Raw genomic sequence first — 144,179 nt, 5'->3', positions numbered from 1 at the left:
ATGCCTTCCTGAAAGAGAGTGCTTTCAAACTCCCATTGGATTTGTTGATCTTTGCTCTGTGGTCACATGGACGAGACAGCGCTTGCTTGTGCTCGTGCATGAGCAACCGTACCGTTCCAAGGCCAAGGTCAAGGAAGTGTACAGTGTTTGGGCACAGTACAGATTGTGCCCTAAGATGGACTGAGGTAAAGTGGACAACTGTCCTTAGGTCCAATGAGTCAAAAATCTGTTTGGAAATCCTGGACGTAACATCCTCTGGGCCAAAGAAGAGCGGGAGCATTCAGCTTGTTATCAGTGCTCAGTTCAAAAGCCCGCAATGTGATGGTATGCGATGTCAGGGCTGGCAACAACCACGGAATGTATTTCAAGTGCACACACAGCGCAGCAGATATTCTGCTGTTTGACTGTTTGACTCACCTCACCTGAAAATGTTTCCAAAGCAACAGGATGTCTTCTTTTTCCCCCAATAATGAATCGAACACGACTTTAGACTTATTCAATTAAAGTATCTCGAGTTATTTTGAGGTTTAAAGTTCATTTCAGTCAGGAATACTCGACAGATGTATTTGGAGGTATTGGTTCTGCTCTTAGCTCTCAGCAGTATCAGTGCTGCATGCCACAGATTTTGCTAAGAGATCAAACTTTTAATTCCCCCCATGTGGACATGTAGAACAGAACCTGAGTGTGCATGTAATGATACTGACATCTTGCAGACATAACAAGCAAACAATTCATCCTAGAATATAAAATGTTCTGACTGAAGCTGGTGGAGGATGTGATGCAGGAGGAGTGAGAGGCAGTGTGATAATGATTGGTTGGCATTGGGGCGGTTCTCAGTTCAGCTGATGACCGCTTGGGGACAGGACTACAGTATTCTGTCAGAACTATCGCAGGGCTCCATTACTCTTTTTCGTAGATTTTCTGGAGTGTACTCAGCAAAGTTAGCCTCCCCAGTTGTCTTTAAAATATTCACATTTCTAATATACAACCACTTTAAAGTTCAAGGCAAACCAGGGTTTTAAATGGCAACCAATGAAGTCCCAGACATTTGAGATCTGCCAGCAGGAACAATCAACCAAAGGTTTTAAAAAGGTTAATTCAAACACATTTACATAATTGAATATTGACTCTCAATTCAAGATTCAAGATTCAAGATTTTTATTTGTCACATGCTCATACAGATGTGCAGTGAAATGTAAAAGCTGTTCCGCGAGGCCATGCAATAAACACTCAAAATGTACTAATACACATAACCAGTAAATACTAGCAATACTAGCCTAGCTGTGTGTTACCAGCATCATTAAGTCCTCCTTTGTTGGATAGTAAACAGTTCAATCAGGAGAGACAAGTAAATGATTGAAAGGTGAAAGGTTTATTTTACATATGTGACATAGAATGATTGTCAGAGACTCTTTGGCGCTTGAACTCTACAGGGAGACGGGGTGATTGAAGATGTCTCCTGTGGTGGAATTTCTGTAATCCTGAGCGGCAACAAGATCTATCCCTCCCTAGAGTCCAGACCCCGGTGGTGGAGGTGTTAGCGGATGATGTCGTCTGGGTTGATGCGCTGAAGAAGTTGATTGAACTGTGAAGACTAGAGTTGACGAGGAGATGGTTAATGACGTCATCTGAGGCAAACTGCGAAGGCTGGGGGTTGACCGGACGATGGCTGTTGATGTCATCTGAGGCTGAAGGGATGAAGGAGGTGATGAAACTGCGAGGGCTCGGTGGCGATGGGGAGGTGGAGGGTCGCTCGTAAACGATGGCATGATGAACTAGTGGAAGAGAAAGCCATTTTTTTAAAGAGACAGCAGCAATGTGATAGGCTAACGATGAGGGAGTGGAGCAGTGCTATTGGATAGATGATTTTGAGAAGTTGTGAGTGAGCATGCGTTGAGGAGTGATTTGACATGGTATGAGAATAAACAATAAAACAAGTGTGCAAAATATAGTCTTCCTGTCTGAACTTTCGCTAGAGCTACATTTCAACAGAAATCCAGACCAGTCTTTTTTATAATCTATTGAGTAGTTATTTAAAAGTCATACTAGCATGTGAGCGTTTGAGTTTGTTGACATCTTACCAGCTTGCTTGCTTACAGAGCTTTACACCTTTTTTGCTGTAAATGAAACTACTGTATACTTCAGTGTCAGCTGGACAAACTTCATGTGCTGATGTAGATTATGTAACACGATTGAAAGTGGACCCTGATGTGGTTCATTTGTGTCTTCACGATTATCTTGTATATTTTCTGCACATTGAAAACCACATTTTCAGATCTTTTGTAAAAGGGGACTGCTGTGCCTTTCATCTCACGGCTCACAAAGTAATGTGAGAGCTTTGATCGTCATGCAGGTCCCTAAATTACTTTAACTGAAACTTTATTGATTTTGGACTAAATAGCGTTTTTTGGCAGCTGTGTGATTACTTTCACAGCTTGTAGACACATCAGTTTACCTTTTTGTGAACGGTCCTTGAATTTTGTGTGTAGGGCTGAACCTGGAGACTAAGTGGATGACAGGATATTTATTGTGATAGTCTCACTCTTCTTGTCTTAAATTATTGTTATTGGGTATGAGGATATATTGTATTAATTGAATAAAAAAATAACACATTCCTCCTCACCAGTTATTTGCTTTGATATCGTTGCTTAAATAATTTCCTCCGCATCATAGTTTAAAACCACAAGATAGCATCAGGACTGTCACTGATGTTCAGATATTGCGCACCCATCACCAACCGTTCCGATTTGACGCCCATGACCGAATGGACGCGCAGCCTTGAAGTCGACGCACGGTTATAAGAGAGAGCGCGGGCTGTGAGGTGGAGATCTTACAGAGTATAAGAAGAGGGTTGCTCACAGTCAGAGCGTTACAGAGACAGCTGACCGCTGCTAAGGAGCCAGCCTCTCCGCCACTATCCGGATAGCGCACCGGGGAACGACTTCAGCTCTTTTACGCACAGGCTCTCTGCTTCCCAAAATTCTTTTTTTGGAACAATTTCACTTTTTTCCCCACTCATTACATTTCTTCGGACTTCATTCCCTTGCAAAAAATTAAGTTCATTGCGATATTTTGGAGAGAGTGGGCAGCGCAGCAGCATGGAGCCGTACACGGTCCCGGGAGCTCAGCTCTCCCTGTCAGACCTTTACTCCGTCATCCCCTACAATGTCACCTTCCCGGACGAGGAGAGCGGCTTGATGGGCGGCAGGCTGCAGAACTACACGGAGCAGAAGGGTCCGGTGAGGAGCGCCGGGGGGATCATCATCGCCATATCCATCACGGCTCTCTACTCCGTTATCTGCGTGGTGGGACTGCTGGGCAACGTCCTCGTCATGTACGGGGTGGTCAGGTAAACACTGCTGCTGTTTGTCTTAATTACAGTCGTTAAACGCAGCGTGCAAAGACAAAAGACAGAAACAGTCTAAACAGAGCTCCATTCATTCCAGTTTCCCTGTTTCATTGTGCAGAGACCTTTGACCGACACTTGGAAAGTGTGAGTTTCATTCATAATCTCACAATTTTAACACATTTTAGTGCGTTTTCATAAAAAGACTTACACTTGTTCATTTATTTTTTGCGTGTAGCCGTAACTCATCCCTCCCTCAATAAACTCTATAAACTATGATTTTTTTTTCTACAATGCATCGCTGAAATTGTGACTTGCAAAGCTTCAATGTTTAGTGCGTGTGCATAGACATGCAAAAATTGATAAATAAATAAAAAGTTTGAGAATTTAATTTAATTATTCTTTTATCCCCCATAAACTAACCCCAAATGTCCTGCTAGTATTAAGGGTTTGAATTTGGGGATGGGGTTACATCCTAAACAGGTGATCTGAGGTCCTTGCATAAAGCATGAGAGCATGTTTCGTGTTTTGACGCACAGCGTCAAAATGTGCAAGATTTTTTTTTTAACATTGATTTTGGTGGGATGAGAGTGTCAGCTCTTGTCTCAGATGCAGTTAGCTCTCACATCACCAGACGCTCTTGTCCAGTGAGTCTGAGGGGAAAAGAATATCCTGCAGTTAGAATATTCAACCTTGTTGTTTGGCTTTATTTGTTCTCTGATCTGTTCTTGATTGTTCTTGTTAAAATGTAGGTTCTGTGTTTACCTCCTTAAAAGCATATAAACAAGAATGATGAAACCATTGCGTTTAAAAATCCAAAGTGTCAACACATTGAATGAACGACAGGTCATTTTTTCAAAGCTTAAAGTTTGTGCTTTTTTGGAAAGTGAGCTTATTTTGTTCATTACTGTTTTTTTTTTGACTGAAAACTGTCAGGTTGAAGTCACAGTTTGCCTCAGCTCTTAAAGCAACATACACTATGACCCCCCCCCCCCCCCCCCCCCCCCCCCTTCTGTTTGATACAAGCTTTCTGTCATTCTGTGGAAAAACCTGTCAGCCTTGACCTGCATGCTTGTCAGGTAAAAAAAAAAAAAAAAACCTGTATAGCATTGGCAGCAGCTCAGCTTGTTCTCCCTCATCATATTAATTACACCGTAATCACTGTATGTGTTCACCCAATATCATCACAGCTTTAATTACACCAGTGAGGCGGGGAATTAAACAAGCAGGTTGAATTAATTTCATAGGCCCCTATATCAGAAGTGCAGGCTAATCAATATTCAGAACTCCACGCATTATTCCCATTCAGGAGTCACAATGAGAAGAATGGGCAAGACGTAATACCTTTGACAATAAACAAAGAGGGTGTGGGTGAGTTAAGAGGGAGACAAAGAGAAGATGGATGAGAGCTCCGAAAAGCCAGTGAATGAAATTGTGCGCGGCTATTCGTCAGGCATTTGTGTTTGTGTGAGCGAGGAGACTCATCAGTGATGCTAGACCCCCCAGAGACGGTAGCAGGGAGGGGAAGCTGAGCACATTAACCATGCCCGTCAGAATATATTATCTCCTGTGGAACATCTGCAAACTCTGCACAGAGCAAACTTAAGAGATGGCAGCAAAACTTTGAAAGAAAATGAAATGCTGGATTAAAAATCCACCTCGTCCTCATCAATTATCCTCTTGTAGTTTGTAAACCGTCCCCTGATGCACAGTGTTTAGCGGTGCACATCTTAAATAAAGAGGTGCACTGATTCTAAAAATCATGGCAGATTCCGAAGTTTAGAATAATTTAGCCTTTTGCCAATTCTGATATAAATATATATATTTTCTGTTTTTAAGTTGTTACTCCTCTTAAAATCTCACTGGAACATGTCTGACAAACTGAAAGTCACTGATTTATCCCAGACTTGTTCCAATAGATGTCTTCCTCTGCCTAATTTGGTAGACTAGCTTGCCATCATTATCACAATAGAGAAATTGGCTACTGACAATGGTGCATGCCACATTGTTTGCAGATGTGTCCATGTCCGTCAAAAAGACCAATAATGGTCGATACTGAAGTTCAACTGATGCATCGAGCATTCCTAATGAAATAGCAGCATCTCTGTGGTTTTTTTTCTGTAGTATCATTAAGATAGCATTTACTGGTTAAGACTTGGAATGTAGTCTTGGTAGATTTGGCGACCCCTGTGGTTGCAGCGTATAACAACAAGCATGTTTTTTTTTTAAAGCTATGTCATTCCTAAGCGAAGTGAGTTCATGATACCACCTAGAGCAGAGGTTCTCAACTGGTGGGTCAGGACCCAAAAGGGGGTCACGGAGCCATTTTCAGTGGGTCGCCAATGTGTGCCTAGAACAAATATTGTGTAAAAAAGTTTATGAAGCACTTTTTTTTAACATGTTTGTTTTGTTTTGTTTTCTTTGTTCTGTCACGTTTTGTACTGTCGGAGGTCCAAACAGCACAATATTTCATTGAACAAATCTGATTGGTTGAAAATTACCTGAAATTCTGGTCGCAATTTTTTAATGAAAGGTTGGTGGTGGGTCCTGAGGCTTGACCAGTTGAGAACCACTGACCTAGAGGCTCATTGAAGCAGTATGACCTCAAATAGACTGATTCTTTATTTAGAAGAGGGACAAAACAATACCAACATTATTTACATCATGATGTTGAATTGGATAATGTCTTAATTCCCTCTCTCTTGTCCACTGAACTTGACATATGAGCCCTTTGCTTATATGCAGTCCTGAAAATGTCTAGACAAATATCAGGACAGGTGGCCCCTGCAATCTTCCTAAATGACCTGTAAACAAATGCACCGGACGGCAGGAGACACCATTTTACCATATGTGTCTATGATACTTTCTTCTCAGATTCAAAATGGTTTGGGCAGACCTAAACGGGGGCACATAGATGGTGTACAGTCATAGTAGTGTGGTTGTAAGGGGCCGGTTGGATCTAAAAATGCCAGGACAAAATGTTCTACCTCGTCCAGCACTAACCTCGGCAGGTCGATAAAATACATTGGATTTAAGAAACCAAATAGCATTTGAAAGCATCCTTTTGTCTTTGTTTTGCTCATTAATTTAAGATATTACCATCAATTTATATTCCTAGATAGAGACACTGAGATGCACACAAACCCCATTTACTGTATTGTTTGCATGGATGGTCATGTCAGTGTGAATTTGGGTTTGGGGCTAGTGATGCGTGGAGAGCCTCTCGGTCTGACCGCAGATGGAGAGGCTGTTAGTGACACCTGGAGATGGTCCATGCTGGTTAGGTCAGCAGCTCCTCTTATCTTCCAGCTTTCCTCTCCTCTGCCTTGACTCCTAGCTGTCACCACACCCGTTAGATAAGAACTGGTTCAGTACTCATGCAATTTATTGCCAAGTGGCCTTCATTTGAAATCATTTAGGTGTGCAGCAAGTGGAAGACTGGATAAGAGGGAAAGTGGATCGTTAACTGAACTGCAGATCTTGGACAGCGATCTGATCCAGTACATTGATATTTGGGTTTGGTCATACTTTGGCCAAGAAAGAAGATAAAGCTTCAGCGTGTTTTACCCTGATTTTAGAAGGTTTAATATTCCAACCCTAACCCATTGCCAAGAAAACTGTCCTCATGAACTGGAAGTCGAGAAAAAAAATATATATATTGCACATTGGAAAAACGTACTCATCGAATATATATTAATGGAACAACTAACTGCCTCACTCAGAAAACAAACTGCCCAATTTGCACGCACGCACACACACACACACACACACACACACACACACACACACACAAACACACACACACACACACACACACACACACACAAACACTCTCTTTACCTTTCTTAGCGGTTCACCTTCCTTTACATAAAACCAGTCGTCTGAAATATCAATTTACATTTTCTCCAATTAGTATTATTATAATCATTATTATTACATTGTTGAATCTCGTCCTTGTTTTTTATTATCTATTTTTTTATTTTTTGTGACTTCTGTGGATGATAATACATCAGTGGTCTCTCTCAACACTTCTGCTTTATTTCATTTAATACACTGTTTTATTTCATCTTGAACTGCGACATACACACTTATTCTTTTGTTGAATTTTTTTTTATATTACTTCATTTTATTATTATTATTATTATTAGATATGAAACATAGTATTTTTATATATTTTTCTTGTCATTTACATCATTATTTATTTGTTGATTTTTGCTCTTTTTGTGCTCCCTCCTCTGGGTCTGGTGGCCCCTCCCTCTCATGTGTGCTCGCTGAACAGAAAGAAAAGAAAAAGAATAGCTTCGCCTCTCCCTCTCCCTCAATCCTACCCTCAAATCAAATCAAATCAAACGCTCAAACCAACCCCAAAACAGTCAACTACCGCTAAAAACATAATCATTACACAAACTCTCACCTCTCACACCACAACATTGTTCAACATCAACATATTCAACACATACCATACACACTGCTCAACTCCTCAACTCTCTTCTACCTCTCAAGTTCCCCTTACAAAGCACCTTCTCTCCCTCCCCTTCTCTCTTTCTCTCTATCGCTTCTTTCACTTCTTGTATCCTTTCTTAGGTATCTCGTATAGTTTTGTAATGTATTTGCTGGTTGTGTTTGGAAGTTGTTGTCCTGACCTTGTCTGTTTGTTTTTTTTGTGCCTCATTTGTGTCACCAGTTTGTCACTCTATTGCACCTAATAAAAAAAATAAATATATATATATATATTCCAACAGGCATCAAACATGAACAGTATTATGTGGAAGCTGCGACAGCATTATAACACTGGAGTTAAGCATGTGAGGAAATGATTAGATGGTGATGGAGTCAGACTGCACGTAAACGGCACGAGGTGTTGCCTCTTAAGAGTTCATTATACACTTTTTAATAATACAGCGAAGTGAGGATTCAGTCGTTATAGATATACAAAATTACATTATACACTCAACTCATGTTTGACCAGTTCATATGAGCCAATGTCACTTGGTCACTCACAGCAGAGACTTCAGCCTGTAGTGCAGTTCATACAACCATGAATAAACTGATATACTTACATACTTGAATGATCAAATGTATTGTTGTTTCTTGATTTTTTACTACGCTCACCCTCTCTGTCTCTTTCATGGAGTTTGTTGTTCCACAAAATGTCATGAGTAGTATTCCAAACCCTAACATTTTAAGATTAAGCTCTTGTAACTGCACTAGATCTGTTTTTTTTGTTTTTTTTACAGAAATTAGCAGTAACTCATCTTCATACAAAATTAACTTTCAGTATCCGAGTGTGAAAGGAACCCGTTATGTCGGCAGCTATGGCTCAGTTGGTGGAGGCGGTCGCCTCTAAATTGAAAGGTCGGGGTTCGATCCCCAGCTCTTGCAGCAACATGTCCGATGTGTCCCTCAAGTGGACATTCCAGGAACTACTGTTTTTTAGCACTTTCAAAATTTCCCCTTCCACAAATTTTTCAACACCAAAGTTTGCTGCTTGGTTGCGATGTTCATTCTTTCTTTTCTTTGAGTTTGAATGACCAATGGCAAGCAGCATTAGTGCAGTAGCACCAACTTTTAGCATGGGGACATAAATTAGATAACAGCAATTACTGAGCTGAAAGGACAATAGATATCCTTAAGCAGAGAGCACAAACCAAGCAGCAACCTCGGGTGTTTAATAATGAAGCCAATGCAGAAGTGCAAAATCCTGTAGTTCGTCGAGTGTCGGCTTGCAGACCAATTAAGATCATGTGAACATAAATCTTGCATGTCAAATCAAACGACTTAGAGAGTCAGAAATAACTTTGGACTACTGGGTACTACAACCTTCTCTGTCTAGACTGAACTGTCTCTTACAGTTTGTCTTACAGGTGTAGAAAAATGATTGTGAAAAAAATATTTAACAACGAACAAAACACAACAAAGTTTACACTCTTTGATAGCTTATGGATTTATGATGGCTGATTTGACAGGCTGCTGCAGCTCCATCAGTGCACATACTTCCTGCATCAATGACGGGGAATGGAAATTTAGCTGAAAATAGCCTGTAGTCAGTAGGAGCATGACTGTTTGTCATTCAGTGTCTTGTCTGCCAACTTCCTGAGCTGAGTCAACATGGCCACTGTGTTTCACTGCTTGTTGTCCATATCTTCCTGCAGCATTTTTATCCAACTGTGTGCCTGAGTCTTGTATGTATGGCCTTCAGGCCCTGATACACAGGAGAGTCCAGCTATCGTTGTGTACCAGTGAAGAAAAGACTGATGGAGTAAAGCAAAGTAGTAAAAAGAAAGGATCAAGAATAATTCCGTTAATGTGGAACTGGATTTAACTCCACAGCCAAAATAAGTCATCAGAAAAGTACAAATTGATAATTACGTCAAGATTTATCTTTAAAACTCTACCATTTTTGACCAACTGCTTTCCTGACAAAGCATATTCCTAATGTGTTAATGACCTCGACCTTTTCATGTATGTCCACAGAAATGGCTGGTCTAGTGCATTAGCCACTCCAATCAATAGACACAATCAATAGATCAATCACCCATTTTGAGTGAGAATTATTAAACCCTGCACAGTGAACTCATTTTATCCCACAATGCATTGTGTAAAGTAGTGCACAACAAATGGTCACTAACCAAGCAATATATGCCATCGTGCATTTGTGCATCGCTTTGGTCAGAAAGTGACGTTTGCCTGCTCTCATCGATGACAGAAGAGAGGCTTGTGAACACAAAAGCACCAGACCGTAGTCTACATGCGTAAATAAATTAGTATTCTTATATTATTATTTTGTTGAAAGTGATAACAACATTAGTTATCACAGAAAAGAAATGCTGTAATTGATCCCCAGCCTGTGCTGCTGCACATTTTTAATTGGACAGCAGCAATCATGTAACTTCAACATAAGGCAAACTGCGGGTGGTGCCCGACTTGTGTGTGAATGTGTGTGTGTGTTTAGGTGAGCACACTCTATAATCCTCTACAGAGATCTTTCTATGTAGGAAGTAGGGCGTACTGAATGTGTGATTTCCGACGCAGCTACAGCATTTTTGCCAGTGTTCTTTTGGTATAACCAGATGTCAATGTTGACATAATACTTGCATTGAAACAAACTTATGTGTGGGTACCAGTATTAAGTCAGGTTTGGAAAATCCCGCCACAGGAGGACTATAGTCTTAAAATTACCATCCAACTAATCACATGTTTATTGTGTAATTCTGTAGTGGAGGCCATAAACGATTGCTTTTATCAGCAGCTATGCTAACGCAAACAGAAAACCTGGTACAGTCATTATTTAGTTGATTTATTTTGCCATTAAAGGGAGACATTACATCTCAGTTAATTTTCCAAGTTAGACTTAATATGTATAGCATGATTCATTTTACGAGCGCTACAAACTGAAGTTTCTTCGTCTTACCCTAACCCTAACCATATTAACACGGCTCTGATACAGCAGCAACAGTCTTTCTAGCATTTGCCATTGATTAACTTGACACAGCTTACTTTGTTGGATAGCCACTGCTACAAGATTGATTCATCAAGAACACAGGGTTATTCATTTAGACATATTTTTCCTGAATATTTTCAGCTCTGATGCCCCAGTGAACTTTGTAGTTCTTCATTATCTCTGGCTGGTTTAACAGGATTTACATAATGTCAGACTATCAGCCCTTGATTAATGATGGGCTGAATAATAAACCAGTCGCAATTAACCATGATCAATGGTATCTTTGTGAAAAGGCAGAAATCGTTTACAGACACAGAGGTCAGGACAGTCAATACTCTCAGACAGTGTCAGAGGAGACTGTACATCTTATGTTTAAAACATCATTTCTTGTGAATCGACACCCAAAGAAAAGTGGGAGGATGTGATTGGACAGCCGTGACAGCTTGGTAGTAGCCAGTCAAATGAAAAAACATAAACACAGAGGGAAGTTTGCATTGAACCATCAAAGAGTGGGACTGTGAAGAAGAAAAACATGCTTTACTCCAACATAAAAAGGGCCGCTTTATATAGATTTCTGAACACATAATTGGTTCTCCATGCCTTCAGAAAGAGTGGTGGATATTTAAAAAGCCTTCCCCTTCATCTGAATTATTCTCTGAATTAACCATTACATAACCTCGGGACCAGTGTAGTGATTGCAAAGGCAGAACACAGAAAAAGAATCAGCTTCTAATCAGAGTCTCTTTGTATTTGTACACAGCCCGTTTCTACTTGTGTGAAATTAAAGTTCTGTTGTGCATATACTCTAAAGACATGGCATGTTTTGCAGCCCAGAATCCTGCAGTAATGGAATACAAAAAGCCTCCCCCTGCAGCAGCTTCTCCAACCACAGTACATGCCACACTGCTGGTATCCTTATTGGAAACCTCATAATCCAGCCGAGCTCCTGTGTGCCACTGTGGATGTTTCATTATATCTCAGGGCCCATAAAGCTGCAGCAACATTTTCCTATCCAATTATTTTGCCCCTGATTTATCCTTCTTTTGTAAAAACAAACATACCCTACAGTAGAAGGTGGCACAGTTGCATCATTTTCTCCCTCCGTCTACCATTTAATCTCCAGAGTATGACAGGCAGTGTGGAACAGCATCCGAACCCTTTCAGTCGTTTACTGAAGGAAAAATGAAGTGACAGCTTTGCCACAATGCAGGATGCACTCAGTGCCATCTCGTCCTGTCTGCTTAGATCAGGGAAAGGGGAAAGTGATTTCTTTGGAATCACGGTTCAATAATGAAAGCAACTCTGACGATAAACATATTCCCTTTCCCCCACGACAAACAGTTTGAAATGCACTAGTAAACAGAGAGTTTTTCATTTATACCTTTCCTTTTTTGACTCACATTGTTTGACTTGAACTTATTTCTATACTGTAAGCGAAACGTTTTGTGTTTTCCAAGAGTAACAAACAAATATCATGCTTGCTTTACAGACAGCCCTTACATAAGTACGTAATCGCAAGATCAAGGCTCTGCTTTGCAGTAAGCAAACTTAATAAAGGCATCGGATTAGGATTAAAAAAACAAGAGCATTTCAACACCAGCCATCTGCTGCTGTCTTCTCTCTTTCCCCTTTGTCTTGATTAAAAATATAGAGATTTGAGATCCTGATTTGTCACCCATTGAAAATGTTTGTCACATTATGAAACCCCGAACTGTTGAACAGCTGAAACCCTAAATGAATAACGAATGGTAACAAATTTCCCATTCTGTCTTCTCATTTCCGAAAAGGCTTACAGAGTGATGCTACAAAGTGGTGAACATATCCTGTCAAAACTTTTTTAAAATGTTTTCCTGAAAATGAATTGGAAATGTGTATATAATTTTTCAAGAATAATACTGTTCTCTTTTCCAACATCTAATTTGTTGTCTTTGTGCTAATTTCAATGAAATATGGGGTTACAATGATTTGCAAATCATCATATTTTGTTTTCATTTACATTTTACACAACGTCCCATTGGTGTGATAAAAACTATAGGTTCAAACAGATGGCCTTGTCAGCAGTAATGAAACGAGCTTGTACTTGTTATAAATCGGCACTATACAAATAATGATTGATTGATGATTGATTGATTGATTGATTGATTGATTGATTGATTGATTGGTAAATGGCATCATAGGAAATAGGTTGTTTGTCATACTTTCTATTGTTCAACCTTACCAGAGTGGAAACCAAAAGTGGAATAAAGAAGCAGCTCAGAGAAAAATAACTTATACCTACCTGTGGTTGACATCACAACAGCATATAAGATGAGTTCTTAAAGGGTCTTGCATTCGTGTCTTTCAAGTTGTTGTTGAGAGGAAGATTTCACAATCAGAGCCATAGAGTTTTAATAATTTACCAAACTTCAATGTGGCAGTCTTCTTCAGTGTATCGTGGTATCTTTAGGGAATTTCCAAATACAAGACTTGTCTTGTCAAACGTTGGTAAATTATTGAGACTTTTTTCCATAGCGACGAGTGTGCAGCTATTTTTCCCCAAATCATTTTTCTTACTGTGGTCAGCTTCTTTCCAACACTGGTGTACTCCCCTCCTATTCCTTTCATTTTTCTGTTGCCATATTGGTTTCAAAATAGGCCAATCTGTTCCCCCCTGGATAAATAAATGCAGTAAGAATGGGGCTTTAGTTTCATTTATGTGTCCCAGTAAGCCATGCCATTGATCCAGTGTACATAATAGCAGCTCTCTGGGAATGGCACTCCTAAATGGAATGCAGCCATTTGTTGCGTAATAAATTACACCTGGATTTTTTTATGCTTTGGCATCAAAAGGCTTATTATCCACACTGAAATACAATTTATAAAGGTTATGTCTGCATTGGACATTTCATTTTAAACTTGTATGTTTGAACCAGATTCCCCTGACCTTAAGAGACGCAGAGAGTAGTAATGACATTATGTAGAGGCAGATGTTGGATCCATCTGTGAATAATGGAACAATGAGACTCTTTGACATCAGACTTTGAATATTCACATCAAGCTGAATTATTACATAGCGCAATATTTCAGTCCACATGAATAAGTCACAAATATATCAATGGACAAAATCTGATAGAGATCATCAATTAAGCTCTTGATTAGCGCATTTCCTGCTAAGATGCTAATCTGATCTTTGAGTGTAAGAGCTCAGGAAATTCTGACTGGCAACAAGAAAGCTGAAAGGAGGACCCAATTTTACAAACATGAAATGATTTTTGGCCTTTCCATGAATTGTTTGTTTTACTCATAGCTGAGATGAATTACATGGTGAATAAATCCAAAACATTTAAGGATAGTGTAATAGAAATAAGTCTATTGAAATGAATAGAATAAACATCAATGTCTTCAATCCATTGTGGGTCTCATGCGGTTTCCAGTTTAATGTTTGACAGGTGGTCTTTTAAGTACTGGTAGGTCTATCTCTAGTTTCTCTCCTTTGGTTGTGTTGGATAGAAAACGGAATAATCAAAAATACAAATTGTTAGGATAAAAAGTAGTGTAGAAAAAAACATCAAAACATTTTTTTGGGCCAATTCAGTGTGCATCACTAAAACATGACAAAATGATATGAGAGCTTTGTTAGCAAAGAAAGATACTTTATACAGAAGATTGCTAAATGACAGGAGATATAAATGTTATACCGGGGGTGTCCTGCAGAAATATTCACTTTTAAAACAGTTGCAATTTTCTTCCCTTAGTAGTTCAGACACTACAACTCCATATGAAACAAGAGAGGGCATGCTTTGCTGTCTTTTGAAAGTTATTCCTCATAAAGCAGACTTTCCGCCTTCAGTCGAGGGCTTTTGGGTCTTTGTTATAAAGGGCAGTTGAAGAGAGACAGGAAATCTTGGGATAGTGTGGGGGATGACATGCGGCAAACAGTATGTAAGTATCATCCTCTGGTGTTGAAAAATGATCCAATGCGGAAGTGCAAATAACTGCAGTTCCTCCTTTAGGCCGTGTTCACATTTTACTTATTTTTTCAGAAAAAAAAGCGCTGACTTCAGCTTCTTTTGAGCGCTTCTGCGCGAGTGTTCTGTAACCTTAACAACGGGATCTAGCCTGGAGGTGAGAAAATAAAATGATTTGCTGTACTTCTTTCTTCAGTCAGCTTCCCAATTGGCTATCCTTTCGTTCATATGACAATTCACAAAGTGCATGTTCGGCTGTCCTCAGGGTTCTCCTCAAACAACAGGAGATCAGTTGGAGAATATTATTCATTTTTAATATGTATGATTTGCAATTGGGTGCTCAAGATGTCCCTCCCAGCAGATCGGATCACTCCTAACACATCATACATCACAGAAAAATCAGCCAAATTAATCTTTTCAAAAAATAATCTTTAGAAACATTCCTAATTTGGGACTTTGCTTGGGAATGCTTGAAGTGGGGAGTCAGACCCATAATCGGGTTGATTATCTTGTAGTGTATACCAATCCGTTTGGTTAAAAAAGTTCACAATACAAAAGCATCACAAAAGATTCTTAAAGCAGTGCAGGAGCAGAGCAACTAAGAATGTACCAATATTGTGATTGTTATTTCTTTTATTCTTTCCTCATTAAAAAAACAATAGCTTTAATGCATTCATGCAATCCTTTATGATTCAGGAACACAAACTAGAACAGAAGATAAGTTTGTCCGATTCCATATAGTGTGAGCTTGATGTATCCATACTCTATTCCAAAACAGAATATTTTAATACATTTTAAACTTTCCCTGGTTCTTTGTGCCTTCAGGCTGTCCACTAAGTCTGATTGTATTCGAATGTAATGATGTGCAAATCCTGCTGTCTCTTGGGAAACTAATGAAGCTGTATGTGAATATAAACATATCTTCTGAGGGCTCTGACAAGAGAAACTACAAGCCTTATGCCCCCCGGGGAGAAAATGACTGTTTTTTCTTGAAATATCTTCATCTCACGTACAACAAAAAATGCACAGACCTAAGCTAAGAGTCAGTCCAGCACATAAAATATAGATGAACCTTTTTTAATAGCAGTAGTATTTTCTTAGCACAAAGTCTCTGGTGCTTTCTGTGCAAGTAGTGCTGCTTGATCAGAGGCCAACAAGCCAATTGTAACCATTATCTCAAATCACCCGTTTAGAAAAAACAAAAGTAATCTGTGAGGAATTAGCATTAGACATTTGGTGCTGTACACTGCATAACTAAAGCATGAGGGAATTATCTCTCATTATGTAAGCCATAAAATCATGCTGCACATATCACTTTCCAATCCCCGTATCCCATAACAGAGACTTCCATACGCAGCTGCTCTCATTACTGCTGCTACTTTCTGCCAACACTTCTTCTCTGCTCTGTTAACACAACCAGATACACCAAGATGAAGACGGCCACTAACATTTACATCTTCAACTTGGCCCTCGCCGACGCCCTGGCCACCAGCACGCTGCCATTCCAGAGTGCCAAATACCTCATGAACACCTGGCCGTTTGGAGAAATCCTGTGCAAGCTCATAATTGCCATCGATTACTACAACATGTTCACAAGCATCTTCACCCTCACCATGATGAGCGTGGACCGCTACATCGCTGTGTGCCACCCGGTCAGGGCGCTGGAGTTCCGCACGCCCGTCAAGGCCAAGATGATCAACGTGCTCATCTGGGTCCTGTCCTCAGCGATTGGGGTGCCTATTATGTTCATGGCTGTGACCAAAGTGTCAGATAATGGTGAGACAGAGCTTTTTTTTCTGCTTTTCAATCTTTCATTATTTATTCAAGGCTTAGTTTGTTGTAAATATCTGTTCCAGAACTAGCAGGACTACCCATAGTTGAATCTGTATGGCTCATTTTTCGTACAAGAAAAGACCTTCGACAGGCTTTGATCAGCGTAATTAGATTTTATTATGCCAAGATTCTGGTTTTTCATCAGAGTTTCCATAGGACAAAAAGGAAAATCAAGTAAAATGTTGATGGTGAATTGAGTTGCAGCCTCGCATCAGACAGACATTGAGGATTCACAAAGCCAGAGAAATAGCGTTTGGAACACTTAGACCCCTGAAACCACAAACCCTCCATTGAAACCCCAAATAATACTGTTTTTATACTACTCTCTTTTTATTTGTAGTTCAGAGTTCTTACTTTGAAGGTAAATGCATGAATGACTAGAGTTTTAAAATCTCCTATGTCTCTTTGGTGTGTTTTGTGATGCATATGTTTTGTCTTGATTATTTCAAATGATCAAGCTTATCTACTTTTAAAGTAATCCTTGAAAACTCAAAACACTATTCTAATGAATCCTTGAAAATTAAACGATGTTGTCCTGCCCGGATCACTGACTCAGAAAAACTAACCCAACGTCCAAATGTATTATGTCTATGTTCATCAAAATCTCCCTTAAAGTGATAGTTCAGTGTTTTTGTAGTTGTATTGTCAACAGTAACTATAATACCCTCAAGAAATGTTGGCCAGCTCAGCCCTTCTTTTGAGAAAATGGCAGGAGTACAGGAAAGGAAGCTAGGCTATACATTGTAGCAGACTGGTACGTTTGTTCCACTTAGTTTAAAAAAAAAGTTAAATACCAACGTTGGGGTTAATGTCAGTAAATTGAAGAAATTACAGTGCTTTACTTTTCCACTAACAACCACCTTTGTTTTTGTTGTGTGCATACATAACTGCAGCAGGAGACAATTAACGGATTACTTTAAGTTAAATTAGCTTTAAAGAGGACATATTGTCGCCCTTTTCCACCTTTTCAAACAGTCCCCCTGTGGTCTAAATGAAATGTCTGTGCTGAGCTTTGGTCAAAATATAACATGAATCAAGCACCAGAGGAGGTTTGTGACCCTGTATAAACCAGCTCTCTCAGAACACTCCATTTTGGTGTGTGTGTTTCTCTTTAAATACAATGAGCACCCCCTGAATTTTCACTCCTCTGTAGCGAGAATAAAAATGGCGGACCTGCGCAAAAGTTTTGTTCTAGGCTGGGGGGAAGTCCATGGGTGGAGATATCAGGGTAGAGGAGGGTATTTTTTTTTTTTTTTTTACCAGAATCCCACTGTGACATCACAAGTTGAGCAAATTTGAAATGGAGCATTTTTCTCTGTGTTGCGAGACTTATGCAGACCACAAACAAAGGACTAGATGGATTTATTTCATATTTTGTGGGTCAGTAGACAAATATATGTTCAAAAACACTGTCAAAGTGGATTTTTCATAATACAGTATGTCCCCTTTATACAAAATTCACTAATTATTCACTAATTCAGGACTTCCAGTGTAGCCAGAAGATATCCAGATTACTGATATTAGATATCTGTCAGGACAGGCCCATGGGTCTATGGTTTCTGCCAACATTTGATTAAGTTTTACCGCTTGCTGTAGCAAAGTGCTCGCTAATCAAATACTACCAATGGAATCATCTAGAGCAGAGCCTTAATGTTATCTTTCATTAAATAACTTTTGTTGTGATTGGGCGCAATATAAGTAATTCAGTCTGATATCTCATTTTTCTAAAGCCTTGAAATGTTTATTGCAGCAACAAAACATTTGTTACATGCAGGGATTTGAGGAGTGATAAGGAAATATCTTTAACCCTCCAGAGCGAATGCTGGAGTGGTGTTGGGACTAAAGAGTGAAGCACTGGTGCAGGGCATAGCCGGCAATGACAGAGCAGAGAGAGAGAGAGAGCAGAAATCTTGCAGCCTAAACCGCCAAAGTGGGTGGACGAATGTGTCAGGAAATTGTGGAGGATGACGCAGTGTGTCAGTGTGAAATCAGTGCCGCTCAAGTTGATTGAACTAGCTCACAGGCATTGCTTCATATAGAAGCTTTTTAAAAGATGTTTGGGCCAAGCTGCAACCTCCGGTCTCAAAGAATTAAGAGGCTTAAAACGCACCTCAGCTCCAGCTCTCAGCCTGTCATTAGGTTGACAAAAAGTTTGGGTGAGACTGGATTTCCAGCATGGCGGCTGCTGCCAATGAGCCTCCGGAACCCCCTGCCGCAACAGATGGCTGACGTCACTCAGGTTTCGTCCATTAATATTTACAGTCTGTGGTTTGGGCTGACAGAAAGCCCTCGTACATTAGCCTTGGATTGTTAAAACCACAGCCAATGAAAAACACTGTAAAACATAATGCTTTCTTTAAAGTCTTTCATTAGCACAGCTGCAAAAACTGTAGTATTTTGGTTTCTTGCAATCTTTTGTGTGTACAGATATTTTTTGTCTTAGGCCCTTGTTAAAGAAACAAGTATCTGTCCAAACAAGCTTGTTACCGTAACCCTAAGTATTTCTTATTCTATCTTCCTTCTCTCCAGGTAAAACCATGTGCATGCTGAAGTTCCCAGACCCTGACTGGTACTGGGACACAGTGACAAAGATCTGCGTCTTCATCTTTGCTTTTGTGGTTCCTGTGATGGTGATCACCATATGTTACGGCCTGATGATCCTGCGCCTGAGGAGCGTCCGACTGCTTTCAGGGTCCAAGGAGAAAGACCGCAACATGCGCCGAATTACCCGCATGGTCCTGGTGGTGGTTGCTGCCTTCATCATCTGCTGGACCCCAATCCACATCTTCATCATCGTGAAGACCATGGTAGAGATTGACAGCAGGAACCCCTTCGTTATTGCGAGCTGGCATCTGTGCATCGCCTTGGGCTATACCAACAGCAGCCTCAATCCTGTCCTTTATGCATTTTTGGATGAAAACTTTAAGAGATGCTTCAGGGATTTCTGCCTTCCATGCAGGACCCGCGTGGAGCAGCACAGTCTGGCCAGAGGCCGCAACAACACCAGGGAGCCTGTGTCCGTCTGTGCTCCGTCAGAAGCAGGGAAGAAGCCAGCATGACTAGGCATGGACCGGGTCCCCCACAGCTCTCGCTCGAGGAGGATCCAGCAAGATCTGCAATCTGAGGTCACCCAGATCTCCACAACAGAGTTTTGAAAAACCTTTATGACAAAAAAAAAAGTTTCAAGAATATGAGTCTGCAAGTTCTTTCTGATTGGGCTAATAAAAAGGACTTTCAAAGGAATGGCTAAAGGTAATGGAAACTACGTTTGATGCTGCTCTTTTCCATGAGAGTCCTGATAACAAAGTGGAATCTTTGATCTCGCGGGACATGTGACGTCTTACAAAGGCAGTGGCAGAACAAGAGAAAGAGAAAGTCCAAATTCTAAAGCAGGAATATGAAACCAAAAGTATCCAGCTCATTTGTCTGGCCAAAGCACCTCACTACGAGAGTACTGGACTTTTTTGATGATGATAAAAGGACAAAGAACCATCTGCAGGCATCTGTCTTGTCAAGCAGTGAATGCAGCACTCAGACTCCATCCTTCAGATTGAATTGAAAAATAAAAAGACATGTGGAGAGAGTGACAAAGTTGCAACAAAAGGAAGAAGTGGTTTACAACAAATGTTCAGAACTTCTTCAAAAGGAAACTCGCCTATTTATTCAGAGTAACAACTGAGATTGTATCAACTTGTAACATCATCACCAGAGAGATGTATCTTTTATATCAACGTGAAACTAACAAGCCTTTCAGAGCAGAACCACACCACCTTTACCCACCGACAGCTGGATGATGAATTGTGGCATAGTATTTTTTCAAAACAATGCCAACCAATCTATACATGGAGCATAATGCATGAGCTACACTTAACGTGATTCAGCCGTCTTTTGCAGCCAAAATGAATTCGCCTTACATCTTGTCCCTGAGCGATGGATGTCCCGTCGCACGTTCTCATGCTCACTGTGATCGTCATCTGATTAACATTTAATTGTCTGCACCACAACAGAGGTGTGGTGCTTTGTATATATATTGAGGAATTAGGGCTCGATGTTCCATGGATTGAAACATGCGTGTTGTAAATCAGATGAAATCCTGTTCAAGCCTCTTTTGTAGGGGGTTTGTGTCAGATGGAAAATCCAGAATATTCTCAAACCACTCAACCTTTTTTTCATGTACGGACTTCCTCTCTGCTCCCCTACTTGAGAGAATAGGGGACTTGCAGAGAGCCTCTGAGCAGAATCACTAAAGAGATGAACCTGCTACTGAAGAGTTCCATTGGCAGCCTCAACACTCCCCCTCATCAGCCCATCGTTCAATACAGATAGAAAGTCAAAGAACACCTCTTCATCGCTGTGCAACTGGAGGCGCAAGGGCGTCCAGGTGTCAACAAACTGCTTCAAGGAGATTATTGATCTGCATGTAAAACGAGTGAAGCGCCTGTCATCTGTCACACTGAATATCGGTGTCACATTTAAGACACACTGAGTGGCATGAACCAGAAGAGTCATTTGTCCTGGGTCATTTATTTACTCTGACTGATCATGAAATCAATCAGATTGGAGACATCAATCAATGGACGCTGTCTTACTTTGCATACCAGATGAGACATGGCAGAGGTAATAATGTGCAGTTTATCAGGATTTGTTCTATGTGTTGACTTGCTGTCAAAATGTGCCACAGTTAGGATTAATGTTAAAATAGCGTTTTGAATAATGTGGTATGGATAAAACACAGGAGGGTGTAAGGATAAAGGGTATGTTGTACAGTTTCTTGAGCTATTCTGTGCGACATAAAACAACATGACTTTAAATATGAACGTTCAAAGAAAAAGTCAATAAATATGAATTTGTAGATAGTATATAAAGCTTTTGCATTTGAACAAAATTTAGCTCCAGCCACAGTAACCAAGTCCTTAAGGTGTGCCTGTTAGCTTTTGCGCTATCTTTATATGTTTTGGATTTTAATATTTTTATCACAATGCTTTGAACTCATGTGGCTCGAATGAAAAAGGAAAAACAAAGAAACAAGGGAAGAGAGACAACAATCCAGTTCTTACAAATGGATTTGTGCTCGGTTTACATATTCATCAATTTGCTTGTGGGTTGATTGCCGTTACCGTCTGAACCAAGCATCAAGAAAATAAGTATTGACTATCTGTGTGCAGTAAAAGGAAAAAAAAATCAATTTTTGCAGCATGCAAATGTGTGCTGCATCTCTGCTGTTGAACATAATATCTTTACGCTCCCATCATTTTTTTTTTGAAATCATGTTATTCATGGCAAGAATGTCAGAAATGTACAGAATACGTTTTTCATGAGAAACAATGACAAGGGTGTGCAAGTTAATATTTGAACTAATAAACATCCAAAAGCAAAAGCTGATTGGTTCTCATAAATTGCAACATAGAAAATGTAATAAAAACAATTGAATTCAGTGTTTGAATAAAGAGTGAGGATGACTTAGACCATTTTCATCTTCCCATCACGTGGAATAAACCATGTTTCCTTGTTTATTTTTCATCAGCCTGTATTTACAGTTTTGCCCAGATTGATGATACTTTGTAACGTTTCTGGATGTTTAATACAGTCAGTTACACAAAAAATATTCTTATTGTTGCATTTTTTTCTTCAATGTTCAATTGGATTGAAAGCTCAGATCCATTTTTTGGGGGGGAGGGGGGCTTTCATATCACTTGGCAGTATCAGATTCCTGTGTGAACTGGCTCGCATGCGCAAAAGAACGACAACAAAGAAGTCACATGCAATATGGTGTTTTTCAAAAGTAAACTGAAAGCATGCTTCACGGTTTGCTCCGTCAGATGGCGCCCGACCTGCCCCACTGGGTCCGTTTCTGGAATTTGTGAGCACAGAGTGGAGCCACGATCAGCTGTACACCAATCACAGGAGAACAAGAAGATCACGCGGGAAATAAAGAGAAAAACGTGCAAACAACATGTTGCTTTGTCCTTCTGAGGTTGGTTTGTTGTTCATTTGGTGCCTGTTTTGACTTAATGTTGATAAAGTGATGGAAAATATCACGGTGAGTCCGTATATTGTGTTTTATTTTGAAATTGACTGGGTGATCTGTGCGTTTCCTTGTCGGACTTCCTGTCAGGGTTGCTCTATTCTGTCCAGCGTGACGCGTACTTGCATGTGTGCTTGTTTAAGTATGTTGCTAATGGCACACTAACAACCAGGTTAGCATGCGGTATGTATCTTTTAAATATGTAGAAGACGTGGCCTCCTGACACAGCCTATGACTAGTGTCAGTAAAGAGTGACGTCACAGTCTGATCAGCGAAACCGGATTTGGGACCAGATATGAGGTTTACCCAAATCTGCTTTGAAATGAGACTTGTGCTGTTTAAACTGTCTTTAAATCAACAGATCCGAGTCACATATGAGCCAAAAATCTGATTAGGGTCACTTTTGTTTTCAGTGTGAGCGTAGAAACATTTAGTAATATTTCAACACTCTGTTGTTGACAATAACAAAGAAGCAGAGGAATCCAGGTGTTACAGTTAAATACTGACAGGCCAATAATATCCTCATGGCCTAAAGGATTTTTTTAGCTAAATGACCTAAATGAGCACAACCTCTGACCTTTGCTGTCAGAACATTAACAGGCTGTATTCCATTGACTTGTTATATTATGTGGCTCTGGCTTTGCTGCAGGGTGTTCGTCCATTCCTGACAATGGACACCCACTTAGTAAATCAGGAGAAATCATGTGATCATTGTTCTTACTCAGTGAGCTGTTTATACAGTTTAGTGTTGGCCTGTGTCAAAAATGATAAACCAGGGAAACACGATGCAGTTTTAAATCTATTGCAACATATTAATGACCTCTGAAAGCTAAGGGCAGCAAGCTGCAAGAAAAACACTGCCCCTTTTATTTCATTACATAGGATACCATTTACACTGCATTCACTATTCAACTCAAAACAGTTCTGACCTTAAATTAGATCATGTAACATCTTAAAGTGGAGTTTGGGAGACTTTTTACGTCTAGATAGATAGCTATAGTCTCACAGGAATTTAAGCTTTTTTAAACATTTTTGTACTTAATTTTAACTACTTGACTTAATTTCAACACATTTTAAAAAATAATCCTCTTCAGCTTTCTGGCTTATTTCAGAACCAAAACGTCATTATGAGCTGAGCAGACGACAAATCTTTCCTGTTGCCATGCCGCATTGTAAGATTTGTTCTGTGCAACGTTTTCCACTGCACAAGAGCCTTATAAGATGGAGCTAGTCAGACCCTCAGGTGTTGACAGGGAAGCTAGGATATTACTTGGTAATAAGTTGATTTAATTTCAGAATACAGAAAACACAATTGGTTGGGGGGAGGGGGGGGGTTGATTGCCATGGTATAAGTGGGATAACATCCCAGGAGATGTCCATAATCAGGAATTGATGGACTCTGCAGCGGCAACCGCCAGACCAAATTGTGTCCTCCAAGATATCAATTAATTCCTCATGTTCAAGCCCTCGGGCATTATCACCTATGTAACGTTTCACAGCTCATTACTTTACACGTCTTCTCCCTGACAACTCCCTGATACTAAACAATCAATCACTCTATTGTCAGCACACAGCTCACAATCACACCTTCATTAGTGTTCATCTATTTGCAGTGTATTACTGGTCCTCCACCTGACAAAATATCATTTGGAAACAACTTACAGAAGTACAGAAACTGGAGACAGGTGACTAAATACTAATAACAACTTAAACCACAAACAATATAACGAAAGCCTCACTATACTCTTCAAACATACGGTTGAACCAAAGACAGTCAGGAGCAGCATCATTTCAACAACTTAGTTTATCTTAAAGCTCCTGTGAGGATTTTTTGGTTTATGGTGATTCAGGCTCCCTCTGTGGATAACGTGGTGCTTCTTTTTGCTGATCTTGTCCTTTACATGTGTAAGTAGTGTTTTGTTCTAAGCAACAAGGAATAACTTTATGGAAATATAGTGCTTTCACACATGCACAAAACTCCTGAAGACCTCCCCCCAAAGTTTTTCGGGGAGAGTTGCATGTGTAATTTAAAACAAAGGTACCCCTGGAGGCGTCCATGTTGCTTTTCCCACTCGTAACTGGATAGCAGTTGTGAAGTCTTTCCCAGCTCCATCTTCAAACTTCTGAGGTAAACCAAACGCTCCGTTAGATTCCCTTCCATTTTGCCGGCGTCCCTCAACCAGGAAGTATATGTATTCACATAAGAAATAGACCAGTATGATTGCAAACCCATTATAATGACTATTGACGGGCGCTGACCGACCTCCAGGCATAATTAAAAGTCTCAATATTTAGAGGGGGATGTGCCCAGGTCGCCCATTGTAACAAACCGCTAATGGACTGTCATGTGTTAAACCCAAACAGCTTCAAGGATTGGAAAATTGCTTTTATTTTACCACATCTTTGCAATAGAAAAATCTTGGAGATTTTGCACCAAACTGTTTCTTTATAACAAAATTACTACAATGAATTTTGTGGGCAGCATTTTTTGACAAAAGCAAAGCTGTTTTTAAATGTGAGGATATATGGAAGGGACAATGTATAGTGAGTGGTTTTTCATCCAAGAATCTAACCTAGATAGGGTTGTCTTTGTTATAACAACCTGCTCACTTTTCATTTTCCCACTGATATTAATCACATTATACTGAACATTTCCTCTGACGCTGAAGTGAGACCAGATGAACAGATCCGCATGAATCGGCGCAGCACCCTGACTGGCTTATTTTCTGCCCCTTCATTGTCGGAGTTTGTGGACATTTTCTTTTCTGTTCTCCAGTCTTTAAACACCACCGTATCCCAAACCGCGTTTCATGGCCTGTTTAGGCTTCTTCATGAGTTCAGTTCTTTTTATTTCTCCGTCATAGTCTTCAGTTTTAACATCTTGTCACCTCTTTTCACTGAGGTTATCGTCTCCTTCCTCTTCCCACAGTAAACCCAGAAAATTAACCGGAATTCTTTCCAAAGATTAATATGACCACAGTTAGTCCACCAGAGTCTGTTTCAGGAGCCGTATCCATAGCAACCATATGCTTTTCTTAGTATTGGATTATTCTTATTCAAGTTTTGCCAGCAAGGGATGGATGACCGTTACTATGCTGATAGGCCAATCAGAATGAAGTATAACACAGCAATGTAATCATTTGTTTTTAATAAGTAGCTTGTGTGTGGAGGATTTTTTCTTACGTTGAACAGTAAAGTATTTTTCTGTCAGCAAGCTGAAGTTGTTCTCTTTTTTTTTTAATGTATTAAAGTTTAATGAAGCCCTGTGGTTGACGGGCGACCGGTCCAGAGTGTACCCCGCCTCTCGCCCAGTGACAGCAGCTGGGATCTTCTCCAGCCCCCTGTGACCCCAAACAGGAAAAGGGGTACAGATAAGGGATGGATGGATGGAAGTTTAATGATCTGGCTGGACATAATGTTCTAGCGTTACACTGTTTATCCATTACTGGTTAGCAATTATTTTCTGTATGACCGCACAAGTTAGGGGGGATCCATGTATGCTGAACAAATTGAATGTTCTACCTGTGTTGCTGTAGGGCTCATGTTTCTGTTTGATATTTAATCCTCTTTCCTTGTTCCTCCTCTCATGTGCTTCTATTTGTACTTTTAGAATTAACCTGGCATTATTGTTGTTACTCTTTGTTTCTATTTGATATTTGAAACCGTGAACACCACTGTAACCTGAAGACAGAAAAGCCTTTGTGACTACAAACAGCTGTATCTGTGTAAAATTAGACTTTGTTGTGTATCTCCTGCTGTGCTGATCATTCTTTGACGATTGATTTTTATGTTATTAACATTTTGCTTTGGAGCTTCTTCTGGTGCCTCTGTCAGAAACTATAAACCATCCTGCAGCAGCTGTGTTAAAGGCCTGAAACTGATTGTTGGCAAAAAAAAAAAGAAAAAGAAAATAAAATTTAGCTGAGAAAAAACTACATGAGCTCCATTTCTTTTGGTTACTTGGAAACAAGGAAATTGAGTAGCATAATATTTTCTGTCAAATGATTGGGATCATAATAGAATAATCCATCTTCATGACCACGATTCAATGAGAAAAAGTGGAGGGTGCTTCAAAATAGACCATCATGACATTGAACGGCAAAATACATTTCCACCCGTGCTTAGATAAACGCTGAGGAGATGGCTGAAGGCTGCCCTGAATCAAACTGTGTGCTACCCACCACTATCAGAAAATTAAACATCCAACTCTGCATTTCCTCTTCAAATTTAGACCAGCATCCTGCGGTCGCCATGGAGACTGGAAGCACCACCACATCCACAGCGTGCTGAAGTGAAAGAGCTGACAAATTTCTATTTAATTATGGAGGTTTCCTTCCCAAGCAGCCACTTATCAATTACCCTCGTTGCTCTATCCACAACAACAGAGAAGCCTCCCCACAGATTAACCGAGGCCTGGCCACTTTAACTACTGAGGGGAAGGCTCATGTCCCTGACCTGATATCCAGCAGCAGTTCAATATATAATATCTAATATGCAGCATGCTGTGCTGCAGCTGTAGCTTTAATTTGAACCCTGTAGATCTCACTGAACAATCCTGTCTCCTAGAAATACATATCCTGCTAAATTAAGACAGATACTATTTCCTCAGAGGAACCAAACGCTACCTGAGTTTTGTATGTTTGGCACTAACTTGGCCTAAGTTAATCCCTGTCTTTTTCTATTATTGAACAAGACGAGCCACTGCCAAGCCTGACATTAGCTTGCTGGAGACTTTAAAACCAAATATTAGCTTGTTTCTTCCGAATAAAAGTTACAGAATGTTGTGTACCCACTAATATTAAATCAAGAGATTAAATTATCATTTGTAGTGAAAAATTGAATCATGGAAAGATAAATCCTCCTGCACAATTTTGCCCTAAGGTCGTCCAAAATGAGCATGGAGATGAGAAACATTGTGCAGAGGTTGTAGATCAGTGAAGGGAACTTTTTAATGACACAAGCAGAGGCACTGTTCGTCAACAGGCAAGGCAGGCAACGGCTTGGAGCTGACAAACTTGAAACCAAAGCAGTGGCCCAAAATGCGCAATTTTTTGCAGTGACAGTAGAAAACCTCCCTAAGTGGGCCCCGTCTGACAGCACTCGCCTTCGTTGCCCTGCTAAGCGTCGCAAGAGTTATTGCTGTGAAAATCAGTGAAAGTCAACCAAGAAAGATTAAGAGCAATTATCCGTCTATAGGAGAGAAGAAAATAAAGAGGAAAAAGAGGAAGAGGAGTAAGCGTCGGGACACTGGCAGACATGAAGGTGAGGAACACATGATGGAGGGCCCCCAAATTGTTTTTGCCAAAGGTCCCAACAGACTCTAGAATTGCCACTGGACACACGCCTCTGAGGCTCTTCTTATGATGCACAGAGGATCTCCCACTGAAGTGAAAACCCTTTAAAGTTGCATTTCTTCAACAACATTTCAGCTGTGTTGTATGAGAACACAAATTTAAAAAGACTTACCCTTCCCTCTTTTGTGTCGTCCATTTTTCAGGATTTCTTTTTTTTTTTCTTGGTTATTGACCAATAAAGATTTCTGTGTTTAAAGGGACTTTGTCTATAGGACGAAGGTCCAAGGATTTTTTTTGTCTGGCAGTTTAAATCCCATAAGTGTCAAACTTTGTCTAGTCAGGCATCATTTGTTCTTGGAACATCTCCTTAACTTGTTTCATTAAAATACCTTTTCAGCGTCATTCTTTTGCTTAATTGACCCCATTACTCCAAAGAATCCAAACGATGAGTATACATTCATTCCATCATTTTCACCAGGATTTCAATGTTGGATAGGCACAAGTTAGGCTGGCTACAACAGCTCCTTCACTACACACTGACTCACACATGTTACAGGAGAGGTGAGAAGTTAGCCTTTGCAGCATTTTCTGAGTTATTATTGTTTTTTGATCTGAAACATTTAATTACTCCATGATTCAAGTATTTCTTTTTAATATTAAAAGTTTCCGTATTATACTCATTTTCACCTTTCATGTTGTCAGTCTGTGAAACCTATGATGTAGATTTTCATGATTTGCAGTTCAAAAAACTCCTCGATAATCTTATGCTGGCGTCTGTAATAACCCTCATTTCAGCCTCTGCATGAATGAGTTAGTTTCAGCTGCTGTCTCCCCACATGCCCACCTTCTTCTGATTGGCCAGCTCTCTGGAAGACTTCTCGGAGGCAGAACGCTGCAGGGCTGCCAGAGGAGGGCTGCTTTCCAGTGCTGGAGGAGGTTAAAACTAAAAAAAAAATTACCATTATTACTCACACTGTTACTACAAATTTATCTTAGTCATTGTTGATGTCTTTGCTTCTTTGTTTGTCCTTTTCCTTCTTTCCGCATCTCCGTCTATCCCATTTTTCAGGCTCAACACAGTTTTGGCAGATGGCTGTTCATCAAGAGTCTGGTTTTGCCCAACAACAGTCCATTTAGCACACTTTGCAGGCTTATCCTGGGATTATTCCTACATACGTTTACCTCATGATCTGGACTTTGCCCATGCTTGGCATCCATCATTGTAACACTACAGGTGAGTTTTAACATGGGGATCAGCATAATAGGTCAATTTAAAATCTTAATCAAAATGATGGACTGTCAGACCAACATTTCCAGAGCCACACAACCACCATAAAAAATGACTGTACACCTAGCAGAGGCCTCAATCTCAACAAAAGTATGTTATTTGTATAAAGATGTCATTATATACAATTTATTTATATGTACTGTATGTTTATAAAAACTTCTCGTTTTTTTTAATCTTTCTCAAGTCTCAGGAATTGCACTGTGTGCTTTTAGTTGGAGCTGAGCAAATAACTGCGAGATGGCACACAAAGCACAGCAATTATTGTTTGAAAGTGGGCCTTTCAGTTCAAAATATCTGTGGAGAGCAGGCTAATGGAAATGGATGAAGATCGAGCCCTTGAGTCTAAAAGCCTTCCAGAAACATTTATTAGCTGTAGGTAAGTGCCTGTGAGCTTCAGAACTTGTAAAAAAGACATTGATTACATGCAGCATGGGTGACATTATGCTCTCTTCACTTTGTAGAGATGATAAAGAAGTTTGGCTGAGAGAAGAAAGAGTGCGGTATTAGCAAAACGGCAAGTGTTCGAGGATTATAGAAGGCCTTAAAGTCATGAATAATGGATGTCCAATGTATGTGTGGAGAATAAGAATACAGTCGAGCACAAACAATGAAATTCAGACATCTTATCCCAGTATTCTCTCAGTATACCCCTACAGTATAAAACAACATTATACTCTCTACTACTAAGTCTTACATTTTCACATGATGTAATTGGATAGTAAACAACACAAAAATTACATAAGAACAGAAGAGATATATATATTAACATAAGCAATAAAAACTCATGTATTATACCTTGATAACCCTACTGTTATATAATTGAAGACAAGACTGTGGATAGAGTACAAATTGGGGGGCGAGAGAGAGAGAGCGGGAAATAATATGCAGGAAAGGATGCCTGAGGATTTATTTGAATCATAGACTATATATAAATGGACGAAGCCTGAGTGAATTTACCCATCTGTTATACAAATGATACCACGTCAATCAAAGCCCACTACACAAGTCAAAAGTATAGCAATTTTGAATACCTATATATATATATATTTATGTATATGTAGGTGTGAAAAACAAGGTGTCACACTAGAGGACATTTTTTATCACACCAAAGGATGTCTGTGTCAGTTTGTGAGCTTGTTATCTCTTGCAGTAACTAAGCAAGACACTTTTGTATAATTATTCATAGTACTGAAGCAACAATTTCCTCCAGCGTCTTGGTTTGCGCACATCCTCGAAGTGCGTCATGGATGCAAGATGCAGTATACTAAGGATAGGGTCAGATTAGGGGCAGAGGGTTGGTGACGGAGTCAGCACAGCAGCAGGGACAACAAAGGCAAAAAAGTCTGAAGACACAGATAAATCAAGTCCGTGGTTCTCCTCATCTGAGGGATGTGTCATTGTCACTGCACAGCCACATGTACACACCTGTGAAAGTAGCTGGAACCAGTAAGTTCCATTTTAGAAGACGACGTGGAAACCTGTAAAACTAAAGAGAACAAGAACGTTGTCTCGGTTCAACGAGTCACCCTGTAAACTGGTGACTTTCAGCTCAAAGTGTCTGTGGCTGCATTTGTATTTGATTATTTAATTAAATGCTCTTTCATTGTATGCTTCTGAACTTGTCGAAACACTTTGAAAACATTTTGTGCTATACAGATAGTTATCATTAAATACATGTGTGATGAGTATACTTTGGCTTTATAATGAAAAACTGAAAACTTCTTAAACTGAAACACCAGGAACATGCGTCTCATAAAGTCATACATACAATTACGTTAATGACGCAGCTGGTTCCGTATGCAAATGCAAGGTTACACAGCAAGCCTTGGGCTGCGTCTAAAAACAGTATGTGACAGAGATTAAAGTAGTAAGCGTTGGTGGAGTTGGAAGACATTGGCCAAGGTTGAAGAAGGTTTTTATCTGTGATTCTCTCATCATACCATTTATCACCAACATTGACACGGCCCATTAATCTCAACTGTACACTCAAAGGTGTTCAATGTTACACCTCTTGCATCTGAACTATCTGCCACAGGGACAGAAGTGCAACTTACCAGACGTAGGATTTGGTTTTGCTTTTTTTTCAATGGAATACTTTTCATTTAGACATTTGTTCTATGTAATCTGAATTCAAAGCCAATTACTGTAAGTCCATAGAGCTGTGTCAGCCATCTCACCAATCAGCACCACAACACTGTCAACACTGTGCAACAGCAACACAAGAATCCATGCTTATTCAACTTGGAACATTTGTTGTGAACTAGTCTGGTTTTAGTCTCAACTTAGGGGGTAATTGTTTTGGATTCAGGCCGATTTCTTCTCAGTTGACATTGGTGAGCTTTTAAACTTCTGCCAGACAGAGAGAAGAGAGGCTCACACCACAGGGCGCATATCTTCTACTGTTCCTTCTGTGTGATGTATTTTAGTTAGAAAGCGAGTCTTCTTGGAATAAAGATCTACTCATAATTCTTTATCGTTTTCTGTCATTTACAGTAGCTGATCACAACACAAAGGAAGACATGGCAATGAAGAACAGCAGGTAAGTTACAGAAGAATGCCTTTAGAATTACTTTTTCTACTTAAACTTTAAGGTCACATATTACGCAAAATACCCTTTACTGTGGTTTTTTAACACTAACATGTGTCTCTAGCTAGTCTACAAAACCCCAAAACTCCACCCTCTCCTTCTTCTGCCTGCTCCACTTTTCAGAAAATGTGTGCTCAAACAGCCCGTTTAGAGATTTTCCCTTCATGACATCACAAAGGGCAGTAACCCCTCCCCCAGGTGGGTGACACTCCCACAGCTAGGTGTTTGTTCTGTCCTCTGAGTCTGCCCTCTCACTGAAGCAGTTGGACATAGTGCAGGAAAGCCCTTGCCACCCAAGCCCTTCCAGAGAGGGGGCGTGGTCAGACACAGCTCATTTACATTTAAAGCTACAGACACAGAAACAGCCTGTTCTGAGCAGCGCTGGAATAGAGGGGTTTATTTAGGCATGATAACATACAGGATCAGAGTGGATTTAGAACAACAAACTTCCCAGTGATTGTTTGGGGAGCTCTGAGACTTATTTTAACTTGATGAAAAGGAGAATAATATGTGATCTCTAAGTCCCTTTTTCTGTCATGTGTTTGATGTTAACAATTTTCATTACTAAAAGGTCTTTGGAGATACAACAGAAATGCTACTTCACCAGAATCATGCCTAACAATAACAAAAAAAAAACTAAAGGCATAAATGATGTGTTAGTTAAATTTTGGGGAAAAAAAGACATATTGATTGACTTTTTGTTTTTTAAACCATTCTACCACCCCGAATGATGAGTGAGTAAGGAGATATGGGTTGTTGCTTCATTTTGTCTGACTGTTTTCACATTCAATGCTCCTGTAAACACTGATTATTTACTGCAGAATGCATTTGGAGACAGAGGGGTGTTGTAGTCAGGATGTATTTACGTTGTGTTGGGACATTTAGTGTCGCATCAAGGCTGGCTGATGATCATCTAGCTCCTCTGTTTGATTTCATCTCATTTATTTTATCCTATTTCTTTAAAAAAAAAGTCAGACAGACTGTAAAACGGACGAATAAGAAGAGGCAGCCAAATAGTCATTTCTGGTTAGTGAACAACAGCCAGAGTCGGTTTGAGACAGCATGACTTTGTTGAAGTTCAGACACTAATCAAATAAGTATAAAGGGTCCTACAGAGCAGTGTAAAAGAGGATTTTTCCATGTTTAGACTAAAAACACTATTTACAAGGACCCAACATCATTCCACCCTGAGCGCAGCACTTGGCAACATTTAGAAATGTTACTGTGGCAAGGCAGACCATTCCAGTAGAACCAGACTCATGTTGAACAGCCAGCTGCTGAAACTGTGCGAAAGTCCCTTCTGTGTATTGGATCTCTAGGAGTGAAATGAATTAATCAAACACTCCTGCAGCCTATGTGTGTGATAAAGCCTCTCTGCTGCAATGTTCAGTGTGTGACTTTAGTGATGAACAATGGTGAGGAATAGACCCAACATTGAACCTGTACTTCACCTGGAAGCCTTTTTACCACCAGCTTTGTTTTCATTAAAGGACCAACCACAACCCAAAACAGCTTGAACAAAACCTACCTGCAGACACCTACCGGACACTTATGGAGAGCCTGAACTGAGCAAACCAGCTGAAGGTTAGCCCACACGACCCACTGCTAGCCAGCCTTCTCTTCCAGACTCACACTCTATGTCAGAGAATGAATTTACCCAGGATGCCGACAGATTAACTCAATTTTACAGCAAGTCTTTACAGCTTGGAAATATACTGATCAACTGCATGCAAAGGAATTTTCTGTGAGCTCAGATATAGAAATCACCACATTCTAAATAAAATATACAGACACAAAATGTTATTGTTGCTTTGTGACCAAACGTATCTGACAAAAGAAAAATACATTTACCATGCAGATCTGAATACCGCACCTGAAATAAAATTCTCTCCCATTTCATTTGGAACTTTTGCACGTTTGGATTATGCAAAGATCCCCCACATAACGAATGTATGTAAATCTACATCGGATTTATATTCTTTGTGGGTTCAGGTGCTTCAGGAAAATGCTGTCAAGTGCTAAACTTTAAACCTCTGCACATCATTATCCATGTTTCAGCCTTGTCATGGAGTCTATTGAAGTTGTCATGACTACAGAAAGCCCTGCCAGTTCACATCCAGGGCGGCCACAGTCGTGACTGCCGGACTGCAGATTGCTTTAATCCACGGCGCTAACCTCTGTGAGGGATGGGAATCAAAGTGCATATAGGCCTCATCGTTTACAGTAGGCTGCATGTGGACATAATGAAGGGGCTTACCCCGCAGCTTACATTTAGCTGCCCACTTATCAGACCCACACAGGGTTTGACTCTGGCCTGTGTGTGGCTGTCAGTGCTGATAGAAGCAGCTTTTTGCAGATCGCATGAGTGGCCGTTTGGGCGCAAGGACAAAAGAGAAGCTCACCAGAGGCCTGAGTGCCAGACAACCAATCACGGCCTGCCCGCCTCTCCAATAGAAGAGACAGTACCTCAACACTTTAAATAAAGCTATGTGGGTTTTCCTCTCGCCACACCTGAGGAAGCCTGTGTATGAGGTCAGTGGTGGATGTCAGTCGCATAAAAAATAGAGGTATTATTCATTATTGAAGTTAATCTAATTTAAAGTTATTTTGTTTTCTTTCCAACATATATTTCGGCAGATGGCTGTTCAACATGAGTCTGGTTTTGCTCAAGGTTCCTGCCTCTTACCGCAGTGTGCCATTTGCCACTGTAACTTTGCTAAATGTTGTTTAGTACATACGTCTTTGTAGACAATTTAACAAAGAGTAAGGTCTTTAACCTGCTCTTTTGTAAAGTGGCTTGAGATAACATTTGTTAAGAATTGGCCGATACAAATGAAGATTGACAGATGTATCGATTGATGAAATTCAGTTCTCAAAATAGAACAGAAGATGGATAGGCTTATCTACGGAGGGGGGGTTAAAGGAGATTATTTTTAAACAATTTCTCTGCAGTATAATATTTTTTTAAACCCTAAATAGTAAGGGAAGTTCAGAATCCTGGTTATAAATAAAACACTCAACACTGAACACAAGTTGGGAATTGTTTAAGAGAAGTGCATTTAAAATTAATAGGTCCATCCAATCTTATGCATAGGAATTTAGATCCTTACATATTTACATGGGTACTTCATAAAAATGTAATGTCTCATAGAGGAGCCTTGTGCCACATATCTGGTTTTAGAATGATTATTTGCTTAATATGGGTGCAGCTATACTTCAAAATATTAATATTTATATGCTGCATTTGTGGGAATTAATCAGTTGCCACGTCCAATGAGGATCAAATGGGGTGAGCAATACTTTGAATACTCTGGGACCACAAAGCAGAGGAAATTGGCCATGACTTCTGGGAGTTATATCTCTGTTTCAGTCCTGTCATATTTCACAAAAATCCACAAATTTATCGTATTTATTGTTTTATATACTGCTTTTTTGTCTTCTTGTCTTGTGTTTTAAGGTTTTATTTCTACTGCTAACATCATCAAGCAGCATCACTCTTATGACTTGAAAATCCCTTGCAAACACAAGGAAATAAATCTTTTAACCGCTCATGTTAATGTACCATCAACACTTTGTGATAACTTATATCTCTGGCAGTACACGCAATCAGAAACTAGCTGAGAACCATCAGTGAAATGAGGTGAAATGAGGGTTAAGAACTCACTCTGACACCTTTGGACTCGTTGCTGGCCTGACTCGCCCAATCTCACAGTTCAAACATCCAGCCTAACGATCCAAACTCTCCTGCTAATGAGTCTGAGTAGGTGGCTCTGACTCAGCATTCAAATCACATTTGAAATCATTAGATGCAAAATGAAAAGGGAGTGTCAAGATGCCATTGTCCATTTGTGCTGCTGCAGCTTGTTTTGTGGAGGAGGACAGAGGAATGGGGGGTTGCCACGTCTATCAGCAAAGGTTAAAGATGACACACTATGAACTGAAAAAAATAAAATAGAAAAAGGGGGCCATCAAGCTTCCTATTAATGTCCACCAGGGCCATTGAATGCCTTCATTGACCTCCCTCTCATTAAGAAGCTGTTGGATTGAAATGGCCCTATACACAGTATAGTCCATTTCTCTGTAACTAACATTATTCCAGTCGTTATTGTCATGGCAACAGCTGCAGACATCTGAAAAGCAAGGGGGAAGATTAAGCCAGAGTTAAACAAACTACATAAATTAAAGGTTTGCAGTTTGTGGCTATGCTAACAGTCAGTGACTGTACTCCTGTTCTCCTGTTCCTGACCTTTTTTTTAGTTTACAAGCTAGGCTACTTTGAGGAGGAAAGCTGGGTTCTGAGTTCTGAGCATCTGATTTACGGATTTGGCTGTGTATGAAAAGTCATCATCACACATGCAAATTCGAACTAGATGAAATCCGAAGTAAAATGAAAGTCTGATCATGTTAATCAGAATCAGAAATACTTTATGAATCCCAGGGGGGAAATCTTTAGCAGTGGGAAATACATAAATTTATATAAAAAAAATTATCCATCCATTATCTATACTGCTTCCTTCAGGATTTCAGGGCTGAATCCGATACCAGCTGTCATTGGAAGAGAGGCTAGGAACACCCTGGACTGGTCGACAGTCAATAACACTGCTGACACACAGAAACAGACAACCAGCCACACTCACATGCACACCTACGGGCAATCTAGAGTCATTATTAACCTTACAAGCATGTCTTTGGACTGTGGGAGGAAGCAGTACCCAGAGGGAACCAACGCACGGGGAGAACATGCAAACTCCACACAGAAAGGTCCTGTCCGATGGGGATTTGAACCAGGAACTTTCTCCTTGTAAGGCAACAGCGCTAACAACTGCACCACCGAGCAACCCTTTAGATTATAGAATCAAATATTAATATTAATAGAATAAGCATGAACCAAAGCACCGAGTATCTAATAATGAGTTATGTACATGCACAGGGAATTGAATGTATGAACAAGATTTACAAATATAAATTTACAGAATGTGCACTGTTGATGTTGTAGGTATTGCACTAAGATTAATATTCCTCTTTCTATGTCGACCAAATGTTATGTCTCTGGTTAAGGGACTGTGTCCGTTAACACCTTTTTTGCCCTGGCAGCGCTCATTTTCTACAAAACAAATGCAATGCACTGTCCTAAGCATATAAACCTCTTGGCACTCTCCTTTGTGCTATGTTTCAGCTTCTTTTTTGTCAAAGTTTGTCTCTTTTACCTGTGCTTACATCAGGTTTTACTTGCTGTAATCAGAACTCCTGCTTAAACTGATTTATTCTCTTCTAATGTGTTTGATTTTGGTGGGGGAAATCCAGTGTCATCCATTGCTAGAATGCTTCAAAAGCCTGCTCAGCTAACTCAGGGGATTTTCAAAAAGTCAATTTCTGCAGAGAACGAAGACTGTGCCTTCTCTCCTGCCATATATCCACTGGAGGCATATTTGGAGGGGATCTTTTAAAGTACAATGTCAACTGAAATGTTACAGCGAGCAAATCCTCTTTTAATCACCAAATCTTTGTCACATCTGTAGGTGTCTCATACAGGACGCACAAGATACCCTTCACTTTCATGTATCATCAAGGTAGGAGCAATGTTTCATTCGTTTTTCTCCCTGCACATTCTCATGGGTGACACAATATACATCCCAGCCAATGGTTTCATTATACCATACTAAAACCGATGATATCCCAACAATGACATAGAGGAAAATTACACAACATGGATATAAATATTGAAGGGACTACGCTTGAAGAAAAAGTTGAATATTTAGTTTTTTTGGCCTCAAAGACACCCACGATGCTTGTTGATGAGTGACAACGTGTAGGGGGAGCAGAACTCTCAACAATAGAGCTCAACAGTGATCGCCCTCCTTTTCGATGGCTCTGGTTCCGGAAGTTAATTTCCCCATTCAAATCCTCCATTGACATTTCACAAAATCCTTATAGAGAGAGATTTAAGCTTGGAACCAAGACAACCAGCTACCCCAATACTCATGACTATAGTCCATTTGATTCGGTGCCAAAACGGCATTGAAAAAATGAGAAAAAGGCAAAGTCACAAGACTGTGTACATATTTTTCGTCTTGACTCGAGGAACTACTCATCCCACAATCCTTTGCCAATTATATCTCTCCTTCTTAAATGTAACTTTTGTCATTGTTATAGTGTTTATACTGCTAATACAAGTGTTGTGCTATCTTGTAGTTTGTGTTGTTGATAAATGACTTTCACTGCAACATAACAAGGTTATTAGTAGGCTACGTTTCATTTTTAAGTTCCTATCTAGCTAGCCTGCTAGCAAAACTATCTGTTTGCTATCTGTTTACTATCTGTTTCCTGCCGAGTGGCAGAAAACATTGCCATGGTAACAGCAAGCTCCACCATTTATAATCGTCGCTGTGTCACTCTATGATTGTGGGCAGTGTAGTTCTTCTCCCTGATATCAAGAATAAACCATGTGAATCTTAAAACGAGCTTGATATCATACAAGCCTGTGTCTCCTGAGGAACATAAACCATCGTTTCACACACAGGTACATCATGGGCAGTCTATCTGTGATGGTTATGACATCATGGCTAATGATCAAATCCACTATGGAGAAAATGAATGGGATCTTTACTTCCAGAACCAATATTGGAGCCCTATGGGAAGACGTGTTTGTGTGAACTCAAACCGTCCAATGGGGTTGCTGCCTGAGTTGTACAGAGTATGTAGTTGGAAGAACTTGCATTACTGTAGGTCATTGTTGAACTCCCCCATCTGAAGTTATATTTCATGCTCAAACCAGAACCTTTGATTCTGTCAGAGCTCCCCCAAGAGCAAGGATCGTTTTCCATTGCCAATGATATGTAAAAATGTACTCATAGAAATAAATGCTTAATATCTTGTAGCTATGATAACGTGTCAATAAACTAACAAGTCCAAGAAAATGCATGTCACATTTTGAATTTTTATTTTGGCAAAGCCGTTTGTCAAACACAGGCAAAAAATAAAAGCATGAACCAATTTGCAACAATCAGCGCTTCATGTCAGATAGCAGCATTTCATCGGACACTGACAGCGTTAAAAGCATTCTGCACATTTAGTGACGAGAAGATTATATAGCTCAGCGCTTGTTACCCTCATATTTCATATGCAACCTTCTTTTCCTATACTGCAGTACATTTCAGTTTAAGTATTTTTGCCTGTTTAGGCGCGGTAAATCCAAGTCAGGATTTTTCTACTGAAGAGATCTTTAAAAGCATCAACATCACTCTGCAGAAGCTTTAAAATATATATATAAAAATATAATCAACAAATATTTGAAGATATAAATTTTACATTCACTTTTAGAATACGTCCCACTGGGATTGCTATAATGTGCAGTCTATAACATATCATCATCTTGAAGCCTATAAGGATTCCAATTTAAAAGCCAGTACTTTTCAACCAGTTATAATCTTTCATTGATGACTGTTCCACTTTTTTGACACCGCCCACTCTCCCAGTAGCCTCTTCATGCTGATATTCATTTCACATGTATTTACCATGCAACCAATTTTAGTACTTAATCTAATATTAAAAAGGAAAAGGGCTCAGCTTTCTACAATTTCTGATTGCTGAAGGGACATATAAAGTCATTTAAGAAAGCTCGGCTGGCATTTAAATCTACTGTAAGATGGAGATGAGATTTATTTTTGTGAAGTTTTATTTTATAGATCTTTACTTTTCTCAGGTTGAGATATAATACATTATTTGATTTAATGCTAATTTCATTTATATTTACAATTTGTACTTTACAAGAGTATCTGTTTGATATGATGCACTGTGCCTTTAAGGTTACCCATGGTTACGGTTGGAGGAGTGATATTGCTTTAAGACAAGCAAGGTGTCGCTGTTGTTGTTGTTCAGTCTTGATATGTCATGCTCTGTTACGGACGGACATTAAAAGTATGAGACGCACAGCAGAAGTTGTCCCCGTGCTTTTACTTACCCACACCTGAAGATATATCTTTAATTAAGTATGTTTAGTGTTATAGTTAACGGCAAGACAACTGAGGATAATAAACATCATCCAAGAAGCGCCGTTACACTACCATAAACCTGTGAACAGCAATGGAAGCAAGAAAGAACCACAAACCCTACACAGAGGATCATTGATTACTTTTAGCTCAATGAGTTGATGAGCATAAAAAAACATTTAAAGAGGTAAATTTGGTCCCGTTGTTACCGCACAAACCAAAAGGCAGGGTTGGAAAAATGTGGTGCAGCAGATTAATGCTTCCTTCCCTCTGGTTAAGTTCACTAGTGAGGAGATCCAAGTCATATGAAAAGAGAGGCAGTTTACACATTACAGGAATTTCTATCTCATTTGGGTTACTTCATTGTAAACCCTCTTGTCTTGTTATGTTTCTGAACAATCTTTAACCCTTTTGTTTAATTTGCAATGGGAGCTGCAGCAGAGGAAGGGTCACAGGAAAGGGCTTCTGTTCTGAACTCCATACTGAGGAGCTTTGTCAGCTTCACTGTTGGCAGGTAAAATATGGTAAACATCCTCTCCGAGAGCTAGAGGGGGGAGCATGTGGTGATGTGGCTTCTGAAGCATATCAGGTTTAGATATGCCATGCCGGGTGATATTTTCCCTACAGCTATGCCAGAGAAAACAACTGTGATGTTGAAAACAACCTGTGTTTGGGGGTGCCGGTGGCCTACAGGTTAGTTCACATGCCCTATGTACAGAGGTTGTAGTCCTTGAAGCGGCATTTCCCCGCATGCCATTCCCTACTCTCTCTCTCCCCGATTTCTGCCTCTATCCACCTTCCTGTCACTCCAAAAAAGCTCCGAGATAAATCTAAAAAAAAAGCTATAGTTGCAGGATAAAACCTGTTCTTTTTGTTTTTTTTATCAATGGGCTGCTGTCAGGTGTGTTTCAGGTTATGAACAATTCAGCTTTACTGAAAATGCCAAACACCTGATGATATGAAAATGATTAATGTTGTTCAATTTCCTATAGTCATTTGAAGAAAGGCTGTCTTAAAAGTTTTTAATTTAATTTAGAAACTGAGTGGACTCTGACAAAATGAGCTGACAGCTAAAAATGTACATGTTGGTAATTAGCTAATTCAGCTCATGGTTCTTGGTCTCTGGTCCCTGCAGGGCTTGTCGGTGTTGACAGTGATGTCGTGGTGCATTTCTGTATCAGCTGAGAACTGCACTTACCAAAAGGGTTTGAGAGATTGAGGTTTGGGCTATACTTTTTTCTCCTTTTGACCGATGCAAAATCTGTGACACAGATTTATTTACTTTATTTACTTGGATCCTCAGTTTTGTCCAAAATGCAGAAGCCAGGACCTTAAAGAGTGAAAAAAAAACATTTTGATGTTTCTGATTCTGAGATCCGAATTCTGTTCAGCTCGTTTCTATTTTGTCACAAAAATGTTGATTTTTAAAAGAACAATTTGTGACTTTTTGATTCAGTAGATGTCGTCCTTGAGCACCAGCATGAAACCAAAACAAACTACTGTTTTGCCAAACCGCCGCCACACTGAAGCCTCCACTCTCCTCCAGTGACACACCTGCAACCCCTCTCCAAATTGTCCTTTGCTCGAGCTGCAATTGCCTGTGGCCTGCATTGATGTGTTAGCAGGCTGATGTAAGTGCTCTTTAGTTAGCTCGTAGCTTAGCATTGCATTTAAATTTAAATGTCCAAAAGACGCTTTCGTGACAGTGAGCATGTTATTCTTCTTTTCTCTAGTCCTTGACTTAAACAGCTTTTATATGCAAAGGGAAAAGCCGGCCATCCCGTCCATGTAAACCTGATGCAATCACGGCTCAGGTGCTCTACTGAGTATCTAATACAGCTTCATGGTGTACGTGGGGTCAGGTCAAAATAAATGTGTGCTTAATAGACCAATTGTGCTGCTCATCAATTTGTTTTTACGTTTGGTCTATGGCTCAGAAGATGGATGTACAGTGTTGGCTTTTGTTGAAACATCCATTGGTTTGCTTGGTTGTTTCTTTTTAATGGTAAGTATTTCTAAACAATAAAAACATAAAATGTATTCTTTACCAAGTCCTTCATTTTAACAGTTTCATTTTCTCTTACATATAATAATGTGTCCAATAGGACTACAGCACAGAGAAAAAGAAACTTAGGGTTGTTGTATTTATTGTTATGTTTCAGAAAAAGGAATACTTTACTAATTTAAGATGGAGGGAGAGAAGCGTTTTTCTTCCCTAAAGTGCATCGAAAGGTTTTTACAGCCATGGTAATTGCTTCAGTGTTTTATAACTGTAATTTTCCCCATGCTGCAAAGGCCAGAGTCAGAGAAGGCTTTAATGCATAAAAGGTTATTAGTATGCACGTAAACATAGCATACAGCATACGAAATAAACATTGTTTTTGGTTCTGTTGTGGAATTTGTGAAGTGGGTATGTGATGCAGCATTATCCATTATTAAAGGTTTTTAATGAGTTTGGAAATCTTCAAGTTTATTTTGTCCTCATGGAATCTTTGAAATTACAAAATATTTTGGGTATGAATTACCTGACATACATCTGTATAATATAGGGAGTGGTGAAAAAGAAGCAGTTGAAAAAGATATAGAAACAGCCGTATCCAGAAAGATCTTAGGGTGATTGCTAACAAGCTGAGGTCGCTAATGAAAATGTGTGGCCCTTTGCAACAAAACTAGATGGCTGGCCTGTTAGCAACGACATCTGATTAATGTAGACAGGGGATAAGAAATGAGTTCTTCACAGTCTGACGGTTTTATTATGAGCCCTTAAGCTACGATAAAGAGTTTCATTAGTGCTGCTAATTTGAATAGCGGAAACACACATCAATCAGTACGTATGGATTCATATACCTCCGCACAATGTATCCTTTATTCTCATATGGATATTGATTTACAACAGCCTGGTAAGTATCTAATGATTTTTCACTGTGACGTATATCCCTCCATTAACACACTGACACCCACAGAATCATTTAAACTAATCTGTCATGTGTTGTCGTTATGTGGGTTAATGCACCGTGGGGAAAATGTATTGTATGTAAATGTACATACATTACAGGAGATATAGTGATAAAACAGATAACTGCAGTAATGCTTAATCTCTGTTGATGACTAAAAAAACAGTCATTTTTAAACTCATTTGCAAACCAGTTTATTTTAGCTTTTGCAGTAGCTTAATGTGTTTACATGTGTATTACAGTCGCTTAAGAGAACCCTGAAGAGAACAGCTAAGGTATGGTTCAATCAATCAATCATTAATCGTATAGCGCCAATTCATAACAAATGTTATCTCAAGACACTTCCCGGTGTGGAACAAGCCCTGCCAAGGTACCCTTGAGCAAGTCATCAAACACCTTTCCCACCAGCTCGGGGGAAAACTCGCTGTGGGCAGCACCCTCACTCTGACACCTCTCTATTGGTGCATGTCCATTGGATCCTGATTGTGCATGTGTGTGTATTTGCTCAACAACGGAGTGTGACATTTAATTTCCCCTCATGGTATTAATAAAGAAGAAAAAAAAAACTAAACTAAAACGAGGCAGAAACATCAAACAGCCATCTGCTGAAAATGTGTTGGGCTTGGAAAGTGGGATAGAGGGAGATGCAGTATGGCTACACAAAACAGTTTTCAGATACAACACTTTTATTTTATAATGTTTCATTTTTGCTCTCAGCCATGACCTCAGTTTGATACTCTGTGGATGTTGTGTTGAGAAGTTTTGTCTGTGACCTGTGAAAGCAAAAATCCTTTCAGACTGGAGACGCTGGGATAAAATGTTACCCAATGGGGCCCTGTTGCCTTGCTGCGATAGATTTTGACATAAAGAGCTTTGAGGAAAAACAAGTGTGTGACATCATCAGGCTAGCTTAGTCCCCTGTTGTTACCAATATTTTTCATGTCTTGCCCTGTTTTATTTTGATTCTAATCTTACACCTCAACTCCCTGCCAACCTGTTTTTACACCTGTGTGATTTCCTGCCCCGCTCTAATGTAGTGGTTCTGAACTGGTGGAGGGGGGAGCCATTTTCAGTGGGTGGCGAAGGTGATGAAAGTCTATGAAGCGCTTTTTGAACAGTTTGTAAAAAATAAAAAAAAGGTGTTCTGTCACATGCTATGTACCGTTATTCATTAAATAAATCTGATTGGTTGAATATTGCTGAGAACCACTGCTTTAATGTGTTTCCCCTGGGTGTCATTGCCTCCTCGTTCTTAGAGTTATGTGACTGTGTCCCAGTTCCAGCTGTCACCGCCTGTGTAAACTGCTCTGGCTGAACTAAAATAAAACGTGCTGTGTCCGAAAACCGCATTCATATAATATGGACGCGGAAAAATGCATGTTTCTAACAGCAATTCAAAGAACATTCTGGCGAGCAGAAAAGAGTATGAAGCAGCTTCACTACACGCATGATGATCGCACCAGTTGCCCACTGGTCGTGCGTTATAGACGTTAACCCCCCCCCCCCCCGGTCCTCGCTGCTTGCGGTGAATTTTCCTCAAATATTTTCTACTACTTTTACACTTTCATGCAGACATTTCCCTTCCCCCAGATGCCACCTCTCTTCGATCCCTGTCTCCTCCAGCTGCATTAGAAAAAATTGGAAGATACTCCATCATTGCCAAGTGGGGAAATATTTTCACATCACTTCTGGAGAAACGAAGCATGGAATACACAAATTGACACAATAGAAAGCCCACTGCTGCCTCTGTGTTCCTCTCCTTCTGTGCCAGTTCGTTTTGTTTCTATGTGACGGCCTCCCAGCATTCCCTTGTGTTCTGAGAAGCTTTTCATCTGACCGTATTGTGTTTTTGGACTTTGCCTTATCCTGCTGATTTGGATATTGCTCCCTGTCTATACTGACCTTCTGTGTAATGGACCCCGCTTTAAACTAAGCAGACTTTGATTTTGCATCCTGTCTCTGAGTCTTACACTTGGGTCCTCACATCGGTTCAATATTGACAATTAGATGCACTTAAGCATTGGCTTTACCACATTGCTTTCTTTGGTGGCAAAACAGCAACAACACAGCAATCAGTTCTCAGGAGCAAAAATAAGAAAATATACAAAAACAGAAAGAAAATTAAACCCTGTAATAGTGTTAGCGCTTCAGCACAAATGGAAAATGTATTTAGCCTAAAGACCTGTAACAGCTGTGCACACAGAATGTGTAGGAGAGGAGATGTTTTTAAAAGCTATTTAAAAAGAGGCAAGACAAATCTTTACACATTGAACCGAGGGGATGTGCGTTGAGCAGCTGCGGCTCCTTTAATGAAGGGTTATGTAAAGGTGAACTCTCTGCATATGTAAACATACAATCACAGAGAGATGATTCCCAGCCTCGTCTTTGTCGTGTTCTTCCTTGTTTATTCTCAATTAACACATGTGATGTAACATATTCACAGCACTAAAGACTTAATAGATGAAAGTTCACTTCAAAGCTCTCCTCCTGAAAGCTCTTCATTTGGTGCCTCGGTGTTTGCTGCTCTCATTATTATTCTGCAGTAATCCCAAATGTACCACTAAGTGGAACCCCTTCAAAGAGATGCCACTTTTTATGAAATACAAAATCTTCCACATTTCATTTCATTCAGAAGGACTCACTTGTAACCGTCTCAGAAACAGTTTTGGTCAGTTGCACCGCCTCACTTTACGTGCAGCACACAGCCGCCTTCTATAGTTTTTCTGCAAGATTACCAGGGCTTGAGCTGGAAGACTCAAAACAGCAGGAACAGCTTGCCTGGCCCTTCTCTAGTGCCGGGGGGTAGCCTATTCTGTTATTTCAATATATCCAGGCAATGGCGGCTGGTGCATTGTTCGCCAGGGTGGGCCCAATTTCTCACAGATGGACTGGGATGTTTATCTAGTTGGTTCACCTGATTCGAGCACATACTCGAAATTGCCTGTAACTGGCTTAAAGAATTAGCATTATGATAATTTTCACATAGGAAAAGATCTACTTTACCTAACAAACTTATAAACTGCACCATGTAAAAACTGCTGACTCACGCTGGTCTGGTCTGCTGCTCTGATCCAGTGACACTGCATGGCTCGCTCTTTATGTTTGAGTTCATGGAACGTATCCCCCTGCTGCCTACTTTTGAGTGGTGTTGTGTAATATATTTTATGAGTGCATTTTTTCGTGTACATCTCCATGCTCCAAATCTTTTGTATCGAAGAGGAGAGGAGCCCGGAGCTCTGTCTAAGTGCCAAAGAATGGAAGCACTCAACCAATCAGGAACACAAGACAGGTAGAATGTTTTTTAAAAAGAATGCTAAAAAAAAAATGAATTCAGTGAAGGTCTGTCTTTCTCCTTGTGGGAGTTGGTGGCGCCCTAGCAGTATCTATCGACCAGCCGCCACTGGCATAAATCTCTAAATGTTTCTGGGATTTATAATTTTTCAATATGTAGAAATAATTAATCCAAGTTATACTATTATTGACACTAGCAGGCATTAAAAGCTATTGAACTATCAAACAAACTGCAGCAGAGAGTCATGACCCCACAGGCATCAGGAATAATATCCTCAGGCGAACAGGCTAACAAATGATGTCTTTTCTGTTACATTAAGGAATCTGGGGAGCCCAGCAGCTCCCAATGCACTTTTTGAAGTCTTCCTCAGCATGTGGGCTGCAGCTCAGCGTGCAAGGGAAGTGAAGAGCTTGAGAGAGCTGGACTGAGCAGCAACCGAGTCAGTCATCAGTGTCCTGTACAAACGCACCAACCCTGATGAAAGTAGGCTTCATTTTATTTTTTCATACGGTACTGTGCAGCTTGTATTTACCCTGTTTTAAAGTAACATAAGTGTGAGCACATACATCATCCGGAGGCAGAATGTAACAGTGCAGACCTTAATGAAAACTATATTTAGTGTAAAGTTACTGCTTTTTTTATGAACCTTGTGGCTTAAAAATAGCAATAAAACAATAGTTTCTGGTTAAGCTAACAGAAGAAATCTTACTTCAACTAAAAGCTCAGTCTGTTTCAGGATCCTTTGTGTCATGTTTGATTGTTTTGATCAAATCTATTCCCCTGCCAATAGCAAAAACATTTCTTGTGCATGTTCCCCCTGTGCATTCGTGAAATCTCTCAGGCCATGATAAACGAGAAGGATACACACAGAAAACATCACACTGAATTGTTTTTCATTAGCGTGACTTTTTTCTTTTTAAGTTCCTCATTCAGATGGTAATGGTTTGATAACAACCGCACATGCGGCCATACTTATTGCCCTTTGCTGGGTTTTGGGTGGATTCAGTAATTGGTTCAATTAAAGTGACGGTGCATAGATCAACACTTTGCTGGAAAAGCATTGTTGAATTCAATAGAATGAGCAGCACAAACAGAACTTGGGAGTCCACCATTGTTGTTGTTGTTGTCCAGCTACTTGTGCATGGCTATTGACTGACACCATGATGAGCTAAATGTCTCCGTTTTCAGAGGGACTGCATATTGACAGGTTACACAGTGATGGTATTTGTGCCATTTTAAAAGTTTGCATTTTGTAACTTGTCTCAAACTTTTGCGTTTTCTGGCAAACAAATTGCAGTTTCTTTGTGCAACCGAACAGTCAAAGGTCACCATTGTTGGCTGAAATCATCGTGTAATCAGGTCCTACAGAGTACTTTGGCTTCCTCTCTGTTTGTTAGGTTAAATGCAATGATGTCTCTAAAATGGCCCATAGGTGCGAGTGTTAGAATGAAATGTGGTTTCTTTGTACATGTCAGCCCTGTGATTGACTGACCACCAGTCCAGTGTGTACGCAGCCTCTCGCCCAATGACAGCTGAGATCAGCTCCAGCTCCCGTGGGACCCTGAATGGGATAAGTAGTATAGATAATGGATGGATTATGTCCACAGCCGGTCTGCTGGCTGAAGAAAACTCTATGAACTCTTTTCTAACCCCTAACCCTGAGTTAGTTTTAATCTACGTATATTAAACTACATTTATTTTCTTTGCTGATGTCAAGTTACACGACAGGTGTCTTCAAACTCACTATCAATCCAAAGCCAATTGTCTACATCTTATTGTTGTGTAAAGAAGATTAATTAATGTGTAAAAAATAGCATAAATTCATCACTTTAGCTCAATAAATGGTGCTATCTTCCAAATTGTATTTTTTAATACAATGAACTAACAAGATACAAGATGTTATAGTGAGCTAGAGAAGTGCTGAAATGTGTATACAGTAATGTTATCTTTGGAGTAAATCAGGGATGCTGTTTCCTACTGCTTTCAAATGACTGAAAAGCATAGTGAATATTCTCATCCGACTCTCTTTAGTTTCACATCATGTTTTACAACATGTCACACTATTCCTCTATGCTCATGTCCATTTAAATCAGCCTGTCACTGTTTATAACAACCTGATCTCAGTGTGATGGCTTAAGCTTTTTCCTGTTGACAGTTTATGATGAAACAAAGGACTTCATTCATTCTAAGAAAATCAGTTCTGACAGAAAAGAGAAAATAATTGATTGAACATTACTGACATGTCAAAACTACACATTGGGAAACAGTCTGTGGTGAGTTCAGGATTTAATCAGGAAAAGAATGTGCCCGTTCAGTTTGTCCATGAGGGAGAGAAATGCAAAGGAAGTCGATTTTTAACCAAGTACCAGTCAGGCCTTTTAAAGGGCACTAATGATTGGGAGATGCAGGCTGGTTTGGGAGGAAAACTTCTGAAGAAATAATTTGCACTAACCTAAGGCCTGACATCGTGTTATGGCTGGCGAGTCAGCGGATCGTATATTTCATAGAAGTGACAGTTGGTTCTCTGGGAGGACTCTGTGGGGTAAGCATAAAAAAAGACAACTCTTTGAGGTGCAGATGTAGGGGCAGAAGCTGAGGAGAGAAGATCAAAAGTTAGGGCTCATCTGATAGAAGTGGCTAGCTTTCTCATAATGGGACAGCTAGAAGTGCAGGGACAATGTTGGAGAAAGACAGTAAGGGTGATGTAAGATGAAGCAGTTTAAACCAGTCAGGCGTTTTGGATGAGCCAGTTGGGGGCCAAACTAAGGACAGGAAAAAAACATTCATATCCTTTGTTCCTCTCTCACCAGAAATAGTTGTGTTTAAGTTGTGAGGGGCAATAAAGGGCCATGTGGTAGGGTTGGCAGTATCAGCGTTGTCACTACATGGAGCTTGCATGTACTGGGCCTGTAGGTGGCAATGCTATTCGGGCAGTGATGGCCATGCGGTAGTAAGTAGGATATGAAAGTTCTGCATGTGGGTATGGTGGTCGGTGAGAGCTAGGATGGATATGCCAGGCTCTGGGATGCTGGAGCAGATTGTCCAGTCTCCCTAAGGTGTCGGGGGGGGGGGGCTAATTGGACCAAACAGTAAGGGGAGGTTCCCACTTGACAAACCCAGTGATCTTCTGGCACTGGCTGCCCATTGATCTACCTGGTTGAGTTGTGTGGGCCGGACTGGCCAAGTGGTATAGGGTAGATAGTATCAACGAGGAAGTCATTCAAGCACACAGGTTAAATGAGCCGCATCAGACAGTGGTTGTGATTGGAGAGATTTTGGTTCACTCATGCGCGCACTAACTCAAATAATATGGTAATAACAGTGAGTATTTTTTGTACAGTCCTGTTCAGTCTCATGCTGTTTTATGATTTTGTGGTGATGACATTTAACCTCAGTATTGGGTAGTAACTGAGTTATTGTTTGAAGTTAGGGGCGGAAAATAGATCAAACCCCACGTCTTTCTATAAAGTGCAAGGCTTGAACATTTTTGCTCTCTTCCTGCAACTTTGATTTAGAAGTTCTTATCATATTTGCATCTAAAAAATAACCAAAGATTAGACAGCACATGATGGGGATTCTATTGCCTGTACATGTTCTGCACAGTCAAGACTATTGTGCACTTTGTTTATTGTGCTGCTTACAACCATCCAGATCTCAGATTTTCATCACTTCTAGGGTCTACACTCATCAGGGATACATTCCTGTGTGGCTCATGCTGTGTCTACTCACATGATTTATAACCATTCCATGGTGAGATCTAATCACATCTGTTCAGCTCTTATATCTTGCAGCCTAAATGTCACATATATTCACTCCACTATTAACTCTCCAAGCCCCTTTTTTTTTTGGTTACGCTTTGCTGATTGAAGAACAAAGAACTCTGATTGCAACTACATTGTTCAGATGTGTAATACACTCCAATCCACCGTGACCTTTCTAAGAGGGGGAAAATTCCCAGGTAGTTGTATGAAGTAGCTCTTAATGTATTAAAGTTGTTTGAAGGACCATCAACTACTTTCTCCTTAATGCTGCTGCTATTATAACTTGAAGAGACAGCTCTAACAAGCAGTCGTGTTTGTTTGTTCAAAGGGCTGACGCATTGTTTAGACCACAGGTTCCCAACCTATTTTCCTTGGGGCCACCTTGTTTGCATCAAAGAAAAGCTGAGCCCCCCCAGGACCCACACAGAAAAAAGTGATACAGCGCTAATAAAAATGAACATCAATTTTCAAAGTGTTTTATTGAATAGGCCTGTTGTTCTTACAGAAAGACTGTTGGATAAACTGTGTTTTATCAGGATTTTAGACAATATGCACAACCTCAGAGCAGACAAAGTGTCCCCCCCACCCCTCTGAGATCCCTGGTGCCCCTCTTGCTGCTAGGATTCTGGTTTAGTCGACTCAATACAGAAAGCACCCCAGACACAGCATTGATCACAGGTTCGACTCCTGGCCCCCATTGATGTGTGTCTATCCCACTCTCTCCTCACAACATTTCCTTTCTCTCTTTAGCTGTTCTATTGATACAAGTAAAAGGCCAACAACATGCAGCTACCTCGTTCATTTTAATGAGAAGAGCTGCAGGAGAGTTACAGCTTCCTTTGAAAAGTACCAGGCAATGAATATGCTGCATTTTGCACACACTGCAAGTATCCATTTTCAGTCACCATGCAACGGTGAAAATGCTGACATGCGCGAAGCCATTTTAAAACAAGCAACCACAAAGTATGGGTACAGGCTTGAAGTAGCACTGTTTTGATCTACAGTACTTCAGTAGAGTCAACACCACTGACAACCAAACGAGCTGCGCAGGAGGGCATCTTTACCACCGTGTGTGACTAGTGCAGGTCACCTGTGGATGGATACATGTGGGTTTGCAGTAAAACATGGTCTCTTTACTTAAGACCCACCTCAGCTCCAGCTCTTTGCCTTGTGTTAGGTCGACTGAAATTTAGGTTGAGACAACATTTTCAGCATGGCGACGCCATCGATGGGACTCCAGAGCCTCCTGCAGTAACCAGTGGGTGACATCACTGAGGCTTCCTCCTCTATTATTTACAGTCTATGGTAATTAATAGTCAGTAACCTGAATTATGTAAATAATAAAATAGGAAACCAGGTTTTAAAAAGTGTTATTCCCCTTCAACTAAAGGGAAAGTTGACTACCACTAAGCCTCTTCTTTAATAACTTTTACTTCACTGCCCAGCTTTATTGGACATTACAGCCTCCTTTAAGCTGCCAAAGTATCATCGATCAGTCCTAAAACAATCTATAATCTTGGATGAGAACATGAGCAACGAAGCACCGCACAGGTTTAAAGCCTGCTCCTTTTTGGAGGTCACACTGATGATAACATTATGCAATCAGATAAAAAACAGCCAGGAGGTATTCAGACAGCTTTTTTTTGTAGCAATCTGAGAGCTGGTGAGCGCACAGCGCTGCAGTGATTGATCATGAGGCGTCATGGCACTCTATCGCTGTGAGCAGATGAGTAGTAACACCAATCAAGTCTCCGGCTGCATCAGTCTGCTGCCTCTCCACTCTCATTAATGTCACGCTGCTTCATGACAATCTTTTCTCTGCAAGGATTCTGCAGCTTAACCGGCTGCACACTCCAGATAAGACCAGATGTTGAGGAATTCCCCGTGTAAATACATTTTATGTTAATGAGTCATTGAATGGGATTTTCTTTTTTTTGCTTTCATGGCTGAATTTAAGATGACAAAAGTTTCTTCCTGACATCTACTTTCTTTCTTGATTTTATTTCTTGACTTTTAAAAGGAGATAAAGCAAATAGATCTGAAACATGTTGTGGTAAAACAGCCTGACATAAGTTCAATAATTCAAGGCAGGGAGGAGTCATGAACACAGTTTAATAGACTCACCTCTGAACTGCTAATAGCTAAAGAATCTTCCCTGTGACTTCAGTCAGGAAAAAGTTTTTGTTTGCTCTGAGGTCACATTCTGCTGCCCTGCAGTCAGCTGCATTGCTTTTGAGCGTTGGAGTTTGTTTCGGCGTGGGTTTCCTCCAGGTGATGCATTCTTCTCCCACAGTCAGGTTAAAGGTGATCACCATCAATTTAGTATTGAATTTTTATAAAGCTACAGGAGTTGTGAGAGAAAAATGAGTCAAAGGAATGGTCAAAATCAAAGAATCAGATGCGTGATGTGTGAGGCTTTTCAGGCCTTTTTATGAATTACCATTTTCTTATAAAAACTAGGTTCAAGAACAAAGACCATGGCTCACAGTCATCCCATTGCCATTATGTATTGAACCACACCTCACCTTTTGCTTACCCCATTGATTCTGCATTCAACCCCCCTGACCCAAAATCCCTGCTCTCTCTTTTGTATTCTCCTTCCTTTTGTAAATACAGGATCCACCGGGGGCTCCATACATCAGAGCATGAACTGACTGACTCACAATCCCGTCGCTCCCATCAACACCACCGCTCGCTACAACTTTGTCGTCTACATTTGATCCCTATTCCCTACCCTCTTCCCTTGAATTCCACCTTCACCCTTCATCCCTTGACCTCTACCTTTATCCCTTAATTCCTCAACCCTCGACCCCTACCCTCATCCCTTCATCCCGTCATCCCTCATCCCTAAACCCCTATCCTCATCCCAAACCCCTATCCTCATCCCCTCATCCCTCAAACTCTATCATCCCTTCATCCATCACCCCTCGAGCCCTCCCCTCACCCCTCAACCTCCTACCCTCATCAGGGGCGCCGCCAGGAACTTCGGGCCCCATGAAAAGATATCACATTGGGCCCCTACCACGGCCCAAACTAACCCGGAAATGGGTGACCGCACCTCCATCACACAAATGACCCATAAAAACTTTGAACAACTATGTTTTGTTTTACACCCTGAAAATAGAGATAAATAAAGATAAATAATCACTGTAATATTTCCTCATAGTTTAAAAATTATTTAAAGCATTTCCAGCAGCATTATTTTACTTATTAACTTGCTATAGTTAATGTTGTAAAGGCTTTTATTGTCTAAAGTGATCTTATTGGTTAGCTTATTAAATTAAAAATTCTACTGGCATTAATGATAAACTGTAAACAAACAATAAATCTGAATTAGATTCTACCACACTTGTCAGCATGACTTTACAGACTCCACATTTTTTCCAGAAAGGAATTCTGAATGTTTGTTTATTTATTCAGACAATTTTAGTGATCTTATTGCGGTTACAACTTAGAGAAAAAAGCGAAATGAGAAAAACATTTTTATTTCAGGCCCATGAAGCCCCCCCCCCCTTCCCTTTTCCCATTTTCTTTCACCTCTAACCTTGTCTATTCATTTACCACTTATCCATTCATCTTCTATTCATCATTTCTATCCATGTATGTCATCCAATGCAATAAAATACTCTAAATCCATTCCTCTACTAAAGTGGTCTTTGTTAGTGACTCAAGAATGCAGAATACTGGATCGCACATCTGTAAAGTGCAACCTATTGAATCATCTTTTAAAAGGACACAACCCTGCTTCTTCTTTCAAAGTCCTCAAGTGGCCATACGGAGAAAAGATCTATGGTCTCAAATTATTGCATCGAAAATGCTCACCCATATCTTGACCTTCAAACATCTACCTCAGGGGTATTCAATTAAAATTCAAAGAGGTCCAGTTAGAGAACATTTTCTCAAGCATAGGTCCGGAACATCGTGATGTCTAACTTGCGTTATAGTTCAATGTCATATACATATTAAAGTCACCTAGTAGTTGTATCAACGTATGTATGAAGTCAACAACTGACTGATTAAATAAAGAAATCCAATAATATTTCAACAATATTTATTCAGATTTCACATTGAACAGGGATTACAAAATAATAAGTAGTATTCTAATAATAAACAAATGCTCTCTTCTCACTTCAAGTAAAGTAAGGGCTGCATATAAAAAATAAAATAGAGCTTTTGAAAAATGTGCATATCAAAATAAAGTGCTTCATTTTTGAAAAATGAAATAAAAAGGGCAGCTTGAGTTTCCCTTTTCTTTTCTTCCTTTTTTAACTCTGTTTCACATCTTAACAAAAAATCTAAAATACTAATAACAAATGATAAACAATCTCAAAACATCTTCACAACTGAACAGCTTTAACACCTAATTTATTCTTTCTTTTCCTCTTATATCCCACTCCCCTACTTTCTCTTGTTCAGTGAGCTCGAGCTTGGCCTGCCAGGATTTCAAATCTGGGCTTGAATGGTGTCAGGGCCATTCTCACACACACGTGTAGGTGCTCATTGGTGAGCCTTGAACGATATTTTGTTTTAATAATGTTCATAGTGGAAAAAGCTGCCTCACAGTTGTATGTGGAGCCGAACATGGTCAAGATGTACAGGGCTACTTTCCTCGGACCTAGGAAAGCTGTCTCTGAGACCATTTGGAGCCAGAAAGTGGCAGGGTCAGTCTTTCCAAAGTTCTTTTTCAGAGCCACATCTGCTTGTAGATCGACCAGTTCCATCTGGAGAGGCCCAGCATTTGCCCACTTGAAGTGCTGTGTGACTTCCTTTGAGAACCCCCTGACATCTGTGATGAGGAATAGGTTCTGAATGAACAGGGTGAGCTGCTGTCCAAGGCTGAAACTGTCAAACCGTTTGCTGAAGTTTACAATCAGCTTGTCCACAAAGTCAACAAAAGAAGATCTATCTCTCTCACCCTGAACCTGTTCCTGCACTGATGGGAAGTGTGCACAGTCTTCCTGCAGGTCTTCCTTGAACACCTCAAGCTTCCTCTGGAAGGAGCGGACAGCTGTCATCAGGTCACAAACTGTATTTTCCTTACCCTGTAGCTTTAAATTCAGTTCATTCAGGTGTGAAGTGATGTCAACCAAAAAAGCTACCATATCCACCTTCTTCTCATCTTCTAAAAAGAGAGAAAATTGTGTTGCCTTCTGGCTCTTCAGCTGTGCCAAAAAGGCTGCGATTTCCTTTCGGATGGACCAAAAGCGCTTCAACACCCTGCCTTTGCTGAGCCATCTAACATTGTTGTGCAGCAGAAGGGTCATCAGCATTTGCATCAACTTCTCTGAGGAATTCCCTGAGCATGCGATGTTGATGGGCAGAGGATGCCCTGAGAAAGTTAATCATTCTCATCATTGTGTTCATAACCTCAGCATACTCATCTGACAGGGTGGAGCACAGAACTGATTGATGAATGATGCAATAGTAAGAGATTAGCTCAGGATTGTCCACTTTCCCTACCATGGCAGGGGCTCCACCTGTGGTTATTGAAACCACTTGTTTTGTCTCTATTCCCCGCTGTGTTAACATCTCCTTTATGGCCAAGTAGATGTCCTCTCCTCTTGTACTGGTCTGAAGGGGCGTAACACCTAACAGGTCTTCACAGACCTCTTTCTTCTCCTTGTTGAAGAATCTGACATAAACTAACAGCTGCGCATTGTCAGACACATCTGTGGACTCATCTAAAGCTAAGCCTAAGCATGGTGCCTTATGAATGGCTTCATCCAGCTGGGTTAGCACATCCTGGGTTAACAATTCACTTTTTTTTGTGGCTGATAATGCTGACATAGGTATTTGCTTGATTTTTACATAGGTATTTGCTTTTTGTTTACCCTCCAGCAAGGTTTCAGCTACCGCACTCATGCACTCCTTAACAACCCCTCCGTCAGTAAAGGGTTTTTTATGTTGCCCCAAAATCCAAGCTACTCTCAGGGAACATTCGTTAGCACGTTGTTGGGCAGTGAATGAATGGGATAGTATCCGGGTGGATCGATCATATTGGGCTCTTAGATCGCTTATTTTCTGTGCCCTAAGTGGGTATGTTAGCGCAAAAGAGCTGTGCTTTGTCTCGTAGTGGCGTTTCACATTCCCGCTTTTAATAATCGCCACGGTCTCGGAACATATGAGACATACTGGTTTTGAACTGCCAGCGGGAAGAATGAACACGTAACAGTCTGTCCATTCTTGATTAAAAGCTCTGTTTTCACTGTCTACCTTTCTCTTTTTAGAGCACGCCATGTATTTCCTCTCTCTGACTCTCTTCTCCGACTGTCTGTCTCCCGTCTTTGTTTTCCTCTCCGACTGTCTGTCTCCCGTCTTTGTTTTCCTCTCCTCCTCTGTGTAGCGGACTAGCAGTAGCCTACTGTTTATTCTCCCTGACTCGAATGCACAGATTTGATTGGCTGAGTATCATTACGTCAGATGATTACAACGCATGCAATTGGTTTGTGAGTTTCAGCCAGTAACGTAAAGACGATAAAAGCTGCGCCGGTTAAAATAGAAACGCTCCGTCAAAATTTAATAATTTTCACTAATTTCACAGTTACAGGTCTGGGTCCGGATAGCACAGCTTCCGGGTCCGGACACGGACCGCGGTCCGCCTATTAGGGACCCCCCGATCTACCTCTAAGATAACACAAGTGTGAGGGTTTAGGGCGCTGTCCAAGGTGCTGATCCTTCTCCTGGATGACGTTCACAGTGCTCCACAGAAGGAGAAGATCTACGAGATCTAATGTTTATCATCAAAAAGTGTTCTTTAAAACAGCTTGCCAAGAGGTCCCACTTTCCACCAGGACATGCACTCAGGTGGATATTCCAAGGTCGGTTTCACATGGTTTAGTGACGTGCGATCACAAATTAAAAGTAACCGTGCAAGTCATGCAGATGATGATTATCATTGTATTGTTTTTTTTTTTTTTTTGCATACTCAGATATCTTTTTACAGGATGATTTACATTTTAATGAGCTGGAAACTAATGATGCCTCACGAGCTAATTATAAGCTTAATTTAATAATAATGCAAACAGATTCACGGCGCTTTAAGCTCATAATACATTATGAGCGCTCAATGCAGTAAAATATGGAATGATGAGGGGTTTTTTTTTGTCTCTCTGTGGGCCTCCAGGCTCTGTACAAATTGCTGGCAGTTCATAAAGAGATTATCGAGTCCCGACATTAGAGAGATAACCCTCGTGACATCAGTACAACACACAAACACACAAGATGAAAAAGAGTGCTGTAGGTTAATTATTTTAGACGCATCGACTGGATGACTTACCTGCCTGTCTTCTTCTTTCGCCCACTCTGCTATCAGTCTTCCACAAGTAAATTTAGCACAACAGTCACAAAAAAGAAAATGAATGCATTGCTCTCCTCTCCTTAATGTTCCTTTCATGACTCGTCACGCAGCAGCTGTCATGATTCATTCTTGTTGAGTTTAGTTTTTTGTTTATTTCAGGTTTTTTTTTAAAATAAATTTCCTGTTTTGTCAGTATCATTGTGTTTCTCTCTCCCTGTGTGTCTTATTATTATCTTCCCATGTGGGGGTTAGTTTTTTTTAGTGTTTTCTGTTTCTATTGTGTGTCATTTCATTGTATTATTTCCAAGATTAGTCCTCAGTGTGTCCTGTTTTAGTCAGATGAAGATTTCTAACTAACTAGCAAGCTAACTCTTTTATCATTTCTCACAGTTTCACTTTTGGCCCAATGTGGCGACAATGAATTAGACAACGCACAGGAAATGTAGTGGAAGTTATTGCTGAAGTATCCAGTCTTAAAATAAACTCTTAGTAGACCAATTAGTAGACCAAGTGTTAGTTTGGTAGAACTACAAAGCTGATTGACCTAAAGTCCAACCCATGAACAACAGCCTGAGATTATAATACAGAAAGTGTCTGCATCATTTTAACCACAATGTTTAAAACCCAATATAAGGCTGTGTTGGTTATTTCATTCGACTTTTAAAGAAATCAAGTTTAATGTATTCCTTCATGAGCCATTTACTTGCCTGAGTAAGGACATTTCCACTATAAGTGTGTTTTTTTATGTGAATTACAGTTCTTTAACTTTACCCAGTAAGAACAAAGTAATACCCACTCTTAGCTCTGGAAACTGGTCTTTATTTTTTCACACATACTTAGAGGCTGACGATGGCTTTATCTCATTCCCCTCTGTGTAAAAATAAAGAAAATGGATCAGAACCAAAGCAGTCAAGGAGCAGCTGCTAAGCTTCTGCAGAGTTAAACAAAACACCATAAATATGAGGGCTTTTATATTTCAGTTAAATTACACTAATCACTGCGTAGCAGGGCGTAGGCGTTTTTCTCTGAAGTTAATTTTCTAAAAGGTAATTGGTTAATCTGCAAGCCTCTTTCTCTTATTGCCTGAGTGCTCCTAAATGATGTTTTTTTTTTCCCCCCACTCTAACTTGCCACAATTTTACATAAAACATTCAGTGTTCACATTTTAGCTGGAAAGAATTGGGAAGAAACGCACACTTGAAGTCAAATAGTGCAGTTTAAAAAAAAAAACTCTGGCCGAAGTGTTGTGATTGCGATTAATTAAATGTTTTTGTGGCATTTGAGCAAGGTTTGAGGTTTTCCCTGTTTAAATAAAGGTCACGTGGAAATTGTATCAATAAAAACAATAAGAATAGATGATCATTTTTGACAGCACTGTCACTTCTTTTTGTGAAGACACTAGGGGGGCTCAGCTTTTCTTAGACACACACAGGGAGGGGCGCCAGGGAAAAAAGGTTAGGAACCACTGTTCCAGTGTATTGATGGCATAAAATATACTTTTCTCTTGGTAGCTGGTATTATTCATTAAGCAATTATCAAAGAAGCTGAGACATTATGGGAAACTCACCACGGTAATTTAAGTCAAATCAGCAGCCTTTTTATTTCACAGAGAGGGGTGATCTGTGAGCAACATGCAAAAGAAAAGAATGGGTGGTGTATTCAATCTAAAAGGATTGTTAGAAATACATTTCCATTTGTGAAAATCAAATTGAACAGTTTTGCATTTCTGCCCTTTTTGGTTCACTTCCAGTTTTGAGATGAAGTTAGGTGTGAAATTGATCTGCCAGAGAGTCATTTCCATTTTCCAGTAACCGAGAAAAGAAAAGTTCCACATCAGAAAAAAACTGTGATTGTACTTTCCATTTGCTTATTCACATCAGTGTGGTTAAATGTTTACATTAAAATATCTAAATTCATTAAAAATTTGCTGCACCTATGTCATATTTTTTCTTTTTGTTGAGTTCTTATATTTCCTCAAATATTTCAAAAAGTTATCAAAGCCAGAGAAATCTGTAATTTGATAGTTGTAACAGGACGTGTCTTGTCGTGGCAGCTGCCATGATGAGCCGCCATGACAGACACGACTTGTTTAACCCCAGATGTTCCGTCAAAGACCGCTACACAAGGAAACGGGACTTGATACTGAAAGCTGACGTACCTTTGCTGTTTGTGCTGCAATATAATGAAAAATTCTATTATCTTCTTTATTCTTCAAAAATAATATTGTGTCCCAGGTACAAGAACGCAGTGTAGTTTTTTATATGACATCTTAGGCTGGATTGCAAGATTCCCAGAAAAAGAAAAAGATCACCAGAGAATATAAACTACATATACTATCTTAATTCCCCAATGTTAAAGTAGAGATTTCAAATCCCAGTCCTGAGTAGATCTCCTGATGAAAAACTTTGACGTCCTGTCAGATTTCATTATATCACACTGAGCTGGTCAGCACAAATGTTGAAATGAATTAAATTCATAAGCATGTTGTTTGATGTCGGCGTTAAAGGGACAGAGGGCAAAAGGAGAAGGGGAAAGGAAAAACAAAAGAAGAGAAAGTCAAACATGTTGGTTCATTTATAATATGTTCATAAAATATATACAACATTGCACTTGCATATTTTAGGAGGTGCAGAGAAACTTAAAATTCATCTCAGCAATTTTGAATATTCCTGCAATCTACTTTTTATTCTTAACCACACTCCCTGTGCGTTGATTTGTATCACAAACCTGATGAAGCCATGCGGGCGAAACATGTTGTTTGAGAATGTAATTAAATTAAAAAAAGTAATTCAGCTTTCTTGTGTGCAGTGAATCTTCTTATTTGCTGTCAAAATATCATAGATCCTTATAAAGCTGAAATCACTTATCAAATAACCAAACATGAATATTAAACTAAGACCTGGCACACACTAAAAGTTTCTTAAAATCTTAAACGATTTTGAAATGTGAGAGAGCCTGCACATGACGACATACCATGACAGATTAACGGTTCAGTTCTTAGAGGTGTGCAACTAGACAAACATGATGTTCAAGCTAAATGTGGCTAACAGTTAGCTGGTACGTCCAAAACATTTTGGTCCAACTCCTTTTCTTATCAGTTGGATTGAGGTTTGTTTCACAGGACACGTAAAAAACCACTCAAGAAGTCGGTCCTGAATTTGCGATGTCCATCTAACTTTATGCTTTGCCTTTGCTGTTGTTGCCATGGTAACAACAGCAAACTTACTTCTGGCTTACTTTTTTTATGGGCTATTGTTCTGTTCCACATGACAGTTCACGGAGTCCGTCCTCAGGCCGTCCTTGTTGTTCTTAACACACCTCACACAGAAGAAGATAATCTTTGGGATGTTTACCTGGACAGATAGAAGATCATTTTTCACCTGATCGTTGAGGGGGTAAGTGATGCTCTCTTATAAACAGTATTGCCAGCTTAACTTGCTACCAGTTATATCAAGATAACAGTCATGCCAGATCATAAAAATAACAGTTTATTGCAGTTTTCCTGTCCAAAGTTTTGTTAAATAATCATGCTAACAGTTAACCCCCGTTTACAAAGCAACAGTTTGAGCAGATAGTGGCACTAAGATCTTAACATAATGCTTTTGGAACCAGGTAACCATATGCTATAAGTGCTACAATACAGTACCTAATATAAAGCTGTGTAATTTGTTGCTTTGCCCTCAGTCTATGTTGTGCCTCAAAATGTTGCAGTATTTATGCTGAGATGGTGTACAATGCAGAATTGTTGGGTCCCCCTCTCTCCAGAGGACTACAAAGACAGATTGTGCATCAACAACATTTATACATCTGTGTACCCCTCAGTGAGTTTGGCATATTTTTGTTTGCGTCATTTTTGGTCCTTGTGGATTGAGAGCTCAGCAAAGCTTTGTTAATTAGCCGAGCTTGTGAGGCATGCAGTGGCACTCCTCTAATTACACCACAGTTAGCATCACGCCTGTTGGAGCAAAACTCGGCTCCTTCCTGCTGCTCCTCTGGTATTTTGAAAGCAGGGACAAGGGGGAGCGGGGGGGGACCCATCAAAAGCGCCAATATGCAGGCTGTTAACTCACACCGGGGGCTCATGGGTAAAGATTTCTGAAAAGAAGGTAATCAAAAAGAATCTGTCTTAAAATTGGAGACTGCCTGTGAGAAACTTTGCTGAAATGAAGCAGACGAAATGTTGTTTTGTTTTGATTTGGTTTTTTTTGTACTGCTGAAATGTTTTCAATTTGTGCTGCAGGGCAACAAAATGTTCCCTGCGTAACAACAGAGCTGCTAGGTTCTCACTGGCGATCCATTTTGTTTGAGGCAGGACAGCCCTTACAGAGAGAGAGGGTCTATATAAACACTCAGGCTGTCAGTGCTTCAGCCCACACTCCACTACTTTATCTCTGACCCTCTTTTGGTTTCTACATCTCTCTGCGGCTCCCGTTGCTTTTGTAGCACAGCCATTTTTTCATAAGTGCAAAAGGGCTCTGATTCAGCCTGGTGCAGAATGGACCGGCAAATATCCAGCAGACAGATGAAAACTAAAGCAAATGGAAGGCCCACAATGGAGATGCCGTGCATAATATAAGAAATGGCTCCAGACTGGCTGCATATATAGAGGCAGCCAATTCTGAAGGGGTCTGATTTTTAGCCTACAGCAATTTCCATTTTCAGTAAAAGCAAAGGATTTGAGTGATTGGCTTAATTTACACGATCATTTTGAGTGTGATGGGATTTTGTAAGAAACTGTGAGCAGAATTACAAAAGAAATGCATGTATGACTGTCATACAAATCTGTTTTTCAAAGAAGGGGACCTCAGTATTTATGACACATGTGGTATACTTATCCCATCCATTATCTTTACCGCTTTTCCCGGGGGGTGGTGGACCCAAGCCCAGCCGTCATTTGGCCGAGAGGCGGGGTTTCCCCCTGAACTGTTCACTAGTCAATCACAGGGCTGACATATAGAGACAGACAACCAGCCACATTCACACCTACGGGCCATTTAGTGTCACCAATTACTAACAAGCATTTCTTTGGACGGTGGGAGGAAGCCGGAGTACCGGGAGAGTATCCACGCATGCACGGGGAGAACATGCAAACTCTGCACAGAGAGGCTCCTGTCAGACGAGGAGTCGAACCAGGAACAACACCACCGCGCAGACTGGTTTACTTATACACTCTACACTTTCAACAGAATCCTGGGAGATGAGAAAAAAAAAAAAAAACAGGACTTCACTGTCCCCAGGGTTGTAATTCTGATTTGTAGGGCTATCTTTGCAGTTCAAATTGCATAAGTATAATAATAATAATATAATAACTTTATTTATAAAGCACTTTAAATCAAAGTGCTGTACAAAGCAATACAGTTAAAATACAGGAAAAAACATACAGAGAAATCATGACTCATACTCAACAGTAAACAGATGGGTCTTTAACTTTGCTTTAAAAACTTCAACAGAACAAGCCTGCCTGATGTCCAGAGGTAAACTGTTCCAAAGTGTTGGTGCACGGAACGAAAAAGCCCACTCACCAACTGTCTTCTTTCTGACCTTTGGGACACTCAGAAGACCCGTCCCCTGAGAACGCAGGGCTCGGGCAGGCACATAGGGGTTCACCAGGTCGGTAAGATACAATGGTGCGCTACCATTTAATATTTTAAAAGTTAGCAGCAGCACCTTAAAATCTGCTGTGGCATGAATAGGGAGCCAATGAAGAGAGGCCAACACCGGGGTAATGTGTTCATAACTGCAGGCTCCGGTTAGAACACGAGCTGCAGCATTCTGAACCATCTGCAGACTTCGCAGACTTTTCTTTGGCAGACCTGACAGAAGGACATTACAATAATCTAGCCTAGATGACAAAAAGGCATGGATGAGGACCTCAGCATCCTTAAACGACAAGATTGATCTGATATAAAGAGAGATGGCAGGTTGAAATGACTGTGAATGGTACTGTGGAGATGTGTGAAAAGTGTCTTTCCTAAGATTCCAGGACATTGGTTTCAAGTATTTGTTACATGATGAGGTTATAAGGCAGCCAGTGGGAAAAAGATCAACTATCAAACTGAAGGCCATGCAGAAGTGTAAATTCCCGCAGTTCGACGAGGCAGGCAGCAGAAGCACCTGAAGTTCCATACACAGCTTTTCATTGAGTGATATGTCATTATTTTCAAATCTTGCGTTATGTGCATGTTTGAGTTTAGAGGAGCAAAACATCAGTAAAGTTTCTTCTTATGGTTCTGAGGCAACCATAAGGTTGGATTTGTTGTTTGGGTATGAAGGCTGGAAAAGGGCCTTGGAAATATTGATATTCCATATATGCCATTATAGTATATGTAGCATTCATATATATTTTCTTTTAAGTATAATTCATTTCATACTCAATACAAAGCGCTTGAGATTGGCTTTAAAAAACAGAATAAGGGACAAATTGTAGCCAAGTGTATGGAAGATATTTTTGTAGGTACATTAACAGTGAAAAACACAGAACTCCCACTCAAGCCAGAATAGTAGTACTGATTGTGTGTGTCAATAATTGGATTGATTCTTGCACAACGAGCTCTTGAAGCTTTAAATCGTCTCTACACATCCATGGCTGTAATGAGTGGGCACAGTATAGAGGAGAAGGTAATGTGCACATCAGGATGTACTCTATGTACATCAGTCCCAAGAGGACATTGGGTTGGGGAGTAAGCACTTCAGTGATATTGTGTTTCATGGGTCGTGGCGCATGAATTGATTGGACATTCAAGAACGGATAAAAATAACATCTATTATCGTTTGACCCTCGGGATGAATTTCTCTGATTTACAAATCCTCTTGTTTCACTTCGAGTAGTAATCTCAAAGATCTGGGTTTTGTTTGTTTGTCAGGTTTTTGGTTTTTTTAAATGTTTATTTTGGGCTTTTTATGCCTTTATTTTGAGATAGGACAGTGGACAGAGTCAGAAATCAGGGAGACAGAGAGATGGGAATGACATGCGGGAAAGGAGCAACAGGGCAGATTTGAACCCGGGCCACCCGCTTAGAGGGCCATAGCCTCCGTACAACAGGTGCACACACTAACCACTAGGCTACGGGCACCATGAGGTGTGGGTTTTGATCAGGCACTAACATAGGCTCAAAGTATAGAGTGTTCAAAACATCAACGCAGTCTGAGTGATGTCACCCATTGGTTTCTGAAGAGAGGTTTTGAAGCCAAACAATGGGGGTGTCGTCATATTGAAAAAAGATTTCATCTTAAAGAGCCCATATTATGCCCTTTTTGGGGTTCGTATATTTAATCTATGTATCTACTTTTGTACGTTCACAATAGCTAAAGTCCGAAAAAAGTGTCTGTTTTCATGTACTGCTCCTCCTTGCTCCCTCTACGCTCTGAGTCCGTCAGCTGCGCTCTGTTGAGCCCCCACTGTTAGACCCCACGTGGGCCAAGTCTGCTCTGATTGGTCTGCCGATCTGCTCTGTCGTTATTGGTCAGTTGCTCAGCACGCGTCTGGGAAATTTCAACATGAGCTGCAGGGCTTGCCACAACGAGCCAATGGATTTAGATCAGTGATCTCACACTGACAGATTTTTATCGAGGGGGGCTAGAACCGAGCGTTACATGCAGCTAATGCTACAGCTAACAGGAGGAGGTAGGAGAAGCCGCTTTTCCGCGGACTTTGAACTTTTGCAAATAGATGTGCCTAAACATGCACAGGACACTTGGAAAACACACTAAAGGGAGTATAAAACCAGAAAAAGCAAAATATGGGACCTTTAACTTTCAATTATTCTGTAGTGATCAATCATTTTGGCTTGTTCCAATTTAAATGTTTTTGTTCCCTAAAATAAAGTCTCCTGAGGTGTATGCTTTATGAAGTCATTACAGAACCTGCAATCTATAAAAGAGGTGTGACATGAGGCTGGTATAAGGAAAGTATGTATTGTTAAATTCATGTTCACATTTACAAAGTTGGATGTACAAAAAGTTAAATACTTAAGTTTATACAAGTTAATATGTTTATATATACAGCACATTTCAGCAACAAGGCAGTACAAGGTGATTCACACAAGACATAAAAAGTATCAAGACAAAGACAAACAGAAACATTATCTAAGAAAATTGAAAAATCATTCAAAGGAATGGTTAGCAATCACAGAGAAGAGAAGAATAGATTGTTATATAAAATAAGATCCAAAAGAAATACAAAAATATACAAAATATATACACCAATTTTTAATTGGAATCTGTTGGGTCTGTCAATAAAAGTGAACGATTAAGTAATCAGCTCTGCGTGCACACAAGACTCTGGTGCTCTGAAGTCACTGACCACAGAGTCTTACTGTCCCTCTGGACAAAGATCCACCTGCTGGTCCTAAATAATCAAAATGGATTCTGTCTAACAATCCCCCTCAGAGGTAACATACAGGATACACCTTCATCCTTTCACACACATTTTCACGCTAATGGTGGATGCTTACATTCAAGATGTCAGCCTGCCTGACTGGATCGAATCTCACTCATTCAAACACACTTTCTCACACTGACGGCTCTGCCTTCAAAGGAAGTTTGGAGATTAAGATTTTTCCCAAATAGGCTTTGACGTGTAGACTGTAAGAGCCGAGAATCCAACGCATTAAATTCAGATTAGTGGGACTCCACTTCTTCAAAAAGATCACAAAAAGGAAAAAAGCATCTTTCCTAAACTCCTCTATCCTTGTGTCCTCCACTCACATCTCAGGTGGGAGGGAATATGATACAATGAAAGATGAAAAGGAAAGGAAAGGAAGATGTACAACATTTTGAAATAAGAAGAGGCTTTTTTTTTATATGAATAAAAGTTAGATTTTTTAGAGAAATAGATACAGGCAAATACTGCCCCCCAACTGCCCCCCATTGCCAGACGACTAGGGGGCCCCTGAGGGCTCACAAACCTTAACCAAGCAGCAGTGGCCCAAAATGTGCACATTTTGCAATGACAGTAGAAAACCTCCCTTAGGGGGCCCCATCTGACACAATTTACCCTCGTTGCCCTGCTAAACGTTGCATGCATTATTATTACCATGAAAACCAAAGTTTGTCAATGAAAGTCACTGAAGAAAAAAATGAAGAGGAATAAGCTGTCAATGAAAGAGAAAAATAAACAGGAAAAAAATTGGAGGGCCCCCCAATTGATTTTTGCCTAGGGCCCCAACAGACTCAAAAATCGCCACTGTCGATACTCAAGTAAATTACAAGTACATTACGACTGTACGTTGTTAATTCTGATCTTTATTTGTCAGAACTTTTAGGATCTAATGAGACTCTGAACTAATGTAAAAAAAAGAGTTATTCTACATGAAATAAGCAGCCCCCCCCCTTCTTTGAATAAAGTCTGGGCAAAAATAACTCAAAGGCAAATCATCTCAGCACCTCTTTCAAACAAGTCAATGTTTCTGGAGAAAATGGAAACCCTGACCTAAGGCAGGCCCTAGGGCCCTATAAACATTACTCTGTACATTAATATGGATGTAAGATCACAGGGGAGGTTGTAATAGTGTCATGAAGGATCCAGTGTAATTATTTCATCCTGAGCTTTCTGCCTCACCATCCCAGGCAGCTGTGGAAGAGAACCGTAAAGACAGCCTACCTGGCAAACTCTGAACGCCTGCCGGGAAGGACATGCAATAAATTGGTGTTTTTTTTTTTTTTTTTTTTTTATGTTCTGTCTTCCTCCATCTCCCCCCTCACCACAAAGCACTTCATCATCTGACAGAATGTATTCTCCTGATCTGAAGCCACGCAGCAGCCACATTTGTGAGCATCACGAGCAGCCACCTCCAGTGACACGTCCCCGCACCCTTGTGACGACGGAGAGTGGCAGCGGGCTTTGTTATATTCACAAAATGTAATTACAGCCCTGCATCCATGGCCTGCTTCCCTCCGGATGCCCCAGAGGAGCAGTTGTTTGGAGACTCCCACGGCTCTCTGATGATTCAGTGATGCCCCGCAGCCTTGTTGACATCCATCTGATGCGGATTCAAAAACACATCTCCCCTATTCTTTACATGAATGTCTTCATTTGTGCTTTGTCAGCAGCAACGTCTTTTCAAGGGTATCGCTGGAATAACCTTGGATTTCATTATTGGACCTATTAAATTGAGATGTGACGATTACATGGCAGCTAATTCATCTCTTCCATGCTAAAAATCCTAAATATGACATTGCACAGGGATAATCATGAATTTATGAGTAAACTTTATCTAAGTGTATCTGCCTGCCTTTAAAACTCATTCCATCGATTAGTCCCCGCAAAGACAAATTGGGCATAAAATTTTCATCGACCCAGTGCAGTCATAAATTTTCAATGCCCATATTCAACATGAAGTCGAGCTCACAATTTCTTTTTCTGTTTTTTTGTCCCTGCGAGAACATAATAACTCACCAAACTACGCAGTAGCCGTCAACATTTGGAAGTCATAGCCAATTATGTATTCATGCAGCGCTGCTTTCTGAATACTTTCTGATTTTGTTTATCTTGCTTTGCAATTCACAAGGAGGCTTATTGACGCAGATCCCATTCAGATTATTCCGCTTTTATTTTGTTTCATATTACCTTGATATTTGGAAAAACACACAAAGTTTGAATTGCCTTTCTGATTCGAAATTAAGGATATGAATCATAGTCGGGACATAAATGGATCATACTTAGGTATTCATTCGTGACTTTCAAATCTGTATATTTATAAGGGAGGCAAAGTAAAAAAAACAAAAGACAAAATTAGATCATTATGAGAGCAAAAATATCCAATATCTACATATACAATATATACAGGACGCAAGGTAAACTTGTCCTCAGGTTTGATGTCTCAAACCAACATTTCACTGGTTATATTCCTCCACTTGCCGTCATTTGAAAGTTTTCATCTGTGTATATGATAAAGAGCTATACAGCTGTTCTTCTTCTCCAGCTGCTTTAAGACTAATCAAGAAGTTCAAGGTGTCAGCAGCTCTAATTAGATCCTCACACCTTCCACTACAGATTTGGCAAGGTGGTAAGTAGCGATGCAATTTAGAGCTCATCTGACAATCTGCAAATAAGAGCCCTCACGCCGAGACGCCATGTATTTATAGGATTCATTCAAACTAGCCTGTCACCAGGAGGAGGCACCCTGTCAAGGCCACAGGATGAGGCTGGTATGGTTCGCTTCAGGTCACTTGTGGCACATCTCGCTAACGACTTTGTCAGTTCAAGCTGTAAGGGAAGGCAAGTTTATTGTATTTATAAAGCACATTTCAACATCAAGGCAATTTAAAGTGCGTCACACAAGACATTTATAAACGCTTTATAAACCAGCAGCAGCGTTTTAAAATCGATTCTCTGACAGACTGGGAGCCAGGGTAAAAACCTTCAAATGGAGCAGATCTTTCGGGTGGAGGATAATTAAAAGCTAGACATTAGCATGGAATCAATAAAGACCTCATGGATTTGCACTCCATCATCACTGCTGACGTGCAGGTATTACTAAAAAAGACTCATAATGGGATTTAATCTGTGCCCCAAGGCGACATTATTAATAATGCCAGCACCTGTCTTCTCAGCTTTTTCTCCTGCGTCACTAAAAGTGTTCTGTACCTGAGGTGCTTTATTGTAAACCTGAATCCAGGAGGCTAGATTTGTAAACTTTGGTAGATGAATTCTACGAAAAATAGAAGAAAAACGAGACCCACATCGAGACCACAGCAACAAATATAAGTCTTAGGCATCCAATAATGGGTAATTTCTTGTTTTTTATTGCCAAAAATTGCAATCAAATACTTTCAATCTGTGTTAATTGCAAAAGAAGGTTGCATCAACAATATTGATCATTTAAATAACAGATATTGTATCACTTTAAAACACATGGTACGGGAAGGTATTGGAAATATACAAATAAAGATTGATTGTCATCCCCTACTCTCTCTTCCAAACATTTCCTGTCTCTTTTCAGCTGATCAAATAAAGGCAACAAAAAAAAGGTGTTGCAATATATAGAAAATATATATATATTCAGATTATATGTTTTATTCCACAGTGATGTGTCACTAAAAAGCAGGGGGACTGCTTTGATGGATCATTGGACCACAGTGTGCAGAACTCATCACTCGTGTTTCATGACCACAGACATTGACCAGGAGTTTTTAATACAGTACAGCAATCTGACCAATGTGTCTTCAGCTTGTGTTTGCACATGTAATTGACTGTCTTACAGACGGACGACTTCAGCCAGCACTGATACAAATTTATAAACAGGAACCCCCCCCCCCCCAAGCCAAAGGGGACATTTTGAAGATCCTGTAAGTTCACCTAAAATCACATCTTGACCCCTCAGGTAATTTTTTTACTTTAGCGCTGGGTAGACCGGCTGGTGTCTTAGAGTTTGTCTACATTATCAGCACTGCATCTGAGACCTGAGAAGGATTTTGAATAAATCGCTCAAAAAACGGTTAACACAGCAATGTGGTCCGACTGTCTTGCAGCCCGCTGGCTATAATTCTGCCAGATAATAGGAAAACTATTTTCCTCACTAGGTTTGGAAATCAGATCCAATCTTGTTTCCACTGTTACAAGAAAAATGAGTTCCTCACTAAGTCTGTATTGAAGAATAGCCACCCATTCTTAATAAATTAAATACACGTGTGAGAGAAAGAAGCATTAATCAAGCAGTGCCCAAAGTTATCAACAAAGGAAAATTACAAATAGATATTAAAAATGTTAATCATTAATATTCTGTGAGTTTACCAGAAACACTTTTTGTGATTTGTAGCTCTATTAGGGCTGCATGAGTAATGGGTCTCTCATGACTCATATCACATGGATTCAGGATTCAACTTTACAAACAAGTGTTGCTATTGTGATGGTTAGTTATTCGACTGCATCAGAGTACTTAAAAACTGCAGCTTTTGTGGTCGATACCTGATGGAGCCGATCCCAGCTGTCATTAGATGAGAGGCGGTGTACACTTTGGACTGGTCCCCTGTTAATTACAAGGCGGTTATATAACAAGCAGTCACATTCACATTCACACCTATGGGCCTATGAGTCATCAACTAACCTAACAAGCATGTCTTTGGGCTGAGGGAGGAAGGCATAGTACTTGAAGGGAACACAGGGGAGAACATGGAAACTCCAGACAGAAAGATGAAGCCTCGGTTTTAAACCAGCTACCTTCTTACTGTGAGGTGACGGCGCTAACCACTGCACCACCGTGTAGCCCGTTCCATGGGAGGAAAAAACCCTTAACGCTGAGACAGGGTCATGGCTCAATGATGCACATGGGGACCCGTGTGGTTTGATCCAACAGAAGAGATACTTAAGCTACTGAAAAAGTTAACGCTGATTCTTATAGAAAGGTGTCAGGTCCATAGACTGTAAATATTAAAGGATGAAGCCTGAGTGACGTCAGCCATCTGTTCCTGCAAGGGGCTCCGGGGGCTCATCGCCAGCCGCCGCCATGTTGAAAATCCTGTCTCAGCCTAACTTTCAGTCAACCTAACGACAGGATGAGAGCCGGAGCTGAGGCGGGTTTTAAGCCTCTTGAGAAACCGTTACATTGCACCCACCTGTCAATCATGTCAGCTACGTTCCTAACTATAGATAACACATATCATTCATTAAATCAAAACAGAGCTGTTTTAAAAAAAATGCCAACCCCTGTACAGTGTGTGCCAGTGATGACCATAACTAATCAGACCTATTTTATTTTTTGTACCAGGCTGTAGACATGTTTATTTATGCTGTAAAAACGGCTTTTTGTCGTGTGACAATGATTGGTGATTGGTGTTAGTTTTGAACTTTGACATTCAGTTGGTGTCTTATTATACATATATTATGCTTTTTCTGGTTTTATACTCCCTTTAGTGTGTTTTCCAAGTGTCCTGTGCATGTTTAGGCAGATCTATGTGCAAAAATTCAAAGCCCGCGGAAAAGCGGCTCCTCCTACCTCCTGTTAGCTGTAGCATTAGCCGCATGTAACGCTCGGTTCTAGCCCCCCTCGATAAAAATGTGTCAGTGCGACGTCATTGTCAGTGTGAGATCACTGATCTAAGCCCATTGGCTCGTTGTGGCAAGCCCTGCAGCTCATGTTGAAATTTCCGAGACGCGTGCTGAGCAACTGACCAATAACGACAGAGCGGATCGGCAGACCAATCAGAGCAGACTTGGCCCACGTGCTCAACAGAGCGTAGCTGACGGACTCAGAGCGTAGAGGGAGCAAGGAGGAGCAGTACATGAAAACAGACACTTTTTTCGAACTTTAGCTATTGTGAACGTACAAAAGTAGGTACATAGATTAAATATACGAACCACAAAAAGGGCATAATATGGGCTCTTTAATACAAAGTGGAGTAGAACGGTGTCACTGTTGACTGACACCATGTTGACTTACTGCTAATTAGCATTAGTATATTGGTAAATGGTAAATGGAATTGAGCTTGTATAGCGCTTTTCAAGTATTCTGACTACTCAAAGCACTTTCACACCACATGTCCCACCTACACATTCACACACTGATGGCAGAGGATTTCTATTCAAAGTGACCATCAGAAGTAACTAACCCCACTCGCACACATGGCAGTGGGAGCAATTCAGGGTGAAGTGTCTTGCTCAAGGACACATCGGACATGTTGTTGCAGGAGCTGGGGATCGAACCAAACATTCCAGATTAGAGACGACCGACTAGCCGCCCCAATCACACAAAGGGCCAAAGGGACAAACAGGAGGTTTGTACAGAAATGCAAGTTCCACTTCACATTTTACCCGTAAAGATTAAAGAGCCAAACCCTGAAAGGGAAGAAATGATCCTGATAAGTATTATTTATTAGCCTTACACCACATCATAAAGTCTGTGTCACTGGGACTGTGATGAATCAATCTGCACATTTTATATTACACTGCCCTCATCTGGTCATTGTAGACAGCTATATACTGATTCTTCACTTTAAGTGGACAGAAGAATGAAGTTCCTGAAGAGGAGGCAGAATAATAATGACAACATGCTGAAATGAAAATCACAGGTTGTTTTAATTTCTGAGTTGATTGTTCATTTGTACAGTGTGGCTTGAGAAAAAAAAAAAACATTTTAAAGATCTCTGTATAAAAAAAAAAAAAGAAAATAATATTTTGTACCATTACTAGTCGGAAAGAACATTTGAGAAATACTTTACAATTAAAATATGTCAGCATTACTGTGGATGTACAATATAAAGTCAATCAAATCTACATGAATTATCTATACAACTGCAGCCTTTATAAAGTACCATAAAAGAGGCAGGAAAATAAAAATATGTACATTTTCCTGCTTGGATAATTCAATTATAAACATAGAATTAAAGGCTCAAAACTCGTAGTTTTCTACACGGCCAATGAAGGAACAGAAGGTGCCTTATTAGAAGATGATCTAGTGATATGTGCTCAGTGAGAATCGATTAATAGATCTACAAAAATACAGTAAAATGCACAATTTTCATATTAAGTTAGAATCAGCGATCTGCGGTTTCCAAACAGAGGTCAAATTATGATGCTAATAGAACTATAAGTGGTTATTAAATAAGAAACACACACTGCTGCACGCGTGTCTTTCACATTTTGTCTGAACTTTAAATGAAGGGTGAGATCCTGTGAGGAGTAAGGCGGGTGCTGCATGGCACCTTAACATGGACCTCTGTGGTACCTTTTATATATATATTAAAAGAAAATTGTATAAACTCTAGTTTGATGGTACCACTGACAGTGTTAGAACTAACAGTCTTCTCTGTACTGTACGTGCACAGTCTCATAGAAAATCTAAGGTGAAGGCAGGTAAAGGCGCAGTAAGTGTTTTCCCTTGCGGGACACAGTGTGATAACTCTCCATCATTCCAGCTCAAGCAAACTATTTCTCCCGTCCCAGCAGAGGACGAGGAGGAGCAGGAGGAGGAGGATTTCTTAATCTTTTACTGTTGGCAGCATGTACCTCCATCATAGTCGCACCAACAACCAACCCCTCCCGACCTGCAGTTTGTCTGTGAACTCATTAGTGGTGTCTTCTTTTTTTATTTCACTTTGGTTCCAGTTATGAGCAACAGTGGCGTCGTCAGCTGATGCAGGGTTAGTAGGCGTCAGTTTGAAAGGGACCAAATAAGTCACATGTTCAGTTCATACTTGGAAGAGTGGGAATTGCACCCCGGTCTAAGTGCTTTACTGGTCAGCATGGGCGGCTAAGGCCGGTGGAACCTGGTGAAAGGAGAGAGAAAAGTTTAGGAGGTTTTCCTTAGCCGTCTAGAGGTGAAAGAAAAGTCTCAGAAAACAGAATTATTAAAGTATTGATGAGTTGCTGAATAAACATGCTCAACAGCTGAGGTGAATTATTGATGTGTTTGTGTGTATATGGGCCTCACCGAGTATAGATCCTGCTTGCCTCGTGAACCTCCATCTCTGAACTCTTGAATTCATTGAGCTCCTTACGGATGGCGGCCTGAGAGGAGACATGAAACACATCAGTGATCACAAAGATAAAAGGTATTTTATGGGGCTGTCATGAAAGGTGGATTCTTTTGTCTAAACATTTATAATATTTTTTTCTCACACAACACAACAGTTTACACAAAGGCACAGAAGAAGAAGGAAAGTGTGTGATCAAAGCTGCATATATGTACACCTTTATTTTAGACTGATGATGTCGAAGACCAGCTACAAATATGTTTCTAACTTTAGCACAAATGAGTCCTATAAAAAAAACACAGTACATCAATATTTTGCATTACACTGTTCAACCCATCAAAATAAAAGCTTTAATAGCCAGAGCTTAGCATAACCTACAAATATAATCCTGAAGTTAAGTAAGGTTTATGGATATGAAGAATCTGAATATCAAGACATCACAAAAACAACAATGTAGGTACTCAGTTTCTGTTGCAAATCCCTTATAACCTGGATATAAAAGTGAGCAATTGTCAAAAAGTGAAAAATATAGCTTGCATGTTTGTGCATTCAGATATGCTTCCAATCGATGGGTTGTGTTTGTTCATTCAGCCTTATTTTATGAAACATCAGATTTATTTTGCAGTAACAATTCAAATACTTTCTTCAATTGTTATGGCTTTTTTTTTTTACTTGCATACACTATTAGCTGAGGTTATTCTAAATTTAAGGACATGAAGTATTTTGAAATACTCGGATATGAAGAAATGACATCACCATAACAAATACTGTGAGTGTAGGTAGTACTGCCTGATCATTTCTAATCAGAGCTCTAACAGTTAAACATGGTCTCTTCCACTATGTGTATGTATATAATATATTATATATATATACACACATATAAATATAATTTCTGTTCTGTTCTATTTTCCGAGCTTCACTGGACCAGGTAATTCACTTGCGTCTGTATTGCATTCTTGGCATTCCTCCTCGATACTGAATCTGCTTGGAATGCAAATCCTGTCATGGTTGACCAAAGTAAAAGACATCGCTGTCAAAAACGCAAACAGATTAGGCTCGCTCTCACTAAGACGCTCTGCGCCTCAACAGCCCTGCTGGTATAAAGAGAGGTGTAGAGTGTGCATGTGTGTGTGTGTGTGTGTGTGAGGCTGAGGATGTGCGGAGTCTCACCTTGTCAGCAGGAGTCAGCTTGGTCCATGGTTTGTCCGCTCGCCGGTCGTAGTCGTGGGCGTGGGTGCTCTCTACGTACTCGTGGAAGCGCAGGATCTTCCTCTCCTGAAGTTCAGCCACAGTGGGTCTCTGGGAAAGCTGAAGCCAAATCAAATAAAAGCATGTTAATACTGTAGCAGTTAGTTAGGAGGAGCATCACATAATTATAAAAATAATAAGTGTAATACGGCTCCTTGGTTGCAACCTGACCTTTCTCGTGAGCCTCCGTTTGATCTCACATCTCTCTAATCGCCGATCTGCTTCGTTCTTGGCTGCGGGAAGAAAAAACATTCCGTAAGAGAGAGAAACACTGCGGCCAGTCAAGGTGGATTTCACCCGAGCTGCCGTCGGCATGCTGCAGTTACATGAATCTCTAATGATTGGCTCGCTCCTGACAATGAGCTGCATTGTTTAATCGTGGGCACGAAGCGTCGCCTTGGCCGAGTCATTCCAGGACAGACAAGACGCCGTTTGGTGGAATGAGTCCTGGATCAAAACGTGTTGACAGATTCTGAATAATACTTTATGTATGGGACCCATAACATCCATACTGCTGATTTACACTGTACCCAGTCTGCTGGTGGACACGATACCAGAATTTAAACTTGGGCATCCGATACGTAAAATACATCAATATCGGACTGTATACCGATATAAGACCAGATTGGTCCCGTCTCTAATTTTAATTCAACCTGTGAAACTACACAAAAATGACTCCCCCCACACTGCGATGGACTACATCTGTATGTGTGGGTGTGTGTTTGTATGCAGTGAACATACACAGTTCCACTGGAGGATTACAAATGGAGTGAACAGGTACAGAGAGGGAGAAAAAAAAAAAGAGAAGGCCCAAGAAATACATTGAATATTAAATTGGGGAATACAGGAGTGATTACAATGTTTATTTGTTATACAGACATTAAGCTGGCATGAGACTTTCTGGGGGCAGGAACATTAAGTGTTTATTTGAATAGAGCCAGCATCCAGAGCTAGGCTTTGTGCATGTGTTGCTCGTCGTCTACAGCTATTTCACATTATTAGAAAATTCAAAAAGGATTGACCATGTCACATATTGGCAATTTTAAAAATGTCACAGGTCAACTAACTAGGTAATCAAGTTGTATGCAGCACCTTCCTTTGCATTTAATATTTACAGCGATAATGCTATTATGACAAGAAGTTGCAATTTGGCATTTCAAATAAGTGTTTAATAGAAAGGGAGGTGATGGGCGCTCACAAAGCTAGAGCAGAGGTTTGGACAGAATGTCTTTGTCAGCTGTAAAGGTGTTTAAACACTGACCTACGATGCAGACTACATTATGTTATCAGTTAAGTAAGCCGGTCAATGCACTGATCTGATAACACAAACATGTAGTTTTCCTGGTTAATGATGATGTGAGTACAATAAATAACAACCCACTGAATCTAGCAGAGGGTTATGTGAGTCTAAGCCAGCAAATGTCATCCATCAGTGTTTTACTATCAATAATTAGTATTTTTTTGGAATCAGTGGTGTATAGCCTTGGTATTGGAATCTGACTAGGAAGAAAAAAAAAAGGATTGACACATCTGTAGTCAGCTGGACAGTCACATTTGACCAAGTTCTAAACTATGTTTTATTCTAACATTTGGGCTTACTGTTACTTCTGATTACTAAATGATCCAGCAGCAACTGCCACACCTGTCAGACTTTTCTGTGATAGGTCTCCTGACTTCACAATGACAAACAGTCCGAGTAGTAGTAGCTCAGCGTGCTTATTGAGACACTAAAGGGCACCTTGTGAGTATGTACCAGACAACAAGGCCCCGACAGAGAAACAGTTTAAGAGGACTTGGTAATGATAGCCGGCACAAAGATCATCAAGGAAAAGGCTTGGCTCCCTGGTGCCTGCTCACCGCCCCCTGAGTGATTCACTAACGACATAATAAGTGAACCAGTGCATAGTGGATTCAGTCTTTGACCTCATTCAATTCATGTTATCATTACAATATTACCTGACCTCCCTCTAGAGAAACTTATGATTTTGCTCTGTGTCGCTGTCTTCCCCAGCACAGCGTGTAATCAGCTTTCAATGGGGGATGATTTTTTTTTTTTTTTTTTTTTAAGATTTTTGGCTTTTTGTGCCTTTATTGGAGAGACAGGACAGTGGATAGAGTCAGAAATCAGAGGGAGAGAGAGAGAGTGGGGAATGCAGTAGGGGCGGCAGTAGCTCAGTCTGTAGGGACTTGGGTGCGGACCAAGCATTGAAGTTGGTCTGGTAGCTGGAGAGGTGCCAGATCACCTCCTGAGCACTGCCGAGGTGCCCTTGAGCAAGGCACCAAACCCCCTTCCCACCACCAGCTCAGGAGCGCCCACTGTGGGCAGCTCCGTCACCCTGACATCTCTCCCTTAGTGCATGTCCATAGGATCCTGTTTGTGTGCATATACTTCAGCCTATGTGTGTGTTGCATGACTACAGAGTGTAAAAACTGAAATTTCCCCTTGCGGGGATCAATAAAAAGTAAATCTTATTCATTTTTTTTTTAATCATGTCAGGTCACACACATTGATGGAGCCTTCTGCAACCGCGGTAATGAAGGCACATGTGTCAGCTTTTCATACTGGTATATTGGTCGCACCATTGTATAAGACGCAGCCAACTTTTAAGATGAAAAAATAGGTATTAAAAGTGCGCCTTATACATCAGATTTCACGGCAGGTCTCAATTATGACACCTTCTTTTTCATTATTGACAGTTCATGTGCATTGGTTTGGGATACTATCAGTGCTTCAAAGAAACAAAGTCTTTAATAAGTCATATCAGAAATAGTTAATAAATTCTGATGTGTCTTTAGCCTCAATCAATATGCCGTAGGCAAGAGGTGAAAAAACGACCACCAATTAGCAAGCTGATGAATGTTGAATGCAGACTATTGATTTCAGTAAAGATGAGAAAACTGGAGTTTTGACGTTGTAGTGCAGAATGAACAAAACTGAATGAAGAAATGAAGGATGGAGGGAGAGGTAGAGTGACAGAGAGATTCTTACCTAGAAGGATGTTCCTCTGCTCCAGCTCCTCCGCCGACGGTCTCTGACTGAGCCGCCTGATGAAAAATAACACCGGTGACTTCCAATTTTTAAAGGCTGATATGGATCATTGTAACAGGGCTGTAATTTGTCTCGAGACACCTCCAGCTCAGTGATAAACTACAGTTGTGTGTGTGTGTTTTACTGTGCAGTGGATGTACAGCAGCTCAGACAACATGCCTCACACTATAAATAACGTAAGTCATCTGTCAAACTGTGATGGATAGACGTGTATGTTAAACCATTTACCGATTCAGTGTGGTGCCGATCTTGTTCCTCAGCGCCAACCACTGCTCCCTGTTGTGCCAGCTCGTGCCGTCGTGGTTCTCCTGGGTGTCTCTCTCCTCCCTCTCCTGTCTCTCCAGCTTCAGGGCCAATGTGTCCTTCCTCTTGACTCGGCTCGCCAGCCCACCTGATGCAGATATGAAAATACTATTTTACATTTGGAGAATTTGAAAGATTGCTTATTGCTTTGCATACATCTCCTATAATGTTGAAAATTAATTTTCACTGTAGTGCTGGTTGATGCGCTCATCAGGACCCATTGCCACCATAACGATTTATCTTGGACATTTCCTAATTCCACACACATTTTTAAACTGGTATCTTAATGGGCATTTGGATACTTTAACATCTAAGTCCTATTTTGATGTATTTATCTACAATACCTGAAAACGTGAACATTAGAGTTTCCTGTTGTTTGCTTTCAATGTTGGTGTAGAGGATAGGAAACACACTCTAACTTTAAAGATTATTTTCTCTGTATACCCTGAATAATATGAAAATACACTACATACCACTGCAGGTGTTTGAACAGAGCATCTGTTAACTCATTGAACATCATCATTTATGTTCCTGGTTGGAAGTCAGGCAAAGTGAGAGGACCTTGATTGATTTCCTGTGCTGCTTGAGGCAGATGATACTCTGAGGTCTTGTTTTGATAATTAATCAATGATGGCTTCTACGGGGCTTAATGGGAAATGCAGGTGATCTATTGCAAATGTAGTTTTTATAATTCAGCTGTATACAAGAGTGTGGCAAACAAAATATGCATTATAAATGCAAAGTTATTGCCTAATGATTAACATTACTCATGTCCATGAATGAAGTAAAGACTTAAAAGTGTCCTAGCATCATTTCTTTTTAGATATATTATGCATATATTAATTAGGTAAAGATCAATTGATACAGCTAACTGCAGTTCATCCAGTTTGGGCTTAATGTAGCAGTAAAGTAAAGACCAACTTACCCGTTGGAGCGTCCTCATCATCATCATCTTCGTCTGTATCTCTGTACAGGATGGGGCCGTCGGAGTCCGACTCTTCCTCGCTGTCCCCTGGACCTCCACCCTCGTGGATTACACTCACTCTGGAGTCTACAACTAACCCCTTCCTGCAGCGGGGCTCCAGCTCTGCCTGACGAGACGGCCTCTGAGGATGTAGCTTCCTCATCTCCTCCTCCATGTCAAAGTCATCGTCTTCTGGCCTGAAATCAAGTACAGCTCTGTTATTTCCAAATGTGGGAATCAACTCTAAATACTTGTTTTTGTAACCATAATCTGAGGATCTAATCCAGTATGCAGACAAGTACGAATAGGTGCTGTCGCAGAAATTTTGCAACCCGCTTGCCAGGAGCAAAAAAAGGCCAAATATTTGTTGCAAAGATTAACTCGGCACAGTTTCACATAATTCTCATTTGTCTGACTGCCGTGTTGCTTTCTAGAATCCTGTGGAAAAGCTTCAGGTCAACAGTTTCAGAAACACGAAGGCCAAAGATACGTTTTTGTTGCCAAAATAAAGAGACATTTTAAAAAATAGTACATAAAGGTAATGCAACTTCAAACAGTCATGAAACTGCTTTATGATTTTCTGTTCACCAGCATGTTGTTCTCTGCTCTTTTGTTGCTATGGTAAATATGTTGAACTACTTGTAGCATTAATTAAAAGGCTTTAGTTATCATAGTGTATGACTTGTTCTTTTTTGCATCATGTCCTGCCTCCTAACACTCCCTTCTTCCTGTCTGGCAGGGAAAGTCTCTTTCTGTGAGGTGCATGTGTGAACAAGACGCCCAGGAAGATTTCAGGGGCAATCTGCATGAAGATTTCTAGACATTTTCAGAAGTGTGAATGTGTGAAAAAAGCTCCTGTTTTCTTGCTCACTCCCTCCCTCCCTGCAGCACTGTGCCCCAATTAGTCATATCTGAAATACAACCTTAAAACTTTAGCAGCATAAAACTAAGGCACTCTTATATAAAATATATATATGAATGTTGTTTGAAATGTGTGCATGGAATTCATTCCACAGTAAAAAAAAAAAAAAAAAAAAAAAGGTAAATAAATATGCAAACATTTACAGGTGAGGAGAAACTATTTTGCAATACCTTAATGTGTTATAAAGTTTATGAAACATAAAAGAGAACTTGTGCTTGGATGAAAAAACACAAATAATAGTTATGATCATCCTGGATTCATTGGTTACATAGATTCATAATCAATCCACTATTATTGATTGAGAAATGCTCCAATATTAATCTAAAACCAAAATTTAAGAGTGGTTGAAAACTTTTTTTTTCTGCTCATTTGACAATAAATGTTTTGACTTGAAGGATACATTTAATAAAAAGGGACAAAAAAATGACCTCTAGAAAAACAGCTCTCCTTTGTTCTCTGCTCTCAATGCACTGATGCTCTGCTATGTGAGAGTATAATGAACGGTATGTGGGACACTTACAGCCTGAGAGGTTCGATGGTGATGGGGAGAGAGAGGCGCGAGGGAACCCCCGCCTCAGTGAGGAACTCGGGAGGAGATTCGAACAATAGTGAGTGAGCCCTCTTGGATCCTTCGGGGTTGGGCTGAGCTTGACCAGGGCTGGCTAACGCTCTCTGGATGAGGATGTGTAGGGGGATGGATGGAGGCTGGCTCGGAGGCTCGGCGGTGGTGCTGGGTGGATCCTCTTGAATAGTGGGCACAGGACCAGAAGAAGAGGAGGAGTTGGGCGGCTGCAGTGACTGAACTCTTGGAGGAGACGGAGGTATGTGGGATGGTGGGGAAGGCAGAGACTCAATGAAGGCCTGAAGAGCTGCAGTGTTGGTCTTGTCTTCGCTGTTCTCCCCTATCTGGACTGTAGGGGGCGTCTGGAAAGGTGCAGAGGCTGGATCAGTGGTGGGAGACTCTGATGCTTGGCTTGGAGGAGAAGGGTCCACAGAATGGCGCTTGGTTACGGGGGTCATCCTCTTGGGTGGTGTTGGTGGAGAGCGCTTTTCTGGCGCTGGCACTATGATGACACCACTGCCAGCCTGGGAAAGTTCTGCTGTTTAATAAAAAATAAAACAGTTAAATTAGTAATCAGTGATTATTTTATAGAAACTCTCCAAACCTTAGATTTTTGTTATCACTTTTTTTTTTTTTTTTTTTTTTAACAGCTATGCCAGCAAGTGTATTAATATGCACCAAGAACAACATTAGTTATTTGATTTGAGTATATTAGTTTATTTCTGAGAAAAAAAGTAGAGTATTTGTAGAAATCTGTAATGATGCAAATGTTTTCTAAAATGCACTTTTATACCTGTAGTTCCAGGCTGGGTGTAAATTTAGCAGCCTTGAGTAACTCTAAAGAGCATGGGCAGAAATGACATGAAGCATTCAAACAGCATCTGTTGGTGACCTGATTGTTTTACATTGTGTCTCTTGGATTTGTTTGCGTTTCGTTTGTGTGGTTGTATTGTTAAACTGCGTCACAAAAACCTATTCCATGAGCAGATTTTTTTTTCTTCAATTCTGTAGAGTGTGTATGAGGATGGGATAGGTTGGACCATGTGTTTGCTTAGGTATTTTGGATGATTTAGAATTGGGAAAATAAAATATAAAAAAAAGAAAAGCAGCATCTGTTGGTATATTCTGAACTATTTCTCATGGATTTTAGCATTTTGTGGCATTAAGGTAAGTATACGCAGCTGCAAGTAAATGGAAATTTGGCTAAAAAAATGTGGAAGCAATTATACAACTTTGAAGGAACATGGTCTTTCTGAGAAGAAGAACAAAATCAGAATAAAACATTTTGTGTGCGTAAATGCTATGAAGTTTCACCGCTAAGGTAAAATGCTGACACCAGATTATATTCTCTTTCTTTTACCTTTGGATGTACCTAAATAGGCAGAGGTGTAAAGAAAAAAACATTCTCAGAGAATTGCTCATCCTTCATGGGATCAAAGTGAGATTTCTCATTTGATGATAACAATCAATTTCAGCTTGAGAGTCAAAATTATGACACCACAAACAGAAAATCCAAAAATGTATTAACTGCAATCAGAGAACATTAAAAAGCACATTATGTAGCAAAGCAAGCTAGTGTAATTAAAAAAAAAAAAAAAATCAAGCCATCAGATCAACAAAAGCTTTAGAGGAGGAGAAAAAAAACATGGTCCTGTTACTGTTGGTTGCTGGGTCAGTAGGGGATGACACACAAATATTAACACACACGTATCAACTATCTGTAAGGGGCATTCTCTGAGATCAACAAACACAATTCTGCACATTCGATGTGGCCAGTGTGCATGCAGTCTTTTCTTTGCACAGTCAAGTTAGTTGAACTGAGAACAGCTCCTACTATCTGGCTGCAGTACACATGCAATGCACTATTAGTGTTAAAATGGAAGTGAGCTATTCCATTAGCAACGACGGTGGTGAATCATTACGTCCAGTCTGCAGGCTTAATTAAGATGCACTGAGATCTGGCTCCTTGTAGGGTACCTGAACAGGTCTGGCAGGCCCTGTGCCGCATGTACACAGGTAAAGAGAGGTAGAGGCCGAGCTCGCTCTGGCGTCTCCAGCTGGTCCAGTAACAAGGCTGCCTGACCCTAGAGCCCCTGTTCAATGAGGAGGCTGGCAGAAATGAGTGGAGATGTCAGGGATAGGGTTGCATTTACATTCCAAGTTAGGAGAGACATTTCTGTAGATTTTTCAAGGCGGGGGATAAAGTCAGTCCTGGTTTGACGCGGTCTTGAAGCAGAGTTACACCCATAGTCAAACCTTTATTTATTCTCGAAAAGGACACGGAGGTTTCCCTCATTTTCAATGCCGTTGAGATTACAAGCACAGTAAAACAAGCAAAAAGAACAAAACAAACACTCAGAGTGAGATGTTTAAGAACATCTGTGCAGATATAAGAGAGGTTCTGAACATAAGACAAGAAACACTTTCTCACCCTGGTAACATAAAGTAACACCGCAGTGTGGTGTGCCCCATTGACAAAATGTCTAGTCTTCTTTGATTAAGTGATTGTATACAGTTTGACATTAAAACTCTATGGCCATTAGCTCTATGGCCAATGACCCCAAAAGTGACTGTGGCCAATAAATTAAAAAACAGGTACAGTAGATGGCTAGTAGGTGTCCACTACAAAACAAAGTTTTACTGACAAATAGGGAAGAGAGTAAATAATGTACCATCTTTAAAAGAACTTAAACTTTCAATTTCAGTGATTCTTCAATAATTTAAAAAAAATATATAGGCTGTGTCCGAAACCACATACTTTTATTTATTCTTAAAGTTGTGTTGAATCGTCATTGCCGTCATTGTATTATTTATAAAAAACATTTTGGCAACCAAAAATGTCATCTGGCCACCAAGTTTAACGGCTTTGTGACCAAAGTGACCAGAGCCTAAGAATAAAAGAGTCCCACACTGCTATACATCAGTTCATATCAGTTATTGCAGGTTGTTCTTTCTTTTGTTTTTATGCTGGCTGATAAGAAACATGATACAGAAGTAACAAATAGCCAAACTAGGTTCACAGTAATTAAAAATTGGGTCTCAATAATTTTCTCCACCAGGAGGCACTGACAGGTTGATTTTTATACTACGAGAGGTCAAATACAGACAGTCAGTAATAAATCTGAGGGATTCATATCTAAATTGTTTCTTAAAAAGTCCATGTTTAAAAAAAAATGAACATGGGCTGATTTCCCATCACTAGATTTTTTTTATATAATTTTCTGGATCAGCCTCAAAAAACTGTCTCTGTCTTTTTGGTAATCATGAAATGAAATCCTTTTGTTGTGAGAGTACCGAACAAAACATATTTCAAACAAGCTTTTTGTACAACACAGAAACAGAAAAAGGATTGCATGCATGAAGCCTGTGTGTGTGTGTGTATGTGTGTGTGTGTATTTACAGTCAAACCAACACTCTCCAATCATGTCAAAGTCCATTACCGAGTAATCTCAAACAGCCAATGAGAAAGGCTGCTCTGAACAGGCGCATACCATTAGTCTGTAAATGTGACAGTGAGAAATGAAATCCACTAACATATGTATGGAAGGCTCGCCTGACAAATGGTGGGGGAATGTATCCCTGCCACAGATACTGTTACAAACAGAACAGCACTGGGAGTGGCTGTAAACAAGAGCAGCTGTAGCAAGCTGGTACAAAGGATATGAAATACTAAAAGCCCGTCAGTTTCTATCTAACCTCCAGAGAAGTGCTGGCGTTGCATAAATGCAGCCAAGACAAGCCGGTGCGTGTTCTCTCCTCAGAGTGATGGCTGCACAACAGCAACATACTGGAAAACACCTACACAGCTACGAGCTGCAGCATATCTCTTACACTCAGTTTATACTTAAATAACATTAAAAACATACTACATGAAGTTTGAATATTTGTTCTTGATCATTGTTAAACGTTTTGTTTCCCTCACAAACCAAAAATGATTAAGCCTGTCCATGAAAACAAGTGCAAATCTCCATCTTAGTAATGGGTGTGGGCTAAAACCTTGCACACCAGAGTTATCATGTGAATAGCAACTTCAACTGACTTTTCACAACAGTTCTTTTGTTTTGTGAATGAAAATGAAGAGACTTTGAGCTACAAGACTATACATGTATTTGGTTTGAAAAAGAGACCCCCCTCGTCACCCCCCTCTCCTACTCGCTTGAGGTGAATTCTCCAGATTATATTCTGCTGCGTTCTCATGTCTGCCTCGGCTCTGGCAGGAGAAACTCCAGCCAATATCAGGAGCTTTTCAGGAGTATTCTGCAATTGTGAAAGCCCTATAAATAATTGCTTTTGCCACTGATAGGCCCATATTGTTATTCTTAGTGTATGCCTATTTTAAAGATAAGATCCCTATAGCTAGAGACCTTTTTGACAGGGAGGATAATGATGGTCCTTTTAATGAGAAACAGCCGTTACATCACACATGTTACAAAGGTGAGAACTCCATTTACAAAAATAGTACATCTACCTTGCAGAATGTGGAACTTCATTTGTTTGTTTTGTTGTGTGACTTTTAGGTTTCAGACACAAAGCTTAGATCCAGCACAAAAAGACTACGTGGTTGAGGCAGCTATAGACCAACAACTAGTGTGTTGTGCAAGGTAAGATTATTGTTTTTAAATCGACGGCATGTAGTGGCTTTAAAAAGAGCTACTTAGCTCTGTTTATTATTCACAAAAAAAAGGGTCATAGACAGGTCTGAGGCCTTTTTGGAAAGGCAACTTAAAGTCATAATCTCGGTTTCAGTGGCCAAAATAAGCACTTAAAGTTAACCAGGTGCAATTCCCCTTGAGAGATTACATTGCAGAAAATACAGAAAACCTTTGTCTGGCTCTGCTATTATCAATCTCATACCATGGCAAGAGTTAATAAAAAATTACTAAACACCTGCCCTGGGGGACGGTATGTTGAAACTAACTTGTGTGTTGCAACATGTATTTCATCCAACAAGTCGATAAAGCCACGACCAATACCTTTCTTACTTGTGAGACTACAGCACCTTAGAGGCAACTTTTTAAAACCCGGTAATTAACAGGAAAGTTTATACCACTGTGTCTCTAAAGTTTCCATGAGCCTATTAAAATCTTATAAAGCTTATTTTGGAGGTTGTTTCTGTCTTTCGTCTTCCTTTGTAATCTGAGCCATAGACCAAAGCAGCTGTGTATACAGAAGCCTATAAAACTGCAGAAGCAGACGCCGACAAACTCACCAAGCAGTGCAGGGTTGCTGTTGCGGTTGGAGGGTTTGGGTGGAGGGACGGGAGGCTGCTTAGCGTGAGGAGGAACAGGGGGCGGTGTGTCAGAGTCAGCTGAGGAGGGAGCAGCGTGGGGGGGTCGAGGTGGCTCGTCAACTATAAGGGAGACTGTCCTTGGCGGCTTTGCCACAGCTACAGCGGCAGAGGAGGAAGCAGAGGAGGTGGAGGAGGATGAGGAAGAAGAGGATGGGGTTGGACTCCTGCCGGACTCATTGGAGGAAGCGGTGAGAAGCTTAGGGGGAAGCAGGGCCTGTTTGGGTGGGGGAGGTTCCTGCTTGGAGTCTTGTGATGGATGAGGGTCAGGGGTGAAGCGGACACCGGCAGACTCTACAGAGAGGGTCCATACGTAAACACAAACACAAAGACAAATTAAAAGAAGGGGTCACAATAACTCTACTGTTGCTCTGCTGTAAAGAAATGACATAAGAGAAACACAAACGGGGGATCACAAACACAAAAAACAGGGAAAAAAGGGAAAGCTGTCAGAGCTCACCCAGAGCGAGACTCTGATCAAGCTTCTAAAGCTGTAAGAGGATGAAGGGTAAAATGAATCAGTTTGAAGTTTACACACAGCAGACATGGAGACAGATCAAAGCAGCACAGAGGGGTCTGATGTGTTTCTCCTTAATCCATGAATCAGAGCTACATATTTACTCTCGTTTGTTAAGGCTTTCTGACTGAGATATTAGCATCAGGAGAACCCGGTCAGATTTACAGTTCACTCAACATTTATCTAAAATGTCTTTTCAGTACTATCAGGAGACTTTAGTGAGTACATACAGTATGTCTGTATTACAGCATCAAAAGGCTTAAACATTGTTTGTAGTGCCCCAGAGACAGAACATATGTGTGTCAGCGAACGTCTCAACTGGAGAAAACAAATACAAGAACAAACAAGACATAAATGATTCCTCCACCTACATCAGAGTACAACAAAAAAATAATACAACAAAAGGCATTCACATGCCAACCTGGATGCTCAGGCTAGTTGTTTTATTTGGTTTGAGCACATAAAAAGTATATGATGCATTAGATTGAACTTAATAGAAAACTAGCTACAGAAGACCTTTGACATAGACACACACTCGAGTTAATGCTCTGATGACCCTCCATTTAATTACACACATCTAACTGATTTCTTGTCTTTTTTTTTTAGTCAAGTAAAATCGTCCTCTCTCAAAGGCTTCCTCCGTCTTTGCATACAAGATTGCAAAACAAAAAAGTGTGTCTTGTCCCTGTAAAGAAAACAATTGCTAATGCAATCTTTTCTGACCAGAACTATTTATGCTGACATTATTTCACTGACTGTGAGAGGCAACGGGACTGCAAAGAGAACGTTTGGTTTGAATATTGCTTTGGGTAAATCACAAATTTCAATTTTCATAAAGTGACATAAAGATCACAGAGCCTTTCCACGTCTTGCTGAAATATATTTACACTGTAAACAAATCTCGTAACATCACTAGAAACATGAAATATAACAGTCAAACTTCTTGCAGTCTTTAAAGGCTTTATATATATATAATATATTTGTCACACTTAAATATAATAGAAATCAAGAATATCCTCTGAAAATAACTCTGAGTCATGACTGTCTACAATGAGTGTGACACCCCGAGTCCCGCTGTCTGTGATGCTTTCAGAGTCCTATCTTCAGTTTGTTGACATCACCCGGACGGCCAGCCGACTCATCCCCTTGCGTATAAAAGTTGTTTAATTGAGGGACTAGAGAAAAGAATAACAACATACTGTACTCACTGCTTATTTGAATGTCATGTAAGCGTTTCTAGATCACAGTCATTTCGGGTAAATTTACATGCAGTGTGAAGATACGAGCATAATAAAGATCGCTAGCATTAGCATGCTAACACAACAATGCAGCGCGAGTTGTTTTGGCAAATTTTTGCAAATAAAGCCTTTAATGTAAATCCATATAACCATTTGTAGATTTTTTTTTTTGGACAGCACTAAAGCTTTGCTGGTAGCTTGAGGGGCCTGTACATGTAGATCAGTTTAAAGGTTTGTACAAATATTTAAGAGGAGCTCAAGAACATGATTTTGTTCCATGAAGAAATGTTTAAAAAAAAATTAAGAAACAAACTACATCAAAGGTGACCTGAACCCACCGAAGCAGAGACGAGGACCACAGCCAGCACATGGGGCGCGCAACACAACGGCCAGGCCATGTGGCGCCCTGCATCATAGTTGTATTACGTCATGTCTTGCCTCCTGAGACTCCCTTGAATTTGAACTTCTAGTTGTGAGGATCATATGTAAACCAGCATCTCAGAGGGATTTTAGGGGCATTTCCTGGAAATCCTACCGCTCTTTGTACAGTCATTGGACCTTCCAGAGCAGTGATTATCAACTGCTGGGACGGGACCTAAAAGTGGGTCGCTGAGCCATTTTTAGTGGTGGACCATTTTCATAAATTTGGGTCACAATTTCTTGTTAAGGAGGTGGTGGTGTGTTCTGACCTGTTGAAAACCGCTGTTCTAGAGGATTCATTTGTCCACTAACTAAAATGATCCTCATTGATTTTCATTAGCATTATTTCTGTGATGCCAACACACCAATTAACACATTTGTGTCACCAAAAGGTTGCACAAAGGTACAAATGTACAAAGGCCCAACTGGGGACACGAGTTGGAAATTAGCAATAGCTATATACTCTTTATGCAGCACATCAGTTTCATGCTTTGTATTGAAATTATGTTAAATTGCATTGTCCCTATTAAATAAATAAATTCAAATTCAATAAATCGCACAGGAATGGTTATGGAATTTGAGCCAACCTAAAATAAATTGCTACCAATTTAGTGGTTAATCTTTGGGAGTCAGAAAGGACATGTTGCAAACACAAGTACTGTGTAAAACATGAAGAACAGCAGATAGACATAAAGCTGAGTCATGGTTAGTATGTGCACACGTCGTACAAATTCCAATATCATGCAGGCCTGATAAGTATATCATAGAATAGAGCATTTTTATGGTTATCTCTATTTCAAAATATTTATTATTGCAGATATAAAAGATATCGCAATGTCAGTTTTTTCCAATACTGTCACCAGTATGAAGTGCATTGCAAAGAACTGATATAGAGGCCACACTGAAAAATGTAAAAGCTTGGTTTTCCTGTGTTTCCTTTGGGAATCCAGTGATAAGTACTCTCAGATGTCAACACAACAAAACCATCAACTTCGTTTCTTGAGTGTTATTTACTTGTTGAATGTCACAAACTGGCAAAATAGAGAAAATCAATTGTTATGTTAGCTACTCAAACTCCACATGAGAAACATTCTTACCTGAGCGCTCTCTGAACTCTGCGGCTGGTATGTATCTGGGCAGGGTAGTCCTCTTGTCAGACTCTGAAGCTGGACGCACCTTCTTGCTCTCTTCGGATGAGCTTTTCTGTAGAGGAGGCCGCAGGTCAATCTCAGAAACTGGCCTGGCAAGAGGCTGAGAGTCGGCCACAGACCGTAGAGGCTCAGGCTTTTCTCTCCTGTCCTTCTCGTCCCTCTTTTCCCGCTCGTCTCGTCGCTCTCTTTCATCTCTCTTGGTCCAGTCTTCCCGTTTGTCCCTGTCCTCTCTCCTCTCTTTTTCTTCTCGCCTGTCTCGATCATCCCGCCTGTCTCGATCATCCCTCCTATCCCCATCATCTCTATCTCCTCGTACATCTTTTCTCTCCCTGTCTTCCCTTTCTCGCTCTTCTCTCCTTTCCCTCTCAAGCCTTCGATCCCTGTCATCCCCCCTGTCTCTTCTTTCCCTGTCATCCCCCCTGTCTCTTCTTTCCCTGTCATCTCGATCTCTGCGCTCCCTCTCGGCTCGTTCTCTAACCTCCCGTTCGTCCCGGTCTCTACGCTCCCTCTCGCCCCTATCCTTCCTATCCCTGTCATCACCATCCCTCCTTTCTCTGTTTTCTTTCTCTGTTTTTCCATCTCTCCTCTCTCTGTCATCTTTCCATTCACGCCTTTCTCTGAAGTCTCTGTCTTCCCTTCGATCAACTCCACCATCCCTTTCCCTGTCCTCTCGCAAGTCTCTTCTTTCCACGTCTTCCCTGTTCTTCCTTCGACTGTCCTCCCTGTCATCTCTGGTATCCCGCCTCTCTTCCCTGCGGTATCGATCCTCTTGTGGAGGTCCTCTTGGTAAGGACCCAGCTCTTTTATCAACATCTGATGGCAGACGGCTTCTCCTGTCTGGGTCCACAGAAAGCCGTGCGTGAGAGTCCACATCCAATGGTGCTCGGTTACTTCGGGAGGCATCAGATGGTGCTCTGCTTCGACGTTCATCTACTAGGGGCAGCTTGAGGGGATTCCCCTTGATGTCAGATTCCCCTCGAGACACTCGTGTTCCTGCTTCCGACAATCTGTCAACGTCCATTGGCACAGGGTGTCCATTTTTCACTGGTGGAGCTTTGGAGTGGTTTACATCATTGCTCTCTGTTCGATAAAGACACAAGCATGGCACACAGTTAATGTCAAAAATGGAGCCAATTCATGGATAGAATATTTATTTAACAAATTAAACTAAGGGTCAGCCTACCGTTTTCTGGGATATCCTTTAGAACCCCTCTAGAAATCAGCTCTTGGCGACTCTTTCTAACAGAAATCTTTCTTTCTAAGGCTGAAGAAAGGGAAGAAATATCAATAAATAAAGCACAAGTTAATGAACACAACTAGTACAAAATACTAAGCCCAGCATACCTATTGATGTTTCAGCAAACTTTTCACTTTGCTTCTTCTTCCTCCATTTCCAGGGCTTGAAGATCCGTCCCATCTTGGAAAATTTGCCTTTGCTTTTCGGAGGAGGGGATCCTCTACCAGAGTTTCCTTCCTCACTCCGTGCTGTGTTGTGTTGCAGGTCGACCTCATCATCTGCATGAACATGACAAAGTGAAGAATGCAGATGAATTCAATTAGATGGTTTGTAAATTTGCATTTTGATCGATGACGTAGAAGTTAAAACTTAACTAACAGGTGGTGATATCAACAAAAAAAAAAAAACTTAATATTCATCCCAAACACAACAATAACAAAAACATTGCGTGTGGTTGTGGAAAATCTCTAAGAACACTGTCTTTATTCAAGAGCGTGGTCCTTGACCTTGAGATCACGGCTGTCGCAATTGGATTTTGTAATGCTTTACCAAAAACCCTGCCACTGCACTCAAACAGATCCAGTTAGCACTCCGAGCATAAGAAAAGGCCAAACTGTTACAATTTAACACGTTTTTTGGATAAACACCTACAGTATATTCCCTCTCATAATTTTAGTCTGCACTTCTATTTCATCAGTTCCTTGTACTAATGTAGACGTTACTGATAAGTCCTTGCTATGTTATGTTGACATATCCAGATATTTTTTATGCTTATCAAAGAATTACTGGCAAGCCTCTATTCCAAATTTAGCTAAATTGAATTAGATGATCAATGTACTAATTACATATAACTGCTGAGGCCTAACACTGAAATGTATAAATATTAATTTCAGTCTGAGGCACTGATGGCCAAGTGGTTAGGTCGGGCCCTATGTGGGGAGGCTATGGTCCTCCATGCTGGCAGGCAGGGTTGTGTTGGACCTGCATACAAACAGCTTTTGATCCAGCACTTCAGTCTGTTATAAAGTCATCATAACAGGTTGATATACAGGCCTTCATCAATAAACAACATTTAGATAAAATAAGACCCTCTTTTATGAGGGCCCCATGTGGCTGTGCATTTCTGGGCACAACCACACAGGGCAGGGCTTGAACTCTACACTATTGCCCCAATCATCTGTCAAAATAAAAAGGACTAAACCTCATAACAAGGTTGGTCCAAATTCCATTCCTGCTCAGCTGTCTGAGCTGTTACCATAGAGCCAGACAGTGAAATATGGGCTCTGCTGTTCTGCTATTATTTACATTGCGGTGTGAATGAATGTGATTTTTACCACAGCTGTGATGCTGATTTGATGGTGCAACACCCTCTGCATTTGTCAGGGTTCACAATCAATATCAAATGTTTAGGTAATATATTTTACACGGAGTAATGCAACTTGGAGATTGACAGAAACCATGACTCAAAGTTGGACTTGTGCTCCTGAAAATCCTCTGACAGCTACAACTGGGTGTGAAACCACTGGTGTAATTCTTAGGTGATGAGTCGTGCAGCAGAAGTTGCACAACAGAGAGCACATAGCAGAGGTCTGTGGTGTAAGTGCAGGAAGAGAGGAAGGAAGAGAGGAAGGGGGGTTGACCACTATTCCACCAGTTCATGTACAGCAAGACAAGTGTGCTCATTCTCGCCTGTGTGACATTGAGCAGGTGGTATCACAGAGGCTCAATAACTGTTATAATGGAAAAGGGTGTGTTTTAACAGAGGTGGTTTGTCCGTCAATTGTACCTTACTCAATTTTAATGACAGTCATTGATTTTTTGACTACATTGTACAATTTCAGAAGGACAAAAGAAAGAAATTCAGCTCCCACACGCTGTTCTTTAAATGTATCCACACGTTTTCTCCTCTCCTTCAAACTACTGCTCTTTACCAATGCTGGCCCAACACCAAATGATTTTCAAGCAGTTTCACCGTGGCAGACAGTTTCCAAGACCTATAATGGAGTCAAGACGCACTCCAATAATTTCATACATTTTGTATAAGGTGGTGTGTGTGGAATATCATTAGCCATTTTCCTTCCTGTCTTAACATGATTTTTTTATCCATTTAAATGTCATCAAAGAGCTGAATGGGAAATTATCTCATCAAAAACCCTGCTGTAGGGCAGTGGTTTGTGTGCGTGCCCCATGTATAGAGGCTTTGCTCCTCCAAGCGGGCGGCCCAGTTTCGAAACCCACCTGTGGCTCCTTTCCTGCATGTCATTCCCTACTCTCTCTCCCTGATTTCCTGCTCTATCCACTGTCCTGTTTCTCCATTAAAAAGGCACAAAAAGCCCAAAAATACATCTTAAAAAAAACCTGTTGTCTCTCTTTAACTTTAAAAACATATTGTAAAATAAGAGAAATTGTGAAAGACTTCAGTCTTTTAAAAGTCTAAATTGTGTGTTGTGTATTGTAGTCATTGCTAAATTTTTGTTCAGAGAAACACACTGGATTTACTTCACTGACTGCACTTGTGATGCTGTTGTAGAGCAAAGCAAAGCAGTTATTAAACTCCGAGTAACTACATACTTAACCACTTCTTTTTAAAAACAAGCATTATCATTACAATCTTAAATATCAGTCATGTACAACTGACAGCATCTCATTACAGTATCAAACCAGTCATCATAAAACAAACATTCTTACATTACTACACTGATTGTGCTAAGTGTAGGTAGTGGTTAAAAGGTTCTTAAACAAGTAAATAGGTTTTGAAAAACCAAAATCACAGAGGAGGCAAATTGGGCTTTGATACCGTGTCCATCATTTTTACAATCTTTGCTCATTGTCGTCATCCATTGGTTTCTGAAGGGGAGTTTTGAAGCCCATATGGCCATGAATGGAAATGCTGTCTCAAACTAACTTTTGGTCAAGCTATTAACACACAAAAAGTGGTGTGCTGTTAGCCTCCTAGCAAACATCTACAATACGCCTGGCAGTCAGATCAGCAACGCACCTAATTATGCAGAACTCTGATCTTTAACATAATCAAAACAGCCAAGTTCATTTGAACCAGGCTGTAAACACATTTGTTCTTCAGTCAAAATTGGCATTTTAACATGTGTGTTAATAGGATTTCAAGACTTTTGCAGCCAAGTCAAGTGGAAACTCAAGGAACTCCAGTTTTTTGCACTCCCTCCCGCACCAGCTTCTTTTTTCAACACCAGAGGTTGCCGTTTGGGCAAGACATGAAAAACGATGCCAAACAAGGCGAAAAGATTGGATCCCTGATTTCCCTCATGGAATGCCATAACAGAATGATTTCAGCAGAGCAATAACTGACAAGAGGAGACGCTAACCCGTCTTACTGAAGACTGACTGATGTGCTGCAGGATTTTCATCCAGTTAACGATAACAGAATAAAAAATTGATTGTCACGTTTTACAATCACTATAAAACCTAGTCTAGAGGATGGGTTTTTCAAGGTCGGAGATAAATTGAGCCTGTGTCAGGAATCTGAAAGTAAAACTATTAATGTAGAATCTATAAAATCACCTTCTAGAATTTGATCTATCACTAATATAAGAGCTGACATTACGGATCTTCACAGAGGGTTCTGTCAGCAAGATTTTTTTCAGCTGCAGGCATCTGATTTCCACACCGGAGATAAATGTATTGTACATACAGTGAGCAACATTAATCATACCACAGGCTGAGGACACAATGACAGAAGTTTCCCAAATGTCAGAAAGAAAATAGAGTTCAACCTAACTATTCATCCTATCAGATCATTGTACCTTCTTATACCATTCCTGTTTGTGTCTTACAAAACTCATCCTTCAAACATCATTATAATTGTTGTGATTTTCAACTCAACCACATAACTGGGTTATCTGTCCTATATGTTTTTACACCTCATAATACCTGTGGCTAAACAAAAGTATATATATACTATATATATAGTATAGATTTTCACAATGTGATGCTTATTAAAAAGCAACAAATCATAAAATAATTAGCAGGGTTGCAAGCCTGGTTGAGGCTGATTTATACTTTTGAATTGAATCTACAATATCGGTGCAAAATTTTACAACATGTCATGGCTACATTAACCACAACAGATGTTGTTGGTCCACTGGAAGCCCTCTGACCAAATTATGAAGGACACTGTTTTTTTCTGTACTATTTCTATACTTACTCGATCCTGACATTTTCCGTGTTTTATGCCAACATTGCCACTGCAGCAATTTGGTAATCACTGGAGATTGCAACACAAGAGTCATATTAAATAGTTCATTAGTAACAGCTGAAAGAATAAATGTGAAAAGAGAACACTTTGAGACTATAAAGAGCTACTCTGTTTCATGACTCTCATGGCAGGATAGAAAGTAGTTTAGTCTTCAGCCTTGACCTCTTTTTAATTGGTCCTTTGTGTCGTTGCACTTAGTTTCATTTATCTAAAAAGAACACTAAGTTGTGCATCGCCTTCATTTGTCATGATGTCAAAAAGCCCCATTTATTTTCAAATTCCTTACTCTGTGTGGATCCTGTACAGTTTTAATGATTGTGATTACCTTTATTCTTATTAAGATGATGTTTATTTGTTTGACATTCGCATATATCAAAGAGGAACTAATGGTTTTTTTAACCAGGCCTTTTTGTGAGACTTTAGGTTCTACATGACTCAAAGTTACAAAATGTTTTGGAATAGTCCCTGTATGCTGCTCAGCTTGCATCTTAAAAAACAGTCTTTATCCCTGCAACATTATCTTTCTTAACACATTTGTCCAAGGTCATCTTGTCACTGTCAACTACAGATTTGATTCTAATTGTATGAAAGGATTCCTCCAGATATATAACAGAAACAGCTGATATATCACTCTCTTCAAAGCCCCATGACTCCCCAGACAAAGTTATTTTACCTTAAAGAACACAGGAGTTGATGGTCTACAGCTGCCTTCACGGGTTAGTTTGTTTTGTATTGTCGAGTGACTTGGTGATTAAAAGGTTCAGCTAGCCTCAATTGCATAAACAAGCTATCCTATCTTAATAAAGAGTCAATTATAAATTATTATAAATTATATCCCATGAAGGCAGCAGTAGACAATATATTTTGGTGGGTTTGTAAATGTTATTGTGTAGGATCCCATAGCTGAGTCTTTAAATCATCAACAAAAAAGGACTTCTTGTAGCTGCACTTTTAGCAGAATTACTTTGATCGTGCACATTTGCCCTCACAGCTGCTGACTGAAGTGAGCTCCTGGACTGATTCCTAAACTTTTCTCCTCTCAGCCATTTGGACCCCAAAGATGTTTAAGAAGGGCCAAGGGCCACACTCCCACCCGCACTCTCCAGTCTGCGGATGCAAACCTCCTGTCCCCCCCCTGCAGGACCAACCTTCGGTCCTGGGGGTACAGGGCCTTCTCCATTGCAGCTCCCACCCTCTGGAACTCTCTCCCTAAAAACATCAGAGACTCCCCCACACTCACTTCCTACAAGAAATCCCTAAAAACTCATCTTTTCATCACCGCCTACAACCACTGACTCTCATCCTCTTCCCTTGACACTATTTCTATTTTGTATTGTTCACTTAGTTTTTGCTTTGTTTTTTTTTGTTGTTTCCTGTCAAAGCGTCTTTGAGTACTTAGAAAAGCGCTATATAAATCAAATTTATTATTATTATTATTATTAAGGTTTTAAAGTGCAGGATTTCCCTATAATAAGTTTTAGATATTCAGACAGATTTATCAAAAAGTGTTACAGGTATATTGAAGGATATGCCTGCAGCTTAGTACACAAATTGCTGGTGAATGTTTATTTTTAGTTCTGGTTCATTTGCATTCAGCCTATGCCACAATTTCCCAGTTTGGGATCAATAAAGTAATTCTATTCTATTCTATGCCATGTTGCATCTTTGTGTTTCTCCATAAAATGTTTTTTGTGCGCTGGCTGCGTGAAATAAGGCAGGCCGTTGAATGTATGTGTGAATTCTCATGCTTAAATGCAGGCTACAGAGGTCAGTGCACTCACAGCTATTCCTGACACATAACACTGACTCCAGTGGGTGTTAAAATGGGATAGGTTGGGTGGTAGTAAACTGGGAGAACACAGACGTGGTTTAGCTTTGACTGGATCAAAGTTTGATGTGGTGACATAAGAAGATGAGACGGCTGCTTTCACAGAAGCGAAATAAAGGCACTGACCCCTAACAGCTGTCAGACACAAGCTGAAAGACCCAGTCCTCAGGTATGCTTTTATAAACCCAGTCAACTGGAGAGCTTATTTAAACAAAACCTGAGACCCCAGTAACAAAACAGGCTTCTGTAAATGTTCAGCCAGTCAAACTCAAAACAAGAAATCTTCACTCTCAGTCAGCCACTAATGCAATACCCTGCGGTCAATCTGTCCATGTGACTCATGCCAATCAAATGACACCCTGTGTTGATACAGGCTTCACAGAGTGGCACTCCAGAGGCAAAAATACATTTAGAAAGACGATATTCTCAAGTTAATAGATTTTGTAGACACGTGTGTCAAAAGGTTTCAGAAGAATAAAACTACAAGGCACACATACAAACATAGTTTCTTCAAATCGAAGGGAAGTAAAGGCAGAGCTATAAAACAATTTCCATACAGTATTTCATGAAATTTAAGAACACAGCAGTGATACTTTGGACATGTTTATATGGATGGATCTAACACAGTGCTCTGGTTTGTTCCATCATTCTCAGGATACACCTCAGACTGGTAGTATTTTCAAATATACAGTATATCAATCACATTTGACAATAGAGGTATCCCCCAGCCCAAAGACAGAATGCCATGAGCTACAGCAAAGTGTCAATACATTAGAGACTGTGAAACTATGAATAAAAGAGGTAGAACAGACAGTGGTGGACCTGTATTACATAGACTCTGAATTCCAAAAGCTGCAGGCTGTGTTATTACGAGTAACCGTAGGTGTGCATAGAGACGGGACCCTCCTTTTGACAGCGAAAAAAACTGGTTTTGAACGTTTAAAGTGTTATTAGCTTAACCAAAGACAGAGACAGACCTGACTACAAAACTCAAGGGGCTACACTTCGACTTGACAAAGAACATTTAAAACATTTAACTATGGGGATAGCTAGTGCCAAGCAGTGCCCTGAACCCCCAAATCTTGTTTTCACATCAGCTTCTACAGAGACTTGAAGCTCTGCATGCAGACAGAGAAAAGTTTGTGTATTTCACAATCATCACATTCCATCTGCATACATTCTTGTACACCAGTCTGAGCCTGCCGCCTTCAAGTTTCTCTCTGCCTTTAGAACACCTGGTCATGTTTATCAGACCCACTTTTTGCTGAATTAAGAAACAAACACAACCAAGCTACAAAAATTAAATGTTCACAGCAACCATTCGGTGCCGAGCCTCTGGACTCTGACTCACCCGTGTTGTTCAGGGCTAGTTGCTGTGGCACAGTCTCACTGCTAGCACTCTGTCCCATGCTACAGATCCTGTCCCCACTGGCCTGCCGGGCCCTGCCACTCCTGAGGCCCACGGCAGGAAGGGAAAACCTAAAGCCACTTCCCTCCTCTCAAACCAGACATCAGAGCTCCTGTAACTTAAGACAGTCTGGACTGCTGACTTGTGTTGTTCAGTCTCTTCTCTCTCTGTAGTCTTGCCCTCCCCCCTCTCCCTTCAGCCTGCTTGATATGGTCTCTTCCTCCCTACCTCCCTCCTTCTTTCACTTTAAAACAAAAACACACTCACTCGCTAATATCTTAGGTCCCTCCCTTCTCACAGCTCTGACTTCATATATGAGTTACGCCAATAAGGTAATCCTGCAGCCTTGGATGCCTTTCATTCCTGAGAGCAGATTTTTCAGGGGCAAAGTTCGCAGCAGGCAGGCTTTGAGGTTTGGCCCAGCCAGTCATCAATCCTTGAGGGGATGCAGTGGGCCCCCTGCTAGCACCATTTCACACACTACCAAAACACTACTCCCTGAAGGACAAGGGGCGGGCAAGAGGCGGGGCTGTGCGGGGGGGGGGGGGGGGGGGGTAAAGTAACTTGAGAAGTGGAAGGTGAGTCAAGCCAAGGTGGAGCCAGAGAAGAGGAAGTGACACAGCGCAGGTGTCCAGTAACTCTCCAGGGATTGTCCTTTTAAACTATTAAAAACCTGTCACCTAATAACATTTTTATTAACTTTAATAGACATAAATCAATGTCATGTTAAACACTCGTCCTTCACTTTTACAAACTGTATCTCACTATTTTGTTATGAAAGTAAAAACGTCAAAGGGAGGTGCCAACACATTACACTCCAGCAGTGACAAAGGTCCAACATTTGTCCGGAGGTCTTGATCTCATGCACCTCCATCCAGGACAAAAGCATGCAGTCAGTGCCTGGTCAGTCCTATCTGAGCTCTTTGTGATAAGGTTATAAGTAATCAGTGATATGGAGTAAGAGGAGCACCTCAGTGGCAAGTAGGAATAAGGATGGTAGCGATCACACAGGCTTGTGTATATAGAAAGGGATACAAACCTACTCAACGGTTCAATGTAATAACCTGTCCAGGACATTTGTTTCTCCGCTAATGGGGCGGCCGGGACACATTTATAGCTTTCCGTTAAATGTTATACCAGCATTGAAATCTAACAGAGTTTTTTTATTCCATTTGAAAACAGACCTATTTTGGTGGAGGCCACACAGGATCATTGTTGGCATTGTGATTCACAGGTTTTTACACTTCACAGATTTTAGGGATTTGTAGCATTTGATGATACACCAAGCCATAATCACAATGTGCAAAATTCCTATTTTAGGCTATGCATTCATTCTTGTAACACTGACATCATAAATCGCTTTGTGTATAATATTGTTTATGTAGTTCATAGCCTCCCTTGTGCTCTCTAAGTCATCCAATACATGGTGCAGCATCATGAGCCAAACTCTGACAAAGGAATGTGAGGAATGTAACGGCCACAGTGGGTATTTAGGTGCCAGGAAATAATCAGGACAACTATCCTGGAACACAGCCTATCAATATCCTCTATCTTACGTTCATCATGGCACTGAAATCCTGCTCACTGTTTCCACAGAGCAGCAGCAGATGGAGACAAACTCTTTTTTTTTTTAAGATTCTTAACAAGAGAACATGAAACCCGGCTGAACAAAAGACTTGATGACTCAGAGAAATACCAATCAAACGGCATCATCATGACTAACAAACAAATAAAAACTAAAAATAACTAATCTCGAGCCCACATGCTCGATGACTTGTAGGACATGTAATATTTATTTTTCTAGTTGCTTAGCATTGATTGTCTTTTTTTTTTTTTTATCAGGAACACAAGATAAGAGATGAAATGGAAGTCCAGTTTATTTTTACCGCTTGTCCATGAGTCTGGGCAGGGATGAATAGATCAAGCTTCTACTGTATAATCTCATCCTGCCATGGCCTCATTGCTTATAAAGTGATCATGGAGCCATGCCCTGACCTGTATTGACATTTCACTGAGCTGAATTGAAAAACGAATCCTTTACTTTAATTACATTATCAATAATTTTACAACAACTTATTTGATGATCAAGACATTTCCAGTCAAGAGTATGACTATATTTAAAAAATGTAACAACATCCAACAACAAGGTAGAAAGCCAGATTACTCACGGATATATTCAGATTGAACAGCCATCTCAGCTATTTTCCAAACGCTCTCTAACAGTTGAGACTATAGAAACAAGGATCCTCTACAGCGGCCTGATGAGTGTAAACTGTACACAGTGCTGTCAATGATCAGGTTCAGTGTTGAAATAGACACGAGGCCATGAGAGAAAACCAGCTCTGCTGACAAAACAGGTGTGTCCTCTGGGTGAGGACCAATCAAATCGCTGCAGTGTCACCAGCACAATGTGTCACACAGACAACCTGTTAGTGGACTGATTCAAAGCCGTACTTTGTTTGTTGATGCAACACTCTCAATCGTCATGATACTATCGATGAGATAACATCAATCTCACTTCAGCAAAAATGTTTTAAAAAAAAAAAAAAATAAATAAATAAATTTTACTTATTATAAACATGACCTCATCTTAAAGAAGAGAGGCGTTTGGGGGCAGACATGTTTTCCAGCACAGTTGACAAGAAAAGTCTGGCAAACCTTTGATAATTAAACTACAAACTATATATTTTTAAATTCTTCTATTAATAAAATAAAGAAAGTTTTTCTTACCAGGATTTTCCATCACAGTGTAAAAACTCAGCAGCGGGCAGCTCCTGAAAAAAAAAGGAAAGATTGGATGATTAAGAAACATGTGAGACAGATTCTATTACACAGCTTTCTTACAGGATTTGTTTAATTGAATAAGTTCTCTGAAGTTGTAAAAATAAATGCTGGGCGAACCTGAGGAAGCTACAGGCGAAACGTGTTGTTTGCTCACAGTAAATAGTTTGAGGTCTGAGTTTGTTATTTTAGTTACTCAAAACCAGCCTGCCTGATCGACATATTTGCCCATGAAGTGTCAAACGCACAGAAATAAATTAACACCAATTAAAATACTTACTCCTTACTTAAGGCTTTTAGCATTCAAAATGTATAGATATCACAGAATCATTTTTACTGCTTTCACTATTGTTACTTCTTAATTATCACCCCAAAACAAATCCAGCAGAGTTCACAGCTAACACACACAAACACACACACACACTCTTCAAACGACCACGGAGAACAGAATCATCCTGTGTTGCCACATCCTCCTCCCCCCTAAAGATGACTGCACCCCTGTACAGGAAGCGAAAATCGGACCTACTTCTGAGGGAGAAGAAACCGAAACATCTGACTTAGGCTGAGACAAAGAACGCACATAATAAGGCTTCAATAAATTAATGTGGCAAAGTTGATTTCTTTTTCTTCGATCTGGCGTTGCAATCAAATAGTTTTGCTCAGACAACTGCCGCACTACAGTATAAGGACCCACAAACTTGGCTTGAAATGGTGACCCAAGTATTGGCAATAAAGCCAGTACTTGATCACCCTCACTAAACTGACACTTCTCAGAATGCTGGTCATACAGATGCTTCATCTTAGCCTGAGATTTCACTAGCTTTTGTTTTGCTAATTGACCGGCCAATTCTGTGTCGGAAACCATTGACATACTCAATCAAGTTCAAAGGAGGTTCCTGCACCATCCACTCATCTCGAAGCACAGTCAAAGGTCCACGTACCTTATGGCCAAAGACAAAATCATTATGACTGAACCCAGTGCTCTCCTGACACACTTCCCTTGCAGCCAAAAGCAACCATGGCAATCCTTCCTCCCAGTCCCTACTCATCTCTGTGCAATATGAGCGCAACAAAGACTTGAGAGTCTGGTGGAAACGCTCCAAAGCACCTTGGCTTTGTGCATGATAAGCAGATGCTTGATTATGCTTGATGTTTAACTGCTTAAGGACTTGTGAAAACAAGTGTGATGAGAAATTTGACGCCTGGTCACTCTGGATGATTTTCGGTATACCAAATATGGCAATAAACTGAGTCAATGCTTTAACGACTGATTTGGCTGTGATAGTAAGCAATGGATATGCGGCAGGATAGCGTGTAACCTGACACATCACAGTCAACAGATACTCATGGCCAGATTTTGATCTAGGCAAAGGTACAACACAATCTACAATCTAATGTTCAAATGGATTATCCACAACCGGAATTGGATAGAGAGGTGCAGGCTTAATACACTGGTTAGGTTTACCTGTCACTTGACATGTATGACACGTCTTAATGTAAGCTGCCACATCACGCTTGAGGCAGGGCCAGAAAAAATAACGCAAAATGTGACGGTACGTTTTACCAACTCCCAAAACACACACACACAAATTCCCCAAAACCGGGAGCAGCTGATACGAACTTTGCAGGACATCACTTTAGTATCTCCGGTGAGTAAAGACTTGAGAATGTCATTATTACTCAGTAAATCAGTGAGAGACTGTCAGGGCCCTGCAGTAGACTGACTGCTCTGTGCAGCTAATGAGGGGCCCGAGCGAAGCTGAACAAAAGCTCTGTTGTGTTAGCTAAGACAAAAAGACCGAATTAATTAGCTGACAAACTGAGTGAAAAAAAACCATTCTTAATTCTGCTGAAAATAAAATGAAATTCAATTGGTTTCATTAACAATTGCATTTAAAGTCGCATAAAAACAACTTAAAGTACATGATAAAAATAATTAAATGTTGAATAATATTACATTAATGAGGGCAGAAAATATTTATCTGTATGACTCACAAAAACAGGGCTGCAGCGTTACAACAAAATGAGAATGCATTCAACCCCAAAAGACTGCAGGGATAAACAAAACAGATATTTTCTTGTATTATCGATAGGATTTAATCTCTAACTTCCCACACAACATGAGTGTTAAATAAGACCAAACAAACAAAGATTTCTCAGTGTTGAACATTAGAGACTATAAATACAGCAGATACGTATATAAACTTACAAAGGATCGATTCAACACAACAGTCCAATGAATAGCAAAACAAGCTGAGCACAGGAATGATGTGATTGTTTGAAGCAGAGTGAGCTGCAATGCTGCCAACAAATCTTCCTCCAGCTTCAGCTTCAGCTCAAACTGAAAAACCTGCTAACCATTGCTATTTACAGTAAATTCATGTGAGGGATGTTACCAGCTGAGTGATGCCTTTTCAGTAAGCATGTATTTTTAATAAACAAGGTTTAAATAGACCTCGCTTAAGGCACCACAGAAATACATCTTTGCTTTATACTCCAGATGTAACTGCACTTAGTTGTCAAGCAACAGTGAGTACAAACTCATAAATCAACCCAGGGTTTCCTGATCCAGCCATGAGTGCTTTCACATTGGGGTGTGATCATGTTTGCCGCAAATGACTAATCAAAAACTTGCAAAGGATTCCCAACAGTAGATTAGTGGTATACTTTACAACAAATAGTGAACTATAATCTTAAACATTTATGGACACAGATATTACAGACTAAAAGTATTACAGCTGACAAATACAGGAAAGATAGCTCACAGAAGCCCTTCAGTGTGAACCACAGGCTGTGTAAAACATGGACGTAGTGAAGTCACCCGTTGTTTTTTCTGAAGAGGGGTCTTGAAGCTTAACAACAGCGTTCACAATATTGGAAAAACTATCTCAACTTTTCAATCAAACTAGTAACGGGTGTTGATGTGGAGGTGGAGGTGGAGTCGGAGCGGGCCGTGACCCATCTGGCAAACACTGCTGGTCTACTACATGCCCAGCTTACAGTTAACTCATCTTTTTCCCTAGTTATGCAAATATATGGAAAACTCTGAGGCAAAATAAACTTATTTATAACAAATTCACCCCCTTTACAGTTTAATTCTAATCAAGAAATGAGCTAGATAGCAAAACCGGTTTCATACCAGGCTGTAAACATGTTTATTTCTGTTGTAAAATTGACCCCCTTAAAAAAGGTATAGTATGTAGAGTTGTATGACAATGTTTACATTCAAATATACTACATAAATTAATAAAAAATTGACAAAACCTTAAATACATTTTTTTGGTTGAGTACTTACATTACCTGAAATATGTCCATCAGTTATCAAAGCCAGAGAAATACGTAATTTTATAGCTGTAACGGGACGTGTCTTATCGCGGCAGCCATGACAGAGACAAAATGTTTACCTTTACCAAGGAAACACTGGATCAGTGTTTCCCCTACCATTGTATTATTTTAGATTTTTTTTTAGATTTATTTTTGAGCTTTTTGTGCCTTTATTGTAGAGATAGGATAGTGGATAGAGTCGGAAATCAGGGAAAGAAGTCATTTAAGGATACCTTTCCGATAGAAAAGGACAGCTGTCATTAAAAGTAACGCACAAACACCAAGATTCCTTCAAGTGTTTGTGTCAGCGTGTCCCCTGAGAAGATTATCAAAGTGTAAAGATAATGATCACAAGCATAGATAAGCAGCTGACACTGACAAATAAAGACGTGATACGTTCTCTACCTCAGTGAACGTCACCTCGACTATTGAAATGATGGCCCTGCCCCTTATTGGTCAGAAGAAGTAGGTGCAGCAGCTGTACACTGACAGGGAGGGTCCCAGCAGCAGAATCAGGCTGCACTTTGGAAGGTCAAAAGTCCTTTGGCCTGAACAGCCAGCAGATTGTGAACACTGCATTTTAAAAAGGAGAGTGCAACTTGGCAGTTAAGTATTTGAACTTCTTGTCAGGAGGACTCTGCCAGGTTCTTGTGGAGTTTTGATAAAGCACAGACTCTCTTATATTCAACTGAAATAAACCATAAAATTATGTCTTGTTTTGGCATCTTACCTCTATTGACGCTCATTGATCACTGATAAAATCCTCCCCAGAAACAGTGTCCTTGCAGTTTGTCTGTGACTTGGCAGCAAAGTAATTCGGGGACTCCTGTAAAATACACAAACAGACAGAAGGTCATTCCCCTACAGTACACGTTGCCATAATCTTTGCAAAAGTTAGGCCGGAAAACATAACCACAATTCATCAGAAAGCCTGAAGTGGAAGTTGTAATGGTGAGTCATCACCATAAAAAAGTAGTACAAAGTCATTATCCCCTGACATTCAAACTCAAAACAGAAGCTCTGCCTTAAACTTCTGAATCAGCTAGCTTGCTTTCGGCGGTGCATAGCCCTCTGCCTGGTCAGCTTAGGTTCAGTCCAACTGGTCCGACAGGCTTTAATGTACACACTGCTCAACAGCTGCAGACAGGACCACAACTCTGTACTGTATACCATTTTAAATGGTCCATTTAAAAAGCTTATTATGTCCACTTCACTATTGTGTAGCCAATAAGGTTTACTTTTTGGCTAAAGTATATAAGAGTCATTTTCAATGTGCAAATGTGTACACTCAGGGCAGTGTCTACAACATTAAGATATTCTGAACAGTGAAGACAATTAAAAAGGATTGAAGACATTTTATAATATATAGTCAAGTGAACAACATTTTTGTTTGAATGCTTATGCAATTGTAAAATGCTCAAAGAATCACAACAATGCAAGCCACAGGCAATCGCAGCTCGAGCCAACGACTATTTTGATCACTGATCGCGCTTAATTATAGTGTGTTCCAATTCATAATTCCTTTGTGCGAACACGTGTGGAGAGGGGTTGGAGGTGTGCCGCTGGAGGAGAGCAGAGGCTTCAGAATAGCGGAGTTGTCGCCAAACAGAAGTTTGTTTTGGTTTAATGCTGGTGCTCAAGGGCGACATCTACTGGATCAAAAAGTCTCACAGCCTTCCTTTAAGAAAACAATGCCCATGACATTTTCTTTGATTTCTAAATGCTGTCTTACAAGTAGGGTTTTCAAGATACAAAAACTGTAAACTTTGATTCTAGTGAAAATCATATTGAGTAATTTCTTGTTTCTAATTACCAAAAACTGCAGACAAACTGTTGCACACCGTCTACATTTTACAAATACTTAACCGAAAGGTAGCCAACATATTTGTGCAATTTCGACAGTACCCTCTCTGTGTTGCTCATGGCAGATTTTGGTTAAATAGATGAATTAAGATCTGATTTTCTTTTTAAGCGTCTGTACTTTTTGATACTATTGATCAATAGATCATTACAAAAAAAGGAGATTGTATCTTTTTAAAACATGTGTTATCAAAAAGTATTTAAGTGCCAAAAATGTTGACAACTTTACTTCCAAGTGCTTCTTTGGTCAAACCAAAAGTCTCTTCAGTTATACCAAAGAATGACAAACATGAGAATTAAATGTTGGACATTTTTGCTTGAAAAATGACTGAAACAATGCATTATCAAAACAAATGTATTTTCTCTAATCCACTGATTGATTTGACAACCAACTATTTCAGCTTAACTTCCAATAATAATAATAACAGTCCATGTGTAAAAATATGGTACTGGACAATGTATGATAAAAGTAATTCTTAATCCATTTATTATTTATTGTTTTCAACCTGTGCATAGACAGGGAGAAGTCTATCCGTGCTTGAACTAACAAATAATTAATCAGATAAAGTTCAGCACCACCACCACACTGCAACCTAATGCTCTCAGATATCCTCCTGCTGTACTCCGTACCAGTGAACGCTCGCTCTGAAATGTAACTTACTGGTGAAGACTGGCAGCAAAGTAAACACAAAGCTAAGTTAATGTGCAGCACTTTGTTCGCATACCAGCCTGTGAAGTAGAGCGGCTGAGCTTGTGGGCTCAGTCCCTGCATTGTAATGCTGGAGCCGTCAGGACATCACGTGAGCATGTGCAAACAAGCACAAACACACAGGTTCACACACAGTCCTGTCATTATTTGACAGAGCATCAAAAGGTTCAGGAGGAGAAACCTGAGCACAGCTTTCAAGTCGATACATCCAGGTCGTCTTTGGAAAATAAGCCCACATGGAGATTCTCAGCATTAGCAAGAGGTAACTACAGTTTAGGAACAGTAGACAAATCATCAACCAGATTTTCAGGTTTGGTAACAGGATCTCACTGCGGGATCATAGCTGTACATTTCACATGAATGCATGTGTAGGCCTTTGTGGGTTTTTTTTTTTTTTTTTTTTTTTTTTTTTTTTTTTTTTAAATTGAGTTTGGTCCTATTGTCTGCAAAACTTGAAAATACTAAATTAGTTTTTCTGTCATACATGTTCATTATCTGAGACCATCGAATAATTTTGATATATGATCATCATCAATTCCTCTGTAGAGATTGTAATTCACTGCTTTATATGAAGGAACACATACGCTCTTTTTACATGGAGAAACAGTGTCATTATGAAGCTCCGCCCTCACTTTTACACTGAACCAACAGCAGCATAGAATTGGTGTCCCGGTGTAGGATATTCAATTACATTACAGTGTTGTGGAAGCATGAGAGCTGTGACTAGAACAAACAGTGGGAGCTTCACATGCCCACTCATATGCACACACACACACACACACACGCACTATACATACAGCTGATCCACCCCGCTGGCTCTGACATTTACACTGACGGCGAAGTGTATCGGGGCGTAGAAGTGCCATCTTGAACTGGCAATTGAAAAAGGGGCTATTATCTTGGGACCAACAGAATCAGGGCATATGGCATTTTATGCAAGGGGATGCAAGACTCAGGAGCTGCAACAATGAGCTGCTCACTGTACATTATAATGCTTATTAAATGTCTACCTCCTAAAGAAGTTCTTAAAGTTGACCCAAATTGATGGATGATTGTGTTGTATCGTTAGAACATAATAATTATGTATTAAGCTAAAAACACAAAGTCTGTTAGATTCTATAGATGGAACTTTGCCAACATATAAACTCCTAAAATGAGCCTACTTCGCTTTTGTTTTTCAGATTTTCACTGATGGTGAAGAGTGTCACATGACTGATAACAGCACCTGATAAGGTTCTCTGCCCCATTACTTTCACAGACTTCTATAATCCATTTACTTCATAGTTGTCCTCTTCCACTTCCATTCATGTCTCTGTTGTCCAGTTCAGTTGTTTAACATCCCATTGGTTTTACACGCTTTTTTTTTTGTCTATCAACAGAGCCATCGGAACCTTTTCTTTTCCATTAATTGTTACTGCGGTGAGCTCCTCGAAAATTACATCACATACAATTAGGGCTAGACCAATCATAATCCAGCAGTTAACAAAGCAGTGTAATAAATGTGTACAATGCTTCAACTTCGCTCTTCAAATTTTATGTTCAACCTCTTCTAGTTAGCTTACCTCAGAAGCCACCTTTCAACAAAAAGTCTATATTACACAGTCTTTGACAATCATTAAGTAGTCTGACACTGACTCAGCTTTATATATAATTCATTGTAACAAAGCCATCTGTCGCCAGGGTACAGCACTTCCTTGACATGAATCAATAGTAAATCAATGCACACTCTGGAGAGCCACAGAAAGGTTTTCAAAACACCAGCAGCAATTGATATCATGCTAATTGGATAAGCCTCAAACCCAAGAAATCAGAGACTGCAGCTCTGAACCACAACCGCTAAATTCACAGTTTCTATTGAGTATAATAATAAAGTCTAAAACCTTCTTTGGATTGAAATAAGAAGTTTGCTCATGTAGTTTTAATTTATTCGAATGGACCCTCAGTGCCAGTTTTATGACAACACGTTATGTTGCTCCAGCAAATGACACAAAATCCTAATATTTTTGCATGAAACACTCCAATGAAAAGGGGCATAACTGGAATGTTGAAAGATTTAATTCCTTTGGAAAGTCATTGTTTGAACTCGACTGAGCTCTGATCGCACTGCACTGTTAGTCTGAAACTTTTTGACAACCCTGTTTGTTCGCTGTAAGCTCCCAATTAGCTTATTAAGAACTCTCAGTTCATCAGATAAAGGGAAAGAGTCTAATCAGCCACGGGTCCAAGTTCATTCTGCACACTCTGCAGAATCTAACTGAAGAGCTGAGTTGGAGTTTGTTTTGAGAGCGTGCTGTATGGATCTCAATAAGCCGCTGTCAAGAGATAATGACACACACAGCTGGTTATGTAAGTCCCACACAGACCCACCATGTCCAACTGCTTGAACAACTACAGATAAACAAATATCTGTTCACCAAACAAAGAGGCTCCTCTTACCAAATGAAAACCTTAACCTAGGGCTGGGAAGAGCAAAATCTCAACAGGGGGTCACAATTAAACTTGTGTTGACAACAATTTTGGATGATAGACTTTGGACATATTTACTCCATTTGAATTGATCAAACAAAATTGCAAACAGAAGCAATAGTTACAACCGACAGCACGTCTGCAGTTAATTGCTTGCATGTGAAGTGTACGCCAAACCACACATTAATGTCCACTGCAAAGCATGGTTTGAGCAAGAAAAAAAAAAGTGGATGTATTCTAAAAAAATGGGGGAAATATGTGTAGAAAGAAGGGATGTCCTGGTTTACAGAAAAGATGCTGGAGAGTCACTGATGTTAAGCCCGGACACAACTATTCAGACATTTAGCGTTTTCCTGATTTAAAGCATGAACCATTCTTTCGAAGAGATGTACAGTTCTGTTGGCGGATAACTGGCTCCTGTGAAAAATATTGTGAACGACGAACACCTCAGGAATTCTTACCCAAAACAAGCTGAGCTAATGTTAGCAGCTGCTAAGCTCCAAGCCCATTTTCCTCCCTAAACTTTAAACTTTTCTTAAGTTATGTTACAAGATTAAAATCAGAATTGATCAAAATTGAAGAAAAAGAAACAGGCTTATATTGCTTGCCATATCTCAGAGCTTACTTTTTAATCAGAATGCACAACACATACCTCTGCTGAAAACTGCAGAATCATGTATGCAAAAGCTAGATAAACAATGAAAAAATGTTTTAAAGCAGATTCTATACAATCAGGGGAACTGGAATAAACTTCCCCGTTGGTAGGGGCAAAAAAATGCCTAAAGTCAACTGTTGGATATCTGCCAAGAACAGTGTCATTGTAAACAAGATTACAGTTAAGAGCCTTGGTAGGCGTCCATTTGCCACCATTTAAATCCTGTGAAAATCAATGCCAACACCCTGGAAATTGTACATTCACTGTCAGTCCCTCAGCCACATTCCAATAATGCTACCCACCTTTCAGTATTTAGAGGAACGTTTCCAACACCTATTCTGCTATAAATGAAGACGCACCGGATGCAACAATCCACGGCTCTCTGTACACAAAGCACAATAACATGACCGACCTGATTACGATGTTGCCTATCTAGAACAAATACAATAAAGCTGCAGCTCCTTTTGTCCTCTCTTCACTGAGTCTATGTCGTCCTTTAGGGCGTACAACTGCTTTCAGCCGGTACTAAAAAGCCTGTTAGAACAAGTAGTCGGGCCTGTGAATGGAATGCAGAGAAATGCTTCACACTGAGGAGGCAAGTGTTTTTTTTTTCCCACTGGGAGAGAAATATTGTACACCTGCAAGCTCCCTCCAGTCATTCAAATGTGATTTCAGTTAATGCTACACGACGCCACAAGTGCACATGTAAACAATTTTGAGGCAATTGAAGATGTCTGAGGCACTCAGAGGGTAATGCATAAAAAGCAGGTGCCTGTCCTGATGAAGGCCTGTATGCCTGAAACATGTTGGCATGTTTCTTTATGAATCTGCAGGCCTGATGTATTAAACACTTTTTTCATGCATAACCCTCTAAGTGCCTCAGACTTTTAAGTTGGATTGGTAATTATTTTTAAAAAAATATCGAATATTTTTCAACACCCATGCATCTACTTACAGTACAGAACTTTGTATTTGAATTGATTTATTCAGTAGGGACAATGCAATTTAACAGAGTTTCAATACAGAGCATGAAACTGATGTGCTGCATTAATAATATATATCTATTGTTTATTATATAACAAAACAATAACAACATAATCAAGTTTGTCACATTCTTGCAGCTGTAAAATACACGGAAAACCAAAAAAATATATATATCAAATAAACTTCCATAATACGTCCTGAGGGAGGTGTTTTGTAAAAATGGCTTACGTTACTTTTAAGACAACGTCAGCCAGGTAACAGGGAGCGGCTACCTTTAGCGTTAAACCACCTGTAACAGACTTCGATCATACAGTAGTTTACACTGTTTTGTATCCTCGATATCAATCTCCTTCTTCCAAAAATGACCCGTGAGCTAAAGATAGCAGTGATTACAACGAGTAGTGCCATAATGTTAATCCTTCTGCTGCTCGCCAAAGTAAACTAGAGCCAGCAACAGGTGGCTAACTTACTGTCCCTGTGACACATCACGATACCGCAAGCCTTGTTAGTTTACATAAATTACCTCCCACTTTACTTTCCAGCTTAGATAGACCCTTATAATATGATGTAGGTTAACTCACCTTCCACTGTCAAAGTCAGGAGACGTGTTTTTCCTGTATCCCGTTGACCCCTTGTTACTTTTGACACTTGTCGCTGCGATCCATTCAGAGAGAAAGCAAGGCGGAACTAGCTTCCCTTCCTACCTTTTGACACCAAATAAACTCACCCGAGTAACTTTTTGACAAGAAAAAAAAAGCAAACAAGTACCGTCTGAAGTGTTCTTCGAGTGACAACAGATTCGTGAAATGTCCTAAACAACCACTTCTTTGTGAACACTTTGCTGCCAAAAAGGTATTGCAAGTCAACTAGATAGAAGATTAAATGCTGTCGCGCATGCGCACTGCTCAATATTGTGCTGCTCCCCCACCTGGGAACAAAAAAAAAAAAAATGCAGTAACCACGTGACCAACTGTGTTGTCTATGGAAGCCCATTTCCGCCAGTAAAAAAAATTAAAAATAATAAAGTCTCATAATTTCAACTTTTTATCTCATTATTTTGACTTTTTATCTCATTATTATGACTTTATATCTCATAATTTCAACTTTTTATCTCATTATTTTGACTTTTTATCTCATTATTTTGACTTTTTATCTCATTATTATGACTTTATGTCTCATAATTTCGACTTTATATCTCATAATTTCGACTTTTTATCTCATAATTTTCACTTTATATCTCATTATTTTGACTTTATATCTCATAAAGTCGACTTTATATCTCATAATTTCAACTTTTTATCTCATTATTATGACTTTATGTCTCATAATTTCGACTTTATATCTCATTATTTTGACTTTTTATCTCATTATTTTTATTTTTTTAACTGGTGGAAATGGGCTTCCATAGTTCCTGGAGTGTCATAACCATAACAAATGACATTTCTTGGGAAGGTTTTTCAAAGACTTTAAGCAAAAGTGTAAACATAAATATGGTTAAGGTTTTGCGACTGAAACACGCATCTGTTACAGTCAACTAAATAAAGTCGCTTTATTTGCTGGGAAAATCATAAATACAATTTAAGGAGAGACTCGACTCACACTTTGATGAAATATTTGGACAATATTATAAAAAAAAAAAAAAAAAAAAACGAACATCATTATGTAGGCCTAATTGAAAAAAGTATGTCAAAGTACAAAGTGTTTGCACCATAGACTGTAAAACAGAAAAGCAACATTTTGAAAATATAGCCTGCTAGGCGATATCACAAATTATTGTTTTGTTCATTTGAAGCATAGGCTTAAATATGTTGTTTTGAATGTCTTGAATTTTTAATGCTACTTTTCATATTTTAAATTAAGTGTGTTTGTTCAACTGGAATTGTGATATTACTATTATTATCTTTTTTTTCCTATGCTTATTTTCCACCAAGTCAGCACACACACCCCTCCTGGGTCCTACACCAATCTCTTAATAACTTAATGTCTTTATAGATGACAAAACTCTTAAACTACCTTATTCAAGTTGTATAAAAAAAGGTCTTAAGTAATGTTTTTGTTGTTGTTGTTGTTGTTGTGTAGTAAATTTCTGGAAAATAGGAAAATCTCTTTAAAATATTCCACCGTTGGGTCAAATTGAATAATTTGCTGATATCCTCCGAATCTTTAGACAAGATTAACAAAACCTGCTCAGATTATTTAGAAATATCAATGAAACCATGTGTGGAGATTTTTACTGAAGAGAGAGAGAATAATATAAGAATAATAAGAAGTAATAGAACAGATGTATTTTAGCATTTTGCACTCTGCCAGTGTTATCCTCTCTGTATATAATGCTGTGTACATTTTGGGTTATAATTGACTCAATATTAATCCTAATTTCACTCTGCTCAATTTGAAACAGGAGTTTTTTGACACCATAAAAAGTTAGAATATTGTGGTCTCTTGTGGCCATTTGTTGAACTACATGAGCTCAGTGTGTGTTTCGTTCTACTGGACCACAGACCTGTGGCGCAGATTTATCCGCCACCTACTGGCCTGGTTAGGTCACTGCCACTGCAGACCCAAAGTATCTGAACAAGGCTGGAAAAATAATTATATTTATGCATCATCTGAGCAAGGAAATGCATTTAATCACTGATCTCATTGCAATTAGAGGTAGGGATATTTCACTTTTAAAGAGATGGACATGTGTTCTTAAACTAACTTTCCTAATTAACCCCAAAGACACATTTTCAAACACTCCACAACCCACTGCAAACACACACACACACACACACACACACACACACACACACACACACACACACACACACACACACACACACACACACACACACACACACACTTAAATGTTTGCTTGTTGAATATCAGAAGTATTTCAGGACAGCACACCAAATCTACTCTTTTTGTCTTAGTGCTTTCCTGAAATACTTTTGATACATTTTTTTCATTCATCACCCATATAAGTAACTGAGGGTGAGCACACTTTTTGGATTTACTTTCTGCAGTTTTTAAAAGACAATGGATTGATTCCAGAAGTTCAGTTCATCTAACTCCAATAAAATCTGCGCTTTGTTTTCCTGGCATAAGGAAGTAAACGCACCATGAAGTGCGCCCGGCTGTGAGAATAGCTTCTGCAGACATTCCCAGTCTGGACTTGTTTTTGCTGCTGCGGGGAATCGCTGCATTTAAAGGAAAAGTCACACAAAAGCAAATCTGCCGGTGACCTTTAGGTGGACCCAGTCTCGTCTAACTGCCCCAGACAGGGTTTCCCATTCCCACCCTTTCACTGTTTTTAATTATAGGAGATTTTTTTTTATCCCAAAGCATTTTTTGCTGTGTCACTGGTCGAGGCCAGTGGAGGTTAGGGTTAGACATGTGACATGAGGACAGACGTCTAATTGTTAAAGAGCTGGGATATTAAAGACAGGCGATGAAGTTCTAGCTGATGACAGCAGCCTTTAAATTAAGGCATGCATGGGTTTGTTTAAAATGAGCAAATTCTTCAGAACTTATCATTCCAAAGGACATCATTTTGTATCAAATATCACATCATCTCCATTTTTTAGTCTGGTTTCATATTTCCAAAACTCATCAGAAGATTATTCTCAGTGCTTAAAAAACATTAAATGTTCTGGCTAATTTTGCTTAAAGTTAAAGCATTATAATACGCAGGATTACTCCTCCAATCAGCCTTTAAGTGGAGCCATTTCACCCCCCATTTGAGTATTTCTGTTAATAACAGAGATAAATATCACTCTTAATTAATAGATGAGCTCTTTCTGTAAGCATGCTCTCCATATATGTGTATCATATATGTTGTGTATTTTATATTGAAGGCCTTTTCAGGGACAGGAACTGGAAATTAGCATTAGCTATAAGTGCTGTGGTGCAGTGCAGTGGGAAATTGTTCTTCAGTTCTCCATGAATACTGCGCCTGTCCTTGCCAATAAACCAGATTTTTTTTTTTTAATGAAATAAACCAACAGCAGTTTTATTTGATTAAACCCTGCTCGCACACAAGAAATTAAAAGTGAAAATGAATGCAAACAGAGATATGGGTTGTTGCATTTGAACAATACTGACTTGTTGAAACAGTCAAGAAGCTCAGATAAAGTCCAGAACTGCAAGAATGACGTACTCTTTCATCTAATGTCTCTCCTATTCCTTAATATTGTCTAAGTCTGTCTTTTAACATTTTTCATTATTAATTTATTATTTTCTTGCATTGTCATATCTCTTTTTTTAAGACCTTCAGTATCATTACTCATTTCTTATCGGCTGTGGGTTTTTGTTTTGTGTGATTTTATGACACTTTGGAAAAAAAACTGAAGCCAACAGTTTGGACATAATTAAACAGAAGCTTTCTACATGAAAAAATTATATTCACCAGATTATGTCTAAAAATGTCTAAAAATGTAAATTGTGGTTTGTGTTTTTTGTTTTGGATTTTGAAAATTAAAAAAAATTAGAGAATCGAAAAAGACCAAGTACTTTGAGTTGTACTTACACAGATTTACACAAGTCATAAACAGGTATATATATACACATTAAATTCAAACATTAAGTTCAGTATTAATGGTTTTCTCAACAGGCTGAACATGGCTCTGCAAAGTTTTAATCCTCCCCTGAAGGTGGCGCCACAGTGAGCTCCTCAGAGCGGCACAGTTCAGCCTTTTGGTTATGGTTTCTCTTATTGATGACACTTGACAGATGTGTGATGCTCATTGATTTATCCACTTTATATTTGTAACTATAAGACACACCTCTCCTCCTTTTACAAAATGGGCTGTGCAAGTTGAACATTGATTTAATTTTTCATTTTGTAAATGTTATATTGATCTGGAATTATCTAATTATAAATACAAAGTCTCAAGGTTAACAACTATGGATGTGTTTATCTTCCTATGAGAACACAACATTGAAACATTTTCTGTTTGAATGTTTAAAAGGCTGAAAATTCAAATAATGTTCTCCAGTTTTTAACTTCTTCATCTACTTAGAAAGAGTCTGTGTTCGGTTCATAATTAAAATTTAAGTCGATATTTTTATTGCATTTAGTTTCTACCAGACAGATCCTTTTGATTATCAACTGTAGCTCTCCTCAAGATACCTGGAATGAAATCATATTACGTTGTCTTCAATCATTAGTTTTCCTCTCTGAACTTCTTAAAGTAGGCACCAACTCGATAACACATTGGTGTATACATTTTGTCTTACTTTTGCTGAATGTCATATTTCTGTATTTCTTTAAACATATTTTCATATTAAATATTCTCTGTGATTGTTAATAGTTTGTTTTAGTAACTTTTAAATGTTCTATTTTAAAGTGTTTTTTTCTGCCCTGAGTCTTGATGCTTTTGAATTTTAGTCTGAAACACTTTGAATTGCCTTGTAGCTGCAATGTGCTATATAGAAAACTTGCCTTGCCTAATGTAAGTTCTTTAAAAAACACTCTCTTCTTTATGAAATACAAGTCATTTCTTTGAGTCATGTTTGGCCCTTGCCTATACTTTGGAAACAAATTGTGTTCAAACTCGTATGAAATGTGCTACATAGGGAACACTTCACTTGACTAGATTGTCCTAATCTCTCCCAGAAAACAGACTTTTCTTCCCATTTATAGAACACAATAATAATTTTATCTTTATTTCTTTTGCAACTACTTACGTACGGCACATGTGGCTAAACCTGCGAACTGACTTCCTGTTGGGCTCTTCTTGTTTTTCATTTCACATTCATTAAAGATGTTGAGATTAAAAGCCTGAAACTAATCTCTTTGAAAAATCTGCTAAAATGCAAATGTTTATTCATTACATCTTTTTAGAATAAAGTTCACATTCCCAATACTTCCCGACTGACATGACAGTGCAATTTTCCACGTATAAAACAGAAACATGTTGTACATGCTCTCCTCTTTCTAGTAATTTTCCACGAGTCAGCCTCAGCTCTCCTAACATCCCACCATGGCTGCACTGGCCCTCTGCCCCTGCATGGAAAACCCTCATATTAAACATAGAAACAGCGAACAAACAGAGGAAACCCGCGTCTCTGAACCCTGAAAAGACTAACTATAAATATGCTGGATAGTCCAAGAAGTTCACGGTGAATAGAATTTGCACAATGCATGTGCTGCTTGATTAGCTACACCCCTGTCTTCATGTCTATAATAAGTCAGAAGGATTATATTGCGGCTTTTGTCTTGTCTCTCACTCAGACGCTCATTTCCTGAGATAACAGTTCACCATCTGACTGTAAATTTATTGGGTGAATAACAAAGAAAAGGGTGGATTCAAATTCCGCTCAACTCACTCAGCAACTTCCGATTTCAAGGGATTAGCGACTTTTTTTTCTCCAAGTTGTATTTTTGGTCCATTTTTGCCTTCATTAGGTAGGACAGCTGAAGAGAGACATGTAATGTTGGGAGGAACGAATGTTGCATGACAGGCAGCAAAAAGGCTGAGGCCAAATTCAAACCCACGACTGCTGCGATGAGAACTACAGTGGTCAGTATGTTGGCTACGCGTCATAACCGCTAGGCTATCCAGCATCCCGAGGGCATCACAGCTTATTAATAAACTCTGTCAGAGGTTTTGTGCAGCTCTCCGCACAAAGGTTTTAAGGAAAGGCAGAGCAAGCAAAATAGTCCAGAAGAAAAGATTACTGCTCCTAATAATAATGCTACTTTTAGTTTCCAGTTAAAGAAAGGTGTATTGTAAGTGACTCCTTATAGCTCCTACAAGCATGAATGTGCACATTAGCTTTGTTAGCCCTCTCATGAAGCATGTACTTGTCAGTCATTGTCGTCAGCAAGGTGATGGTTGCCAAAACTTCATCCATCAAAACTCTGGAAAGAAAACCAACATAGGCCTAAAACTAAAAATCTATATCATGAGAGAAAAGTATTTCATTGATCTAGGTTGTTGTCTGTCTTAGCAGTAGAAGTATCACCTCTACATATCCAAAATGAAACCACTGTTAATCAGACTGGGGGTGGTGAGGGGATGCACCAGCGCCATAACAGCTTTGTACGCTAAAGTAAAATGTTTGTAAAGCGCACAATGTGGACATATTCAGACCGAGAACTTCCACATTTAATCCTGACTAATTGGTACAAATGTAGCTTAACTTGCAACACCTGATATATGCTGTGTATACTACAAGGAAATAAAAGTTAAGTAATTCCAAATGTTTTTGCTGGTGCTTTTGAAAAGATCTGAAAAGATTACATTTGTGTGATTCTTGACTTACATTGTCTTACATTCCTGTGTCATAGACTTGGCTCCACATTATTCCACTGGGAGGTTCTCTGTAAAAAAGAATATGACCTTCCATTCATAACCCAAATATACAAGTAAAGATGGAAAAAGGGACACAGCAAAAAAAAACACAAATGTGGGCTATATTTGGTTGAGAGAGTGAAACCACTGTCCTGATAATAGAGCCACCTACACTTTCCTTGTGTCACCCTGCAGGAAAGAGACAGGAAAACAATACGCTCATCTCTGTGGACACAAAGAGTGATTATACACAGCTGTATCAGGGTTTCACTCAAACAGAAGATAAGCTCATGCCAAGCAGAACTGAAAAACAGATTAAGAGTGACTCATGAGTATAACTCTCATGACTGACATTTAAAACCTCAGTGAAAACATGAATTCCTGTCACTGAACACCAGTTATAGTCTGTCATCAAACAAGTTCATTACAAGTCATGCCAAACAAATGAATTAGGCAATCATCACTATATGAACCCAGCTATTGGGTCAAAGGGGGCTTAAATTAACGGTGGCGCTGAAAAGAACGGCAGAATGCAACATGCCCTATGGATTAGTAACTAGGGGCACCTTTTACATCCACAATGAACGGCTTTATCACTTTTGTAATGTAACACTTTAAAGGCAGGGTTTGTAATTTTCTCCAGATACAAGTTTTTTAATTTTGGTTGGAATTGTCTCTAAGTCCTGACAGAAATTAATAATTCATGTGCTCGGAAAAAGGAAAGAAGAAAATCTGTCATCTGTAGCAGTTGTAAGCCTGTAAAATTTTTGACCAATGTCTGCCCCGGGGTACAAAATTGATGAACCAGTCATGTCTCCCTGCTCGTTCTATATGCCGTGTGTGGACTAGCCCACACTCACAGCGCGTCACCGATGACAAAGTTTGTACTGTGAGTTTGTCATTGTGAGTGAATGCTACTTTCAAAATCATGCAATTTTTCGAAAACTACCAACCCTTTCTTCAAGTAATGTTTTTAAAGAATGACTTTCCAATAACAGTAACTAAAGGATCTTTTTTTTTTTTTTTTGTCAATTTTATTTCATTCAAAAAAAACAATAAAGTTAAGAAAAAAACAAACAAACATAAAATCTCAAATTTTGAATGAAAAGGAGCAGAAAGAAGAATAATCTTATAATATCTGCCCCTCTTTAAGTTACTGAATACAATCTCCACCACTGTATGTTTGTAATATAATGAGGCTTTACATTTCAAGCTTCAGAAGGTGTTTTCACACATGCACAAAACTCCTGAAATGTTCCAAAATTTTAGGGCTGTGTGGCAGATGTGAACTCAAACAGTGGACATTTTCAACCCAACTCGACCTAGTTTTTTTTTCTGCCATCTCCATGGTACAACATTCACAGATAAAAAACTACAAATGAAAATGTTTGATGTGAAAATATGGCAAAAGAGATGTATCTTAACAACAGGAAATGTACTTTAAATAACAACATACATGGACCTATTTGTACGAAACTAGGGTTGCAGATTTTACTGTGTAAAAAAAACCAAAAAAAAACCTGTGACACCTAATCTGCATCAGTTCATCAAAAACTTGTGGACAGAACACAAACAAGGTCTTAAGTCTGGTTTCAACACGTCATCATCACCTCCCACTAACGTCGTCCACTTGGTGGAATAAGCACATCCATTTGACTTTATCACAGAATAAAGTGTGGAGGTGTGGTGTCTGAGTCTGAGCACCGTGTCTGGATGATAAAACACTCACACCTCTGGAAGTCACACACCTGTGATTGTTTAGACATCTCAAATTTTCAAATTTACTCACTCCACTTTGGTGCTCCCCTGAGAATGCTGAACCACCATTGAGAAGTGGGAATGAGCCGAGTTAAAGTGAGAATGTCTCAGATAAATTAGTGAAAGTAACAGTTTGAAATTACAGGGAAAAAGCGGAAATTTACTCTGATTTTGTCTATTATCTTAATTTTTGTTGTTAAAATATGACAAATTATTGTGTGGAGTGTCTGATTATGTGATGATAGAAAGGATCATTTCAATACAATATAGATTATATATTAGCAAAGAGATCAGCATATAGAGACAAGCAGATCAGCTCGGTCCACATGGGGCTTTCAAGTTCGACACAAAGTTGAAGTTCCTCATTGCAGCTTTAATTGAAAGAAAACGTCTGTATGCTTCCACTAACCAGTCAAGCTGCAGGTTATATCCATAAATTTACCAAAGATAGACATAGTAACTTTATCCTGGACAGATTAATATGTTGGAAAACAGAAAAGGTTGATTATACCACAATCACAATCTATTAATAATGGCATCATTCTCTAGAAAATACAAAGAAACCTTGCGTAGGAAAAAAAAAAGAAGGTGAGACGCAGGGAGGCGGGATGGTGAAGCGAAGTCGTTCTTCTTCGTATCCACCATCAGAGGTAGTGACAGAGACGTAAGGGGGAACAAACAAGGCTATGTGTAAAATCGGAGCAGCTTTGGTCACAGCAAGGGCCACGTTCATGTAATGCTCACTGCCAGGGGGCCAAATTGTAGAATACAAAAACGAGTACAACATGTACCGAGTTTAAAATATTATTATGGACATATTTCTGGTTTTCATGATTTCATGACCGATTTTGTCATGTTTTCTTCATGTTTCCAATTAATTGATATGTAAAAATTGACCCCGAGCCGCCAGTTGCCCACCCTTGTTCTAGAGTGTGGGTACCAAGGATCATCATAATGTAGAAAAATTGGTTGAAACTGTCCTTATGTCTCTAGCCAGCCGAAGTATAAATGCACACTGATGGGGGAACTTACGCTACAGCACTGTTGCCAAACCAAGATGGATAAGCTGTTAAAATGCTTTTATTAGTTTATGTTTTTTAAGACATCACAGTGACCTATGACTAACGAAATCGAATCATTTCATCCAGTGTAAGGGGAGTTTTGTGGGAAATATTATTATTATATATTTCATTTCTTTCATTTTAAAGGACAGACTGCCAAACATGAAGACTGGGGACACAGCTGTCAACAACAGTAACAGAAAGACCCTGAAACCTGTTTTTTTTTTTTTTTTTTGAGGCTGCTATTGACCTTGAAGCTCAAGCAGACGTTCACAAGGAAAATTACAAGGTTAACCATCATGTTCGGGAACTTTCCCAAACTTATAAATGTGTGTAGGAAAAGAACAAACGCCTTATCTGACTGACGGCCTGTCAGGTAACAGATCATGAGGTTCTCTGTGTCTGTCTGTCAGTGGTGATGACACATCGTCTGTTCATGGACGCACACATGAAGCAGCGATGTGACTGTGCTGAACAAACACGGTTTTATAACGGCTGACAGAAGATTTATGCACCACAGGGTCAGTCACAGGGAGCACTACAGTAGCACACTGTCTGTTAGTGTACTACAGCATTCAAGTACTAGTGTTTGCTTGGACTCTGTAGACCAGGTATGTGCTAGAGTTGTAATACGTTAATGTTTGGAGAACTTCACAGGGACCTTCCACGTATTTAGCAGCCAAAGCTGTACTGTTGCAACACTTCTTTTCTTGTTCTTTTTCTTAATCATGTCAAAAAAAGCCTTTGAGCGAGGCCCGAATTCTGAGTATGCGGATATCCTGCTTCAGTCAATAACTCCCAGCTGGAATGGAATGATCCTTGTTTCATGAACAGGTGTTTGACTGTCAGATTGGCAGTCGACTGAGGCTCCTTCAAACGAGTCGTCAAAAATTTGACTATTTGGGGTCATCCCTAGATTAACCTAACATAGCATAAAGACTGGAAATGGGGAAACCTGTTCTCACTGCATTTGGAGAAATATAGTCACAAAATGCCAATAATAGTATTCATGAACATGAGCATAAAAATGCAAAACATCAACACTTTAATGACGTAAAATAGAACTTGATATCCGCTTGGATATCCACCCTGACTGCAAAATATTGCCATAAAGCTTGAAGAAATTAAGTCTTTCATTTCTTCTGTAGTTTTTGAGTTTTACATGCTCTACAATAAATTACTTTTGTAAATTTTCTTAATTTTGTAAATGATCTTCTAACCTTGAGAAACAGTCACAGCTTTGTTGTGTTTGGTCACCAAAACTTCTTCAGATTTTTTAAAAAGGTTGTGGATTGGGTTTGAATAGCTACAAGTACTGGTATTACATACACTCAAATCTGGAAAAAATGTGGCAAGCCACAGTGTGTTTTGAGGGGTCCGCCAGAGGGGAAAAAAGGTTTGAAATTTCCATTGTGGTCATGAAATTTCGCAACGTGCAGTAACATGCAACACGTTCTATTCAGCAAAGTGGCTGCTTGTAAAAACAGAATGAAATGGGGGTGAATATGTCTTTGTTCAGCTCATCAGTTCAGCCCCATGAAATCAGTGGTGACTGTAGCTGTGAAGCCTTCAGTGCCACCAATCCACAAGTCCAAGAACAATATTATTTTGTCATAAGCTTCACAGGTCATTATTATTAAGGTCATTATTGACCGCAGGCTACATCATCCTTTGATATACAGAAGCTTCCTTTTGCCAACAACCTGACCAAGCAAGATGGATTACTTCACTCTGATAAAGAAGCTTTTAAGCCTCTGGAAATAAAACATGAGCAGCCAAAGACTTTCAGTCACAAATTCCTCTGACATTCAAAGAAGCTAATGTGTTCCTGTTGTGTTTGAAAGGCCTCCAAAACCTTTTGACTGAGCAGGTGATAAAAGAACTAATACCCAGTTTAAAGCCAATCCGTCCAATTAAGATGATCGTTGATGGGGCACTGATGGCCAATCGGTTAGGTCGCGCTCAATGTATGGAGATTTTAGTCCTCCAAGCAGACAGCACCGGTTCAAGTCCAACCTGAGGCTCCTTTTCAGCATGTCATTCTCCATTCTCTCTCCCGATTTCCTACTCTATTCACTGTCCAATCAAAAAAGAGGCAAACAGCCTTGGACCGGCTGTGGGTCAGTTTAGAAAAGATTGTGGTCATGGATGAAACAAATACACTTGATACATTGGTTAAACCACAAACACAGGTTATAAATGTGACATTAGGGGCATTGTGGTGTTAATTGGGAAACTTACAGATGTTATTGCTGACCTTGGTTGCACAGGTCACTGGATTGAAGTTGTGTGTTTCTTACTTGACTGGGACCCAAAACAAACTTAATAGTTAATAATATACTACGTCCACCAACCTCGCCTTTTCTAATACTTTCTGCAGCCATTAACGGACGCTGCCAAATGTTGAATGCAGGGGCGGCTGGTGTAAATGGGCTACCAGGGCTAAGCTCTCCCTTTCTTATACATGAAGATGATGATACATGCATGCAGCGTCCTCATCCATTCACTTCGGATCTGTAAATGAGTGAAGTAATGGCAAGCCGCCTTTATTTGCTGATCATTTGCACTGAATTCATTCACCGCACAGACCACCAACGTTTGACCAGTTACTAACTTAGTAAGAAAAACACAAGAAATGATCTATTTGTATTAATAATTTTCAAGCAAAATTGAAGGCCTCTAAATTGCCCAGCATTGGCAATTTCCATGTGTGATGGATTGCACCCTCCCTGCGTAATAATGTTTTTATCATGAGCGGTTATAAAGTGTTTCTCAGATGAAGTGGTTGTATCTCAGTGGAGAGAGTCTCTGTTTGGCTCCGTTATTGCAACCCACAGTTAGATCCCCCCCGTTCAGCTGCCATCCTGTCATCATGAATAAAAAAGAACCATTTTGGGCGTCCCCACATGATAAAGTGAGGATGGGAGCACGCCCAAGACGAGCTGGAACATCATGGAAACCTGATAAAAAAAAAGCCTGTTTGAGTCAATGTCCTTTGTTTTGAGGAGAGATTCCTGAGACTATAATTAGTTACCCGAAGCTCTGCAGAGTGTCAGATATATTTGGATTAGAGGAGAAAACAAAGGTGTCTGAAGTTATGGAATTTGTGAGAGTGTAGATTGATAAGATCGAGGTACGAGCCAGTCTCTGAGCTGTTTATAAGAGGATAAACATTTAAAGCAGCATTAGGCCAGTTTCCCCCCCCCAGCATGTACCGTGATGACATGTTAGTGTCTAGGACTGAGAAGGAATTTACCCATCGGAAAATACATTCCTCTGTGAACGAGGTAATTATAATGGTCTTACCTCCCACAGTGTTTGTTCAATGACACGATAAAAGTGGAAAAATCCAACCAGGAGAGGAGCTTGTAAAAAAAAGACGAGTCCAGGGCACATTAGAACAAAATTAGATAATAATGTACGACACATTTAGTGTGCTCGTTCAAAGGATCATTAATCCTACCTGAAGGCCGTTTTAATGTTGGAAGTTTAGCTGGCTAATTGTGTTTACTGCGGTTTGAGGAGGCAGCACAAATGAAGGGTGTTATTGCCATTAAAATCCCCTCCACTTCACCACCCTCTGGTCTTTAATGGGCCGCAGGGGGTTAGCTTCAAGATGAGCGGACAGTTTGAGTCGGAGGTAATTGTTTTGGTTATGTGTGCTGAGATGTGCGTCAGGGTGTTTGCTCTGAGTGAAAACCAAGGCAGTGGATGACACATGTGGCTAGAAGAAGAATTTGATATCATACATTTATTTGAATGTGCATCATACAACTTTCCTGTAAAAATAAAAAAAAACCCTACTTTACAAAAATACATCAGGAGTAGGTTTAATAAAACAAATGGGCCTACATCAAATGTTTGAGAAAAGCTTTCTTTGTGACAGTGGGATAAGTAGATTGATATAAAGTCTTTGTGATTTCTAAAGTTAGGACATTGTTAACATAGCGGTGTGGAATCTGATTGGACAGATTATGCCTATCATCGAATGATAGTTGAATGTCTTTTTTTTGCGCTCATTGATCCATATTCTCATTTAGCAAAATAAGAGTTAAACCAGAAAATGTAACTATTTGTCCTCTAGACTTTGAATAAAAATAATAATCATTTATTCTATGACAGGACTCGATTAATATTTTTTCTCACTCATTGGGCCATCAGCAATTGGACATGTGGCTGCAGGAGCTGGGGATGAAGCCCCCGACCTTTCAAGTTTGGAGAGGACCGACTCTACCACAGAGCCACAGCTGCCCCCACATCCGACTGGTCCTCAAAACCAAGTTCATGATTTTTTCATTTCTCAAGTGTCTTCAGCTATCCGTACTAGCATTCCGTGGCAGCAGACTTTAAAGGTTAACAGTATATAAATGTCTTTGTATTAGACTGATGCCGTCAGTGTGTGTGTGTGTGTGTGTGTGTGTGTGTGCAGATTCAACCACCACAGCATTCTGTCAGACCACCGGCAAAGAAACAAAGAGTTTCACTCTGAGCTTCATTTGGCTAATTACGCACCTTCCACTCACTGTTCCCAGCCTATAGTCAAAGAAACTGATTTAAAATACGAGGTGCTTGCCCCTGCCCTGAAGTATCTACAGCCGGCCAATTGCACACGACTGTGCCTTCAATTCTTGTAGCCAATGAATTCTGAATATGTGGATATCCTGCTTCAGTCAATAACTCCCAGCTGGAATGGAATGATCCTTGTTTCATGAACAGGTGTTTGACTGTCAGATTGGCAGTCGACTGAGGCTCCTTCAAACGAGTCGTCAAAAATTTGACTATTTGGGGTCATCCCTAGATTAACCTAGCATAGCATAAAGACTGGAAATGGGGAAACTTGTTCTCACTGCATTTGGAGAAATAGTCACAAAATGCCAGTAATATTATTTATGAACATGAACATAAAAATGCAAAACATCAACACTTTAATGAAGTAAAATAGAACTTAGATATAACTTAGATAAATAGATATCTGCTTGGATTGGCTGTTTAGGGCTGTGGATGGCTCACACAAACACAGGGACTTTGTACCTGGTAGACAGCACAGGAGGATCAGAACATGTAACTACCCCTACAATTGCACAGTCTGCAACTGAAATTGAAACCATAAACTTGGATAAAATAATGTCACTTGGTTATGTTTTGTCTTTGGACTTTTTACCTTACCAGAATAACACATGAAACTATGAGCAGAAGTCCCCTGGGAATTGGAAAGTGTGTTTGTCTGTTTTGTCTGAGATGGTGATGCGAGTGTTCTTATTTTTGATTTGGGAAAATGGAGCAATTCAGCTTTTGTTTATCAAGTGATAAATTATTAGACCAAACAGAAGTGGATGTCTTTAAGAGAATTAAGGAGGAATAAACGAGGCTAACAGGACCAATAACACATGATTTATTTTAGATTGTAAGACTCTTCAAAGGATCTTTTAAAAAAAGGATAATTGAGTCTTTTAAAGTTAACCCTTAAAGGTAGAATGTGCAACATTTTACACATAAATACAGCAGAAATCCAGTATATCCTGTAAAAGTCTCTCTGAGTCATGACTGTCTACAGTGAGTGAGAAGCTCGAGTCCCGCTGGCTGTGTTGTTGTTGGGCTGTGTTTACGTCATGTTTACATTATAAATGAAACCATACCGAATCTGACAATGATCTCAAACCTCTTCACCACAGTGTGTAACTGTTATACTGAGAATCCTCCTTTCCTTGTTGTTTTATTTGCTCTTTTTTGTATCTCGACCTCATTGTAAACGAGGGAAACCTCAAAAACCTCGGCTTAAATAAAGGTTTGAAATGAAATGGATTTACTTCATTCAAAACAAAGGAGAAAAAAACATTGAATTTTTTACTTTTACCTACAAAACCAAATATATCATAAATTAAATGTATCCGAGGCAATGAACATCAGAGAGTAAGCACAACACAAGCAAAGATCGAGAGAGGAGGAAACAATGTCAGTGAATCAGACACATAGGTGCTGACAGGAAGTGACCAGAGGCAAAGCACAGCTTCTTTAAATATATATATATATATAGCCCCATCCACATCTACATTGAGAGTTGGTCTTGAGAGTCCCAATCAGCATCAAAGCCATCCAAAATACCAAAATATCGTCATCGTCACCATCAAATCCATCATCATCATCATCATCATCATCATCATAGTTATCATTAAGCGTGAAGGTATTCATGAAAGAGCTGGGTCTTTAGCTTATTATAATATTTTTATATCTATATTTCTCTGTCAGTACTGACATCCTCCTGACATCCAGGTAAATAACTTTTAAACAGCCTTTGTAACATGATTAAAACAGGTGAGGGAAATCCTGCTTTTATTCACATACACCTGCAGTGACTCGGTCCTAATGATATGAATCAACAAACAGACTAAAGTTAAACCCAATAAAAACATTCTCGTCAGGCCGTCTGTGACTGTCTCTTCTGTTTTTGTGTTTGACCTTCTCAGAAGATGACGCTCTGTGCTTCAGTAACGACTATATTATAACAAGGACTATATTTCCCTGGAAATGGTGAGAAGGTTAATCTGTTCTGCTGAGCAAACAAACAGGGCTTTGTTAGATGAGGTGTGAGCCGTGAAGGTTTAGGGCTGCAGGACTTTGAGCTTGTCAGGAAATCAAACAAGCTCTACATGCCTGATGTCCATTTAACTCTAATTAATGGACAGACAAAGTGCATTACATCGATTCAAAGTTTACTCACTCCTTCTTTCTCGCTTTAGCTGAGGTCGGGGGGGGGGGGTGCAGGAGATTTATGGCTCTCTTAATGATTACAACAGGTGAGGAAGAACTTAATAAACAACTGAGTGGATACCCCACTGGTAGGAGGAATGGAGGTAGAATTCTTATGGCATGACTTCCGCATGTTTGTCTGCATGTGCAGGTGGATACGCAAAACACAGTTTCCTTATTTGGAAATCTCTTGTGTAGATGACATCAAGAAAGGCATCACCAAAAACGTGACAGGCAGGTTTAAACATTAATCCGCCTTCTGCTCACTTCTTGTTCAGGCCTTCAGATCCTGTCCTGCATTCAGAGTGGAGTTTTAGCCGTGATTTACAAGAAGACAGCCGACTCAACTTTGGTCTGTTTTGTGCAGACAAACAGAGATACCCTTGCATAACAGAGACGTTAGAGACTGAGTTTAATATGTTCTTTGTTCAATTGCTTCCTCACTGACTTGATCATAACGGCTGAAAATATTTGGGCACTGACTTCTGCAGGGGTGGCCAGAGATTTGTGTTGACAAATGTATTTGTGTCTACTTATCATTTTTTTTAGTAACAGACAAGAATGGCAACATTAAATCTTCAAGTTTAAATCTAAGTCACGCTTAAAGAACTTGTAAAAACAAATAGCATGCAAACTCCTGCACACTGTCCAATTTGCAATATTTTTTGGGGTACCAAAACATTGCTAGGTGGTTCATTTGTAAGTGTGCAGGAGCTTGCGTGCATTTTTCTGTAAAAAAGATGTGCAAAGCATTTATTTACAATTTAAAGTGCTAGAAAATAGTACATGTCCTGCACTGACATGTAAAACACTTCAAGCACCCTGTAGCAATCATTTTAACATTAATCCCGCCTCTGAAAGGCAAAGAGCCAATCATAGTTTAGGATTTTGAGGTTGCATCTGGGGATATCACACGCCCATGCCACCCCTCTGGACAGGCCCCTGCATTACCTGAAAAAAACAATTACAAGAGATGTAACCTGTAGTCAGAGTTGGTTTGGTCTGAAGACAAAAAATATGACGAGGAAAATAATCTGGAGGTGTAGAGGTGTGGAGTGAGTTTACAAGAAGTCCGTGGCCCAATCCAGCTCGCTGCTTGAGGCTAAAGCTCCATCCTACACCAGCCCAGCTAGCATACCAAAGTTCTGCCATTAAACCGCTGGCTGTCAGGTTGCATTGTGGGTATTTGTGGATGACAGATAGAAGTACAAGGCTGATGAAAGGTATATGGTTCTGCTGCATTAGTTATAAATCATGTTTATGTTTGGTGAGGTTGAGTACAGAAGTTCTACAACAACAAGTTCATTAAAATGTAATTGTGGTGAAAATACGACATAGATGGAAAAACAAAATGGGACTAACTTCATGCAAACACCATCATTGAAATAACGCCTGTCCACCTGGTGCATGCTAAACATTGTCCCCTTTGCACTTACTCACCCTACTCTGCCACCGTTTTACACGTACTCACCTGGTATACATTTCCCTCCCTGATAGCAGATGGACATCTTCAGCTGTCTGAATGGCAAATTAAGATTTGAATCTGCAGTGTCGCACAGAGGACAGCAGCTGTTTACAGAGCCGCACAAGCCAGGGGTATGTTTAAACGGTTGCAACGTGCGACAGGGTTGCACTGCGAGCGGCAATCACTACAATCGGGTGTACGTGTGCCTGGACACAGAAAGAAAAAATTTGATGACAATCTGAACTATAATGTGAAGAATGCCGTCCAGTGCAGGCATGCCAGTGAGCTGCATTAAGATGTGAAGATGTGTTTACGCAGGAGAAGGAATGTCTGGTCGTCTGAGTCCATTTGTGCCAGAAAAAAAGAGACAGGTCATTTCCCAGAGGAAACAATGAGCACATATACTGTTAAGTTTACATACTGCATGCTGATGAACACTTTGAATGATTACACTGTTGCTGCTTAATGAGTCTCACCTATGAACTCACTGAGGAAGCATCCAGGAATGCTTGCTATTCAAAACAGCCATGTAACTGTTTATCCACTGGACTGTGAGTGATTTCTTTGAAGTCCTAAGACTTGCGGCGAAATGACTGGAAAGTTACACATTTGTCCTTTGAAACTCCACCACCCTCTCTCCAACAGTGCCTGCTTCCTTCCTGCTGGACTTTCTGGTCATGGCTAGACTAGATGTTTTGGTATCAGCAGGCATGTTTGGACCGGCGGTGCTGATAGGCCGGTCTGTCCCCGGTCTATCCCTGCGCGGCAAAGGCCCCAGCAAACAAAACCAGGAAGAAGAGGAATGTACCAACCTCGGCTTTAACTGTAATCACAGCCTGTTGGGACTGGAAGTGCAAAACAGCAAGCAAAAACACAAAAACAAATGATGTGGCAAGAATCTTGATCGTTTACAGGTAATGTCAAGACACATATTGGGTAATATATGAAGCACATTGTGTTGCCTTGTGGATGAAAAGTGCTAATAAAGTTTGACTTGACCTGACATATTTATTTTTATATTTGAGTTAGAGTTTAAACAATCCAGGAGCAATGCCTGTGCAATCAGCATTTTGTTAAAGGCCTACTAACCAAGAGACTACTGTACATGTTTTAATGCTCAGAATATACACTCAACATTCTTGTGCAACATCTACTGAAAACAACTTGTCTTACTGTTGGTGCTTGTGTGCCCCGTGTCTTACACTTTGGTACTGTTCAGTCAAAACTTTAGGCAGTTATTTTTCCCATGACACACAAACATCTCTTTAACAAGGGATCTTGTATGGAAGATTTGTGTATATCAAAAGTTATCTCAAACAAAACTCACATCCTTCTTAGTTTTCTTCTGCATCAAAATCACATACAATGTTTTTGATGTTTTCTAGATGATGTTTGCCATTCACTTGGGAGTGGCAAATACCATTTCTGAACTGTGACTGTGTGGCTGTGTGAGAATCCAGGGATATGTTTAGGTTTGAATTATTGTAAATCAGTAGTTCCCAACCTTTTTTAGTTGCTGACCACACTTTGACTTCACAAAACTCGGGTGACCCCGGACACCCAAAGCACATACAGCTTATTGGTAACATTACTGTAATGTGTTTTCAAAAATGTAATAGCTTTTCTACTCTGTTGCCACATTAAGGCTTGATGATTGTGGACAGAGGAAGAGAGGTTGGATGGAGGTTGGATGTGCATTCCTGCACATGACAGACAGACAGAGTCTCTGCAGGTTTCTTGTTTTGGCATTGGCCGACAGTAGCCTGTATTCAATATATTTAAATATACAATATATTTTTTATTGACTCCAAAATGAGATGAGTGTTGCACATGTGTTTAAAGTATCTCCTGCAACAATGGACAATTATCAATGCAAAGTGAAATGAAGACGCGTTCATGTAATACTCTATGATGGATGACATGAAAATAAATATTCATTTTACACACATTATTCTGCACATCACCTGTATGTGAACTTCACATCACCGGGCTTTCAGAGGAATTGTGCATCCATACATACATCCTTGACTTCGTTGGGATATTTTTCCAGATAATGTGACAACATCAGGTTTTTGTTTAGAAGTTGTGAACATGTTTTTCTTTGAGACCACACTGGGCTGTGTTTACTATAATCCAAAGATGGTTGTCTGCCCTCATCTCTATTGTGTGTTCATATGCTGGCTGTGCGGTTTTCTGTTTACAAAGGTTTCTTGTCCCCAGGTGTCCCTTCAAAAAGAAGTCATAAACTAGGCAACACCACTTGATTTAATAATGTTTTAAAAGCAGAAAAGTTCATCCTCCAATCATTGTTTATCCATTTAAACTGTCCCTCAGTCAAGTGATTTAACTACAGTTATGCAACATGGGTTATACTGCAAAAACAACAGGTAGGCATCAAGGAAGACTTTCATAAACACTTATTATCACACCATCATGATTTACCATCAGCCAGCATGCCAGAGAGTTGAAAAAATAGGGTAACAACGTTTCATAAGGACTCAAACAAAGCTAAACAATGCAGCTAGTGTTATGACAACAGCATGATTAAGTTGCAATCTCAATCCTCCATATAGGCCGTATCAGTTCCCTGTGCACACAGCAGACATGCTCCTGTTTTTCCTTTGTTTCTCTTCCTCTCCCCGGCTCTCTCCTGTGCTTGAGGAATTCAGGAGGAATGCAGAAAAAGCATCCTGTTTTCGTTCTGCACTCTTAGTCAGCTATTCACACTCTGTGATGAACACAGAGGGTCTGAGAGTTGTTGTTTTTTTTTACCGACGTCACGGTAAATAACGACGACGTTACTATGAACTGATGAATGCAACACAGGTGCACATTGTCACTGCATGTCCATCCTTCAAAACCCTCAGCTCTAACAACACAGACAGAAATCCGGACCAACGCCACTTCATTTAAAATTCATGCAAAACTATTTTATTAACCTGGGGTTGACTTAAAAAGCTGCTAATGCCCCACTTTGTCTTACTATCTGTCATTCTTCAAACACTTGACCTGTAACCTCGACATCCTGAAGATAATTCAAGGCCAAAAAGTCTTCTACATCCTCTACAATAAACACTTTCTGAGCTCACATCCCTCCACTAATCTAAAGAAAACATAAGCATGTGGAGCAACAAGGGGACAGAGGGACCATGAGGAGATAACTATTACATGTTTCATCGTGGACAATGACATTCTATATGGAGTAAGCACATGCAACGTATTTTGCCTTTCGTTATTTTAAGGTAAAGCACGACTTCGAAGTAGAATCAAACACCTGATTGTTTTCTGCAGACTCAAGCTTAAATGAATGCATGAAGAGCATCAAGAGATTATTTGACAGAAAATGCAGGACATGATCATGGCCAAAATGTTTGATCTTTCAGGATATAAAATGATACCAACAGCTACAGTAGGGGTGTGTGGTACGAACTGTCAACTTCCACAGTGGGCGGCTGTGGCTCAGTTGGTAGAGTCGGTCGTCTCTCAACCGGAAGAGGGTTCGTTCTCCAGCTCCTGCAGCAACATGTCCGCTGTGTCCTTGGGCAAGACACTTAACCCCGAATTGCTCACGCTGCTTCGTCGGCGACGTATGAATGGGATTAGTTACTTCTGATGTTCTTTACATAGCAGCCTCTACCATCAGTGTGTGGATTGGTAGGTGTGCGATGTGGTGTAAAAGCGCTTTGAGCAGCCAGAAGACTAGAAAAGCTATACAAGCTCAAGTCCAGTTACCATTTACAGTGCATGCAGTCATACGATAGGTTGAATACGTCTGATCACAACAGAAACAAGGCAATCACACATTGCAGTATCATCTCCCCAATCCAGTTGTAAGTAACACAAAATAAAAGGCAGATGCAACAAAACACAAGAAGAAGAAGACGAGTAAGACAGTGAGATGAGCAAGAAGATCCGCTTCGCTTCTTTAAATCAGAAGTCAGCCAGCTCCATTGTTTCCAAAGAGTTTGCAGCAGGTGAGCTGGCTGCCCTTATTGGCTCTGAAGCTCCGCCCATCCAGGAAACACAGAGCCAGGTAGAGGAGAGTGAGAGAAGGAGGGGGGATTTTCAACATCCCCGCTGTTTTTAAAAAAAAAAAAAGCCTCTGGATGTGAAAGGGTCAAAGACATTACCAAAGCGTATACATTTTAAGGCATCGTTCAGGAGTAGAGGACTCCGGATTCAAGTAATTCAAAAGTGCTCCAGCCTCGTTACGATGAATATCTGTTGCTGTTTTTTTGTTGCTTAGCTAGTTATCTGAATTCTTTGGTGTTCATTTGAAAGATAAGGCCTTTGATCAATTGCTAAAGCTCAATGGTAAAAAGAAGTCCACTAAACATGGAAATGACTTGTATTCTGCTTCCAGCCTTTCTTAACATAAATAACTATGTAAAGTAACGCTATGGTTTTTATGCTGTTGTATTCTTTTGTTTTGTTCTTTTGTGTTGCCAGAGCTATAGGCACATTAGTGTGTGGGCATGGCTGCACGGCTGCATGGCTGCATGTTACGTTATATGTCTTAACCACCCCCAGGGACAGTAGGGGTCTGCAGTCAATAGCACCCTTATGTTGGGGGTCACGAGCTGTAAAGTTTGGGAACCCCTGTTATAGAAGATCTGCTGAGTGAAACAGCAATTAAAATGAGTCAAATAACGAAAACAAATTCTTACATTGTCATATTTTCTTCCATTTTTTTTATTTAATTTGCATAGTTCAGTTCATTATTCATACAAATATAAATACATATCTGAATAAGTTAGAGAATAAATAAAAAGTTCTATTTACAATATTTTCTATCATTCAGCATTAAACAGTAAACTTCTGAGCTGGTGACGATCCATCATGTACAGCATTGAGATGTTTGAGGATAAATATTTTCTTGACAACCATGAACTTTTAAAAATGTTTCCATGAGCCGACGACAATCAAACAGGGCAGAGAAAAAGTGCTAGACATGGATAAACAGCCCTTGAAGTGCACAACACAGGTTGAGAGTCATAACTCTCCAGAGGCTAATTACAGAGGAATTAAGGGAACATTTGTCAGAGGGGGGAAAAACTATTGTCGCATTTTTGGCAAGCTGCACATTATTGAAACCTTCTGGCTTATCTTCAATAAAAACATTAAACAGGACATATGCAATAAACACTGAGGCCAACACAATAGAGCTAGAGCAGTTGTTATGCTTTCAGAAAGTATGCAGCATATGGAGCTTACAATGGACCTTGTATAAAGCTAATTGTTTGTGAGATAAATTCCGAATGGATAACCTTCATTTCAATGAAGCAATATGTGCCAAGAGTGAACAAGCTGCCGTTTTCAAGTACTGCCTAGTAATTAAAAATGCTACTTGTTTGTTTGCCCTAAACAGTAAGGCAGGACAACAGATTCCAGCTCTGATACAGAGCAATATCAAACTGGACCAAAGGTCAGCAATGCCCGAATAAACACTGGAAAACAATTCCAAGCCAGAGACAGAGCTGATTTAACTCTGTGATATTCAGCTATCCTCTAATCGTGAGTGATGTTGAGTGGAGGATTTAAAAATGTCCATTCAGATGAGCCGCAGGACTTTTGGCCCAACAGGACAACAGACCAGTGACCCTTTAGTCTTCCTGGACTTGGTTCCTCCATCAGCTTCCTTGGCTTTGTCCTTGGCTTTTAATGGATTCTTCCTTGGCATGTAAGTTCATAAAAGTTCGGAGAGTTCAACAACAAATTTCAAACGTCTCCCCACCCAACATAGATTTTGCTGAAGGGCTTCAGCCTTGATTAGCTGCCAGTCCCTTAGCTCTGCTTTCCTGATCAAACACTGGATGCACTCCCATTTTTTGTTGCCACCTCGGCATCCACAGTAGTTGTTAAAACTCTGCCGCTGTCACTGAAGTCAGCTGGGACGAGTCTTCTTTCCGAGATGGTTGACTCCATCAAGGCTGAGCTGCTTGTCGTGCTTGCCCAGTCCTTTACCTTCTCGTTCTGCTCGGCAGCCTGTTGACTCCGCCTGGGTTCTCGTTTGACGATTGAATCGTTTTTGCCATCGCCATGTTGGACTTGACCACAGATCTAAAGAACACACAAAAAAGAGAACAGGTCAGTGATGCTTCATATATCTAAGAAATCAACGCCATCCACATGCACAACATGGATTCAAATGCTAATGCTTGAGTTCATCTTCATTTACCTGAGAGACTCCAGGAGTTTGTTGCTGTTTGTGCTTTCAGATTCTCCCAATGGACCCACGACATTTGTTCTTAGATCATCTGGGCTGTGGACAGAAAAAAACTCAGCATTAAAAACAGGAAAATAACCCTCACAAAAAGTCTCTCGCAATCTAACCTCTAGACACTGAGGATTTTGTTTTGCATTATTTTAGAACTTGAAGCAAAGTAGGTTCGTGTTACAAAGCAATTCTCTTTGGATTCCAAACTAATATTAATTTGGATGCCTTATGGGCAGGTATGCAGGGCGAGGCTTACAAAACACCACCTCAGATAGCATTTAGAGATAATGACTAATCCATAGCGTCGGATTCATGACCAAAACAGGCAACAAGAATTCATTTCAGGAAAGCAAAACCATTCCAAAAATAGAAGCACTGCTCATAAACATTGGTCATTTCTTTTAAAGGCTTCCAAAGAAATGCGGGCCATTATCGGCAATGTGGTTACTACCCTTATGCTGTGGCTACATTATCACAGGCTGAATCATTTAGCCGCCTCTCCGACTCATCTGCCACGTCAGGGCAGTGTTAAGGCCTGCCACACATGACTGACGCTGAATGGAGACACAGAATCTAAGTCGATCTGATCTGAACATCGAGAAGGCTACGTGATGGGAAGGCCAATGCTTCGCTGTAGACGCTCACCTCGTATGGCAGAATCCGGAGCAGGTTTTATCGGCTTGGTTGAGGCATTCACAACGGTCAGCTGAACGGCGGCGACGAGTCAGGGGACTTCCAAGGCCATAAGGAAGGACTTTACTGTAAATGGAAAACAAAAATTCTCAGAACAGGGAATCTGGGTGCATTCAGCAAAATTTTCACTCAGTCTTCTAAACGTGTTTGCAATGCATCATCGCTCTGTAGGCTCACCTTGGCGTGTTGACCCAGATAATATCCAGGTGGCAGAAGTAGATGCATTCTGTATCATCCCAGTTGTTGCAGGAGCAGCGCTTGGTCCTGCGGTGTGGTTGTGCAGCCTGAGCTGGCAGCTCTGCCCGCTCTGATAAGGGGAGTCCGCAACCTAGAGAACAACAAAGGATCCCGAGATTAAAAAGTGCACATTATTGCTTTTCACCGTGACTGTCTTATCTTGTGTATTTAAGAACTACAAACACTTGTGTGGTTTGACAAACGTGTTTGTGATTTATATTCAGAATAGATCTGTCATACTATGGATCAAAGAACTTAATCCACGTCAAACAACCTTGAACGTTAAACAAAGGAGGTTATATTAATAATTATGTGATATGAACATATATCAAAAGGAGCTCTTGTTTTGAACTTTCTACAGTATGTGGATATTCAAAGTTAAATAAAATAACTGATTACTTTTTTTTTTATTTTAAACCAAATGTTTAGACTGTTACATCCTTCAGCCTGAAATTCAAACCCTGACGCTAACATCCCAACCCAAACAAGGTTGCAAAAAAAAACGTTGCAATTCATTGGTTGAACAGTCAAAACTAACGTTGGGCCCCAGTTTATGTATAAATATTTCTTGAATAATAAAATTAAAAATATTAATTTATACAATGTCACATCTGGTCAATCCATTCAGTTGGATTTTTTTTTGTGGCATTGTCTCTGCTAGGGATTGCTTTATTTCTTCTGTCTTATCTTGAACAAAACATCCATGCAGTATCTTATTTTGGCCATACCATTTTTGGAATAAAAACATCAAAATCAGATTTTGTCTACAGAAATCTCCAAATTTGTCTCAAGTGATTAAAAAAAAAAAAAAAATTTAAAAGCAAAGTAACTCACCTTCTTGCAGAGCTGTGAAGATGATGAATAAAACCAGAGTCTTGCACATGAAGGAAGCCATCATCGTCTCTTGTCTGTTTTGATGCTTGATAGTAGCCGCAGTAGTCTCTCTCTCTCTAAGAGTTCTGGATGACTCTTTAAAGTTGTGTGTGTGTTCAGGCTGGAGAGCAGCAACAGGTGCTTTGTGTTCATGCTGCTGCAAGGACGTCTACTTATACACCCCCTACTGTGAGTGACATCACGCAGGCCCCTCCCACCTTGGACTGTCTTTGCAGAGCAGCGTCGTTACACAACTCTAAAATACTCCACCTGCGCTCCTCACATTCCTGAAGTGACCTTAAGGGGACTGTAGGCGCCACCAACAGGCCAAAAACAGCAAAGAGAACATAAACAGATTTTTCACAGGCTGTGATTCATACAGGAAACTTGTATCAAACCTTCAATGCTTTATTTGTTGAGCTCTTAGTGTTAGCTCGGTGAAAAAGGTCAAATATGACAATAACTTTATTCATAAAGTTTGCCTTAGGAATAAGACAATGCAGCGTAGTTAAAAACACAAATATTAAAATGTATAAATACAAGTTTTAACAGACAAATTAGATTCCAAACATCAATAAAACCCACAAAAAATAAGAACACGGTGAAGAAGTTCGATAAAGCAAACGGTCAAGATCCTATAAAAGTGAGGTAAGTGATGTAAAAGAGGACAGACAGTAGGCTCAGTAAGACCGAGCTGGAGGATCTCAGGCAACAGGTCCAGCATTTAGGAAGTTATCATCTAGTGAATATGGTATAGTGCTTTGGACATTTAATGCTTTAAATCAAGCAGTAAGACCTTAAAATCACTTCTAAAGCTCTAGTACCTTCTAAAGTAAAGCAAGGAAATGTGTAATGTGGTCACTTCTCTTGCTGTGTGTTAAAAATCTGGCAGCAGTGTTTTTATATTTTTTTTATTTTATAAAAGTCTTTGGATGTTTCTCTTTCTGATACCAAACTAAAGTTGTTGTTCTTCTGGATGACAGGCAGTGTGAGTTGAAAAAACAACTTGACAACCAGCCTGCAGATTCATCCATAGAAACCAAAAAGTGTATATAAACAGAAACACTCCCAGGCTTCTCAAAATGACACATCGACCAGACATTAAATACCATGTTACCTCTTCTCTTGGGCCAATCAGAGAGGAGCTCTTATCAGTGCCAGATTGACTCCAGGTGTAATCAATCTCACCTCCCCTGGAGTGAATGAGACTCGAGCAGCATGATTTTTTTTTCATAGATTTGTTTTTGGGCTTTTGTGCCTTTATGGAGAGAGATAGGACAGTGGATAGTGTTGGAAACCAGGGAGAGAGAGTGGGGAGTGACATGTGGGAGGGAGGCCACAGGTGGGATGTGAGCCTGGGCTGACTGCTTGAGACAACAGCCTCAATACATGGGACGCGCGCCCTAACCATTGCGCCATCAGCGTGCCCCATGAGCAGCAAGATTAAACAAAGGAAAAATACCAATCTTCCCTTCTAAAATCCAAACATATCAAACAGATATTTATCAAAGTCTAATTCACAAATTTGTTTTGGACATTTTAAGTACTTTTAGTGAAATCAATTATTAACATATTTTTAACATTAACATTGACCCGTGAGCGAGAGGAATGTGCCCCTTCCTCTCGGCCTAGGACATCAACATTCATCAATGATAATCTACATTTTTTGCATTGGATACAGTATGATCCAAAACACAAGTGTATTAAAATAGTCCAGTCTGGAGGAGATCAATGCATGGAGGACTTTTTCTAAGTCGGCAGGAGAAAGGATTGACCTGAATTGTCTCAGTTCACTTTAGTCACTGAGGTCTCATAGGCAGTTCTGTGGCGATTCTAGTCTGTTGGGGCTCCAGGCAAAAATGAATTGGGAGCCCCTCCAACCAGAATTCATTCCCATCATGTCTACCAGCTTCCTGACACTTACTCGCCTTCTTCTTTCTTTTACACTGCCAGACAGATCATTCTTCTTCTTCATTTTCCTTCAGTGACTTTCACTGACAGACTTTGGTTTCCACAGATATAATGCATGCCACGCTTTGCAGGGCAACCAGAAGGAGTGCTGTCAGTTGGGGCCCCCTTAGGGAGGTATCCTACTGTCATTGCAAAATGTGCACATTTTGAGCCACATTGTTCAAGTTTGTCAGCCACTGGGGGCCCCCAAATGGCCCCAATGAGTTGCCTGCCTTGCCTGTTAGCAAACAGCACCTCTGGGTCCGAGTCAAAAATGACCCCGAGGTTGCAAACATTCTTAGGGAACCCGAACTTGGTGAGAGATTATTAATGTAGCTAGTTAGCACTGAGCTATATTGCTAGCTTACCTGCTCCCTGCGAGCTTTAACATTATCTCTGAACATCTATGAACTTGTCCTTTATGGTTTGTTGTTGACATTGCAAAGTTAGTTGAGCTAGAGATAAAAAAAAAAAAAAAAAATTAAAACTGCACCACTATCTGTAAAAAGTAATCCAGCAGTGATAGTGATCCCTTTTTCTCTCATTATCGTTCAACTTTTAAAACTCAGACACCATAAAATAACGGGACACTATCAAATGGTGAAATGTGTTTATGCAACTAAGTATTAAAAATGAATAATTTAACGTGTATCCATAAAAATAGTTTGTGATCTTTCAATCCATATAAGGCTGCAAAGGCAGCAGGTTGCAGTCTCTCATTAACTAGTGGCTGCAGATGATTGTGACAGAGAGGAAGTCAAGTGAGGCCGTGACACGCTCTGTGTTCGCTCTAAAAAAATGTTTCCAGAAACGACAGGAATGCAGGATGAGGCTGGAGCCCGCAGAGGAAGAGATGAGCGGACAGACAGCGGGGGTTGCATGTGCCACAGGACAGATACGAGTGCCATGCAACAGGATGAGGTCATGGCACGAGCGTCGCCCACACGCCCCTATGCTGTCACACCAACAGCATCTCGACGTTTAACATGCTTTGACCTTCGTTAAAAGATAGGCAGCCGCCTGCTACATCAGCTCTTAGCAAACCCACACACACACACACACACACGCGCACACACACACACACACACACACACACACACACACAGTCTGTCAGTTTACACAGCCTATCTCTCCAGTGAAAAACAAAACAAACAGTGGATCTGACCACGGCCCGTCTGCCCACACAGCCACTGTGTCATGTTAAAGTTTGTCATACAAACACCCTGACATTCTTCTTGCTCTTATTATTATTGTTGAATGGATTATAAAGTTAAAACACACTGTTACATTTAATCAGAACAACCTACTGAAGCATTTGATATCAGGATGGGAAAGGGAAGAATGGAACTGAATGAACTTGGAAATGAAACTCATGAAATGTAGACAAATACATTATTTACATAAGATGATAATTATGCATCAATTATTCCACTGACTCCATGGATAAGTCTGAAGCAAATTCAATTATATAAACTGTGAAATACAGTTTTATAACTATTTAATGCATCAGCTGGTGTAAACGTGCTACCAGGGCTAAGCCTTCCCTTTCTTGTACCATAAACAGTTGTGATTCTAGAGTCATTTGAGGCCCTAGGTAAAATTGAAGTGGGGGCCTCTCTCCGACTACCATTATGTCTGCCAGTGTCCTGACACTCTTCTTCTTTCTTTTTCACTCCCAGACAGATAATCCTCATTTTGACTTTTATTAACTATGGTTCTCACAGGAATACAGGAATATTACATGACAGTGAATTCTGTCAGATGGCGCCCCATTAGGGAGGTTTCCTCCTGTCAATTCTGTCGCTGCAGTTTTAAGTTTGTCAGCCTTCGGGGGGGGGGGGGGGGGGTCCTCCTTACTGGCCTGGGGCCCCAATCAATTGCCCATCTTGCCTGTTGAGAAGCAGCGCCTCTGACCATAAACATGAGATTATTCTTTAGATCATTTACAACAGATTGTTTTAAATTTGGTGAAACCTTAAGTGGCAATTTGTTCCTGCAGTTTGCATCTTGGTCCTCTCCCTGTACAGTATGTTTAATCGCCAAATGTGAAGGGGCTGTAACCTCATTTTCATTTTAAAGGGGAAGATGAAGGCATTACTCGTGCATAATTCACACCAAACTCCTTCTTCAGACAAACATATTTGAACTTTCCTGTGTGAGTCGATGTTTTCTCATCTGCCAATCTGCCAGAAAGAACCACGCTATATATCATATTTTATATCCTGACCACATCATGAATGTTGATGATTGATAGTCTCATCATTAATGGAAGAGAGCCTTGCTTACCATGCAAAAGCAGACTGGTGGACTTACTGTCTCTGGATCTCTGGCGTTTGGGTAGATGTTTTTGTTGGTCATTCTTCAGGTATTTAAAAGAATGTATTAGTCTCACATACTATTTACCATAAATGGTTTGATTTGCAACAGACGTAGAAGCCGAATAGAAAACAGGAAGAAGCGCAATTGTTAAACTTTAGGCCATTGTTAAGCTGCGGCCATCAAAGGAAAATCCTGCAAATGTCGAGGAATTTTACATCAGCACTCCAGCGGAAATCCAGACGGTGGAAAGTGTTGCAGAATGAGGCAGGAAAAAACATACAGTACGTGTGTGTGTGTGTGTGTGTGTGTGTGTGTGTGTGTGTGCTGTCATGTTTTATGAGGACGAACACATTGGCGAGTTGATAAAAAGGATGTCAACACGAAACCAGAGACATGCATCTGAACAACTATTTGTTGCAATGACGAAAAAGAAAAAAAGCAAATATTTGTCCATTTGAGGAATGGGCTCTATCTGAGGGTTGTCCTCCCCCCCCCCCCCCTCCCATTTCCCCTTTCCCTCTCTCTGTTTCCTCTGCTGATTTCAATGATTCTGCACCCGTAGTGTAAAAGAAAATGTGCTCTTATCTAATCCCCACTTCCGGCTGCTGCTGAGGGCGACAAGAGGAATGTGAGGCAGCAACCATGACAAACAAACAAGCGGAGCCGTGATTGAAGAATCATTTAAAGTTCCTCTGACATGACGGTCACATATTTGTGACACAATAACACAGAAACAAGCTGAATCATACAGGACACAGAGGTTAAGTAAACTGATACTGCATCACTATGGCGTCTGCTTTAGACGTGTAGCTCACACCTGAAAGGTGTCATCCTGTCTGAGCTTTGATATCCATGAATGATTCCCATCATGTTCAAATAGAAACGTAATTCAAAATGAAACAAGAAATGAAAATAGTGGATGGAAAATTCAGGGAAAAAAATCATGTCTCATCGGAAAAGATGTCATCTCTAGCTCACTTACACTTAAGAGCATCTTAGTTTAGTAGTTAAGGAAATGAAAGAAGTGAAAGTTCATGTGTTGTGGTTACTGATGTCTGTGTTACCGTGTGTTTGGTCGTTCTGCTGGTTCAGAGATGGGCTGTTTGGACCTTATCACAGCGCTAAATTTGATCTTTTATTCAGTTAATGAAGTCACATTCTCATCCTTAAGCTCTTTTGTGTTGCTGTGGAGACCCGTGCGTCAGATACAGGGAGTGTACCTGTAGACTGCTGAGAAAAGAGGGAAAACCTTACAACAAGTGACTCACATCTACATATCTAAAAAATCAGAATATCTCTCCTTGCTTCACACCCCTGTTGACCGTGGTGATTTTCTGTAATCATTTCCACAACAGAAAGTGTGAAATATATTCTGAATCATCTTGCGATCTTCTCTTTGTGGCTATCTGATTATTCCTGCTCCCGTTATGTGTGTCATATCATTTAAAAGGGGAAGGTTTCAGTATTCAGGCCCGCACCTCCAGTGTATGATGTCATCTCTTTCTGTAAACAGGCAACAAAATGGGCTCAAAGTTGCTTACTGCCGCCACCTAGTGGTTATATGTGACACCGTCAGTCCAGTCCAGGGAATCAAAGACAAGCTGACTTTTGCCATAATAGGCACAGAGGAGAAAAAGATTAATGTCAAATACCAAAGGAAAAAAATCAAATTAGGCCATGGGGATAATAATATCAAGAAAAAGGAAAGTTATCTCCTCTGAGAAGTGGAATTTTTAACATAGAGTGCATTTCTTATTGTATCCACTAGGTGGTGCCACAATCATCATCAATGTTACTGCCGCTCTCAGTGAAACAAAACGGTGTTCCTTTACACCTTGAATTAGCTAAAAAAAAAAAAAAAAAAAGGACAAAGGTTGTGCTTGGTATTGTGAAGGACAAAAGTGAACAGCAAGAAAAGAGACGGAAATTTGTTTTTTTTTAAAGTAGAGAAGCAGAACTGTTATACCATTGTTACTCTAGAAATGCACAAAAAAGGACGTTTTTGAATTTTCTAAAATGGTACACACAAGTTTGTCCCAAAGTAGGATCTTTATACCACAGTTAAACTAAAAAAAAAAAAAAGGTGTTAAAACATTTGTGTTTTTAAAGTCTGGGTTTACCAACTGTGTACCAAATACCAGCAGCACTATGTTATAAACTGATGTGGATATTATATTCATAGCAGAACACTCTTTGGGTGGTAAATATTGACATTATTTCAAATAGCCGAGTTTGGCATAAATACAAAGACTTCCTGGTGTTGTGTAAGAGGCCGATGTGAGCCAGAGAGGCAAAAAATAGATAAGAATGATCGTCAGAGACAAAATGTAATTAATTCATCTTTGTTTTGAGTTGTCAATGACAGAAAGATAAAAAAGTGACTTTAACTTCTGACATAGTATAACATTATGTTTAACTTGGGTGAGCTGACCCATTAGCTACAGATCAAATACTTGACATTTATTTATCAAACTCAAGTCTCACATTATAACACAGGTCTATTTCAATTGTCAAAAACTTTGATTTTGATCTTTTTGTTGGCAAATAGGTTGAAACACAGTTGATTTATTTATTTATTTTGTGGGTTTTTGCCTTTTTTATTTTATTTGAGAGGACAGTGGATAGAGCAGGAAATGGGAGAGATTGGGAAATGGCGTGCAGGAAATGAGCCGCAGGTCGGACCCGTACCCGGGCCGCCCGCCTGGAGGACTATAGTCTCCCCACAACAGCGCCTGGAAGCACTGGAAACGAGAAGAATCTCCATCCTACAAAACCATTCATCTTTTTTCCTTTTTGCCAGCTTTCAAATTCTTGAGATGAGGTTTACCTACCTCCAAAAGAGCCATTCATTCACAGGGGCGGCTGTGGCCCAGTGGAGGAGTCAGTTGTCTCTCAACCAGAAAGGTTGCGGGATTCGAGCCCAAGCTCCTGCAGCAACATGTCCGATGTGTCCATGGAAGACACTTAACCCT

At 40.0% G+C, this 144,179-nt stretch overlaps 3 protein-coding genes across 10 annotated transcripts; 1 reads left to right on the top strand and 2 right to left on the bottom strand.

Annotated features, from left to right (window-relative positions):
- Nucleotides 1-2,761: 2,761 nt before the first annotated feature.
- Nucleotides 2,762-20,598, top strand: oprd1a (opioid receptor, delta 1a). Its single transcript, XM_061060153.1, has 3 exons — nucleotides 2,762-3,349; nucleotides 16,155-16,510; nucleotides 19,097-20,598. Exons 1-3 carry the CDS (start codon nucleotides 3,099-3,101, stop codon nucleotides 19,624-19,626), a joined length of 1,137 nt encoding a protein of 378 aa, XP_060916136.1. The 5' UTR covers nucleotides 2,762-3,098; the 3' UTR covers nucleotides 19,627-20,598.
- A 51,449-nt stretch (nucleotides 20,599-72,047) lies between these two features.
- On the bottom strand, nucleotides 72,048-111,502 carry phactr4a (phosphatase and actin regulator 4a). 8 transcript variants are annotated; one of them, XM_061060233.1, is made up of 16 exons: nucleotides 111,189-111,502; nucleotides 104,664-104,759; nucleotides 100,559-100,602; nucleotides 90,469-90,639; nucleotides 90,308-90,388; nucleotides 89,071-90,204; nucleotides 85,721-86,092; nucleotides 82,489-82,620; nucleotides 80,470-81,049; nucleotides 78,989-79,224; nucleotides 77,989-78,151; nucleotides 77,701-77,756; nucleotides 74,883-74,944; nucleotides 74,634-74,771; nucleotides 73,421-73,497; nucleotides 72,048-73,256 (listed from the first exon to the last, which is right to left on the bottom strand). In XM_061060233.1, the coding sequence occupies exons 3-16, from the start codon at nucleotides 100,569-100,571 to the stop codon at nucleotides 73,241-73,243; spliced, it is 3,231 nt and encodes a 1,076-aa protein (XP_060916216.1). In that variant the 5' UTR covers nucleotides 100,572-100,602; nucleotides 104,664-104,759; nucleotides 111,189-111,502; the 3' UTR covers nucleotides 72,048-73,240. The 8 variants fall into 8 exon arrangements, with proteins under 8 accessions (XP_060916216.1, XP_060916217.1, XP_060916218.1 ...); XM_061060234.1 differs by lacking the exon at nucleotides 111,189-111,502 and adding an exon at nucleotides 109,926-110,040; XM_061060235.1 differs by lacking the exon at nucleotides 104,664-104,759.
- A 22,085-nt stretch (nucleotides 111,503-133,587) lies between these two features.
- edn2 (endothelin 2) lies at nucleotides 133,588-137,140 on the bottom strand. Its single transcript, XM_061060256.1, has 5 exons — nucleotides 136,900-137,140; nucleotides 136,006-136,156; nucleotides 135,781-135,894; nucleotides 135,097-135,180; nucleotides 133,588-134,978 (listed from the first exon to the last, which is right to left on the bottom strand). The coding sequence occupies exons 1-5, from the start codon at nucleotides 136,961-136,963 to the stop codon at nucleotides 134,879-134,881; spliced, it is 513 nt and encodes a 170-aa protein (XP_060916239.1). The 5' UTR covers nucleotides 136,964-137,140; the 3' UTR covers nucleotides 133,588-134,878.
- Between the last annotated feature and the right edge of the window lie 7,039 nt (nucleotides 137,141-144,179).

Source organism: Labrus mixtus, chromosome 16 (assembly GCF_963584025.1).
Source record: "Labrus mixtus chromosome 16, fLabMix1.1, whole genome shotgun sequence".
Classification (NCBI taxonomy): domain Eukaryota; kingdom Metazoa; phylum Chordata; class Actinopteri; order Labriformes; family Labridae; genus Labrus; species Labrus mixtus.
Note: the sequence above shows the minus strand (reverse complement) of the source record. Positions and strands in the feature narration are given on the sequence as shown.

Coding starts and splice junctions, on each gene's coding strand:
- oprd1a (XM_061060153.1), top strand. CDS start 3,099: ATGGAGCCGTACACGGTCCCGGGAGCTCAGCTCTCCCTGTCAGACCTT. Junction 3,350..16,154: donor GTCATGTACGGGGTGGTCAG/GTAAACACTGCT, acceptor TAACACAACCAG/ATACACCAAGATGAAGACGG. Junction 16,511..19,096: donor GACCAAAGTGTCAGATAATG/GTGAGACAGAGC, acceptor CCTTCTCTCCAG/GTAAAACCATGTGCATGCTG.
- edn2 (XM_061060256.1), bottom strand. CDS start 136,963: ATGATGGCTTCCTTCATGTGCAAGACTCTGGTTTTATTCATCATCTTC. Junction 136,157..136,899: donor CTTCACAGCTCTGCAAGAAG/GTGAGTTACTTT, acceptor GTTGTTCTCTAG/GTTGCGGACTCCCCTTATCA. Junction 135,895..136,005: donor ATCTGGGTCAACACGCCAAG/GTGAGCCTACAG, acceptor TTCCATTTACAG/TAAAGTCCTTCCTTATGGCC.
- phactr4a (XM_061060230.1), bottom strand. CDS start 97,829: ATGGGACAGAGTGCTAGCAGTGAGACTGTGCCACAGCAACTAGCCCTG. Junction 77,757..77,988: donor ATCGGCACCACACTGAATCG/GTAAATGGTTTA, acceptor ATTTTTCATCAG/GCGGCTCAGTCAGAGACCGT. Junction 73,498..74,633: donor AGCTGACTCCTGCTGACAAG/GTGAGACTCCGC, acceptor GTCTCCTCTCAG/GCCGCCATCCGTAAGGAGCT.